Raw genomic sequence first — 121,253 nt, forward strand, 5'->3', positions numbered from 1 at the left:
CCTGGCCAAGTCCCAAGGCCCCAGGAGGCCAAGGGCTCTATTTCCCTGGGAGACCTGACTGCACAGACATCCACAAGGAAGCCAAAGGCTACACATACTTGTTGTTAAGTACTTCTCACTGGAAACTGGTAAGCTGGAATTTTGGTTTAAAAAACCCCACAGGCCGGGCGAGGTGACTCTTACCTATAATCCCAGCACTCTGAGAGGCGAGGGTGGATCACTTGAGGCCAAGAGTTTGAGACCAGCAAGACCCCATCTCTACAAAAAAAAAAAAAAAATTTAGCCAGGTGTGGTGATGCGTACCTATAGTCCCCAGCTACTTGGGAGGCTGAGGCAAGAGGATTGCTTGAGCCCAGGAATTTGAAGCTGCAGTAAGCTATGATGACACCACTGCACTTTAGCCAGGGTGACAGAGCGAGACCCTGTCTCAAAAAAAAGCTTTCACCTAAAATGGGTTTGCCAAAGCAATTTGCCCAGATACAGCCAACAGCAGCAATATGATTTTCACTAATGCATAAGCTTCCTAGCACATGACTGCCTTTCCATTAGTCTTCTGTGGTGCTCGCAAGCAGCTATACTATCTAAGCATCTCTCCTCACAGCCCAGTCATTGTTCATATGCCTCCCCTTTCAAATGAACTTCTCTAGGGCACGCTGGGCCCAGCTTCTGTTCCCCCATATTTGGCAGAGCTTCAAGTACTGATCCCAGCCCTCCTCGAGCTAAGATCCTGAGGAAAGAGCTTCCCATCAGCCCTTGTGCTCCAGGCTATGGCCCACCTGCTCTGCACACAGGACACCCACTCCTAAAGTGGATCACAGAGGCCAGCAGCTGTCTGTCTACAGACCACACACTTGTGGGGGAGTTAAAAGTCAAAGCAGGATGCACTCAGTATCTGTCACCTGCCAAGATCATCTCTTCCCGTTTGCCAACATGTGGCATCCCAGGGAATGCAGGTTGCCTCTGAAAGGCGGAGGCCTGCACAACCTGGAGCCATGTACACAGCCCGCCCCCCAACCCCACCCTCCCCTCCCGTCCCCAGGCAGGAATCACACAAGACAGAATCTTTGGAGCACTTGTTAATCCGTTATGATTTATTAGCTGTACAGCAGTAGATCCTCCTCCCCAGCTTTCAACCCCATTACATATTTTATTACAGGTCTCATGGTGGCGTCCTAAAATAATGAAAAATATCACACAGTACAGCTAAGTACAAAATGCATCAACCTAGAGTCTGATAGCTAACTGATGGCTCTCTTAAAAGCAATACACAGAAGAAAAAAGTGTTTGAAATCAGTAAGACTGAGGCTCTCTAAAAAACACATTTTAAACATGTGATAGTTCATGTGCAAGAATCACTTTTTAGTTTGTTTTGTTTCACATTATTTTCTTTTTTGAAGATCCAAAGTTTAAATTACTGACCTAGTGAAATTTTCTGGCCCAGCTTGTAAGGGCTGCTGTGACTCATTCATAATCACCCTTCCGCTTTAACAGAGGATTGATAAAACAACATTCAGCTACAAACAGCAAAGAAAATGTCGATGGGAAATCATAACTGAAAATTAGTTGCACAAGGTTCAAATGCTGGCTCCATGGGCTGGAAATCATGATCTTCCGCGTGGGCGTCCGTCACTAGCAGGCAGCAGTCTGGGTACTGTTCTGCTACATGATTGTGATCCAATTCCTCGTCAACATTCACACACTAGAGTCTGTGGTAACTTAATTTGCAAGTAATTAAAATGCTGGGTTTTCTTACACTGCACTTCTTTTCAACCTCTTAATTAATGGAAAAGATTAAAATGTAAAAAAAGTTATTTACAAGCTTGACCATACCAGAAACTTCGCCAGAAAGAGGCAAAGCTCTCAGGACAGGAACCGACCGTAGCATGCCGTACTACTGGTGTGCAGCTGACTCCGAGCAAAGGGAGTCAGGGAAAAGCAAAAGCAAAAAACAGTTTAAAAGTCTAAGTCCTTCCCAAGTCTGCATTTACAATTAAAAACTCTCTTGGGAAGAAGACCATAGAACTCTGGGAAACCTGGTGGCCATCCTGGAGTGGTTTGCCATATTGAGGGAGAGGGGTCAGTGTCTCTGTCTCCATCTAGAAAACTAGCGAGGCGTCACCACTGTCCTCAGCACTTCAAAGTGAACCCTCAGGGACTCAGAACATTCCATGATTTGCTAACATCAGACAGCAAGTTCTAGTTAAATCACATTTTTTCTAACATCATTCTTGAAGTTTTCGTTCTCAGTATGTTTGGTAAAATGGTGTAAAATGATGCTTTTCCCAAAGCCAAAAGAAGAAAAGAAGGGAGAAAAATTAAGATGTGGGCCGTTGAAACACAGCCCAGAGCAGTCCTGGCGACGCACGAGGCCCCACCATCACCGGTCCATCATGCTGAGGATCATCTCAGGCGTGAGGTCTCCGTTGGGGGCGTCTGTGGCGGCTGGCTGGGCCTCCTCTTCCTCCCCCTCCACGGGCTCAGCATCTGGCTCTTTTTTGACTTCAACTATAATGTTCTCAATTGCACCTGTATCCTGGTCTTCAACCTGAATGATGGCTGTTGCTGGCGAAGAAGAGCACAAACAAAACAAACGTACATTAAAGCCCCCAGGGATTACAAGGTTCTTTCAGACCCGACAGCAAAGGGGATGTCTGCAACACAGGAAGGCCTTAGTAGTGATACACACAAAGCCAACAAAAAAGACTTAAAAGATCTAAAATGTGGCCACATAAAATAAATCCCCAATACTCTATTCTAGCAAAGAACAAAATGCTGACGGTCACTTTCTAATGCCTCCCAAATTACACTTTAAAATCCTTAGTTTTCCTTCATGTCATAAACGTAGTCTTTACAATAGAGTGAGAGGCAGGCGAAAAGTGCAGACAGCACACGAGGACTCTGGAGTGTATGGTGCGGGTGACCCACCCAACAGCAAGGTGACATTTCTGATCCTGCAGTGCCCCACACCCAGGGCCCTCCCACCAGGTGGATCACTCCAGTGTGTGTAATTGGGAGAGGGCTGGATTCAGGATCTACAGTTAACCTCCTTTTCTGTGACAGACATGGGGCTCAGGGAGAACATTAAAAAAAAAAAAGATTAAATCTGCATTTGTTTAACCCAAACAGCCAGCTCTCAGGAGATCTAGAGAGACACAGGAGTAGGAGCGTGGGGACCTGCATCTCCCCAAGTCTGCTGTCCTTTGTGGTGTGAGGTGGAGGGTGAACACCTGTGCCATGTCCTCCCATAAACCAGGAGGCCAGTCCTTGAGTCCACAGGCCGGAATTTCTTAGGAGGGGCAATCTCAGCACAGACATTGCTTTAAGGCCCATCCTTTAAGATTTGGCTCCTGTCCACCCATTACCGTATCAATTCTGCCAGCTGACTGTGACTCTGGTTGTTTTGCAAAACCCACCCACGTTACCAGTACCCATCTTGTGGAACATAAGTACCCTTCTACTCTGGACTTGTTCTCCTTGAAATGTAACAGGCCTCTAGAGACTTCCTCAGATGTTCCTCAGTAAAAACTCCTAAAAAATCACTTCCTGAGAGTTTGTTCCTGATGAGACTGTAACTTGTTCTCATGGCTTAGTTCCCATCTTCCCAAAGAACATGGACCCGTCTGACTCCCTCACATGCTGGGAGGGGACGCCAGCTCCTGAGCAGAGCTGGGCAACTTACGCTGGTTCTGTTTGGGCTGGTTTGTTCTGCCGGGGGGTCGTCCTCTCCGCTTCTTGGCGGGGGGTGGGGCTGGGGTTACAGGCTGGGGCTCTGGCTCGGGTTCAATTTCCACAGCAGGCTCCTCTTCATCCTCATTGTCATCCAGATCTGGCTCAGCATTTTCTTCTCATGAAATCAGGAAGCACAGGTGGGGGGGTGAGGGAAAGAGTGGAAGAAGAAAAAAAAAACCCAATAATTATATGTTCTGTGAAGTCACGTTATGTTAGTAATAAAAGCTCATTTAAAAATGCTTTTGCTGGAATTTTTGCTATCAGAAGTAATATAGTAAACTGGTATTGTGGCAGAATTCACATTTTACGTGGAATGGATGTTACTTTTTACTTTTAGCTTTAAACCTCCGAATATTGAGTTTCAAATTCTTAGAGGCAATTCCATCTTATATCAGTTACATAACAAAATAGCATTTAAGTTGAAAATAAAACAAATGTTCCCTCTACTTACTATACGAGGATAAAGCAGGACACGAGGCCTGAGATGGGCCTTTGGAAATGTGGTCCTGCTCATCTGAGTGGGCAGAAGGGGTGTGTGTGTGTGTGTTTGTCAGGGGGAAAGACAGAAATTCACAGAGATGAAGTCTTGCTATGTTGCCCAAGCTGGATTTGAACTCTTGGTCTCCAGTAATCCTCCTGCCTCAGCCTTCCGAGTAGCTGGGACTACAGGCACTCAACCACCATGCCCAGCAAGACAATTCCTGATGCACTGTAAGGGTCTATCAACTAGGATAATTGGCAAGAGTTCTTCTGAAGCTATTGTTAATTTTTCTTCTTAAGGCCAAGTTTTTAGACTTAATTCCCAACCGTACGAGACCCAATGGGTCATTCTTAACCCCTTAACCTTCTCCCTAATGCTGGAATTGTCCATCCTTGGTAAAATAAGTGAAGGAACTTTGGAAGGCTGAGGCAGGAGGATCGCTGGAGGCCAGGAGTTTGAGAACAGCCTGGGCAGCACAGTGAGACCTCGTCTCTAGAAAAAATAGGCTGGGCACAGTGGTGCAAGTCTGTAGCCTCAGCTACTTGGGAGGCTAAGATAAGAGGATTGCTTGAGCCCAGGAGTTCGAGGTTGCAGTGAGCTATGATGACACCACTGCCCTCTAGCCTGGGAAACAGAGCGAGACCCTGCCTCAAAAAAGATAAAAAAAACAAAAACAAAAACAAAAACAAAAAACAGTGAAGGAACTGGTGTAGAAATAATGCTGACGAGGAGCCAGATAACACAGCTTTGAGTCTCTCAGCCAAAGAGTGCTTGTTCCTGTCGCTCATTACTGTGGCACAAAATGTGTGCTGCTTGCTTTCCTCCAAAAGCACAGGTTATTAATGTACACTTTCTTTCTCTGGAACAAAATGTTTAAATTTAGAGATCTGTGGGTAAATGCCTGATCTTCAGGACACAATGCCTTATTTCTCCGAAGTGAAAATGTGGGGGGAAACAGTGGTAGGTGGCAATGTGTCAAGAATGAGATGCTTCCCTGTTGAACTTACTCAAGCCCCCTATTGCCTAAGTTGGCCCAATGCCTAGAAAACGAATAAATTCAGTCAGAATTGGGAGGAAAAAAGCACACAAAGAAGGTTAATAGGGTCAAAGGCTTATTGGCTTGGAAATAATTTGGCAAAAACCCTTGAAAATAGCAGTAGACTCTGCTGGTCAATCTCTGTAGTTGGCCAGCAGGCAGAACTTCCAGGACAGGACAAATACAACTGGCAAGGCCTTTGTCACACAGTCAGTGGAATGGAGTCCAAAATGACTTTCATTTTCTGGGGGGGGACAAAGAGACACTAGGTCTGAGGCCCTGAAACAAACTCCATGCTCTACTAACCAGCAGCAGACAAAAGGAAGAATTACAGAAATCTATCAGAAACCATCAATAATCTCTTTAGCCTTAAGATGCTTCTGGCAATGTACAATTAGGGAGTGAAGCTGGTCTTCTTGGAGAGGAGCCACCTATGTGAGCAAGGCAGAACCATGAGAAAGAAGGGCCCGGGACAGAGTCTGTGGCAGCAGGAGGCTACACAACTAACAGCAACTATAGGATCCCCAAGTTCAAGTTATCTGCAAACACTAGTAACATGTGGGGTCTTCTGACATTTCTGGTGGCTCCCAAGAGTTTATTACAATACTTTCTTAGCCAAACAAAGGGATCTACAAAGATGCTCAGTTAAGAGATGTGTACTTTCATAAAAATTAAGCAAACTGACATCTTAAAGGAGGCATACACTTAAAACTCAGTGACCAAAGATTGCTAAAAAGATATTCTATTAAAAATGACATCAAAAATTATTCTGCTTACTGGATGAATAGTTTCCCAGAAACAGTTGAGAAAAGGAAGGCCTTGTTAAAATAAACAAAATTTTAAAAAGGTGGAATCTTGTCTGTCACACATCTAAAAACTTAGTGCTTTCACCATTAAGTTTTATAATAAAAATAAAATGACTGAAGTTCTCTAATGTGTTCATTTTTCAAAAATTTCAGCTGGGTGCAGTGGTTCACACTGGTAATCCTAGCACTTTGGGAAGCTGAGGCAGGAGGAGGATCGCTTGAGGCCAGGAGTTCAAGGCCATCCTGAGCAACAGTGAGACCCTGTCTCTACAAAAAACAGAAAAATTAGCTGGGCGTTGTGATATGCGCCTGTAGTCCCTGCTACTCGGGAGGCTGAGGCAGGAGGATTACTTGAGCCCAGGAGTTTGAGGTGAGCTATGACGCTACTACATTCTAGCCGGGGCAACAAAGTGAGACACTGTCTCAAAAAAATAAAATAAAACAAAAAATTTCATTCTTTCCCTATTATTTCTACTAACAAACAATGCAGAAGACTAAATGAGGAATCCTTAGGCACCATGTACAATCTCTCCAGTCTGATGGTGCTTCTTCTAGGGGAAGTGCATCCCCCTAAAATAAAACTCTCCACAACTTTTTCCAACAAAGACTTAAATGTTCAGTCACAGATGTGCCTTCTCACCTGGGTGCCAGTAGCCCAGGTATCTATATCATAGAATCTAACACTTTTGAACATGTCTGTGTGATCAAATGTGGCTCCCAAATTACCAACTCTTATACTCTACCCTTCTTTGTGAGGCTTAGTACCTCTAAGCATACCCCCTCTGCTTGGGTTTCATGACTTAGACACAAAACACCCCAAAGAGCACCAATCAAAGGAAAATAGGCAAGATTTTAAATTAAAAATGGAGAGATTAAGGTAGGAAGAGAGAGGCTGACCTTCACTGATTTGATCAACACATCTCAAGGCTAGGCTGACACAGGCAGTCAAACCACAAGTCAAGATGCTTAAGCAACCTTCTTCATGTCCATTAGATTCACTGCTCAAAATCTAGACCAGTTTCCTAAATGTAAAAGTTAAGAACATAGAAAAGAAACTCTGCTGGCCTTAGAATATCACTAATTTGAATAAACTGAATAAAGATATTAACGCTTTGGCTTTAACTGAACACTGCATATAATGTATCAACAAGCACTGGAATGCCACGTGGAAAAAAAAAAAAGTGCCCCAGGAAAAAATAAATGTATACAGACATTAGGCAAATTAGAAGTTTAAAGGAAATAAGAGTAACTTGCCCACCACTACATCCCAGCACATCCCTACATAAATATATTGGAAACTGGGCTCCAAAATCTGCCACATGTAACCAAATCAAGAAACAAGTCACTTACCACTATCAGAGGAATCTTCTTTTTTAGAGCGCATCTTTCTTTTCCTTCCACGTTTACTTTTCTTTGTCTCTCCTCCATTTTCCCCTTCTACGCCATCTGGACCAGCACAATTATCAGCATGTCTTGCCATGGTATTCTAAAAGGAACAAAATCCTCTTTCATACTACTAAAAAAGCTAAGATCAGACTGGAAGTTCTCTTTATTTCAGATTAATAGTATCAAAATCTGGGGTATTGATATTAAGTCTGAAAGTTCATTTATCTGCTAAGTGTGTCCTGAACACGCTCTCCCATTCAAGGAGAACGGATGAGGCCGGGTCCTCTGAGGGGTGGCTCAGCAGCTCACAGACAGGGACGGGGGTGATCAGAACAGCTTCCTCATCCTGTGCAGACCTGACTAACATGCGCCAGCCCCGCCATGGGAAGACCCAGGACACACTAAAGCTGGCTAAGGGGTGAGATGGGATACAGGTTTCAATTCACCTATAGAAATTTCTTTACCAATCAGACCTAATCTAAGATACTTCATCCCCTATCAATTAGTGGAAGGGTTCACATATGGACAGAAAACCTCGAGATAGGGATGACTGGCCCTTTCCGAACGATGGAGCATCTCTATATTTACAACCTGAGTGGAAAAAACTGCCCCACTTTGCAGGGGAAGATCAAGGATCCCATATTAAGAACCGTAACAGGGGCCGGGCGCGGTGGCTCACGCCTGTAATCCTAGCACTCTGGGAGGCTGAGGCGGGTGGATTGCTCAAGGTCAGGAGTTCGAGACCAGCCTGAGCGAGACCCCGTCTCTACTAAAAATAGAAAGACATTATATGGACAACTAAAAATCTATATAGAAAAAATTAGCCGGGCATAGTGGCGCATGCCTGTAGTCCCAGCTACTCGGGAGGCTGAGGCAGTAGGATCGCTTAAGCCAAGGAGTCTGAGGTTGCTGTGAGCTAAGCTGACGCCACGGCACTCACTCTAGCCTGGGCAACAAAGTGAGACTCTGTCTCAACAAAAAAAAAAAAAAAAAAAAAAAAAAAAAGAACCGTAACAGGGGAAGCGGAAGTTCTGACCCTTACCCGACGGGTAAATGTTTTCCCACACTTAGAACAGACGAAGGCCGCAGGGACGAAGTTGGGGTCATGGTAGCGTTTGAAGTGCATGTCAAGGAGCTGCTTCTGGCGGAAGGTCTTGTCGCAGTGGCTGCAGGCGTAGGGCTTCTCCCCAGTGTGGGTGCGCTTGTGCATGATCATGTGCCGCTCCTGAAACAGCCGGGGGTAGGGGTGGGGGCTTGAGTCTGGTCCCGAGCAGCTACCCAGCCACCGCCTGCATGCTCCTACCTGATCCAAGGCCTTTCTCACCCAAGGGTCTAGACTCCACACTGCTCGTGATGATAAAGCTATCTTTACGGGGGTGCAAAACCGTTTCCATAAATTCTAACACAGATAAAGCCGCTCACTACTGCTACCTGTGGCTCCCTCCTCAGCATCATGCCCCAGGACCAGATTCTTTCCCTTGCTTGAATCCTGGACTTAATTTTCACAGTTTTCAGAAGGAAGTCTGCCTTAAAAAAGGAGCTAAGCTGTGACTAAAGAAAACAGCAGCTGGAGAATGGGATGATACAACTGACAAGGAGCAAGACCCTTGATATTGCTGACATTCTTCACAAACCACAGCTTAACAATGCTATCCTTAAAAACAGCCACCATATTAAGAGACATAAAAAACCTTCTGATAATACCTGACACCAATGAGGCACCAATGGTTTTCTGATGGTTCCTACCTGTCTACAAGCGTAATCACACTGGTCGCACTTAAAGCGCTTCTCGTTCTTATGTGACTTCTGATGTTGGATGAGGGCGTAGCGCTCATGAAACACAGCATCGCAGTAACGGCATTTCTTGCCCTGCTCAATATAGGAATGCTGCTTTCGCAAGTGGACACCTGAAAGCAAAATACAAAGCCCAGTGTAACTTGTGCAAACAAAAACAAGCATTCTAATAAGTTAAGAATACATTTCTTCTGCTTCTTAAAAAAATTACTCTGGCTACTACACAGAAAACGATAAAAGGACAAATGGATGTGGGGAGACTAGTTAAGACTGCTGAAACAAGATAGGTGGCAGAAGATGGACAAAGGTGATGGCAACAGACATGGAGGGGAGGGGAAGAACTGATGAGCGATGGAGGAAGTTGGATCAATAGGATTCAGTGTCTGAATGTAGAGTGAGGAAGAAGGTGGTGTTAGGAATGACTTCCAGGTTTCTGGCTTGGAAAACCAGGCAGGTGTTAGGACCATTTACTGGGATAGGAATAGCTGAAGAGAGCCAAACACCAAGCTGTGTGTGTTTGTTTTGGGGGAGCATGACAGGAAGTGTTAGACCTTCAGTTTCAGCCATGTTGGATTTGAAATACCAGAGATATCAAAGTAGGGATGGGGATAGATGGCTACATAAGTCTAACTCAAAAGAAAGATCTCAAGTGGGAACATAAATTTAGGAGTCATTTAGGATTTGAGTGTGACCATGTCAACTGATGAGACTGCTAGGGCAAAAAGAGTGAAAATGAAGAGGATGGGTAATACTTTTTTTTTTTCCCCAGCATATTATGGGGGTACAAAAGTTTAGGTTACGTATATTGCCCTTGCCCCCCTGCCCGGAGTCAGAGCTTCAAGCGTGTCCATCTTCCATGGATAACACTTTTAAGAAATCTAAGAGTTAAGTTGGACACGGTGCATGCCTGTAGTCCCAGCTACTTGGGGGACTGAGATGGGAGAACTGCTTGAGCTCAGGAGTTTGAGCCCAACCTGGGCAACATAGTGAGACACCAACTTTTTTGTATGTGTGTGAGATACCATCCCTTAAAGAAAAAAAAATCTGGCCAGGCACAGTGGCTCATGCCTGTAATCCTAGGACTCTGGGAGGCCGAGGTGGGAGGATCACTGGAGCTCAGGAGTTTGAGACCAGCTTGAGTGAGAGTGAGACCCCGTCTCTACATTTGGGATCATGAATTTATGGTGCTGTATATCTGCTTCAGTTGAGGTGGTATCATGCCAAATTTAAAAGCATCATGGTGTGTGCCTGTAGTTCCAGCTACGTGGGAGGCTGAGGGAGGAGGATCACTTAAGCCCTGCAGTTTGAGGCTGCAGTGAACTACAATGATACCCTGTGTACTTTACCCAGGGCGACTGTGAGATTCTGTCTCCAAAAAAAAATCTAAGAGCTAAGACCAGTGAGAGAAAAAATTGTTTAAAAATGAGAGAAGGCTGAGAAGAACCAGTCAGAAAAAATAAGAAAACCAACAGGATGTAGTGTCATGCAGGCCAGGGGAGTGGAGTATTTCAAGGAGGGCATAGTAAACTATGAAGAATACTGCTAAGAGATCAGGTGAGACTGAAGTAGAATGTCCACTACATTCAGTGTGTGGGATCATGAAGTGATCTCAGCAAGAGTGGACTTTACCAGTGTGATGGGGTGTCAAGCCAGACGTGAGGGAAAGATGAGCGAGGGAAGATTGTGAGGGATATAATTCTTCAAGAGGGCTGGCTCTGAAGGAGACTAGAGGGAAAAGATTTTTTTTTTTTTTTGGGACAGGATCTCACTATGTCGCGCAGGCTGGAGCGATCATAGCCTACTGTAGCTTCGAGCTTTGAACTCCTGTGCTCAAGTGATCCTCCCACTTCAGTCTCCCAAGTAGCTGGGACTATAAGCACGCACACCATGCCTAGCTAATTTTTAGAATACATGAGCATGTTCAGAGTTGAAAGGAAAGACCAAGAAGTAAGACCATGAAGATGAAGGTAATGATGATGTACAGACTGCCATGAAGACAGGAATAGGGTTCAGGGAAGAGGCAAAGGGACAGGTCACAGACAAGACTGCCACCAACTCTCTAGGAACAGATGGGGAAAGAGAAGACAAATGCAGATGGAAGTAAGTTAGTAGGTTTGATAACAGACAATCTGGAATTTCAATCTGTTGCCTTTATTTGTTTTGTTAAGTAGGAAGAGAAGTCATTTACTGAGACCAGGGAGGAGGAGAGAAAACAGGAGGAAGTTCAGAGGTTAAAGGTAAGAGTGATTTGTTCAACTCTACATTGTGGTATGTGAGCAGGTACCCAGACATTTGTGGAATGGATGAACAAATGAAATCATTAAACAGAATGGAGCACACCTGACAAGAACAAACAGCTGGACTGCCCAGAAGCTACTGGGGCCCAGCTGCATTTGGGATCATGAATTTATGATGCAGTAAGTCTGCTTTAGTTGAGGTGATACCATACCAAATTTAAAGAGGGCCAATTCTGGGGAACGGAAATGAGGTAAGGGAAAGAATGACTCTCATTTTTTAATCTCTACACATGTTTATTACAGTAAAATCAGGTCTGCTTTAACAAGAGGAAACAAACTTCTTTTGGATTGGTTCTGGGAGGTAACTATTATTTGATAGCTTCTAGGCACTTAAGTACCTCATAAAGAACTCATTATGTAGGGTCTAAGAGGTATCACATGAGTATAAGACACCCAAGGTATTTATTTGCATCATGAAAGTGAATAATTTCAAAAACCTGCATAATCCAGAAAGTGACCTAATGGCTCGCATGTGAGACATTACTCATTTAGATTTCAGTTTTTACATGACAAGAACAGCATACCCTTTCCTTTTCCTGAGGACAGAGCCCCTTAAACCTTTCTAACAAAGTCCTTAATAGCAGAGTACAACACGTGACCCGTGGGTCTTACATGGAGCCCAAAGTCCTCTGCTTCAAATTCATGGTATGTCAGTTTGCATTTTGGTCAATATAGTCATGTTAATATAAAAATGTTTTAAAACAACTGTTATGTATCAATGAAAATAAAGTAATGTCTTAAAATACCAGCTAAATCGCATAACTTTCCTCAAAACCTTTTGAGTAAAACCAATGCTGAAGAAAGGCCATGTTTATGCTGAGGCTGGGTATGCTGACGTGGCCTGGGTACTTATATACACCCCAGTGTGAGAAACAGCTCAAGAGGACTCAAGAGGACTTAAGCTCAGCTTTGCCACTCAGAGGCTGTGTTGTATAGCTTTGGTAAAGACACCTCTCTGAGCCTCAGGTTCATCACCTAAAAAATCAGAATAAGATATGCCTTGATTACTTCATATGGTTGTGAAAATCAAATGAGCAAAAAAGTAAAATAAAAGATCTGTAAACTACAAGAATGTAACTAAATGTAAAAACATTTATAATAATGTTCAGGGAACAGAATGGCCAATATTTAGATTTCTATTTTTTTTGTTTTGTTTTGAGAGGAGTCTCGCTTTGTCACCTGGACTAGAGGGCCATGGCGTCAACCTCAAACTCCTGGGCTCAAGTGATTCTCTTGCCTCACCTTCCCAAGTAGCTGGGATTACAAGTGTACGTCACCACACCTGGCTAATTTTTCTATTTTTAGTAGAGACAGGGTCTCACTTTTGCTTAGGCTGGTCTCGAACTCCTGACCTCAAGCGATCCTCCTGCCTCGGCCTCCTAGAATGCCAGGATTACAGGTGTGAGTCACTGCACCCGGCCTAGATTTCTTTTTTAAATAAAAATACAAACGGAGAAAGCCAAGTGACCATATCTTTAAGTAACACTAAACCTTTATTGATAAATTCTGTCTCCATGTACACTCTAGCTTAACTATATACAGAAACAGAGTTACCACCAATCAAACAGTCCAACTACTTATGTTCTGAAAAAAATGGAATGGATTGACCTTAGTTTGAATCATACTATGTCACTTCCCTATTTGGGGAATGAAGGCTACTAATTAAAGGCATACTGTTTCCTCCCATTACAGCTCTCATTAATTTACAGATGAGCTATATTCAGGATAGAATCTTGTGGCTTGACTGCAATAAGAGAAAGAAGAAATAGAAAAAAAAAAAAAAAAATACAGCAGTTAAGGCATGGCTTTCCCTGAATGGCAGGTCATTCGTATAAATGACACATATGAGAGTCAGAAGGTGAAGCTTTTCATGGTCCTTGTATTTTCATGAATCCTGCAAAATATTTTTTTCACCTGCCAGTAGTTAATCTACTTACCCAAATCACTTTTTCGGGCTATGACCGTGTCACAGTGGGGACAGTGAAATTTGGCCACATTTTCTGTGTGCTTCTGTAAAATGTGCATCTTCATGGTACCACTCTGGGTAAACCGAGCATGACAAATATAACATTCATAAGGTTTTTCCCCTTAAAAGGAAATACAGAATGAACAAATTAAACAAATAAATACTATAATTTAATGGGAGGCTAAAGCAGGTGGTGGATATGCCCAACCAAAGAATCTACAGGGCTTACTCAGGAAGGCTGAGGCTCCGTCTCAGAGCCCAGTTCACATCTATCTTCAGAGATGACAAACAAATCCTAATCTGCTGCCGGCCCCCTTTGCTCTGCCCGGCTCTGCTCTGGAATCTATCACACTACGGCAATGCTTACCTTTGGGGGAGACTAGATGGAAGACCTGCAAGTTTTTCTTTTTACAAAAAGACAGCACTTAGGAAAACTGAACAAGTTGGGTTAAGTAATCTACCCAGAGGTTTTAAAAGTAAACCCTCTAGATTTTTATTTCATTTTATTTCTCCCTTAAAAGTATTATTTCCATGTGGTAGAAGGACTCAAGTTGAACAAAACCAAATCTATTCTCTAATGTATCTTCAGAACAATGAATTCAGAGGATATGCCAAAGAAGCATTCAATCATATACTATAATTGCCAGTCTTCCATTCAGGTAAGCAATGGGGCACGTGGTGGTTCATTGAGTCCTGTGGGATCCACTGAAAAGGAGATCATTCATACAACAAGGAGTGGAGAAGTCATACCTGAATGGGTTCTCATGTGCCTTTTCAGCTTGTATGTGTCCCTGCTGGCATAACTACACAAACTGCACTGGAACGGACGCTCTCCAGTATGAGAGCGAATGTGACGTTTTAATTTGCTGACCTGAAACACGAAAGCAACCGAACCATAAAACTTCCATTAACATAGACTACAACATGAACACTGTGGGTTTGGCACAAAAGCTTAGCTCTGAGGCACTGAAGTTAAGAATACAGGAAAAAATCTAAAAGATGATCTGTCTTCCTCTTTGTTACTTCTAACCTTTGCAACTTTGTAAGCATATCATAATCCAAGAGAAGAGGGTAAATGGATTGGGGGGGGAATGGATAGCAGTGTAGATGAGTCAAGAATGGTCACTGCTTATGATTGTTACCAATCACATGGTTCAATTTCGTTCACTGTCTTTTCTTAGCATTAACATTTCCTAAACAGGCCGGGCTCTAGGGGTCTAATTTATCGTCCTTACCATTGACTGTGCTTTTAGTCTCCTGCTGGGTACACTATTCCAACAGTGACTTTCCAACTTGATTCCAAGAAGTACTTTGAACACTCACTGATGTTTTTTTTTTTTTTTTTTTGAGACAGAGTCTCACTCTGTTGCCCAGGCTAGAGTGAGTGCCGTGGCGTCAGCCTAGCTCACAGCAACCTCAGACTCCTGAGCTCAAGCGATCCTCCTGTCTCAGCCTCCCGAGTAGCTGGGACTACAGGCATGCACCACCATGCCCGGCTAATTTTTTCATATATATTTTTAGCTGTCCATATAATTTCTTTCTATTTTTAGTAGAGATAGGGTCTCGCTCTTGCTCAGGCTGGTCTCGAACTCCTGAGCTAAAACGATCCGCCCACCTCGGCCTCCCAGAGGGCTAGGATTACAGGCGTGAGCCACCACGCCCGGCCACTCACTGATGTTTTATTTGAAATTTTAAGAAAGTATTCCAATTAAGACGAAAACCCCTGTACTTATAAGTGCTACATACCACAATTTCATACACAGTAAGTGGTTAAATAACTGTCCCAACAGCATTACTGAATAATTCTCTTTCCAAGATCTGTCTCCTTATCACCTATTAAATTCCCAAATGCACCAGGACTTACTCTGTTCCAATGAACTATTTATCTATTCCTGCTCCAATTTTACTGTCTTCATTTATTGTATAATTTTACAATATCCAATAGCACAAGTCCCTCATTCTGTTTTCAAATTTTTCTTAGCTAGCCATTCACATTTACTCTTCCAATTGAAATTTACAATCAACTTCTCATGTCTCTTCATTTATTTATGTGCTTTGGAAAAGTTTGAGAGGTGTCCTTCACGCAGATTTCACAGATACTGTTTTTTTGTTGTTCAGTTTATCCCTAAGTCATTTCGTTGTTATTAGAATTTGAACCATTTCATATCGTCCTATCAGTAACTACAAAAGTTACTGATTTCTGTATGCTTACCTTGTATCTGGACACCCAACTCAACTCTTATGCTCTAAGTTTTTTTAGCTCGTATTCTTAGATTTTCTCTGTGAGCAAATATGTCTGCATGAAACAAGTTTTGTCTTTCCATATTTTATTCTATTAGCTGAGACTTCCAGTACAATATTGAAACAGTAAGAATGGATATCTTGTCTGTTCTAGATTTTAATGGGAAGAGACTTCCAGCTTTTCAGAGTTAATTAGGATGGGTTCACTACAGGTTTCTAGTGTATAATCCTTATTTATTTTATTTTTTTTCCAGAGACAGGGTCTTGCTCTGTTGCTGGGCCTAGAGTAAAATGGCATCATCATAGTTCACTGCAACCTCAAACTCCCAGACTCAGGCAATCCTTCTGTCTCAGCCACTGGGTAGCCAGCACTCACCCCCATGCCTCGTTAATTTTTCTATTTTTTGTAGAGATGGGGGCCATGCTACGTTGCTCAGGCTGGTTTAAAACTCCTGGCCTCAGGCGACCCTCCTGCTTTCACCTCCTAAAGGGCATGAGCCACTGTGCCCAGCTATATGCCTTATTACATTAAAGAAGTTTTTTTCTACTCTTAACTTGCTAGGACATTAAACAGTTATGAATTTTATAGGTTTTTTCCCGCCGGTTACCCACAGAAATGATCGTGTGGTTTTTCTTTAGTCCTGCAATCTTATATCAATGATTTCCTAATATTGAACTATCCTTGTGTTTTAGATATACTCAATAATCATCTATCTTTTGAAGTTCGGTTGGTTAATAATTTCATTTAGAATTTTTTGCTTTTCTGTGAGAATCACGGTTTTCTTTGTGGTAGCATCCTTATCCAGTTTTGCTAACAGGGTAGTCTTAAGTAATAGTTGATAAACCTTCCATTTTTAAATGCTCTTGGGTACAGTTAGTTATTTTAGAAGTTTGGTAGACTTTGCCTGTAATAACACATGGAACAGGTAGGTTTTTTTTTTTTTTTTTTTGAGTTTAAGGCTCTTCACTGGCTTTTAGTTGAGATTCCAGATTTGGGCAACACTTCATTCTATGCCACAGAATGAGTGTTCCCGAGGTACTTTTTTTTAAACAGGTAAATCTTTCACACTCATTATACTTTTTGGGGGCGGGGGGAGGCTACGGGTGCAGGATTGTTAATAATCTAGTCAGATTTTCTAACTCATCTTAAATCAGTTTGGGTAGTTATATCCTCGTACTGAAATCATGGTCTACCCAACAGAGGTACCAACAGAAAGCTGAACACTCACTTCTACACTGGCGTAATCGCACATGGAACACTTAAATGGCTTCTCGTGGGTGTGTTTGTAACGCCGGTGCCGCACCAATTCTCCACTAGTCACAAAGGCCATGTCGCAGTCTGGGCACTTATGAGGACGAGTACCTAGAGAAAGGAGGGTGTAACAGGAAGAGCAAGATCAAGGGCACAGTTGATGTGGAGTTCAATGTGTGGCACAGAACTGATGCATGAGATTGGACCCTAGTCATCCCATCAACTGCACTGGCTTGAGAGTGGCTCCAAAAGCTATATGAGGCCCCGGCTGAATTTATAAAACTAACCCCGGGACATCAGAACACCCAACAAACATTTGGTTTCTCCTAATAACTCATTTGAATCTGTTGCCTTTGAATACACAAGCGTTCTTATCCCTATTTTGTGAACATCCTAGTCCCTATGGACAAAAGTTAACAGAAACACCATTCTGTTTCAATCTTTGCTAAAATATATAAAACATCTTTTATACCTTCATGTTGTATCGAGTTCACATTACAGAATTAATGGACATTCGACTCGAGATCCTTTCACACATCACATCTTAATGTATTATGACTATACATATATAGGGCCACTGGGCTGTCCATATCCTGACACTCTTTTTGTTTTTTAAACCACAAGCATATTAGCTTGTTTTCTATATAAATTTGTCTTGATAAGGAATTCCAGAGGTTTATCAAAGGCTTTACAAAGTAGTACTGCCTTTTATGTGATTTAAACAGATCACTTTCAAACATCTATAGTGTGATATTCTATGGTCCGAATGTCAACTCATCCAATATTTAAACATTTTTATGAATAATATACCCTCTACATTTGTTTTGTTTTTCACTGAAAGAATCTTAGTGTTTTCAATATATCCTCACATAGCAGCTCCATAACATAACTGATTAGTGGATGTTCTCCCCAGCCATTTTATATTCTTGAGCACCGCATTATAAATATCATGTTCAGGTAATAATGACAGTTCTAAGGAGATAAAGCTGACAGCACAACACAGTGCTGTCTTTACACACTGTTATTCAGAAACTAGTGACCATCTATAATTTTGAGCAGTGGTAAGAAGTGACAGCAAAGCAATCCCAACACCAAAACCAAAAGCAGGCTGCCTTTGAGAATGGAATTAGCAAGTGCCACGATGTAATAAACAGGACCAGCCACCTGCAGAAATGACTGTCCTAGAGAACGAACAGACTCTTGCAGACGGAAGTATGACTGGAGTATGAGAGTAACTAAGAAATTCCAAGGAATGCTCATTTGCTCAATTTGCTCCTTCAGTACCACAGGATGTAGGAGTGAAGGACAGAGTTCTTTCTGTGAAAGACGTACAGTCTTGTGGTACAGTTAAGCAAGTAAAACAATTAACAAGAGAAGGAAAGCAGCATCCATTTCTTTTACGATGGAAAGGTAAGCTGAAAATTAACTACCAGTGTGTTTTCCTAGTAGTATCTAGGGGAGAGAAGAGGTCTGCCTTTGGTAGACATAAGCATGGCAATCAGTAAAGAACTGGACACTGCAATAGGGCAGGGATGTCCCTTAGGCTGCCCCACATGACCACCTATGTCCCTCTGCTCAAGGTCCATCCTTACCAAGTCACCATTCAACTGCTACAGCATCTTAACATAGGCAAAAGCATCCCCTAGAATGCAATACAGCTGCATCTAAAAAATGAAAAAGTGTATTCCTCACCATAAACTGATACTCTGGTATACACATCCAACTCTTGTGGGTTTGGTTAGTATGAATCAGTCCTGCCAAAATCAGTTCTGGGTAACCAGAAAGACCGCACTTCTTATTTTCAAAGACTGAACACCCGTGTCAACTGTGGACTCTGGGTGATGACAGCATGTCCACACGAGTTCATTAATTGTGACCAAGGGACCACTTGGGGGGTTGGGGGATGTGAAGAGCAGGAAGGCTATGTGTATGTGTGGGCTGGGGTACATGGGCACTCTGATCTCCCTCTCAATTTTGCTGTGAACCTAAAACTGCTCTCTTAAAATGTCTGAGTAGAAACTAGGGAGATGTTAAAAAGTGACTAAGTCACATTAGCAAAAAATATACACAGCATACTGCTCATAGGCCAACACCCATTTGATCATGCTCACTTGACAACCAGCATTATCAAATCAAAAACAAGAGCTGTCACATAAAATGAGGAGGAGAATACGGATAGAGCTAAAGCTCTATGCATGAGGTAGAAAATATGGATAGAAGCTATTCTGCATGAAAAATGGCGAGGACTTGCAGCCAAGTGCCTACACCGAAAACAGAGTCCAGAAGACAGCCTAGAGAGAGGTCCAGCACGGTCTCTCCACTTTAGTGACCTCTTGAAAACTGGTCACAGCCTACATGAAGCTAGTATTAGCATATCTGAACACTAAAGTATGTATGGCACTCAAACAAATGTTTGAATTGCCAGAATGATGCCTTAAATTTTCTATCCTGAGATTATGAATTACTTATTTGCCTTGAAGTGAAACAACCAGAGACAGAAAAAGCCACCGTTTTTATAAAGGCAGGATTTTACTTCTATGTCTAATATTCTTCCTCATGGTGCCTGGCATTTATTGCCTGAGACTTTTTAGGATCATTTTTGTCATTGTTGTTAATACCTCAACAATACAACGGTAAAGTCTTCAGGAATTATTCAAGGTTACCTAGCCTTTTCCTGGATCATCATCCTTATATAACTTGGATTATCTCCCACTAGATTTCCTTTACATTTATTTGCCTGCAACCAAGTGTATTTGCTTACAATAAAACCAATTTTACAAAGAGGGCACCATAAGAAAGAACAAAAAACTTCCCAATGGAATTAGCTTGAACGGTAATTAAAACCCAAGTTTGAACCTTGGCTATGGTATAGCCCCCAACATTCTTATCCAGCACCTGTATGTGTGTTAAGGTGGTTCCTCAGGAGAGTGACTGTTCTGAATGCCCTGCCACAGAGATGGCACTTGTGTGGTCTCTCATCAGTGTGGCTTTTCATGTGCCGATCCAAATTTGAACGCCGTGGACACGTATAACTGCAAAGCTCACACTGGAATGTCTTCTTTACACCTATATGTAAAATAAAACACTTACTTGCCACAGAGTTTCAGCGTATTAAGATGAATCCTAATGTTAAATTTCTACAAATGTATTTTATTAGCTTTTTATAACTAAGCCCAATCTAACTCATATTAAATCATAATTATCTCATATTACTAATACATTTACTTCTCTTTGGTATTTAAAAAAGAGCACTCAAAAACAAAAAAAGTACTTAGCCTGGTTAAAAAAAGTGGTACCCACATAATAACCTTTAAAAAAAAACAATTAAAATAGCTTGCATATGCACTGTGTTGAATGCTTTATCGCAAAATGGTTTTATGAAAGTACTATGAATAAACTCATTTTACCTTTCTTTTTAATTTTTGTTGGCTTTGGAGGCTTCATATTACCAACCACTTTCTCTGCATTAACCTCCGACAGCAGACCCTCCTGTTGCTCTTCCTCAAAGTCATAGACAGACACATCCACATCTTTGCCCTCCTCTGTGTAACGCAGTTTGCTTTTTTTGGTTTTCTTTGTTTTTTTGGCTGGTGGCTGATAGTCTGGGTCTTTTTGCCAACTAGGATCTTCCTGAGGCGGAAGTTCCCCTTGTTCTAGTGTCTCCACCTCTCCATTGGCCCCCACTTTCACCACCTGAAACCCTTCAGGCAAGGGTAAGGTGTGGCATATCATGGGTTCACTTTCCGCAAGACCCTCTTTAGACACTTCATTCTCATAAGCCCCCTGAAGTTCTTCTACTGAAGTGGTAGCAACAGGTACAGTCACAGGAACAGGTACTTGAACAAGCTGAAGCTCTCCTATGTTTATGGGCTGTTCCTCCATATTTACAACCTGCAGGGTTATAATCTGGGTATCGTCCACAGCAGCCTCCGCTTCTGGAGCCACTGTGCCCTCCATTACTTCAGTCTTCATCTGAAGAAGGGTAGGGTCCAGCTGTTCCATCATTACCATCTGTACACTGCTGTTGACATCCTGGACCACCTCACCCCCATCTGTCTGGTTCTGGGGTAAGTGGCAGGCATCTTCTTCCTGGCCCCCTTCCCGGCGTCTCTGGTAAGTCTTTCTCTCCTTTCCTTTAATAAAAGTTTCGGACTCCTCCACGATGGCTTCAACCGCCTCACCTTCCATTTCCCTTTCCTTTATTAAAGGAGAACAGATTGTTATTTAAAATAAAGTTTGTCTAAATAAAAACACGCATTTTAAAACAAAAAAGACTCCTGGTGGATGAATGAATGAGGCATCAGTGGTGGTGGTTGTTTTAAGCTTCCCTTTGGCCAATAAGTGGTTAATATTAAAAAAGGCACAATAGACATTATGTGTCCACTGATGGAAGAAAAAAATACCACCTAAAGCAATTTTGCCAAACAAAACCAAAAATTCTGAAACTGATTAATTAAGACCCTAGATCCAACTACCAATTAATAGGAAATTGGTGACAGAAGATCTTATACACTATAGGGATGAAATCAGCGAAATCTAGACTGCAGGAAACCCTGCAGGATTAAATGCTTGGTTTCTTCTGCAAATAAATGACCAGAAGGAAAAACCGGAAGGATAGAGGGAGAACCTACATATAGATCAGAGGTTCCTGACCTGCCTTCAGGGACATTTGGCAGGATCTAGAGACACTTTTGGTTGTTACGACTACCATCTCAGGGTGAGATGTGCTACTGGTATCTAATGGGTGGAGGCTAAAGATGCTACTAAACATCCTAAGAGGCACAGGTCAGTCCTCCACCACAAAGAATTATCAGGTCCAAGATGTCAATAGTGCTGAGATTGAGAAAGACTGATACAAACAAAAGAGACTTAAGAGACAGTAACTAATCACAATGCCTGAATCTTCTTGGATGTGACTCAAACCAATAAATAGTGAAAAAAGTAAAACACAAGACTGGAGGAGTAAGTTCCAGAGATTTATTATACAATATGGCTACTATAGTTAATAACAATGTATTGTATACTTGAAAATCACTGAGAGTAGATTTTAAGTGCTCTCACTACAAAAAATGTGAGAGAATGCATATGTTAATTAGGTTGATTTAGCCATTCCACAATGTACACATATTTCAAAACATCATGATGCACATCATAAATATATATAATTTTTATGTCAACTAAGAAATTAATTAAAAATAAATCTTAGAAGCAGTGATAGAGGGCAAGAAACAGAAAAAAAAATTAAAAATAAATCTTATACATTTCCTCTATCTATTTAGAAAACACTGGTAGACAGCTGGGCATGGTGGTACATGCCTGTAGTCCCAGCTGCTGAGGATGCTGAGGCAGGAGGAGCACTTGAGCCTAAGAGTTTGAGGTTGCAGTTACCTATGATGACCCCACTGATCTCTAGCCTGTGCAAAAAAGTGAGATCCTGTCCAAAAACAAAACAAAACAAAACAAAACAAAAAAAATAGGTGAAAAACCAACAAAAAACCATTGGTAGATAGCTTTGCTGGTTTTAAACGAAATTCTACCGTAGAAAACATGCTCTGTCACAGTGGTTTTTTTTTCTTAAAGCTTTATTAAGGTATAATTGATATACCAAAAAATTGCAAATATACCATATTATTAACTACAGGTAGTATATCATATAGATGATCTCTAGAACTTATTCATCTCGTATAACTGAAACTTTGTACCCATTGGGCAACAATTCCTTACTTTCCCCTCCCTAAGTTCTTTTCACCCTGTTTTTTGGAGTCAGAATCAGAACTTAGATCAAGACTCCTATGGCCCTGCTTGCAGAACCACACAAAACTGCCTTCTATGTTATACCACCACCGTGAAATTCATCTCTCTCCCCTATGAGATTATGAGTTCCCTGAGGACAAGGACCACGTCTAACAAGTAGTTTTTACTCATTAGCACTGTGCCCAGTCCAGTAAGTACTCAATAAATGTTTTGAGGCTGGGTGAGGTGGCTCACGCCTGTAATACCAGTGCTTTGGGAGGCTGAGGTGGGAGCACTTGAGCCAAGGAGTTAGAGACCAGCCTGGGCAACACAGCAAGCCCCTGTTTCTACAAAGAAAAAAAAATTGGCCAGGCATGGTGACACATGCCCGTAGTCCTAACTACTTGGGAGGCTGAGGTGGGAGGATTGCTTGAGCCCGGGAGTTCCAGGCTGCAGTGAACTGTGATGGCACCACTGCACTCTAGCCTGGGCAGCAGAGTGAGACCTTGCCTTACAAATCCACCAATTCAGTTTCTGGCTCTGAAATCTTGTGAGTAACTAGAGTGTCCAAATATCTAAGAGTAAAATAGGTCTCAACAATCATCTAATTTAAGGCAATAATCTGACCTAACAATTCAAAATTAAAATTTAAAGTGTTTCATATTTTTAGCCTAATCACAAACAAAGCTTTTGCTACTTCTATTTAGAGACGCTTTTCTCCGATTCTCTGTCCAGGCACCTTAACACTATATCTGTGCTAGCAGTCAGGGAAAGCCCCTTAATCCAGGACCACCTGTAAGGTAGTAAAAAGGCCATAGAGAGATGGGCAAGGCCTGGTCCTGCATTCTAGGAGTTACTGTCTACCATAAGTGACAAAATAGGTAGTACAATGATTCAAGGCAAAACTAGGTATATTTGGAGAAAGATAATATAACCAGTTGTGGTAGCAAAATGGTTCATAAATATGAAATCTGAATGGAACCCTGAAACATGGGCAGGACATTCAAAGGCAGAGTCTGGGGGTGGGGGCAGTGTGTATTTTGCAGGGGAAGGGGTTGGATCCCTAGGCAGAATACATTACATATGAGAATTAATTATGAGAAAAGAGTAAGAATTGGCTTAAAGCATAGGACAGAAAGGGTATTAAGACAGGTGGTAGATGTGTTGGTTGTGGCCAGTTTGGATGGTTCTGAATAACAAAATAGAAAGACTATATACCTCATACAGTTGGCAATGGTAAACCACTTATGCTTTCTGGGCAGGGAGGTTAAGATTCACTCACTTCACAAAGAATAGGGCTTGATTTCCTCAAAAAGTGTGTCTCTATTTTTGTAAAAAATGCATGATGCATTTAACACCCTCTGGCTTTCAACGCCTCTCAGCATCTGACCCCATGATAACCTATTCAGACTTACAGCTTGCTGCTCTCCAGCACGCCTTCCCCTTCAGTCAAGCTGTTTGTCTTTTCACAGGAACACAGTTGTTCCCACTGCCATTTTCCTCTTTTTGCTCTGTACTTTAAGTCCTACCCACTCCTCTCAGATCACAAGAAAGCCTTCTGAGGTGCTGTGGCCATTACTTTGCTCTGAATGTGTTTGCTGATAAACTAACCACACAATTTTGCACTTAAAATTTTCTCAAAATGATCTATTTTCCCAGCTGGGTATGAAAACTCTTTGAGGGCAAAAGCCAGGCTTGAAGCAACCGACATTTTTGGACAGATTCAGCAAAGCCCACCATCTGCATGGAACAAAACAAGGCTGATGGAAAACTGAAGTTGGTGGGTTGCCAGTCTGGTTTGTTCTGCCATTACTTTCTTTCATTAGTCCCTTGTCTCAACCAAGAGAAAAATTCTACAACATTCAATGCGAAGGCCTCTCACTAGCTGTTCTGTAACAGCGGGGACAAATATAACAAAAATTACTGCAGAAAGTGGGGGTCCAGGGACATCTGTAGAGTACTTTAAAATTTGCCAATAAATTAAAAATGTCTGAGCAATGTGCTTAGATTAAGATCTCATTTATACTTCTGATTGCTAAAGACTACTTTGAGCACGATTCTAACTATAATTACTTTTATAAACTCAATGTTGTTCAGATGAATTATTTTTGGGATAGGAATTCTCTATACCAGCACTGTTCAATAAAATTATAATGTAAGCCACAAATGCGAGCTTCTGTGAAACTTTAAATAAAAATTTTTCGTATTAAAAAGTAAAAACAAGAAAAAAGAAAAGGAAACAGGTGAAATTAATTTTAGTAATCTATTTTATTTAACCCAATATGTCCAAAACATTACCATTTCAAGGTGTAATCAAAAAATTATTAGTGATACATCATTCATTCATTTATTTAGAGACAGGGTCTCACTCATTCTGTTGCCCTGGCTAGTGTGCAGGGGCGTGATCATAGCTCACTGCAACTTCAAACTCCTGGGCTAAAGTGATCCTCCTGCCTCAGCCACCTGAGTAGGTAGGACCACAGGTGTGGGCCACCATGCCCAAGTAATTTTTAAAAATTTTTCTGAAGAGATAGGGTCTCACTATGTTGCCCAGGCGGGTCTTGAACTCCTGGGCTCAAGTGATCCTCCGCCTCAGCCTCCCAAAGTGTTAGGATTACAGGTGTGAATCACTGTGCCCAGCCTGAGATACTTTATATTCTTTTTTCATATTAAGCCTTTGAAATCTGGTACATATTTTACAATTATAGCACATCTCCATTCGTACTAGTCACACTATTAAGTTCTCAACAGCAATAAGGGGTTAGGGGGTACTATACTGGAGAGCACAGCCTTCTATCTTTGTCACTCTAAGTATAGTCTGAAGACCAGCAGCATTGGTGTAACTCTGGAGCTTGTTAAAAACACAGAACTTCAGGTTCCACCCCAACCCAAAGAATCTTATTTCATAATCTAACATACTGTTACTGTTCATCTATTTTTTCTTGAGAGTTTTCCAGGCCATGAAGGTCCTAAAGTAAGTATTGCAGTAAAGAGGATGATAATCCAAATGTATGAAGTTAGGAACAGAAAAAAGGTCTCATTTACCTCAATGACCTTCTCAGAAAAGTTATCAAAAAACAAAACAATTCACATGCTGTGAATGCTAATGTGGTGGCCCTGCCAGAGAATCACTACATAACCCCAGACTATTTAAATATCCTCAATAATAAAATTGGTGGAGGAAAAACATTTCATCTCTGAGCTCTCTGGGGTTTTGTAGCACACAATTTGAAGAATGTAGGAAAAAATCCATCTTATCTCTGCTGTGAATTTGAAAACTTAAAATGTTAGAAACTGCTTGTAAATAACCAAGTCCAACCTAAAAGAGGTCAAATTATAAATCAGGTAGAAAAACAATTGGTATCAAGGAATACAAATCGAAACCAACTGTGCTGCCAAGGAGTTGAGCTGACAGTATTCTCTCACTGTGAAAAAAACACATGGCATAAGATCCATGAACAGCAGCATCTACTCAGGTCTTAAAGCTGTACCCTCTATTTTCACAGAAAAACATCAGACACAAAGTAGCAAGCCACCAGCCTCTCCAATACACTGCTTAGAAATCTCAGTGCATCCCCTCATGCAGCAGACCCTTTTACCTAACTTACTCTAGAGGAAGAGAGTCTCACTTTTGAATCAATAACTAACAGAACAGGCAGGGCCAGGTCTCTCCCCACTCCCTGGGGACTGTGCTCCTAGCTGCCTCTCACCGTACTAGCAGCTCCAATCCGGCTCCTCCCTTTCTCTACAGACTCCTGCTTTCAAATACCCAATTCTTCTTAGCTCTAAATACACACACACACACACACACACACACACACACACACAAGCTCATTGTTACACATTCTCTGGCTCCCTCCTTGCTTGAGTCAGTCATACCTTCTAGGTTTTGCCAAATCTCCTTTTTGTGGATTAATACCACTAAAGAGGTTTACATATCACTCAAAGGGGGTTTACATTTACTTCTGGGACACAATTTCCCCCCTCCAGATTATGAAAGTATATTAGCTTATTTACATAAATCTGAAAAATGAAGCACATAAAGGATAAAAGATAGTAATTCCTATACCTAATCGCCCAACACTTTGGTGTCATTTTCTCAGCTTTTCATCTATAGACATGTATTTTTTACATAGATGAGATCATATCATACATGTAATTTACATATACTTTTATATACGACTTTGCTCTTCTATCTTAAAAATATGTCCTTACTAAAAAGGACTCCACTCCCTCCTTTAGCCCTCTGTGGTTCCTTTGCTTGGCCCACAAGCACCACCCAAGAACCATCTCAGCCAACCCAAAAACCTTTCCTCCAACCTCTGTTTCTCTGGCATCTGACCAGATGAAACTTACATTCCTCCTTCATAAGCCTCTTTTCTCCCTTGGCTCCTACCTTTCCTGGGTCTCTTCCCTGTCTCTGAGCTTACCAAGGCTCTCTGTTCCTTTCTCTTTAGCCATCCCTTGAACTAGCCTTTTCATTTCAATTGTCTCTACATAGGGGTCTTTCCAATCCACATCTACAATACCACAGTTTCACTGCTTAAAGGGTATCTCTCCATAAGGATGTCTGACTGTTATCTTCAACTTAGTGGACCTGGACGAGGAATAAAGAAACCTGTACTCTAGTCCCCAGTCCATCACTATCCAACTAACTGAGCCTGGCAAAGCGGGTTAGTCCTCTGGACTGTAATATCACCATAAAATAGAACTCTTCAGACCAGATCCTTACAGTGAAGCTTAGGAAACAGTGAAGCTTAAAAAAAAAAAAATTATCATTCAACCAACTTCTGGAGAGAAGAGGGAGAAGGAGGAGGTTCAGACTGAGGAAGGGAGATCTAGGCAACTGGGGGTGAGAGGACAGAACAAAGGAAAACTGGTACCTGCGCACTTCCCTGCCCCTGCTGATTGGTCGGATGGCAGGATGCAGGAGACTAGCCTCCAACAGAGACTGGAGGCCTGCCCATGCTCCCATGCCACCAGCCTGGCCTGCATCCTAGGGAGCCTGCAAAATCAGCCCTCCTATCTCTTGCCTCAGCTTCATCTCTGCTAGCTCTACGCTACTCAGATCTTTGCCATTTAAAACTCTCTTCAACCCCATTTCACTACTTAGTATGTCATCTCTTTATTCTCGCCATGCTCAACAACACGGTGGCTGTCTCTAACCCTTTACTTCTCTTCTACTCACCAGCCTGGGTTCTGCCCCGCAATGTTCTACACAGCTGCTCTGAAGCCAGCAATGGCCCTTCATTGGTAAATCCAAAGGAGACTTTTCTGTTCTTATCTGACTGGACCTCTCTGTGGAATTCTGCATTCTATTCTAGGCTTTATTCCAGAATTATGCCAGTCCATCAGAAAGCTGGGTATACTTGGGCCACATGGTCTTATCCCCTACAGAACTGCTTTTACTGAGTTTTGTTTTGGCATTGTGCCTCGGCTTACACTAAAGGATACGTGGGAGAAATTTCATCTGGAGTTAAATGCTTGGAAAATCTTCAATGAAGAAATTTTTTGTTTCATTGTGAGACCTATGTAACAAGATGTTACCACTTTTTGTAAGGTGGCCACATCTCAATCAATTTGTTGCCTGACAAACAACGTAATAACTTTCTATTCTGATTTGCACTTTCTGGACTTTGACTTATTTAGATCATTTATTATTTGCATTTTCTCTATATATAATATATGTGGGTATGTTTTTAGAGACAGGGTCTTGGGCCGGGCGCGGTGGCTCACGCCTGTAATCCTAGCACTCTGGGAGGCCGAGGTGGGCGGATCGTTTGAGCTCAGGAGTTCGAGACCAGCCTGAGCAAGAGCGAGACCCCATCTCTACTAAAAATAGAAAGAAATTATATGGACAGCTAAAAATATATATAGAAAAAAAATTAGCCGGGCATGGTGGTGCATGCCTGTAGTCCCAGCTACTCGGGAGGCTGAGGCAGTAGGATTGCTTAAGCCCAGGAGTTTGAGGTTGCTGTGAGCTAGGCTGACGCCACGGCACTCACTCTAGCCCGGGCAACAAAGCAAGACTTTGTCTCGGAAAAAAAAAAAAATAGAGACAGGGTCTTGCTCAGTTCACCCAGGTTAGAATGCAGTGGCCTGAATATAGCTCACTGTAGCCTGGAACTACTGGGCTGAAGCGATCTTCCTGCCTCAGCTTCCCAAGTAGCTAGGACTACAGGTGAGTACCACCATACCCAGCTAGTTATTTCATTTTCAATTTTTTGTAGAGACAGGGGTCTCACAGTGTTGCCCAGGCTGGTCTCAAACTCCTGGCCTCAATCAATCCTCCAGCCTCAGTCTCTCAAAGCATTGGAGTTACAAGCATGAACCACCACACCTGGCCTATTTCTTCAAATTCTTTGTGGAACAAGATGGGATATAAAAAACTGGAAATTGTATATACATACATATTCAACAGTAAGTACTATAGAAACATACAAAAATATATAGAAACATAAAAAATATCATTCACAATAAACATATCAAAGGAAAAATAACATAAACTCAAAATTTGCAGGATCTATTTGAAGACTATAAAACTCTTCCAGGAGGCAGAAAAAACCTCACTAAGTAGGAATACTATTATTTATATTCATGAATGGAAATACTAAATACTGTAAAGACGTTAATATTTCCTACTTTATATAAAGTAGTTTTTTAAAGTCTGCCTGAAAAATAAGCAGGATATTGAAGATGGCAATAAAATTTCTAAAAAATAATAAAGGTGACCCTTCTCTTTCCAAATATTAACATATTTTAAACCCACAATAATTAACTAATGTAGTACTCTCACTATGACAGACAGCCAATTTGAATAGAAGAGAGAATCAAGAAACAAACACTAGTATATAAAAAGCTGCCATTTTAAATTAGTGGAGAAAAGAGGATTACTTCATAAAAGGTTATCAGAAAAACAGTAACTGGAAAAGACTGAGTTATCTTGAATCCACTGCGCTAGCTAGAATATATTTTGTAGGATGAAATAAAAATACAATAACAAACAACAAACCTCAAAAATATATAGATGAATAGCTTTCCAATCTAAGAATAAGGAAAGTTTTGTGCTTAGAAGCATAAAGAACAGGAGAAAGCAGAGGAAATAACTGAAATTTTAACCACTTCAAAGAAAAAAAATCTTATACATGACAAAAACATATTGAAAAAAAAAATTAAAAAGAAAATAGCCAAACAGGAAAAAAGTATTTGCAACATTTATGACAATGGATTAACATCTTTATTACATACACAACTATAAAATTTATAAGAAAAAGATGAATACCAAAGAGAAAGCTGGGCAAAAGATGCAAAGAGATGACTGAAAGAAGTACAAATGGCAAGTGAATAAGAAAAAATCCTCATTAATAGTAAAAGAAATGCAAATTAAAATAACTTGATAGTATTTTACCTCTATTAAACTGCACTGCTGTGGCTGTTTTAAAGGCTACTCCCCAACAGTGGTCATGGTGCAGTGAAACCAGCACAATCCTATTGAAAGCAACTGGTGATGTGAATCAAGAACTTTAAAAAGGCCGGGCGCGGTGGCTCACGCCTGTAATCCTAGCACTCTGGGAGGCCGAGGCGGGTGGATCGCTCCAGGTCAGGAGTTCGAGACCAATCTGAGCAAAAGTGAGACCCTGTCTCTACAAAAGGTAGAAAAATTAGCCGGGTTTGGTGGCACATGCCTGTAGTCCCAGCTACTTGAGAGGCTGAGGCAGGAGGATCACTTGAGCCCAGGAGTTTGAGATTATAGTGAGCTATGATGACACCATTGCACTCTAGCCCATGTGACAGAGCGAGACCCTTTCTCAAAAAAGAGTAAATAACTATAAACAACTTAAAAGTCCAACCACAGGGGAACAGGGAAACCTGGGAAATGACACATCCATAAAATGGAATATTAGGCAGATATTAAAAATTATGTTTTAATACAACACTTAATATGGGGAAAATGTTTGTTCCATATTTAAAAGGAAGGAGAGAGGCAGAATGGCAGTCATTAAGAGCCAGAGACCAGTATCCCAATTCTGATTCTTCTACTAATTAGCAGTGTGACCTGGGGTGAGTTATGCTACCTTCTGTGCCTCAGTTTCTTTTCCTGTAAAATGAGGACAATAATGGTACTCACTTCATAGGCTGTCATTAAAAACTAAACAAAACAAGGCACACATGGTGCCTGGATACTGTGCTCCCTTTGTATCCTTATAGGTCACCCAGAAGGCACTCAATATGGCTAGCTGAACAATATATAACCTTTCCGTTTCCTAGATTTCTAATGAGATTCCTAGAATCTAATCTTATCTAAATCTTAGATAAATTTTCCCCACAAAAATGACTTCCTGATAAACTACTGCATTTTGGTAGGATGAAATCCTACCTGTTGACAGAACCTGGTGATTGACCAAATCCAGGAACAAAGGAGAAAAAGAACCAAAAAGGAACAGAACAAGTTGGGTACACGGTGGCATGCACCCATAGTTCCAGCTACTGGGGAGGCTGAGGCAGGAAGGATGATTGCTTGAGCCAAAGAGTTTGAGGCCAGGCTGTGCAACATAGCAAGATCCCATCTCTTAAGAAAAAAAAAAAAAAGGAACAGAACAGCCTCATAAGCTGGTTTTTCTTAGTCTCTTCAGAGTATTGACGCCACAATAAATCTTCCTAAAGTGAGGCTCAAAACCTCATGATGGTTGATACTAACTTCCAGAGCTCTGTACAACTTGTTCCCATCCCTTCTATCTACCCAACTTCATCTCTATTTCCCCATCAGTGTCTGCAGTCTTGTCCCCTCTCAGCTCATGTCATCCCCTATATCAGTCTTCCCAACCTTGACCAGTGCAAACCGACCTCGTTTTGTTTTGTTTTAACTGTAGCATAATGTTCTACTGTAGCATAATGTTCATTATGCTTTTTAAGGGCAGGAACTATACCTTTTACAAATGTATCCTCTATAGCAATAGATACAAAACAGTGTTAGGTAAATAGTAATATGATAAATGGTTTCTGCACAGGACAAGAGCAAGAAGGGAATATGGAAAAACAAAACACTGCTTACATGCCAAGTGAAAGCTTAACTACATGAGTTTACTTCCTTTGCTGCTTTGTTTGTGCCAGTTCTTAAAAGAGAAAAACAAAAAGTCCCTAAGGCACAATTATAGGTTAGATTTTTAAAAACACTGCCAGGTAAAAATAAAAGCTAACTGTGAATACACTGATTTTTGAAGACATTAAGATCTAGTAATTTAGTAATGTCTAGTAATCTAGATATTAAGATCTAGCCACATGACTATATGGCTACATGACAAATGTGTCAGACTAATTTCCAAAGGAAAACAACCAAATAACCTTTTATATTCACCACTGCAGAGTTTAATCATTTGGGGAGACTGGCTATTATAAAATATACATGTACCAACCAAGAATAATCTATGTGTACCAAGAATAAGATAGTAGAGAAATACGATTTCCAAGAGTCTATTTTACAAATAAAACCACCATAACTTTTTGTTTAATATACTACTCTGTTACAAGGGACAACTGATTGCTAAAAACCCCAACTTATTTCCTGGAGGAGATCAGAAGATTGCCTACACTCTCTTGGCAAGAAAGAGCAGTCCCAAGTCCCCATGAGCTTCCGTAAGCCACAGCAATTTGAAACAGTTTTAACAGGAAGGTCACCCAACAATTGGCCTAACAAAGGCCAATATGAACCACCAGACATCATTAGAAGGCAGAGAACAGAGGAGATACCCTGTAGCTTTCTCTTTTCTGTATCGTTAAATTAGAGAAAGGTGGACTGAAAAGCCTAGTCTGGTGTTCTGACTACAAGGAAAATTAACTGCCATTATGACAAGGAAAAAAGAAATTAAAAATAAGAAATCAGTTTCTTCTGAAAATGAAAGGAAAGGCTGAGTGATTTTTACTAGATGCAGAGCACTAGCCAAAACAGATAAAAATTATCCACTTTTCTAAAATGAAAGCTAGGTTTAAAAGTCAAATAGAATAACCATTTCACTCTCTTCCTGAACATATCACACATCATCTTATCTGAGAGCTTAAGATACATCAAAGCAAAGTATCATGATGATTAATAGCTGTGAACTAGTACCAAAATACAATAAAGAACCGGGAGTGACTGGGGATGACGACTCGGGCTGAGAGGCAGAAAAATATTAGCAACAATTTCTTTCATAGTGATTGCGAATGGGAGCAGCCTTTATCTGAAGCAGCTTTCACCCATTTAGTCACAAGTACACCTCTCCTCTTCTCTGCCACTGACTTTAAAAAGAGCAGCTAGGGTTTTCTTTTTTTTTGAGAAGTAATTAAAAGAGAAATAAAATTGTTTCTCTTAAGTTAGAAGACAGTTAAGAGCATCCCAGTATTTTTAACAGTTTCCCCCTCTTTTGCTAATATTAAAGGGTTACAGTTAAAACAATTATCCTAACACCTATTTGGAAAAAAACCTATTTAAGAAGCTTTGAATCTAGAAATACATGCTAGTAAAATATTTATAATGGCAACAGTGAAAACTACTATACGAGAAGGGAAAAAGAGTTCTTTTGCTACAAAGAATAACAAATGCTAGAGGAATAATTCTTTCACCAAAAGGTGCCTAATGCTGGTAATAGAGATGAATTTCCCTTCTAAAAAAAGTTCTAACTGCTCTTTTTCAAGTTAATGGGAGAAGTGGGGTATTAGGTTGCTGTACACCATCGAAAGCGTCCTGTGGGCTGCAGAGAGAAAGAGCATACATGCACTGGGGGCAGCATCTAATCGGTACTGCAGCAGAGGGTTGACTCTCAGATAAGCTTTGTCTCCTGCACGGGGCTCAGTGCTTAGAGAGCTCCTTGTCTGGCAGGGAGATGGATGGAACAATAAATAGTAGCTATGTAGTGTGATGAGTGCTATAACAGGTTAACACACTTTCCACCACTCTGGCACAAACGATGGCTTCAGTGAACGGAGGAGGGCTTTAAGGAGAGGAATTGCTAACGCTGGATCTTAAAAGATGAGATGGACCTTCCCTGGCAAACTACAGTAGAAAGGAGCATTCTCGCAGAGGGAATGGTATATGAGAAAAACTTAATTATGTATGGAATTAGATAAATTTTGTGCAGAAAAAATTCAATGTAACCAAGTAGAACTGTACTAAACTATCTCAAATACATTATTATGATCTGGTTTCAGAGGCCATGTTCTAGCCTTTCATTAAGGGTAGTCTGTTTTTCTCACTTATTGGACATTTACACACAAAACCAACGACAATGCTTATTTGGGAGTCAACACTGGTGCCACAGTACCAACAGGAGGCTGCCTCCCAAGCACATGCTGTCTCTCTGCTCTCTACAGCCTGAATGACACTTTTGCTGGCACAAAGCAACCTAATGCATCCCTTCCCGTTCTCCCAAGTATAGAGACCACCAGATTCATCGTTGCCCCACTCCGGACATAGCTATATTCTTGGAAGCAGCTCAGAATTAGACTGTCCTTGGAGCAGTCCTACAGTCTTTTCATCACTTGGAATATGAGAAAGGCTGAGGGATGTCTGGAAAGTCTATCATTTTGAATAATGTAGGATTTACACTATACCTAACAGGTATTTCTATGAATTTTGAGCAGACACTACCTGAGCCAGTGGTTCCCAAATATAGTTTGTATCAGAAACACCTGGTGAGCTTTAACAGCTAGATCAGAAATGTTGATTCAGTAGGTCTGGGTGGGGTAGACATTATTTCAAAAGGTCCCACAGTGATTCTTATATAGAATCTCTGTTGATCATGGTTTGGAAGCAACACTACAATATAATGGGAACTGATTCTAAATATAGGTCTACATAAATCCAAACTACTCAAGTACCCATCGTTTTCCAGTGTGAGTCTTTTCTATTAATTCTTTTAGACAAAAATCTACAAAGCCTACCTCAAAACTAATATGATTCCCATCTAAGCAATAATGAAGTGTATGACTCAATGAGTAAGTCTTGAAGTTTCTATCATGGGTACCACCAATTCTGTTTTTTTTAGACAGGGTCTCACTGTCACTCAGGCTGGAGTGCAGTGACATGATCACAGCTTACTGCAGCGTCGAACTCCCAGGCTCAAGCGATTCTCCTGCCTTAGCCTCCCCAGTAGTTGGGACTTTGGTAGCCTGGCTAAGGTTTTGCTATATTGCCCAACCTGGTCTTGAACTCCTGACCTCAGGCAATCCTCCTGCCTCAGCCTCCCAAAATGCTGAGATTACAGGCATGAGGCACCACGCCTGGCCAGTACCTCCCATGTTAAACAGTATCTCTGGTGGTAAGGACAAACTCAAGGTATGACAGAAAGGAAAAAGGGCGAAAAAAAATAAACCAGAGCAATGGACATACTTGAAGGGTGAACTCATAGTTTTGCGATGTGTATCTCAGGGACTAAGTGACTACTGCCCTACTGTCTCTGTAACCCAGGACTGACTCAAAGACTACTGACTAGAACCAAAACCATTTTTATTTGGTAAAGGGGTCTCCTATAAGGTCAGCATTAAGTCAGACGCTAACAGCTTAAATTCAACAATGCACACCTGTACGAAATAGTATCATAGTAATGATAAATAGCAATACAACATCTTTGAACAAAGGTCAAGGAATACTTTTTTCCTCCCTGGCTGCTTGAGGATTGACCACCATCATGAACGATATAGTAACTATCCAGATCAGGAAGTTCATGACCAACCACTACTTTAGAGGAAACAAATGGTCATCAATGTCCTTCACCCTGGGAAGGCAACAGTACCAAAGACAGAAATTAGGGAAAAACTAGCCAAATGATATCACTGCAGTCTAGCCAGGGCTACAGAGTAACAGTCTGCCTTAAAAAAAAAAAAACAAACAAACAAACAAAAAAATCAGCAGGGCACGGTGGCTCACGCCTGTAATCCTAGCACTCTGAGAGGCCGAGGCAGGAGGATCGCTTGAGCTCAGGAGTTCGAGAGCAGCCTGAGCAAGAGCAAGACCCCAGCTCTACTAAAAATACCACACCAGATGTCATCTTTGTATTTGGATTCAGAACTCACTTTGGTGGTGGCAAGACAACTAACTGGTTGGCATAATTTACGATTCCTTGGATTATGCAAAGAAAAATAAACCCAAACATAGGCTTACAAAGGCATGGTCTATACGAAAAGAAAAAGACATCAGGAAAGCAGCGAAAGGAACGCAAGAACAGAATGAAGAAAGTCGGGGGACTGCAAAGGCCAATGCTGGTGCTGGCAAAACGCTGACGGAGTAAACATTCTGCAATTATGTTATCTGCAGCCATTGTGTGGATTTTTCACAACAGGATTAATAAACTTAAACACTTAAAAAAAAATCAAGGAACAGTTACCAAAAAAAAAAAAATGACACCCTTAAGTGAATTAAATAGTATAGTACCATAAAATAAGGATAATAGTTACAGCATTATCCAACAACTAAGAAAAGAAATCTGAGAACAGGCCAGGCGTGTCGGCTCATGCCTGTAATCCCAGCACTTTGGGAAGCCAGGAGTCTGAGACCATTGCACTCCAGCTTGGCCAGACCCCGCCCCCGCCACCCTATAAATAAGCATCTTAAAAACAGAAAAAGGATATTAATGTATAGGACATAGTAAACATAGAAGTTTAAACAACAAAAACCCAAAATGTCACTTTGAACTAAGATTATCAAAACAAGTACTTTTTCAATTTGATTATTTCTTAGAAATAATGAAACAAATATGTACGGGAATGCAGGCAATAGCTTAATCAAGAAATTGGAGCTAGGAGAGAGTACACCCAAAAGACACAAGAGGAGAGAGGAAGAAGTAAAGATCTTGTCTGACAAGGGGGGAGAAAGAAAAAAAATTTCTTCCAAAAAGGAAACCAAGAGTTACTATTATTTTATAGTCTCAACATATACTTACAACAAAAAAATCTTAAATAGGAGTAGAAAGTTATAAGATACAAATAAAACAGAAACACAAGAAATGCTAAAAAAAGAACTGGGATATCCTCTATTATAGAATAGTTTTGTAAATGTGAAATATCTTGTACCTGTTTTATGACACATGATGGTGAGCAGGCTATGCCAGAGCTGTTATATCAGAGTTTATTTAAACAAATAAACAAAATGTAGCAGTTGAAATAATTTAGAACATTCAGTGGTCCACACTAAAAATAGAGGTACCAAACCAACACCTGCCTCCAAGGATGGTCTGTTCTTATCACAGATAGAGTATCAAAAGATTCTGAAAAGTCCTGGGTTAAGAAACACTGAATAAGCTCAAAATCTTTACAGCTGCGGTATCAGAAACTGAGCTTTAATATAGGGGATAGTCACAGCCTAGTAATCCACTGTACACATGAACAAACTTTTTAAAAAGTTGGGGACAGGCCGGGCATGGTGGCTCACGCTTGTAATCCTAGCACTCTGGGAGGCCAAGGTGGGAGGACAGCTTGAGCTCAGGAGTTCGAGACCAGCCAGAGCAAGAGCGAGACCCCAGATCTACTAAAAATAGAAAAATTAGCCAGGCACCTATTGTCCCAGTTACTCGGGAGGCTGAGGGAGGAGGATCGCTTGAGCCCAGGAGTTTGAGGTTGCTGTGAGCTAGGCTGTGAGCTATTATTTTATAGTCTCAACATATACTTACAACAAAAAAATCTTAAATAGGAGTAGAAAGTTATAAGATACAAATAAAACAGAAACACAAGAAATGCTAAAAAAGAACTGGGATATCCTCTATTATAGAATAGTTTTGTAAATGTGAAATATCTTGTACCTGTTTTATGACACATGATGGTGAGCAGGCTATGCCAGAGCTGTACCACAGCACTCTAGCCTAGGCAACAGACAGAGACTGTCTCAAAAAAAAAAAAAAAAAAAAAAAAAAATGAACTGAATATATGAAATAATTAGTTACAAAATAAATACAGCAGGATATTCTGTGAAATTCAAAGACTATTCAGAGCCAGTATATGGAAGAACAAAAACGGCATAAGCACTTGTCCTACATCTGTGACCTTGAATGAATCACTTTGCCTCTTAGTTTTCTTTCTTTCTTTCTTTTTTTTTTTTTTTTGAGACAGAGTCTCACTCTGTTGCCCGGGCTACAGTGAGTGCCATGGCATCAGTCTAGCTCACAGCAACCTCAAACTCCTGGGCTTAAGCGATCCTCCTGCCTCAGCCTCCCGGGTAGCTTAGACTACAGGAATGCGCCACCATGCCGGGCTAATTTTTTCTATATATATTTTAGTTGGCCAGATAATTGCTTTCTATTTTTAGTAGAGACAGGGTCTCACTCTTGCTCAGGCTGGTCTCGAACTCCTGACCTTGAGCGATCCACCCGCCTCGGCCTCCCAGAGTGCTAGGATTACAGGCCTGAGCCACCTCTTAGTTTTCTTATCAGTAAAATGAAGAGCTTACCAGATGACTTAAAATTTCTTTTGGCTTTAACCAACTACACTTTTTTTTAAGGTTATCAATTAGATTAATCCTTACAGGTAAAAAGGGAACCAGTATTTCCACTTTACAGCTAAAAATCACCAGACAGGAAATTTTAACAATTGTACATAGTGAGGTTGTACAAAAGCATGGACCAAAAGATGGTTGTTCTCTGGCTTTGTAGTCCCCTTGTCTGTAGTCCAGAGATCAGAGGCAGAAGTCTTTGAAACCCAGTCACATGAGGACAGCTAAGGCACATCATTCTACTGAGCAGCACCTACGAATGCAGTCCAAGAAACTTAAAGAAGAATCTGTGTCAAGCAAAAACGCCACAACATAAAATACAATCAATCTACCTACCAGACAGGCTCTTTGCTCCCTCCATTAGGATATGTTTTAAACTAGAAAAGCTGCTCTGAAGTGAAGGATTAATCGTTGTTTGTATGTCCTTCCTCTCTCCCCACTGTATACAGACCATCAAGATATATGACCTTTTCTTCAAAAGCCTTCACGAACTGAGGACATTTTAGGACCCTATTTCCTCTTTCTTTGTTGGGGAAGTTAATGTCTATCATCTACTCCTTCCCAAAATGAGAAATAGGGCATTTAATTTCAGTGTGAAAAACATGTACAGCACTGATAGCTAGATACTTGATAGGATAATCTATTTAACCATTTGCTAAAACATATGCCCATCTACAAGTCACTATACTGTTCCCATTAGTATAGTGGTGAGTAAAAAAAAGAAAAAGAAAAATAGCAGTCACTAACCCAGAAAATATTTACTACTGAAAACAGTTAAGAACAGGATCAAAAAAGGTTTCTGAGTAGATAAAACAGGAATCTCAAAATTTATGCACCCAAATTTAAAATTAAAAGTCAATTTACTCTGGAGTTTTTTTTTTTTTTTTGAGACAAAGTTGCTCTGTCACTCAGGCTAGAGTACAGTTGTAGCAATGTCATTATACCTCACTGCAACCTCAAACTCCTGGGCTCAAGCAATTCTCCTGCCTCAGCCTCCCCAGCAGCTAGGACTACAGGCACATGCCACCCCGTCCAGCTAATTTTTAAAAATTTTTTGTAAAGATGGGGTCTATGTTGCCTAGGCTTGTCTCAAATTCCTGGCCTCAAAGGATCCTCCTGTCTCAGCCTCCCAAAGTGCTGGGATTACAGGTGTGAGCAACTGCATTCAGTCTAATTTACTCTTATTTTGGAAATAATTCAAATAATGAGGAATACGCAGAGATGAAGTATTAGAGGCAAAAAGCTAGGGCCAAAAACAAGGGACTACTGTCCCCAAAGGAACTAAAATACACACACACACATATATGCATACCACTTAACATCCAAGTAATTTGAAGTAACATATAACATGAAGAAAGATTACAAAGGAGGATACGGAATAAGACTTCAACTTAATTTAAAAAATCAAAAATCGAGACAAACAGCAATCCTGGTGAGGTGTCCTACCTTATGTCAGGCCAGCATTACAACTTGCCTAGAACAATACAATAGGCCTTCTAACTAGTTTCTCTGCTTCCCCTCTTGCTCCCTTACCATCCAGTTTCCACACAGTGGCCACAGGTTTCTCAAATGTAAATCCATTATCAGCAAGACTTCTCTTCTAAAACCTCCCATGTGGAAAACTCTTAGGATAAAATGCAAACCTTTTTACATGGCCTACAAGGTCCTTCAGGGCCGTATCAGCAGATCTCCGTCTAGCCTCGTATACTCTGCTCTAATCACACTGAACTGCTTTCAGTAGCCAGAACATTCTAGGCCTCTCCTCTCCTGCCTCTGGGCCTTTGTACATGCCATTCTCTCTTCCAGAATATACACAAGCAATTCAACTTTATGAATTTATGAATATACTAGTACATGTGCCTACAGATCTGTATTCAAGGATATCTGCTAGGGCATTTTTCTGTAATGGCAAAAGATTGAAAATAATTCAAATGTCCAGAACGATGTGTATAGTATGCTATTTGTTTTTTTAAAAAAAAAATACATAAACACCCATATTTGTATGTGCATAGCATTTTCTCTGGATGCATATATGAAAACCTGATGATATTTACTGCCGCTGGGGAAGAAAAATGAGGGATCAGAGGTGGAAGAAGTATTAAGTTTTCATTATTAACATTTTGTACTGTTTGAAATATTTTCCCCTTGTGCATATATATATATATATATATAAAATATATGTGCATATATATATATTTCTATAGTGACAGATCCCATGTGCTTATATTAAATGTGGCAGTCACAGAAAATTTGTATAGCACAATTATATTTCGTTTTAAAAATTGTATTACATGTACATGCCAGTTAATAAAAGCATAGAAAAAACCCAAAAGTCAACCCACCAAATGTCTGGGGAAAGAAAGTAGAAGGTTTTTTTTTTTTTTTTAGGTTCTAATGTAATCCTACAATTATTAGACTCTTCCAAAGAATGAAACTAAACCATTATTTAGAAAATATATTAAAAAAAAGGTTGGTTTTTTTTTTTTTTGAGACAGAGTCTCACTCTGTTGCCCGGGCTAGAGTGAGTGCCGTGGCGTCAGCCTAGCTCACAGCAACCTCAACCTCCTGGGCTTAAGCGATCCTACTGCCTCAGCCTCCGAGTAGCTCGGACTACAGGCATGCGCCACCATGCCCGGCTAATTTTTTGTATATATATATTTTAGTTGTCCATATAATTTCTTTCTATTTTTAGTAGAGACGGGGGTCTCACTCTTGCTCAGGCTGGTCTCGAACTCCTGACCTCGAGCGATCCACCCGCCTCGGCCTCCCAGAGTGCTAGGATTACAGGCGTGAGCCACCGCGCCCGGCCTGTTTTTTTTTTTTTTTTTTAATTTAAGAACAAATCTAAGTGAGGAACATTTGAAGAACTACCTCTGCAACCTCAATTCCCTCTAACACCGAGGCAAATATTGTATCCTCCTTTTGCCTTTCTCTCTTCCTGGCTGCACTTCCGTCAGTGCTCTAGCAGGGCTCGATTCCACTCGCTAAGTCTAAATGTTACTGCCACAGTAAACCAGGTGAAAACTCCTTTTATCATTTCATTATATTTATCAGAAAGCTTCAATGCTACTTCCTGCTGTACTGAATTCCTTTTTTCCTTAAAAATTATACAATACAAGCAATAGGAGAAAACTCAGATAAACAAGAATATAAACCTACCTGTAGGTCTTACATAAACATTCTGGTTTACCTAGCTCTTTGAGAACCTAAGTTAAAAAAAAAAAAAAAAAAAAATCTCATTTATATCCATGGTTCTCCCATATACATACTACATATATATTTACTCTCACATGAGATCACACTGTACACACTGTTTGGTAATCTGCTTTCTTTTTGTGCTTTATCTGAAATCTCTTTCCATTTCAATATAATCTTATACATAAGGGCTACGTTGACATTCTATTATATGAATGTATCATAATTTAACCGGTCCCCTATTGTTAAATATTGCCATTGCCAAATTTTGGTAATTCTGCTTGTATCTAATGTAAGAAAAACAACGTATTTGCATTATAAGAAAACAATGTTATACAAACTATACAAAACCAACAAAAAGTCCCCCCAAATGTAACCATCCTCATATTACATGTTTTTCAATTTTATTGTTACTACTGACCACTCATTCTTCAGTCATATTAGTTGTTTTGTTCTGATTACTGTTTCCATGACTTTTTTCCTAGCATTCTTTCAACCACACTTACTGAGCTCCTGCTATGTGCCAGGTTTTTGTTTGAGATTTTTTTTCCCCCTTTTATTTTTTGTATAGACAGGGTCTTGCTATGTTGCCCGGGCTGGCTTTGAACTCCTGGGCTCTAAGTAATCCTCTCCCCTCAGCCTCCTAAAGTATTGGGATTAGAGATATGAGCCACTGCACCTGGCCTGGGATTTTCTTTACTTTTATTCCATATTAATTAATCTTTTGGTACTATTTTTTTTAAAAGACTAGTCAAGTGCAGTAGTGAAAAAGGAGAGAGTACAACAAGGAGTTCAATCTGTAACTAACTGAACAATTGAGATAACTCACTACCTTCAGACCAGTCAGTACTATGCTTTTTTTTTTTTTTTTTTTTTTTGAGACAGAGTCTCACTCTGTTGCCCAGGCTAGAGTGAGTGCCGTGGCGTCAGCCTAGCTCACAGCAACCTCAAACTCCTGAGCTCAAGCGATCCTCCCGTCTCAGCCTCCCGAGTAGCTGGGACTACAGGCATGCACCACCATGCCCGGCTAATTTTTTCTATATATATTTTTAGCTGTCCATATAATTTCTTTCTATTTTTAGTAGAGATGGGGTCTCGCTCTTGCTCAGGCTGGTCTCGAACTCCTGAGCTCAAACGATCCGCCCACCTCGGCCTCCCAGAGTGCTAGGATTACAGGCGTGAGCCACCTCACCCAGCCAGTACTATGCTTTTAAAAAAACTTTTTCATAAGCATTTTGCTGGTTAATTCAGTCTTCCCAATCATCCTTTTTTTTAAATTCATTGTGTATCATTTCCAAAATGGGATATAATCTTATTCTTTTACTCTTTTCTCTAATGCTCAACAGATTTTCTGACAAATCTAACCTACTTTCCTCATCCATAGTATTCCAATTTAGTTCATTTAACTTTTGTATCATCTGGTGGTCATCACTGTTCAGTTTAATGCAAAATATATATAATGACCAACTACTGCTAAAGTCTATAATTATTGCTTTACCTCTATACATCGCGTTATGGTTACAAACATATATCCCTCGCATACACCCGCCCCCCAAATAATACTTCATTTACCTGCCATGAGCCTATACATTTTACAAATGAGGAAAGGGAGGCCCAAGGAAGTCACTTCTAGTGGACTTATCCAAGGCCACATAGCTAATAAGCTGCATAGCCAGGCCTTGGTGCCCTAACACGATTAAAATAAAATTTTATGCTTCTTTTGTATATCCTGTTATACCTAAATCAGAGTCTCTTCTCCAGAAAGCCTTTCCCAACATTTTTCACCAATTCTTGTAACGTACCATCCCTCCCTGCGCTCTGAACACGCTTTTATTGTAGCACCAACAATACTTATTTACAGGTCTCTTGCCCCATAAGTCCGCTCAAGACCCTCAGAAAAAGGATACTTTTCTTATTCATTATTGAAATTCTAGTACTTAGGGCAGTGCCTGGCACAAAGCAGAATGGCAACTGTTTAAAGTATGGAATGAGCACATTATAGATGTTCAATAAATATTGCAGGTACAACACAGGCACATTTGGGCTGATCCAATTCACATCATTTCAGAGAAAGTTACACTTCGGTATATTTAGAAACAATTAACTTCAAATATACAACCTGTAACCAAAGAACAGACATTATCAATATAGAAAATGCAATTTTTAAGTGCCACTTAAAGCAATATACTAGCACTATACTTAATAATTGTAAAATACAAAAAAACAGTTAAGAATAGCTGCTTTTGAAAAATTATCTTAGGAGTCACAAGGTCCAGCTCAGGATTTAGCCATTTTACGACTCCGACTACTTAACAACTTAAAGTTAGGGAAGGGGAAGGAGAGGGTTAACAAAATCTGTATACACTGTTATTTATGCTTGAATTCATGTGATATTTGTTTCAAAATTCTGTTTTATAGAATTTACTATACAGTTTTAGACCCAATTTTGCTCATCGCTTCCTCTTTTCTTTCAAATTATAATCCTTATAATCAATGGAATGATCTTGATGACAGTACTTCTGACTTGGTCCAGTTATCTGAAACTGCCTATCAATCTGCCTTGTGTATGTCAGGCAAGTATAGGAACATGCATGCAAGTAAGCACCATTTAATACAATCTAACCTCTATATTCCACAGAATACTACAGGGACAAAGTAAGGAGCTGGACAGCAGAGCTGTTCTGTAGCTCAAAAGTACTGCTTCTCAAGTGTTTCCACTGTAGTACCTACAGAGAGAGCACTTCCCATCCCCAGGCACTCATGCCTCGTTTTGGTGAAAACCTGTTTTATCTTAAGTCATACAGTTTGCATGCTGTTCCAAAAATATGTATTTGTTTTAATATAACAATATTTGTAATTACTTACTAGTTAAATTACTTAGCTCACTGCCCCCTCAACGAGCATAATTAAAGACCCAAGAAGATGGGTCATGTTTATCTTGTGACTTCAAGTACCTCAGAATCATACCAACTTATACCCCTACGGGTATTCACATTACAGTTTGAGAAACAGGGATCTAAACAATTAAGCTAGCCGTAACACTTTAAAATGATCAACATGTTCCTACAAACCCATTCCCTAAATTCTTCAGGTTAGATATCGGAACAGTTTTTTAAATCAGTATTGCTTCCTTTTTTCAGCAGCTTATTAGTATGTACTCAGTGTCAACACTCCTAGAAGAACCTGCAGGGTACAAGTTATTTCTGGAGAGAGAGAACACTACCACACAGACCTTGTCCTTTCCATCTAGCAAGATACCAAGTTGCCCATTTGGAAAATAAAGATTTGAAGAATAGCAAGAACTTTCATTTCCTCCTTCTCTCTATTGGCTCCACGAACAGCTTAAAAGACAAATCTAAGTAGTCATTTAGATGATTCATTCACATAAGCTTATCTAATTTTGGCATTTGTAATTTCCACCTCTATACTCCTTTTTGCCATTACACAAGCACAATTAAATTATTTTCACATTTTTCTTTTTTTTTTTTTGTTGAGACAGAGTCTCACTTTGTTGCCCAGGCTAGAGTGAGTGCCGTGGCGTCAGCTTAGCTCACAGCAACCTCAGACTCCTCGGCTTAAGCGATCCTACTGCCTCAGCCTCCCGAGTAGCTGGGACTACAGGCATGCGCCACTATGCCCGGCTAATTTTTTTTTTCTATATAGATTTTTAGTTGTCCATATAATGTCTTTCTATTTTTAGTAGAGACGGGGTCTTGCTCAGGCTGGTCTCGAACTCCTGACCTTGAGCAATACACCCGCCTCGGCCTCCCAGAGTGCTAGGATTACAGGCGTGAGCCACCGCGCCCGGCCTCACATTTTTCTAAGGTATAAAATAGATATGCTTTCTGGTAGTCCAAGAAGAGATAATTTTTACATCAGAATCCTACTTTGTTGTTTACAATATCCCAAAGCACAGCAGACCCTAATATTTATGAGAGGCCTATTCAAATTTCATATAATGTCCATTATATTTTATTGCAGAAATTATAGGCTAAAGTAAACTGATAATGACTGTCACAATCTGATCCAAACATGGACCATCAGCTGAGCTCACTCACATTAATTAAGACAATTTTTATCGAGGATAACAGCTTTCCCAAGAACAGGATTCCACCTGTTTCTCATCAAACTTACAAATTGCCATAGGCCATTGACTTTTCAGGTCATTTGCCAATAGTCAAAATATACATTCCAAGGGTTCCTACAGAAAAACAGTCACCATTTCCCGGGGTGTTCCTGTTTACATACTTAGAATGGTACTTAATGCTTTACACACACTCTTACTAATTCTAGGAATAGCCTAGAGATTGGCATCATTATTCTCTCACAGATAAGGACTGAAGGAGTAGACAGGTTAAGTAACTTGCCCAGCTAGTATGTGGTAGTACAGAGTTTCAAACCCAGTATTCTCTAATTATAAAGCCTGTATGCTCTCAATCACCTGATGTCCTGAATCTTCTATACTCAAGAATTACCCAGCAAATATAACCCCAGGAGGGTAATATTACTCCCATTTTTAAGACCAAGAAATGGAAATAGCACTTACCTCTCCGTGGCTGCGAAGTCAGTTTGAGGAGGGAAAACAGAAACCAGCTCTCAAGCCCCTGGTCAGCAATCTGTCCACTAATGCATCTTGTTCTTTGGCTCCAGGTCCGTAATCATTCTAAAAAAGAAGCATAAATCATTTTATGAACTTTAAATTCACACAAATGCACATACAGTATGAAAAATAAAATGAGGGCAAACTGAAGACTGATAAAATTAGGAACAAAACAAAACACCTATTAATATGTCATGTCACAAACTGAGCCATTCCATAAATGTCTACCAAGCCAATAACAAAACATTTATTTTTTTAGACATTTGCTGAATATATAAAGGACTAAAGATTTGTGAGTATCAAAATAGTACTCCATTATAATCTTGCAACCAAATAACAGCACATGTATTCACACTACCAAAAAATTAATTCTTATAGGCGCAGTAATCTCCCTAGCCCTTTAACAGTTTATTTTCTTATCTTTAACAAGTGGTGGTCTTATCGATTAAGTTAATTTACACCACCACTTAAGACTGCACTTTCACTTTAATAAGATAACTCTGGGGGAAGCTTTCACTGACCTTTGAAAATCCTACAAGCACAGCAATAAAATATCTTCTTTAGTCAAATAATGTAGTATCTTGTTAGTTGACATTTTCCCCCCTAAATTACAAAATGAACTGTCAAGCTTAAAGCAATGGTAGGGTGGAACTTATCTCTAAAGAAAAAAAGAAAATCCTAAGTGAAATGAAAGAGCTAAATTTGAATTAAGAATTTCCAAAAAATTTAGCATATGAGATACATCTAAGAGGAAACCCATCTCATAATAAACTAAAACCCACCAAACTAAGCTGATATAATACCTTCTTCGATGAAACTAAAGAAAATTCTCCTCTCTGTTGAGAGGCAATTTATAACAACATAAATAGAGGATTAGTGTATTTAGTCTAAGAAGTACTTTTCTATTGAAATCCATGTATTATCACTAGCATGATTCAAAGGGAATGAAATTTTATGCCCCTGAAAATTCTTAAGAGTGACCAGGCTGGGTGAGGTGGCTCACGCCTGTAATCCTAGCACTCTGGGAGGCCAAGGCGGGAGGATCGCTCAAGGTTAGGAGTTCGAGACCAGCCTGAGCAAGAGTGAGACCCCTGTCTCTACTAAAAATAGAAAGAAATTATATGGACAGCTAAAAAATATATATAGAGAGAAATTAGCCAGGCCTGGTGGCACATGCCTATAGTCCCAGCTACTCGGGAGGCTGAGGCAGAAGGATCGCTTGAGCCCAGGAGTTTGAGGTTGCTGTGAGCTAGGCTGACGCCATGGCCTACCGGGCAACAAAGTGAGACTCTGTCTCAAAAAGAAAAAAAAAAAAAAAAAAGTGTGACCAAAAATGAGGATAAAGTGTGTATGTGGGAAATGTATCCTTACCCTTGGGCTATATGTTAATCTATATGCAAAAGCACACCTTTGCACTCAAACACTAAATCACAGAGAAAATACAAAGATAACCACAGGGAAGATGTGAAGATAGTGACTAGAGAAAGTTTAGGAGTGTTTAAAGAAACAAATGTGAGCCAGGCAGATTGCCTGAGGCTAGGAGTTCAAGACCAGCCTGGGCAACACTGCAGGACTCCGTCCCTACCAAAAAAGGCTGTAGTCCTAGCTACTTCAGATGCTAACACAGAAGGATAGCCTGAACCCAGGAATTTGAGGTTACAGCAAATTATGATTGCACCACTGCACTCTAGCCTGGGGGACAAAGCAAGACCCTGTCTCTAAATAAATAAATAAAAATAAAAAACCAAATGTAGTATGACACATCTACATAATCAACTGAGAATCATGGTTTTCAAAGTTATACATTATTTGTCATTATTGTTCTTTCTACACCTGTATGTTCTTTTCCAAAGTCCAAAATTATACAAATCTTAGTTATTTGAAGAGGGACCGAATTTTTGGCAAATGAAGTCATCTGGACCCAAGACAGGTAAAGAAAGCAGACAGACAGATTGGTTTAAAAAACAAGAAGTCTATAAAGTAGAAGATGTGGAGCAATTGTGATGCCAGCAGCATCTCTGAAACAGAAAAATAGTCTCTAGGGGTGACTTTCTGCCAGCAGGCACCACTGTGCAGGGCTCTGCCACAGGACTCCTCCCCAGGGCCTTAGTCAGCCACAGGTGGCCTTTGCCAAGGAACTCCCCAAGCCACTGAGAGAAGTCCCAGGTGAGTGCCCTCATTTTTGTGTGCCACTTAAAATCCTAAAGCTCTTAGAATTTGAGTACATCTTAAGGATAACTTTTACACCTCCTAAATTTTCTTACATGGGTTGAAAAGCGTCATTTACAACTATTCTTAAATAAGCAGTATTTTCTTCCTTTCTTCATTCCTATTTTAATCTTCCTCATACCACTGATTTAAGTAACTAGGTCCTCTGGGTTACCCTTGACATATCAATTCATCCTCAATTTATTCTCTGTAGATCTGGTTTTCTTAAAAAAAAAAAAAAAAAAAAAAAGGTATGATCCCTGGCATACAGGAATCTCAAAGGACAGCAACTGTGTGGACAAGGTCTGTATCACTGAAACAGCATAAATGATGAATAAGACCAAGAAGCTGATGACTGCCTACGGAACAACCAAACCAAGAAGCAAAATATGGTCTGTGGAGCACAATGCTAACCTGAGAAAACAAGCTTTACTCTTGGCTCAATTACAAACCTTGTTCATTTTAATTTTTAACCTGGTTTTAATGAATATGCCACTTAACCACAATTTCTAAAGGAAAACTGAAAATCACAAAAGAATGCAATAAATTACACACGTGGACTAATATATTAGATAATTAAAAGTGGTTCTACTCCCAAACCCAACACTCCACCAACACTATGGGCATTTATTTAGTGCAATTTTATGGGGAGGGGGAGCAGGAACATTTTGTAGGGTTCAAAAAAGGGATGTTGAAAGACTGGCCTAGGGAGGCAGACTGCTACAAGGACCTACAGATAGAAATTATATACTGTGGACCACACAACTTTGTTTAGCAGTAGGCCGTTTTAATTTCCTCCTAAATTTAACATAGCTTTCCTTCCTAAAAAAATGTTAAACTAGACTCCTCTCTCCAAAGCAACCCCAACTGATACATCAACTGCTGCACAGTACTATATTAAGGTACTAGAATATTTAAGGAAAAACCAAAAAGAGAAGACTCCAGCAATTCAACAGGAAGCTTTTTAATGATGAAAGAAGACTTAAGGACACAGTAAATTTAAGTATATGCCCTGTTTAACTTCCTTCCCCACCTATGCAGCTGTGGAATTTTAACTTTCCTAGTTCATCTAAACTTAAAGTATGAAGAGTTTACGTCTGAGAATTAAGTAATGCTGAACTCAGGTCTACAGGAAGTCAACTACTAAAGAGTAGTTACATTAGGCGCAGATATTTATAAACCATCTGAAGCGAGTGACCCAGGATTCAATTACAACATCAACCCTCATATTTCAGCATATGGGCAAATTACCAGTCGAGTCAAGAATAAATTCATTCTGCCCTACTGGCGCTTTAGATCGGGTTGCACAATCTCGGGGCAGAACTGCTTTTGCCTAGAGCATCAGGTACTAAGAAGTGTAATACAAAGTTACCGTCAGGACATTTTAAAGCGTGGGTGGGAGGACTCAAGGGTCGCCTGAACCAACTTAGCCCATACTCCGAATTCAGGAATTTGTCACATTACTTGAGATAAGAGTGAAATTAAGTTTCGGTCCCTTTGAGATCTCTGAGCGCACAAAGTCAGGCTGCTAACACTCCAACAGGCTGGGAAATCGGAGCCTGGCTGGAGAAAAACTATTTGGTGCGGAACTCGCGTCTTTTCCGCTCCTGGTGAGGGGCCACAGGGGCGGGTTGAGCTAGGAGCCCGAGCGCGAGTTTAGGGGCGCAGCGGTGCCCAGCGGGGGCGGCGAGCGCGCGTCCCCCCGCCCGCTCAGGCGGCGTAGAGGTGCGAGCAGCTCAGCCAGCCTTGCAGAGGGAGCTCTCGGCAGCTCTGGGGTCCCTCTGCTCGCAGCCGCAGCAGCGCCGCCTGCGCCACTCGGCGGAGACGGAGACCAGCGGCGGTGACGCGCGGACTGGGAGCGACAGCCGAGCAGCCGGAGAGGCACGCAGGGCGGCCGGGTAGGTTCCGGGGACCGGGAGGACTGGAGGAGGGGCAGCCCGAGACGCGTCGGCCCAGGCCCGACACCCATGCGGCACCGGGACTCGACTGCGCGCGCGGCGGCAGTAGGTCTGGACCCCTGAGCGAGGCGGTAGCCGAAGCCGGGGTGCGGAGATAGCGCCTCGGCTGGGGCCACCCGCCGCGGGAGGGGCGGAGGGCAGAGGGCGGGCCGCGGATGGGCGATCGGCCGGGCCAAGAGCCGGCCTCGAGGGCAGAGACAAAGGAAGGAAAATGGAGTCGCCGGGCGCGCGGGCCTCTGTCGCCGCCGCCGCCGCCCGAGGCCTAGCGCGCCGCCAAGAGGGAGGCTTAGTAGGCGGGGGTGGGAGTGGGGGTGGGGGGACAGTCGGGCCACGGCGGCGACGGGCAATGGCGGCGGCCGCGCCGCAGCAGGGACGGTAGAGGGAGACAAACACCCCCCGGCGGCGGCGCTGGCGCCGGGCTGCAGCCAGCGCCGACCGGAGCGGCCCCATCGTGACACCTAGAGGCGGCCCGCGAAACCTCCTCCACCCCGGGCCCCCTTACCTCCGCGCCACACCCCCCGCGGCGCCCGCTCCGCCGCCGCTCCACCGCTCCGGCCACCTGGCGTCCCCGGCCAGCTCTGCGCGCCCGCACCGGCTACCGCCGCCGCCGCTGCCGCCAAAGAAGCAGCTCCGCGCACGGTTTAATCGCTCCACAGGCTCGGACACAAAATGGCGGCGGCGCGGTGCAGTGCGCCTGCGTCGGCGCTGCCGGGGCCGCGGGTGCTGATAAGGGAAGGGACGGGTGGGGGGGCCGGCCGGGCGGCGAGTGGAGGGCGGGGGAGGAAAGGTGAGGGGAGGGGTTGGCGCAGGGCAGCATGGGAGGCGGCCCCGGGCGCCAACTTTCAAAAGCGGGCGCGATGGCGTCACGGGACGCGCCGCGAGTCGCGTCGTCACGCCGCACGCGCCCTCCCGCGCCCTCGCCCGGTCGCGCGTGGGCTCTGCGGGCGCCGCGGCGTCCGGGTTTCTGTTGGGTGCGGCTTCCTGGGCGGAGGCTGCCGCCACTGGGCAGTCCTGGTTCCCGGCCCGCTTGACCTGATTCCCTAGCTGGTGTCTCCGGGCCTCCTGAACCCGTAAAGGGATGGAGGAGTGGGGGTGGGTGGAGGAAGCGCGCGCGGGGCCGGGCTGTGAGGCTGAGGAAGCTCCTGGGCCCGACCCCGCCCAGTCTCCGCCCCAGCTGGGCCCGATCCGCCCTCTGAACGCCTCATAGCGGCCCGCCACCGAGTAAGGCACGGCCAGTGCCCGCGCGCTCCCTGCTCAAACACAATCTAGCGCCTGCGAGCGACTGCAAGAAGGTCTGTCCTTGCTTAGCGGCTTTCGGTGATCTTTCCATTCTCGAAGAGGCGAAACTGGGTGCGAGACAAGAGGGCGAGGGCCTCCTCTTGGTGTCCCCAGGCCACCTCAACCCAGAGAGGCAGCGGAAGACCAGACATGATGCTTTTAGACGACAGCAGTCGTCTTTTGCTGAAAAACTTTCTGTATTGGCGCAGTACCGAAAAGACTTCCTGTATTTTGCGCTGTGTGATTCTGTATTTGAAACGTGCATTTCTTGTCTTTACCGGAGAGCTAAGTTCTCTGTGGGTGGAGTCCTTCAGCTCCTTCAGCTCCTCCCCCTCCCCAGGAGGCGCCTGCGGACTCTACCCAACCAGCGGTAAAGTTGACCAAGAACTGACTGCAAGGTATTCCGGTGGCTCCGGGAAGAGTACTGACTCACGACTGTATTCCCAGCTCTCTTACATATCGCGGATAACAAACGGACCCAGCGTCAAGAAAGCAGCTTCTGCTCCATCCAGCTGATTGTGCCGTTGTGAGAATGCTGACCCAATACTGACAGATACTGTTTTTTCCTTAAAGGAATCAGAAATCTGGATTTTTTTAAATGTGAAAAATTTGATGTTAGTAACTAAATCAGATGTTCTTAAACTTCATGAGCTGATTAAACAGCACACGTGGGCTGTCAGCTTATGATCCTTGTCTTGGAGGAAGGAGTTAGGAGAAATTCCAAGGCCAAATCCTGGGACACTCCCAACATTGAGAGAGAGGGTAATGGAATAGGAGGCTGGCAGGGAGCATCCAGGAAGACAGGGAAATCTAGAGTGTTGAGTTGAGGCATGCAGAGATAGAGGTTTCAGGTAGGGGGAGGCATCAGCTGTGTCTAACGCTGCTGAAAGGTCTGGTAAACTTGGGCCAGAGACATGGCTGTTGGACTGGTCACCTTGGAGGTCACTAGAGAATGCCACTGGTGACCTCGGCTTGATTCATGTGGGTAAATCAGGGATGTAGACCTGACTAGAATGGGTTGAGGAGTGACTGGGAAAGTGAGGAAATAGAGGCAACACGTGTAGGCAACTTGAAAGAAGTGTTGCTGTGAAGGGAAAGAAATTTGGGGATAAGTGTACAAAGAGGTGGGGTCAAGGGAGGAGATGTTTTAAAAGATGGCAGGGTTCCAGAGCACGTTTATGTGCTTTTGGGAGTGATACAGGAGAAAGAAGCGTGCTTGACTCCCCTAGGAGTGATATCCATGGGGAGATATAAAGAAACAGGGATGAACCTTGGACAGGAACAGGGATGCTTCTACTGATAGGGTAACAAAGGTGAAAATGGATGTAAACACCGGGAGAGATAGGGAAAGCAAGGCCTTAGTAGGACTGCCTTGGTGACAATGGGTACCCATTTAGGTTTGTGATCATGAGTTTAAAGTTGAACCAGTTGGCCTGGTGTGGGTTTTCTCCTGCAGCGTTTGGCTGCTTAGGTGTAGACGTGAAGAAAAGGGATAGTTTGGTCTCTCAACACCAGGACCCAAGTTTTCTCACTCCTCATCCCAGTTACTTGCCTTATATGATTAGATACTATTCTAAAAATGTGTGAAGTATTTGAAAACTTGACGTGTGCCCCCTCTTTTTCCAGAAACCAAATTATCCCATTTGCCTCGTAGGTATACATTAGCACTCAAGCATAAAGAAAAAGCAAACTTAGAAGAAAATTACCAGATACCTCTAGAATATTTGCATTTTGCATTCTCTTCAGTCCCCCCACCCCAAATAGCTCCTGATACTTAGGAACTTATGTACTAAAACAATAAAGCTGACTTGGATTTAAACCTTAGCTTTCTAGTATCTTTAACAATCTCATTAATTTGGCTGGGCTAGGTGGCTCACACCTATAATCCTAGCACTCTAGGTAAGCCGAAGCAGGAGAATTGCTTGAGGTCAGGAGTTCGAGAACAGCCTGAGCAAGATCAAGACCCTGTCTCTACTAAAAATAGAAAAATTAGCTGGGCATGGTGGTGGGCACCTGTAGTCCCAGCTGTTCGGGGGACAGGAGGCTGAGGCAGGAGAATCACTTGAGCCCTGGAGTTTGAGGTTGCTGTGAGCTAGGCTGACACCACAGCACTCTAGCCTAGGTGACAGAGCAAGACTCCATCTCAAAATAAATAAATAAATAAATAATTCACTTTCTCTAAGACCACCTCAAATCATCCTCCTTATCTTTAAGAGTAAGCTAAAAGAACATCTAAAGCTTCAATGTGGGCAAATATAAGGCAGTATGTTGAAGGGGAAAAATCCTCAACTGTATTTTACAATTATACCTACAACCATATATTAACCATATTTACAACTTTATAATCTCCAAGATGCCCTTGGACCCTGCTTTCTGACAATAAGGACCCTATATGCTGCTCTGATATATGGCTAAGAAAATGCTAAGGATCACCAGGAAGAAACAAAAGGAAATGTTTTCTCCTTATAGGAAATCATGATGTGTCCTGCTTCTCACTTCATGGAATCAGCTCCAAAGATCAAGGAGCAGAAAGCCAAACCAAAAGGATACGATGTTTCAGGCTGGAAAGAAACAAGTGGACAGGGAATAGTAATATAATGAGAGCCTGTGAAACAGGATGATAAAAAATAAGGACAAGTTTGTTCCCTGAAGTACTAACCCAGACTACTGCACCCATGAGAACTAGGAACCCACTCTGATTTTTTATAATGAGTTAGATCATTATCCCAAGAGGTGGTACAGACTGAAAATATACTAGGTTTAATGTTGGCAAAGTTGTCGTTCAAGGGAGAGAGATTACAAGGGTACCCTTCCATTTTTTGAGAATGTGAAGGAGGGTTCTTCCTATGAACTGTCCCTTAGGTTTATAGTTCACAGGAGTGTCCAGGGCATTATCAGCAGAAGGCTGTCCAACCTAACACATGGCATCGGTAAAGTCACCACATTTCAGGGTCTGGCCCTCAGCCTCGTAGGTGGGACCAGAAACCCTGTGTGGTGTGTACCCTGAGAGCGGATCCTTCTTCAGGGACTTGTCAGATGCACAGGAGCTTGAAAGATAAGCTGAGTGCTCCTTTACTAACTGGCAAGTGGACTAGTGTCCTCGTGCTGGCAAAAGGCATGTTGTTTCTCTATAGGGGAGCATCTTTTTTTTTTTTTTTTTTTTTTTGAGGCACAGTCTCACTCTGTTGCCTAGGCTAGAATGCCATGGCATCACCCACCTCACAGCAACCTCAAACTCCTGGGCTCAAGCAATCCTCCTGCCTCAGCCTCCTGAGTAGCTGGGACTACAGGCATGTGCCACCATGTCCGGCTAATTTTTTTATATATATTTTTAGTTGTCCATATAATTTCTTTCTATTTTTAGTAGAGACGGGGGTCTTGCTCTTGCTCAGGCTGGTCTCGAACCCTTGAACTCAAGCAATCCTCCTGCCTCTGCCTCCCAGAGTACTAGGATTACAGGTGTGAGCCACCACGCCAGGCCTAGAAAGCTTCGATGAGCAGTTAATTAGATTAAGAGATGTTAGTTATGGCCTGGTGTGATGGCTCACACCTGTAATCCCAGGTTTTTGGGAGGCCAAGACTGGAGGATCGCTTGAGGCCAGGAGTCTGAGACCAGCCTGGGCAACAAGCCAGACCCCATCTCTACAAAAAAATACTTTAAAAATTAGCTGGCCTTGGTGGCATATGCTTTAGTCCCAGCTACTTAGGAGGCTGTGGGAGGATCATTTGAGCCAGCCTGGGTAACAGAGTGAGACCCTGTCTCTAAAAAAAGAAGAAAAAGGAAGGCAGGGGTGGAGACAGAGAGAGAGAGAGAGAGAGAGAGAGAGATGGATGTTAGCTTTATAACGTAAATGTTTAACGTCACCCTCTCTGGATGCTGGAGTCAGATTGTCCTGGATTTAGATCTTATCTCGTCTTAACTGTGTAATCTCAGGTGAAGTAACAACTCAACTACAGTTTCTCCTCTACAAGATAGGATGATAATTATACTTGGAACAGTGGTAAGGATTAGGTGAGAAAATGCAAGTAAAGCTTTTGGCATGATTCTAGGTACCAGTAATCATACAGTAAATGTATTGGGTTTTTTTTGTTTTTTGTTTTTTGTTTCAATTTTTATGTTTCCTGTTATCTACCTTCATTCTCAATTCCACCCTCTGATGGACATGATCTTTCTAGGAGCATTAATAGGATCAGTTAAGTTACTGACTAGGTTTTCCCTGGCCTAGGAGCCATTCTTTCTGGGAAAGGCATACTTTGTGTTATGATTCTCAGGAGAAAAATTCTATTTCCAACATCTTTCCCTTGTAAAGTCTGCAATGATTGTGATCATTTATGGGGTTTTTTTGTTTGTTTTTTGTTTTACCCTTTGTGCCAGAGAATCAACAGATGAAGGGGAGATGTGTTGATTTGTAACAATGGGCAAGAATCTTCCTACCCCTCGTTGGAGTAGGGCCTGAAGTAACACAGGAACATTGCTGTTGTCTCTACCTATTGAAAACATGTGTAAGACATGATCCAGTTCAGCAAATATTTATTGAGTACTTGTTGTGTGCAGCTTCCTGTTCTAGGCACTGGAGATTCAAAGATGATTCAAGATATGTTTCCTGCCCTTGAGCTCATATTTAACTAGTAAACTGGTTAAAAAAATTAATGCAGTAATCATTATAACGGGAAGACATGAGCTCACAGGTAAAAGAGCAAATCATTCTCCAGGAGTATCTCATTTCAGCTGGGTCTAAAGGATTAACAAGGCATTAACAAGCCCGACAAAGGCATGTAAGGTGAAGAGCCATGATCAAAGGCACAAGGGCATAAGAGTGTTTGGCAGACAGCAAGTCATACCACACCACTGGGCTAGGGTGGAGAGTAGCGATGCTAAACTTTACAAGACATTTGGAAAGCTTTCAGCGCCTATGAACATCACCTGCCAAGGCCAACCACTTCTAACATTTTAAAGACTTGCTCTTCCACATCATCTGCCCAGACCACAGGAATTGTTTTCCCCCTTATTAATGTCAGTTTTCTTCAGACCCCTGTGAAGCCATATTTATTTATTTTTTACCTCTCAGCTCAAATGACTGCTCTCTAAAGTCTAAAGAACTTTACCTAGACCTACATCCGTTTAGAAAGTAAGGTAATTTTGTTCTGTGCTGTTACCTGCGTGCATTGATCCAAGCATGCACTGATCATCCTTTAATAACCCATCTCATCTATATATTTTTCATTTTGCAAAACACCTTTGTGTCTGCCTTTCCAAGTGATGCTCTGTTTGGTGAGCCAGGCAGTTTTGTCTTAAACTCAAGAAATGAAATGACTTGCTCAGGGTTGTCCAGCAACTTGTTGGGAAAACCAGAATGAGCCCAGCCCTTATCCACAGCTTTGCTTTCTGAGGTTTCAGTTACCCAAGGTCAATTATAGTCTGAAAATATTACATGGAAAATTCTAGAAATAAACAATTCATAATTTTTAAATTGCATGCCATTCTGAGTATCGTGATGAAATCTCACAATGTCCACCCCATACTGCCTGGGACACAAATCATTTCTTTGTCCAATATATCCATGTTGTATACACTACCCACTCATTAGTCATTCTGTAGCCATCTCAGTTCTCAGATGGAAACAACACAGTATATATAGGACTTGGTACTATCTGTGGTTTCAGGCATCTGTGGGGGGGCGAGGAGTAAGGGAGATCTATCAGGTAGGCGCTGGGCCTCCCTGTTCCCTGACTTCTCCTACTCCAAATTTTATGTGATTTATTTAGGAGGAAAAAGATTTCTATCCTTAAAAGAGGTCGGACACTACTGCCTTAACCCAAAGGAAAGCCTTCAGTGGTAGAAATTTCAGGCACTTTGGCAGGCAGGTAGCAGAAGTATTTGAAGTGAAATTGTAAGTATGTCCCAAATAACTGCTCGGGACCCAGGTTTATGCTCGAGGCCAGGTAATACCCAGAGATAGGTGATGTCCGTAGCCCTCTGAGTGCCTTATATTTTGTCTTATATTAGTGTGGAGAGACCAGACTAAACTTCATGAGCATTATTAGGTGAAAGTCAAGAAGGAAAAGGCAAATGTAAAGGTATGGGCTACAGGGGTGGGAGGAACAGAGTGGTCACTGGACATCACAGTATATGATGAAACTCCACAGTACAGCAAGGATAACTCAAGCTTCTGCTTTGAGCCCATGCCCTTCTCTCCTTGCCCCAGGGCTATATACCCAGCTTATTTCTGGACACTTCCTCTTGGATGGCTCCCAGGCCACCCTTACCAGTCTTGTCACTCACCTGCTTCTCTAGGGCTCCCGGCTCAGTAAAAGACACCACCATCCATCCATCACCCAGACCAGAAACCTGGGCTTGCTTTTCTCGGTGCCTCCTCCCATCAGTCCAAACCCTGTCCATTCTGCTTTTGGAACATCTCTTCACTCTAAGCCCCCCTCCATCCCCACTGCCCCATTCTGGCCCAGACCACTCTTGCTGCTTCTGACCACAGCTGCAGACTTCTCCCTGCTTCCTGCCTCCTCCGCCCACATGACTGCCACAGTAACCTTTCCCAAGCACAAATGTGACCACAAAATTCTGCTTCAAGCCCATGGTTGGCTCCCCAATACTGGGGGTAAATTCCAAACTCCTCAGCCACTCCATAGGCCCCCCCATGACCAAGCCCCTGCTCATGTCTTCAGCTTCATTATTGCCCCCTCTGGCTCCTGTCAGTTCAGCTTGCTTGCCTCCTCCCCCAGGCTGACCACAGCTCTCCTGCCCTCTGTCGTCCCCTGTTCAGGCTCTGCTTCCACTCCTTAAATGGGATCCCCGTGGTCAAAGTGTATTCCAAAGAGCTGTGCCCCTTGAGGGACTAGGGGCACTGCTTTGAGTTTCTAGGCTTTCTCTGCATTGAACATACAGTAATTTCAAACTCAAAATGTTTTCAAAAGCTTGCTTTTGAGATAAGAGTAGGACATCAGTTGGACAGTTGGATACAGGGAGCTAGAGACAGGTTTTGGAGGTATTCACCAAAAGATATTTCTTGGCTGGGCATGGTGGCTCATGCCTGTCATCCTAGCACTTTGGGAGGCCAAGGCAGGAGGACCACTTGAGCCCAGGAGTTTGAGGTTGCAGTGAGCTGTGATGATGCCACTGTACTATAGCCCAGGCAACAGAGCAAGACCCTGTCTGAAAAAAAAGGGGGGTAGTTCTTGACCACTTACTGTGTACCTGGCCTTGGGTGCTGGTGACAGTAAAGGCCTGATCAAATAGAGAGTTGCCTGGCCCCATGCCAGACCAGCCGAACATGAATCTCCAGGGAAGGTCTCAGGTGAATCTTAGAACTGGGTAAGCTGGAAAGACCTAACCTGATTTCATTTATAAGAAATATCCAGAATAGGCAAATCTGCAGAGACAGAAAGTAGATTAGCGGTTGCCTGGTGGTGGAGGGGAGAATGTGAGGGTCTGGAGATGATAGCTAAGGGGTGCAGAGTTTCTTTTTGAGTTGATGAAAATATTCTAAAATGGTGGTGATGGTTGTACAACTCTGTGAATATACTAAAAACCATTGAATTGTACACTTTGGTTGAATTGCATGATATGTGGACTAAAAATAAAACTGCTTAAAAAACAAAACTTGGACCAAGTTTCATGGGAAGGCACTCATTGTCTTTCCTAGACCTGGGTGGTGCCCATTACCTAGTAAAATAATTAGCAAATATTATGGACGTGTGTTCCAGAGGGTACAAAGTAAGTAAACAATTGCAACGAGACGCGGTTAGTATTATGCCAGGGCAAGGGAAGGCTCTCGTGGCAGGAGCAAGTGGAGGAGCAACTTCTTAAAAAAAACTTGTGACGTCTAGGTTGACGGCTGTCAGGACAGCAGGTGTGCTCAAGGCAACAGAGGGGTGGGATAGGGTGCCATGGAGGGAGCAGTACCAGGCCCAGGGGCAAAAGAGCCCTGCAAGTAGTCCAGAGCAGAGCGACAAGCGAGGGAGCAGAAATAAGGCTGGAGACGGGAGCAGGCACAAAGGGCTTTGTGAGCCAGGTGGAGTGGGCTGAACTTTTCCCTAAGAAAAGAGCCCGTAGTGGTCGATTTATGTTTTAGAAATCACTCTGACTGCATCGTGGAGAATGGATCCAAGAGGGGCAAGAGCAGAGGTAGGGAGCCGGTGAGGAGGCATTTTGAATATCTAGGAGAGAGGTTAATGTGTCTGTCCTGCACCTGAGTGGTGCCAATGGGGATAAAGAGATGTAGACAGGGGGCTGGGCGTGGTGGCTCACACCTGTAATCCTACATTCTGGGAGGCCGAGGCAGGAGGATCACTCGAAGCCAGGAGGTTGCAGTGAGCTATGATGATGCCACTGCACTCTAGCCTAGGTGACACAGCAAGACCCTGTCTCAAAAAAAAAAAAAAAAAAAAGAGATGTAGGCCGGGCGCGGTGGCTCACGCCTGTAATCCTAGCACTCTGGGAGGCCGAGGTGGGCGGATCGTTTGAGCTCAGGAGTTCGAGACCAGCCTGAGCAAGAGCGAGACCCCATCTCTACTAAAAATAGAAAGAAATTATATGGACAGCTAAAAATATATATAGAAAAAATTAGCCGGGCATGGTGGTGCATGCCTGTAGTCCCAGCTACTCGGGAGGCTGAGACAGGAGGATTGCTTGAGCTCAGGAGTTTGAGGTTGCTGTGAGCTAGGCTGATGCCACGGCACTCACTCTAGCCTGGGCAACAGAGTGAGACTCTGTCTCAAAAAAAAAAAAAAAAGAGATGTAGACAGAGTTTAAAAATATTTGGGGCATTTAATTGAGAGGATTCTGATGGTTGGGATGAGGGAACAGAAGAAAGAGTCAAGGATAGGCCCAGTTGCGTGACTTGGGTACCTGGGTAGTTGGTAACCCTGAGAACCCTGGAGGAGAAACAGGTTTTGAGAAGATGCTGAGTTTGATTCTGAGCGTGTTGAGTTTGAAATGCCCTGGACATGCAAAAGGAAGTGTCCGGTCAGGCAGCTGGGTGTGGGCTCTGGCAGCGAGGCGAGAGTGGTGTGAACAGTTGGCACAAGCCTCAGCATGCAGAAGGAAGCCAGAGGGATGGATGAGGTGGTCCAGGGCTGTGTTTTGAAAGAGGAGAAAAGGGCCTAGACTGGAACTCTGTGGAGTGACGTTTAGGAGAATGCCAGAAGAGGAGGAGGAGAAGGTTGTAAGGAGATTCAGAGGAGATAGCTAGAAATGTAGGTGTGAGCCATAGAATTCAGCTGCTCTGAGTCAGCACTTAACGAGTGTTCATTTGCCCTGTAGTGTATTCAGAGACAAGTGACACTTGACCCTTCACAGTGTACTCAGACTAGTGGGCATCGCCCGGTTGCAGCCTTCTGAAACAAGAGGCCCCTTTCTCACAGGCCAATGACAGTCTTATTTTCCAAACGATTGTGCTTCTTTAGCAGTTTATATGAGGCACTGGAGTCCTTCCCAAGCTCACTTTCTGGTATCACCCAGGCCCAGAAAAGCCAGGCCTGGCAGCCAAACCAAGAGCCTCTGTCCGTGGAGGATGGATGGCCTGAACAAGACACTCCAGGGCTGTTTGGGGAGATAGAGGGAAAGGAGGGGTCATGTCAGATGCCTGGGGTTCAGCAAATTGGGTTCAGCCCACATAACAGGCACAGGAACACGCAAGGAAGGTACCCGCGCTCTGTGGGCGAGACAGAGCAGCAGTCCTCTTCCCACATGCCAACCCATCTGCTTCTTTGCCTCTAGAAGCATCGCTTTCTTTCTTCTTCTTCTTTTTTTTTTTTTTTCTCTGCAGTTTTGAATACATGCAGAAGAAGAGTGGGAGACAGGAGGAAAGGTAAGGTTGGAAGAGGGCAAGAGGAAAGGAGGGGAGAGGAGGTTGTTCCAGCAACCACCAACACAATAAATTGTATCATGGACCACTTCAGCCTGGCCCCTTTTTTGCTGTGCGTGTGTGTCCATTTCCTCTGGGCAGAGCCACATGGGTGGTGGCCAAGGCATATGCTGTGGCCTCGATGGACTTAACTGATGGGCATTACTCAGTGTGTCACCAGCCCACTTTATCTGTCCCTGCACAGAGGCTGGCACAGGCTCCACAGAACAGCTGGGCACAGGCTTTCCCTGTCCTAGTACCTTTGACTTCTGGATGATGTCATCAACCTCCCATCACCTGGGGCAGCAGGCTCCCAGCTATCCTAAGGCCAAGGCAGCAGGAATAAGTGCCTCCCCAAACCTGCATGACGACAGGGTAGGGGGTGGGGGGTGTGCTGTGGGGCAGTTTGCCCTGTATGAAGACCTGTGGGAGGCACCTGCAAGGCGCATGGGGTCGGGGAAGGTCTACAGGTGGGAGACAAGGGTTGTCCCTGCCTTCCACCACCTTACAGACAGGCCTGGGCCTGGGTGTAGGCAGCCATCAGCCTACAAGCCATGGATGGAGAGGGTCACGTGGCTCTCCTGGGGTTGATCTATGCTGCTCTGAGCCAGGTAGGCTAGATGGGCAAAGGCCTGAGGGTCTAGGCCATCTTTGTCCTAGTTCTTTCTCTGGCTGTGCTCACAGTACCCTAGTTCTAGCTCCCCTTCACCTCCACCCTCCGCTAGAGCTGAGTACTAGCCTCGGGCCTCAGGACCCTCCTTGTAGAGGACAGAGTCAGGGGTCCTGTCTCTTCCCAGCATTGGAGAGCTGGCATTTTCAGTGACAGCCCAGTTGACTCCTAGCTAGGTTGATGATATTTTCCTATCCTCCATTTCTTGCCCAAGCCCTGCCCTCTCCTGCAGATTGCGCTGTGAGCTCGTGCTGGCCCAGTCACCCCCATCTGCACTTTCCCAGGACCTAATTAGCGAGTGTTTACTTTCTCTTTCCCCACCACTCGGCTGTGCTTTCAATGCAAGTGGACAGTCCTGCCCTACCAGTGGGCTCTTGTGAGACCTGAAGCCTGAGCAGCTCCTGAGGGTGGTTATAGGACTACTACCCTCCTGCAGGGGCCTAGGGGCAAGCCCAAGCTGTGGCCAGCTTTGTTTTTGTTTTGTTTTGCTTTTTTGACAGGGTCCTGCTCTGTCACCCAGGCTGGAGCGCAGTGGTGTGATCATAGCTCACTGTAAACTTGAACTCCCGGGCTCAAGCGATTCTCCAGCCTCATTCTCCTGAGCAGCTAGGACTACTGCGCCCAGCTAATTTTTACAAAATATTTTGTAGAGATGGTGTGTCACTATGTTGCCCAGGCTGGCCTTCAACTCCCGGCCTCAAGTTATCCTCCTGCCTTGGTCCCCCAAAGTGCTGGGATTACAGGCATGAGCCACCAGCCTCCGCCAGCTTTGGGTGCCGGCTTCTTTGCCTTGGCGCCTCGCACTGCCCCAGTTGACCACCCAAAAAGCTGGGTTGCACCATCCTGCCCATGCTACCCTTCACAGTCACAGAGGGAGCACAGAGCTGTGCCAGTGTGCTGAGGGTTGTCTGCCTGCCCTGTCCCCACCCCCACCCGTTTGGAATGAGCCACCTGCATCCACACACAGGTGTTTCCTGTGCGCCTTCCTGTTGCCGTTTTTTCTGCTCAGCTTGGCTTCCCCAGCAGGTGGTTAAGGCCCCAGCCAAACCTTTCATGCACAGCTCTAAAACACTGGGGGGCAGGGCTCCCCCGGGATCTGGGTCACCGGCCCCCCAGGGACTGTTGGCACCTCATTGGCCTCTCCTGAGTGCAGGCACACACACTCCCCAATATGACACCTTCGAGCACATGCTGTCATGCTGTTGTGCTACTGCCACAGGCACTGGGACACCAGAGCGCGCTCCGGGAGTAGGGGGGCCCTGCCCATGTACTGTCTCCCTTGCCCTTGGCTAATGGAAGTTCTGGAGGCAGAGGGGAAGGGTGGAGGGCCTGTTTCTGTAGCTGTGGGTGTGGGCCTCTCTCGGGCCCTCCTCAGAACAGGCCTGCCGTCCTGAAGTCCTGCCCACCCTCAAGTTCCTCACACAGGACTCGGCCTTCTGGGGTTAACTCTTTCACGTGCCAGGCGGCTCCGGGGCGAGGTGAGCCCTCTCCCGGGAGCCCTGCTTCCTGAAGCAGGCTGGGACTGCCGGTTGTGGGGGGCCACAGGGATCATTCAGGTTTGTTATTACAGAGAGGGGGGCAGCTGGGGAGGGAAGGGACTTACTGTCTTGGGTCACAGGGCAGCCATCCGGGTCTCCTGCCTCCCAGGCCCCAGCTCTTCCCCTCTGCAGGCCCTCCTCTCCCTTGCCACTCAGACTCAAGGAGCTCCTTCGACCCTCTGGAGGAAGCTGCCTGGGCCTCCGCCGGAGGGGAAGACGCAGAGCCTGGCATCTGCTGACGTGGTTCTGCTGCCCCCTGCTGGCCAGAAGCCCCAGCCACGCCACCCTTTCCTGCCTGTTTGCCCCCTGGCCACAGCCATTCCCAGGGCTGGCGCCCTTTCTGCCTTCTCTGGGCCAACTTCACAATTCAGCTCCACCTTGGGCCCGTAGTTCCCTGGACCAGAGCAGGCCCAGCCTGCAAGCTAAGCCTCCTCAGCAACGCCTGCCACCTTCTTCCCCTGCTCTCTTCTAGCCCGGTTCCGAGTTCCAGCCTCTGGGTTTTCTTCTACCCGGATTTCCAGGGAAAGTGCGCCGGCCACTGTCACCGCTGGAGTGTGGACACAGTGTCGGGAAGGGCCTTAGCCAGAGAGTGTTGGAACAGAGGGTCAGGAATGCACCAGGCCACACAGGAAAGGCAAATTGCTTTTTTATATTCTGTAAAACTCTGTAAATAAAATACAAAACCAAAAGATGTGGTGGGGTGGAGGCAGATCTGTGACAAGGGATGTGCTGAGCCGAGGCTGGGAGGCACTTGACTGCAGGCACTGACTGCCGACCCCAGGGGCAACAGAAGAATATATTAGATTTTCATTGATAGGAATCTCGGGGGAGGGATGTCTGGAGCCAGCCCTCACCCTCCCTGCCAGCGCCTGGTGAACCCTGAAAGTGGGGGGAAGGGGCGCTGGGAGCCGGCGGGTGGACGGCTTAGAATGCGGTGCTGGCCATGCTGCCAGGCCCAAAGATGCGGGGTAGGGCATCCAGCGACTCCTCCAGCCGTCGATGGGCAGACTGTCCCTCTTCACCTGTAATGTGCGAGGATGGGATCAGGCTCGGCCCTGGCCCCATCTCTCCTCCTCCCATCAGTCAAGATGTCCCAGAACCCCACTTGACCCCTCTCTCCCATCCCGCAGCTCACCACACTGTTGCAGGCTCTGCCGGGCAGCCTCCCTCACTGCTTCTGTGTCCGTTTGGCACAGGTACACCAGGGGCTCAATGCCCTCGGGAGCCTATCAGAGGACGGAGCTTTAGGTGGGCCCAGGGGAGCAGACAGGAGAGGCCCAGGGGCGGGGGAACTGAGAGGGGAGCGAAAGGGTGGGTGGGTTGGCAGGGGTCACCTTGATGCAGCCCAGGGCCAGGCAGCCAGCCACTCGAGTCTGCACATCCTCATCCTCAAGCTGGTCCAGGAAGCACAGGAGGGCCTGGGTGAGAGTGGGAGGGCAGATTTAGCCAGACACTGGGAGCCTGGGACTCCAGCCCTTGCCCTCTAGGGACCCTTGCCCGACTCACCCTCTCCCGGAAGGCAGGGCCCAGCGACAGGCTCCGGAGCTGGGTGCTGACAGCAGCCATGACCTTGTTGTTGCCATGGACAAGCAGGGAGCTGAGGGCCCGAAGCCCATCCCTTCGCAGCCGCCCCTCGGGTGCCAACCTCAGGGCCTTCAACACGACAGCCTGGTCATCCGAGTTCAGATTTCGCACGAGTAACACTGAAAGAAGGTGGAGGTGGGGGTGGGACAAAGTGGCAGGACAAGGAGCCTCCCTCCTAGTGTGGAGAAGTCTCTCCTCATATCCTCAGCCCCACCCCAAGGGGTCAGGCCACTTTGTGAGAAGGGCCACTGCCTCACCCTCCTCAGCAGTCTCAGTCACGTAGGCCTCCATGGAGGGGCTGTCCAAGGTTTCAATGTAACTCCAGAACTGGAAGATGGTGACGTGCTCTCCAGGGCCTGGCTGAGGCCTCCTGGGCAGCTTCTGCCCCAGGGCGTCCTCCAGGAGCTTCACACACACTGCGGGAGGCAGCACAACAGGCCTCAGAGTTGAGACAGACCCAGGCTTTTAGAGGAAAGAGAATGCTCCCATCCCAGGCTCAGGCCCAGGGGCCCCCTGTCCAAACCCTACCCATCTGGGTCCTTTGCTCCAAAGCATAAGCCTCTGCTGCTTCCCCTCAGTGCTAAGCCTGCTCAGCCGCTATGTCTGTGTGGGCTGACCAGGCTTTCTCTGAGGTCCCTGTCACTAGGGCTTCAAGACACGATGGAAGAAGGGGCAGGTAGGCAGCCCACTCACCAGCCTCGGCTAAGCCTGGCTGGCGCAGGGACAGACGGGCACCGTACTGGTTGCAGAAGGTGAGAAGCACCCGCTCCACAGGGCAGAGGAAGGGGCTCAGTCCCTCTGTGCACTGGTCCCAGAAGGTCAGGAAGCCGGGCCGAGAGGCCGAAAACTGCACCACTGTGAGGGGTGCAGGAAATTGTCAGCAACAGAGCAGGCAGGTGGGTAGACAGGTATGTAGCCTGGGGTGGGGTGAGGTAGGAGCTTCAGGGCAGATACCAGAGCCAGAGCCCACAGGGCCTTTACCTTCCTGGGCAGAGGTGACAGGGATCTCCCATAGCCTGCTGAGCTCACACACTGCCTCAAGCACTCGGGCTTCCCGCAACAGCCGCTCCAGGGCCCATGCCTCCTGGCAGCGCAGGGGCCCAAATGTGCCTAGTTTCTGGAGAACAGGGGTGGCCAAGCAGCTCAGATCTCAGGGTAACACTTGGGTAGGATGGAGCCCAGAGACTGCAAGTCCCAGCATGCACTGGGGGGAGACTAGGGGGTAAGAGCCAGAGTGTGGCAGGTATTCCATTCAGCAAGGGCCAGATGCCAGGACCATGGGGCATTGGGGTGTGGAACTCGGAGGAGGTACCGAGGGCCAGGATTGAAGAGCAGGGCTCCGTGGGGTAAGGGGTTACGAGGGAAGGGTGGAGGAATACCACCAGCCTCACCAGCAGGAGGCGACTGCAGTGGTACAGGTGCTGGACCAAGGCAACGTCCAGAGCTGGACACCCCGTGCTGAGCGGGCGGGCACTGGGTGAGTCCAGGCTGTCCTCTGCCCCAGCCTCTGGGCTGCTTGGGGGCCTGGGAGAAAAATGGAGCCAACCGCCCCAGGAGCACACATCACTCCTAGGTCAGCAATATTTATTTTTATTAAGCTTCCCCCCTCCCAGAATGGAAGAACAGACAATGCACAGACAACAGACAATGGGTAAATTCATGGAGGACTTCCAGGAGGAGGAAAGGGCTGGGACCAGCAGGTGGTAGCAGGGATCTCCGGGGTCAGTCTGCCCTGTGCCAGCTCCAGCTAGGACCACTGGGACAGCTGGGGCTGGGATGGGCGGGAGTAGGGTTGCAGGCAAGATGGTCTAGGAAAAGTGGACTGCAAGGGGCACAGGGCATTGGTCCGTGACCTGGGCAGCAGCAGAGGGAGCAGGGACTGGGCAGGACTCTCAACTGGAAAATGGCAGAAGTTACTCAGGAACTGAGAGTTGAGGGGCTGGGGCCTCCGGGAGAGCTGGGGTCGAAACAGGGGGGACTGGTGCAGGGGGGCCCAGGGTGCATGGGGAGACACTGAAAGAGCTCCTTCATAGGGTGGGTTCAAGGTGAGGCCAAAGGAAAGAGGAGGGGCTGGAGGCTCACAAGCTGATGGGGATCGGCAGGGGAGGCAGACATTGCAGACATGAGGAGAAGAGCGGTCAGGAACACTGGGGACACAGATGGGGTTGGAGACATGGGCATCAAGGACACATGAGGGGTGAGCCCAGGCACACCTGCCAGCAAGTCCACCCTCATGTGCTCTACCTGTCCCCACCTCACCTCTTCCCTCTTCTTGCCTTTCTCCCTACTCACTTGTCCCTCCTTCACCTGGCACTGCCTCCCCTCTTCCCTCACCTCTCTTCCCCCACACTTAGCCCCGCCCCATCTCACCTCCCCCCTCACCTGACTCCAGGACCATCATTATCTTCATCTTCATCTTCATTGAGGAAGCTGAAGCTCTCCAAGGCATGCTCTACGGTGATGCTAAGACTGGAGGCCCGGCTGCGAGTCAGGCCTTGTCTCTGCTGGGGTTGTGAGGGGGATCAGAGCTGCTACCACTGCCTAGCTGCCCTCCCTGCTCTGCCCCAGTCTGGCCCAGCCCTCCTCACCATGAGCAGACTCTCCAGCCGGGTCACCTCTTGTTCCAGGCCCTGCAGCTCAGGGAACTGGCCACGATAGTCATCCAAAGCAGCCATCAGAGCCCCCAGTGCCTCCTCCAGCCTCCTGTCCCCAGCCCCTCCAGCTGCCCCTGGGACTGAGGCCTGGGCAGCCATAGCCAGGGTGAGGTCTGAATGCTGGGGTGCAGGGGCTACAGGGGAGGCAGGGGGAGTTAGCCTCTGAACGATGGGCTCTGGGAGGTCCGGGGCAGGGCTTGGGAGGAGTTTCCAGCTGGAACAGGCAGGACTTGGGTAGGAGGTGCTGGGAGCTCTGGGATCTGGCTGAATGCAGGGAGTAGAAGCTGGGGGGCTACAGGGCAGGGGGCTGGTGCCTGGGAGGGTGGAGTCTGAGTGTGCAGAGGGGCTGGGGAGGGTAGCAAAGTCTAGAGAAGTGGAAGGGCTTGCAGTTATAAGGATGGGGCTTGTGACAGGGTGGGTGGGGCTTGTGGTGGTCTGGACTAGGGCCGTAGCATCAGGGGTAGGACTTGCACTGGTCTGAGCTGACATCTTGACTTTGTGGGTAGGGCTCATGGTAGTGTGAGTAGGGCCTGCAGTGGTGTGGGTGGGGCTTACAGTAGTGTGGGTGGGACTTGCAGCAGTGTGGGTGGGACTTGTAGCAGTGTGGGTGGGGGCTGCAGTGGTATGGGTGGGGCTTGCAGTGGTGTGGGTGGGGCTTGCAGTGGTATAGGTGGGGCTTGTGGTGGTATGGGGGGTGCTTACAGTAGTGTGAGTAGGGGTTGCAGTGGTATGGCTGGGGCTTGTGGTGGTCTGGACGGGGCCTGTGACAGTAGGGATAGGGACTGTAGTAGTGAGGGTAGAGATCATGGGCTTGTGGGTTGAGCCAGTAGTAGTGTGAGTGAGGCTTGCCACACTATGGGTAGGGCTTGTGGCACTATAGGTGGAGTTTGTAGTGGTGTGGGTGGGGCCTGACAGTTCCGAAGGGCCAGAGTCTGCGGCCTTCTGAACTGAGTCTACGAGTGTAGATTGGGCAGGCTCTGTAGATTTGGAGGCAGGGCCTGTTGTACCAAGGGTAGGGCTTGTGGCAGAATGGCCAGGGTCTAGGGCAGGAAGAACAGGACTGGGGTGTTCCCCACGGGTGGGATCTGGTCCCCACGCTAGGCTTTCTGTGCCCACAGCCTCCACTGAAGCCTCAGCCAAGGCAGCGTCCACACTGGCCTCACTGATGTGGCTCAGAGTCCGGCTGTAGGGCGCATGCCCATTTGCCAGGGCTGGGGCCATGGCCCCCTCCTCATCCAAGGGCCTAGAGCTGGGCACCTCAGGCCTACGGAAGGCAACTTGGATGGGCAGGGGCTCAGGCTGCTGCACCAGAGGCCTGGGGGCCGACGAGTGGCGGGCAGTGCCTGAGAGCTGTGGGCTGGATGAGTCGTCCGAAGATTCGGAAGACAGGGACCATGCTGTGCCATTTTCCAGCTCCTCCTGCCGCCGCAGCATATTCTGAGTGAAAGGAAAGGGCATTTCAGGACCACGCCCAGGGAGCCCCTGGAGGGTGGCGAGGCCTGGGCTGCGACTCACATAGAAGGCCTGCTCCCGAAGTGAGGGTGTGTCTGGTGGGCTCTGGCTGTAGGTGGAGAAGCGCTTGGTGACTGTGGAGGCCTTGTTGACGGTAGAAGCAGCCGAAGGCTGGTCATCCTTGTCGAAGGGGCTGAGGAGAGAAGAGGCTGTTGGTAGATGCCACATCCCTTCTGGCCCTGTCCCCAAACCCCTCTGTCCCACCAACCTCCATGTGACTTCCAGGCTAAGCTTGATGGTGCCGAGGTCGTTGATGTCCACAGCCACAACCTGGGGCAGGGCAGCGAACAGGTCCTTGGTCTCGCAGGAGACGCTGCCCACAACCACATGGTTGGTCAGGCCCTTCAGTTCTGTCACCTGTAGCCGAGAGTTCATGGGAGAGGGGCACAAAGGGCCATGAGATTGTGGGCCGTCAAAAGGCTGAATCTGCACAGAGCTTATGAGATGGTCATGGGCCATGGAGGAGTCCGGGAGCATGGGGATCACAGATGTCTAAGGGTCACTGAGGTCATGGGGGTCACAGCCTCATGGGGCTCAGAGGGTCAAATATTCACAGGATCAGGAGGCCACAAAGTCATAGGAGTCATAAAGATTGTTTTCAAGTCCACAGAGATCATGAAGGTCACGGGGCCATGGAGCCTTAGAAGGTCATATGAATAAGAGTCTGAGGGTCACGAGGGTCACAAGGGGTTCACAAGACCATTGTATTTTGTGGTCCTGGGCAGAGACATCACCTTGATGGACAGGAATTCCGTGAGCAGAGGAAGAAAGACGGTTTCTTCACTGTCCCACACCTGCTTCCCACTACCCTCAATGCGGCCCCGGAGTTTCCAGCGCTGACGCCCGTATTTCATGCAGATCTAGGGGAACAGGAGGGATGAGGCAGCCCTTGGTCGTGTGACCCTGCCATCCCAGCCCTTCCCTGCACGTCCTCATACCTCATACTGATCGCCCACACACAGCCTGGCGAAGCCGGCCAGCCCTGGGAGTTGGGGGAGAAGTAGATGAGCCACGTTGGGGGGTCTTGAGCACACTCCCTCTGGCCCCTCACCTGCCCACGACTTAGTACCTTTCATTCGAAGATGAAACTCGCCCAGTTGTGCCTCCAACTCACTCTCCAGCAGACACATGCTCTGGGAGGGCAGGGACAGGTGGGGGGGTCAAGGACCAGTCCCCTCCCACCAGCCCTCCCACACCTCATGCCTCTGCTTCATGAGCCCCCATCCCTCACCTCCGTGTATTCGCGATGCCCCCGAGTGGCCTCGGCCAAGCTGTCCCGGGCCTCTCGGCTCCCTGGGGACCCAGTGCTATAGGCACGGACCATGTTGTAGGCACCATCCCGGAGACGCCGCTGGACACAGTATGCCTCATACAGCTCGTCGATCTGGGAAGGTGAGTGGGGGCGCTGAGACTCACCACTGGGGTTGCTGACGCTGGGCCTAGCACCACGTCCCCAATCTCCCTATGATATCCAGTCCCCCACCCCACTCTGCATGCGTGCCGCACGCGTACCTTGCTGGCATGGAACTCCAGTCGTCGCAGGAACCGGTCAATGGACTTGACTTGCTGGGGGAGAGGTAGGTCAGGAGGAGCCTGAAGCCCAGGACCCTTTCCCTTCCCCATGAGCCAACCCCCTCCAACACCATGCTACACACACTCACCTTGTCCAAGTCATACAGGAAGCCCTGCAGGGGGGATGGGAAGGGCACTTAGGAGGACCCCAGCAGAGGCACTCGCCCACCCAAGCCCATTGTAGCTCCCCTCCTCCACAGCCTTCCTCATACCAATCCACAGCCACTCTGGGTACAGCAGGGACTGACCCCTTCCTGCATGCCTGCATGGTGCATGCTAGTTTAACACAGATCTGGTCCCTTAGGCCCCTCCAGGACCCCTCCCCCTACCTCTTCCCTGGTATCCCTTTTCCAGCAGCCCGTAGGGAGGGAGCTCTGTGCCTCCTCACGCATGGTTCCCTCTGCCAGGGAGCTCCCATTCATCCTTCCATCCACCTCTGGGAAGCCCTAACCTCTTCCCCTGGAAGCACCATGGCCCTGTCCTCAGTACCATTACAACATAATCTCCTGTTGTCCAGGTCTGTGGGGCCAGACCTACCCCACTAGAAGATCCGGTGAGCAGGCACTGGATCCCAAGGAGAAAGTGTACACAGCACATAAACCTTTCCTGATATCCCCTTTTCTACTCATACTTGAATTAAGTCTCCCCAGAAAATAGCCCTGACATCACCCAAGGCTGGCCCTGCCCAGCCCCCCATACCACAAACGCACAGGGCAGTAGCCCAGGGCATCCCTACCACCCATCACTCACCAGGCGGGAATTCCTTTTGGACTCCCTTATCTGCACCTGGAGTTTCTCCTGCTCCTGTTGGTGCACTTCCAAGTAGGCCCTGAGGAAAGGGGTGACAACAAGAAGTAACCTACCTCTCCAGCCTCAAGCTGCACAAGGTACAAGCAGTAGGGGGAGGGCATGGGGCAGCAGAAGGTTCCACTAACAAAAAGGAGATGGAGGTTTGGGGAGAGATCCTGGTACAAGGGGTGGGGAGGGAGTGGCTTACGTCAGGCCCTGCTTAAGCGCAGCATACACCAGGTCCAGCCGCTCAGGCTGCGGCACCTTGGAGGCTGGGTGAGCCACGGAAAACATCCTGGACACTCGGGAGAGCGCTGGGAGCTTCCGTGGGGGCCCTGGCGGGCTGAAGACTGGTAAACTCCTGAAGAAGAGGCTGCCCTCAGAAAGCGGCCAGTAGGAGTCCCCCAAACCCTCACTACACACCCAGTCCCAACCCCGGTCGGCTCTCTTGGCCCCCTTAACCCTGCTGCGCTGCGTACCTGGGCCCCCGCTCGTGGCTGCCGAGGACGCCTGCGAAGGACTGGCTCCTACTGACCCGGGCGCTGAGCAGGCGGCGCTGCGGCCGCACCGACAAGGACATCATGGAATGAGTCCGCGCGGGGCTCCCTGGGGGTGGTAGGGGTGGTGGTGTCCAGCACCAGTTGGGTCCCTGAAGCCCACCCCCCGCGGCCGGGTTCCAGGGTGGAGCAGGTCTCTCCCGGTCACCAGGTACAGCGGCCCCAGTGGGCTCCTGCCTCCCTCGCCAGCCCCGGCACTAATGACAGGGCAGCAGCCAGCGACTCAGCCTCGGACTCGGACTCAGCGTGGCCTCGGCTCGGCCCCCACTTCCTGCCGAGGTGCGGGCTCCGCCTGCCGCTGTGCAGGAAGGGGGGGTCGCGCGGGGACCCTCCTCCGGCTGGGAAAGGGCAGGAAAGGGGCGGGGCGCCCGAAGAATGTGCGGAAGCGCCTGTTTACCCAGGGGCGGGGCGGCCTCCCCAGCCCAGCCCCGATGCCCCCCCAAGTGGATCAGGAGCTGGGGTGCCCGCACCCTGGGAGGCCGCAGGAGGTCACGGGGCGGGGAGGGGCGGGGTGCACACTCTAAGCCCTGCAGAGTTGCCCGACAGGCCCGCCACCCGCCCGTCCGGTGTAAACTGCTCCCCCAGCCCCCCCAGCTCCCGGGTGCTGGGACGCCAGAGCCCTCCCGGCGCCCGGCAGCCGGGGGATTCCCAGAGTGGGGCGCAATGCCGAGAAGTGCCCCGCCCCCTCCTCTTTCCTACAGCTCCGACCTGGAAACTGAGTCACGGACCGACGCCTTCGCTCCAGCCCTCGTCAGGAAGAGATCCTCGGCAGACCCCCACCCCGCTTTGGAGAAACACGCACCCTTGGCCCCCAGAATCCGACCTGCACCTTCTGGGGCACGCCTCGGGGCCTTTGCAGCCCGGGGCCAGGTCCTACCTCTCTTCTTGGCGCTCATGGTAGGTCCGGGACGGCCCCCACCCCGCGCTCACCCCCTGCGTCCCACCGGCCCAGGGCCACTTGGTGCCGGCCTGGCTGGGCTCCTCGCTCACTCCCAGTGGCTCTGGCTCCACCTTCGGCTCCTCCTAGCACCAACCCCGCCCCCTCCCCGCTCCCCCCCCACCCCAGTTCCTGCCGCCTGACTCAGCCCGCCTGGATGGGGAGGGACCGCTGGACTCCAGGAGGTGTGACAGGGGGTTTCCCCTGGGGAGGGGACTGATGGGGGTCTTCTCGGTTGGGGTCAGAGTGTGTGTAAAGGGATTTGGGCGTGGGGATGCATGTGGAGGGCCAGAATGAGGGGGCTGAGCAGAGGCTGAGCAGAGGCTGTGTGAGGGACAGTGAGAGTAAGGAGCTGGAAGAGTGGCCAATGAGGGGTGCTGAGAGAAGGCTGAACACAGAGTTGGGGAGAGTTGGGGTTCTAAGTGCTAAAGGTAGAGAATGGGCAGCTGAAGAGTGGAATGGCAGGCGGAGGGTGCTGTGTGGAGGGACGGTGCCCATGGACGGAGAGAGCAGGGCACTGATGGTCAGTCTGGGAGGCTGAGAAGAGAGTGTTGTTGCTCCAAGAGGGACACAAAGAAGGAACTGGATGCAGAGTCCCACGACCCCATTCACCACTCCCGCCCCTACTCCTAAAGACTGGGATGCTCATGCTGGGCACTCCCCCTCCTGCCAGGCCCCAGGGAAAAGGAGCAGGTCCCACTGCCCAGCCAGGGCCTCCTCTCTAGCAGAAGCTGCATCTAGGACTGAGGCCCCATCCTTCTGGCCCCCTGCTCACGTGGGCCCCCTCAAGCCCTGAATTCCCATGGTGCCAGCGCTTTCCCACCTCCAGTGTCTCTAACTTGAATATCCCGTGTCCACCTCTAACCTGGATAGAGGCCACCATCTATGCCCAGGGCCCCCTGGGCAACCCATTTCTTGACCTCAGAGGGGATAGATGCTCCCCCGTCCCATAAACACTCCTGCTCCTTGAGGCTCAATTCTGTCACATTATTCTTACTTTCTCTCCAAGAGGCCGGAGTGGGCCTAGAGGTCTGCATTTCTACAAACTCACGGACCCCCCACCCCTACAGATTCAGATGTAAGAGGTCCGAGGACCCCAGTTTGAGAAATGCTATTCTCCTTTACCTCCTTGAAGGCTAGGTGCTGTGCACCTGCACTGGCGACCTATGCATTCCCAGGCACTGGCTGCCCAACCTTCAGCGACCGCCCATGGGAATGCCACAGCCTTATCACTTGCCCCTGGAACACCTCTCTCCTAAATCACAACCATGTTGACCACAATCCTCAGGCTCTCTCCATCACCCCCACCTCACCTGCCTTTCACCTGAGACCTCTGGTCCCTTGAGCTCTCAGCTCATTTATTTAACTATTCATTAAATGACAACACTGTCCCAAGCAAGTGCCAGTCACTAGAGATACAGCCTGGAATTTTACAACCCTGCACGGAGCTCACAGTCCGCCTCTGCTTTCTTTTTTTCTGCTAGCTCCTTCCTCCCCTGTCTTCCCTGCCTTCCCTGCACACCCTCCTCCCCAGCCTGGATCTGCAGCCCCCATTCCGTCACTCGCCTGCTGCTGGTATTCTCAGCACTCTGCACCTCTCTCCTTCCTGGCAGAAACCAGCCCTGGGCCACCCAACTCCCTGTCTCCTCTGCACCTGCACACAGGCGGGCAGAAGCTGCCAGAGGTCTTGGCACAGCAGCCTGGCTGGAACCACAGAGAAATTCTCAACCTCAGCCAGGTGCTCACTTGGCACCTGGTAAATCCTCGTGTGTGACCCTAGTGATTGCTCTCCTTTCCAGGTGTTTCAGACTTTCTCAGGTCTCCAACAAGCTCAAGTCACTCCCAGGTAAAAAATGAAAATGAGTGGTGGGTACAGAATGCCCATCAATGAATAACGGAATTACTATATGGCAAAAAGAATGAAAAATATACAACTACACGCAACAATATGGATGAATCTAACAGACATAATGTTGAGTGAAAGAAGCAAGGTACAGAAGAAGACATAGGTATGATTCCCTTGATAATAAACCTCAAAAGCAAAACTAACCTATGGTGATAGAAATCAGACTAGTACTCCCCCTTGGGGTATTGTGACTGGAAGGGGGTGTCAGGGGTCTTCCAGGATACTTACTGGTGGTGTTTTATTCCCTGTTCTGGGTTAAATTTCCTGGTCCTAAATGTGTGTGTTCCCTTGTGAAAATGTATCAAGCTGTATACTTAGGACATATACTTTCTGTATGTATATTTCAATATAAAGTTGGCCATAAATAACTACAAAAAGAAATGACCCCGACCCTGTGTCTCTCTCCAGCTACCCCACTCCTCACCCCATCTCTCTCCTCTCCTCTCAGAGCCAAGGTTCCTGAAGAGACGTCTGTCTCCATTTCCTCACCACAACCACCTACTCCTCCCACCCTGGCCCAGCTTCTGTACCCACCATTCCCCTGACTGGTCTGGACAAGGCCACCAGCGACCTCCCTGTTGCTGAATCCAGTGTCCAGTGTTTATCCTTATCTTGCTCGAGCTCGGTGAAGCTTTTGACTTTACGGCTCTCTTCTTCTTCTTTAAGCCCTTCCTTCCCTTGATTTTCAAGAGGCAACATACTCCTGGTTTTCTAGCCACCTCTCTGGTCGCATATCTTATGTTCCCACAGAGGCTGTCCCTCTCCCCATCCTCCATAGGCCTTATCCTGCCCGCCCTTGGGCCGTGTACATCTCCCACAGCTCAACGCCGTCTAAATGTTGCCAGCTTCCTTATCTCTCGCTGCCCAAACCACTCTTCTGAGCACGGGGTCTGTGTGTCCAACTGCCTGCTGGATGCCTCCCAGAAGCTAAGTGACAGTGCACAGTGGGGCACGGTGGGCCACTAGGGGATGTGCTAAGTTTGAGGTTCCCATACTCAATTCACCACTTTCTTCCTCCAACCAGACCCTCTCTCGTCTTTATGTCTCTGTGACAGTCCCACTACCTATGTACCCAGACACAAAACTGGGAGTCATCCCAGATGCCTCAGTTAGTTACCCGCTACATCCACATGGTCACCCACTCCTGCCAGGTCTAGCTCTTAAATATCTCTGGAATCTGCCCCTTCCCCTCCACCCCCATAGCTAGAATTCAGGTCCAAGCCATCACCAGCTGCCCTCCAGAACAGCAGCCTCCTAATGGGTTCCGGGCTCCACTCTAACCAGCAATGATCCATTCATTATTCAGTAACAACAGTGATCTCAAAACTCCAGTGACGTGACAATGACAAAAACTGTCCTCTATTGAGTGCTTTCTGGCACTAAGTTTAACAAACGTCATCTCATTTAATTCTGGCAACAACCCTATGGGCTAAGTCCTATTAGCCCCACTTCACAGATGGGAAACCTAAGGCTAACTAGCTGTGTGACCTTGGGCAAGACACGTCTTAAGTTTGGGGAGCTTCAGATACCCACCTGTAAAATGAGGACAGTAATAACAAGAACAATGACAACCACCTCACAAGGCTGCTGGGAGGATGAAAGGAGTTACTCCCCTTCTTGGGAGTGTTTGGGGAAGGGAGAATTGTATGTAGGGGAGGAAAGTTGGGGTAGACATACCACCTCACTGTCAGCACACAACAAATATTAACTGCTGTTATTAACAATTTTGTTATTAGAGACAGGGTCTTGCTCTGTCACCTAGGCTGGAATGCAGTGGTACGATCACAGCTCACTGCAACCTCGAATTCCTGGGCTCAAATGATCCTCCTGCCTCAGCCTCCTGAGTGGCTGAGATGACAGGCATGTGCCACCATGCCTGGCTAACTTAAAAAAAAAAATTTTATAGAGATGAGGTCTCGCTATGTTGCCCAGGCTGGTCTCAAACTCCTGGACTCAAGCAATCCTCCCACCTCAGCCTTCCAAAGTGCTGGGACTACAAGCGTGAGCCACAGTGCCCAGCCAATTAACAGTTATTAATCTGCCCAAGATTACACAGCTGGTAAGTGACAGGGCCAGCATTCAATGCAGGCTCTGTGACCCCACAGGTCTAAGTCTTCAACATATCTCTATTCAGACTCATGTGAAACATCCACAGCCACACTCTGTCCCAAGGAGAAAGCCCAGACTCTCTAACGTGACCTACAAGGCCCTGCAGGGTCTGTCCCTTCCCTCACATTCCTTCAACCATTCCACTCCTACCCTCCTGTCCCCTGTTCCACCCATGGTCTCTCTGTTCCAGCAACTGCAACCCTCTCTCAATACCTGCAAGTTTCTTCGGCATCAGAGCAGCAACCCCCCTTGCTCCTACCTTCTCCCCACTACTCTCCACTGACCAACACCCTCTCCTTCTTCATGTCTTACCCTATTACTTCTTCCTCCAGGAAGCTGTCCTTGGGTTGGTTCCCCCTTTTTGGCCTCTCGGTAGCTTCCTCCCTCTGATCCATGAGGCCACAAAATTCAGTAGTCAGTTCTCTCTTAGGGTTTGTCTTCCCACCAGACTGAACCCTGTGGGGGCTGGGGCCCGTCTGCTTGGCTCACTGCTGTACCCTCTGGGTCCTCCACCAGGGCCTGAGCACCTGGGAGACGAAGGAGGGAGGGAGCAGTGTGGGGTGAGCTGGGCTGCCTGGACACAGGAACAGCAGGTCCTGAGCTGTTGGAGGGGGAGATTTTAAGTCTGCGTCCACCCTAACTCCCCATGTACAATTCTCCCTCCCCCGTCCCACTTGCCAATTATATCATATACCATCAGCAAGTGGGGCTCTGTTCCCTGGAGATGGGGCAGGGTGGGGTCCCCAGGGATTTTGGACTCACAGTAGGCTGACTATTCCTTCAATTTTCTTTCATTGTCTGGGGCTCTGCTATCACCAATCCCCTAGTCCCACAGGACCAGGATGTCTAACTGTTGGTACAAACGACCATCAGAATGTTCTTCTGGGTGACCACTTCAAGGGATGAGTGGGCAGGATCTCCCCTGCTGGGGAGAGGGAGAGAGCTGAACCCCTTGAACTAAGGAAAAGGGGCTACCTCAACTGGTGGGGGTTGGCTGATAAGAGCCAGGGAACTCTCTGGGCTCATGTTGGCCCTGCAGTCTGTTCTGGAAATAGAAAAGCACCCAGGTCCCAGGTTCCAAAGGTTAAGGGGCTTGCAGCACAGCCAGCTTAGAGCAGCCACGAACGACCTGTCTGCATGGCCCCAGAGCCCGCGGCTCGGCTGTACCTCTTGCATGCCAGGACTGGCGCACCCGTGTGGGACGGAAGATCCCGCCACCGCCACCTGCCCAGCTCAGTGGTATGCCAGGCCAGCCGCTGCTCTGGGTATCCCCCGGTCTAGCCCCGCCCCGCTCCGTGGCCGCCCCCCGACCGCGGTAAACAGACGCTAAAAATAACCCGGGCAAGGGACGGCTGCAAGGGAGAAGAGGGTCCCTCCTGAGCCTGCCCTTGTCTCCATAGCAACTGCCCCAAACCCGGCTGCTGACGTCATCCCGCAGCTGCCCAAGCGTGTAGGGACGGAGAGGGGGCGGCTCAGCTAGGGACCCCCCACCCCGGAACCGGGCGGAGGCAGCCCGGTGGCCTCACTTCCTGCCGGCCCCCTCCCTGGTCAGCTGGTCACATTCCCCGGCCAGCCGCGCTCTGGGAGCTGGGCGGCCTCCCCAGGCCTGGCTAGAGCGGCGGGCGGCGGAGAGGGGCTGCGGTGACTCACCGCGCCCTCCCTGCCTGCTTTTCCACCTGGGCAGGACTCAGCCGGGCGCCCTGCGTCCCCCGTTCACCCCCACCCAAGCCCCAGGGACGGCTCACCCTGCTCCTCTCTGCGGCCGCTGCCCACGGGACCCATGATGGGGAGGGGGGTGGAAGAAGGAGCTATGGCAGTCGTCCTTGTCCCGCTGGAGTATTTTGTACTTCAGTTCCCAATTCGCATCCCCCTCCGCTCTCCAATACTACGGAGATGGATGTTGCAGGGCTAAGATTCAGATCTAATTCCCCGCTTCTCCCAAACCAGCTGTGTGACCTTGAGAGTATTACTAACCTCTCTGAGCCTGTCTCTGCATCTGCCAGATGGTCATAACCCTCCTCAGAAGGCTGAGGCTCGGCTGAATGCGGCAGACCCAGGGCGCCGCCCCACAGATGGCGGCCAGGTCACCGTTATTGTTATATTAGACTGCACACAGTAGGTGCTCCGCCTGCCAGCCTGGACACACATTAGAACTGGCTGAGAAGGGTCTGTACAGGAGGCCGGACTTGGGCTTCACCCGGGAAAGGACACAGGGTGCTGAGGCTGGACTTAGCCCGACCTCTAGCCCTGGAGAGTAGCCCCTTCCCTAAACCAGTTCTGCAGGGTGCCCAGGCCTGGCTGCTTGCGGAGACCCCACATCAACCGACATTTCCAGGGACAGGGTCTGCTCTCCGACCGCGCCAGGACAATCCTCTCCTGGACTATGCCAGGTTTGGGCGGAGAGCACGGCCCCAGGCCAGGCTCGGTCACCTCGAGCCTGGCTCCAAAGCGGCTTAGGCCAGCCCGTGGGGCCAGCAAGATCAGCTCAGCTCGGAGGCTGGCCTGCACCGCTATCGCCCCCTCCTCATTTCCAGCCTCTCCCGCAGCGAGGGCAGAGGGGGCTCCCGGAGAGAGCGCCTGTGCCAGGGCCCAGGCTGGCGCCTTGAGCCGCCCTCCGGCCTGGCCCACCCCAGAGCCCCGGGGCACGGGCCGCTAGGGCCTTGCCGTGGGAGGGAATGAGGGAAGGAGGCAGCGCTGGGAGCTGCAGGCCCAGAGGCGGCTGCTTTTGTGGGGCGAAGCTGCGTTCTCTGCGCTCGGGGGGAGGGCAGGAAAGACCCGTGCGGCCGGGGTCTCGGGGATGGGATGAGGCGGGACAGGGCCGCAACCGGGGCCATAGATCCGGGACCCACGGAGTGGCGCCGGCGGGGAAGGCACCGGAACCGCCGCACCCGCCCTGCACCCGGCCCGCGGCCCCCGGAAACGGCGGAGACACTCACATGGCTGCGCTGGGCTGTGCGGACCTCGAGCTCTCGGTGCACTCGAAGCTGCCCGGCCTGGTCGCGCCGCAGCTGCCGCTGTCGCCGCCGCCGGCGCCGGCCCCTCCCTCCGCCCGGGCGCCCCGCCGCCCCGCCCCTCCCCTAGCCCGCTGGGCCCCACCCCCTGCGCTCCCGCGGCTCCAGCACCCCTGGAGGCGCCCACCGCTCGCTCCGCCCTCTCGGGTAACGGGGCAGTCCGGTGGCCCGCGGAGTCCACCAGCTTGCGGGCGGGGAGCCTCTGGGGGACATGAGGGTGGTGGGAGTGTTAGGCACTCAGGGTCCATGGGAATGAAGGGGCTTTCAGAGAACTGCACGCAGACCGGAAAACCTGGAGCTCCAGGGAGCCCCGCCTGCTTGCCCCCTCCCCAGATCCTTCAGGCTCTAGAGACCCTGCGGGCTCCCTGTCTGTGACCACCTGAAACAGGTCCTGGGGCTACCACTGCTTGCTTAGGTTGGTTGGAGGAAAGGATCCAGGCCTCTTTCTCGGGGAAGGCCACAGGGAGGACAAAAGCCTGGCCATCTGACACCCTCTGGGTCCAGACGCTGTCCCTCAGCCCTGCCTTTTCAGCCAGCCTCAGTTTCCCTACTGTAGGGATAGGCTGCCCTCTCTGCCACTGTCTGGCTGTAAGTGTAGGCTCATAGCTGGGCCATGCATTCCTTACTCATTAGGCACTGGTTTCAGGGAGTCTCGGGCCTTGCTTTGGGACATGGGTGGGGACCCTGGCAGGGTCTGGGTAGCAGGGCATGGGGCACATGTTGGCCAACCCAGTCCTTTCCAAAGCCAGAGCTGGAATGCTGGCCCTCCTAAGGAGGGGGTTGAGAAGGAGCAGAGAACTGACCACTCACTGGGGTCAAAAGGCCAGCTCCACTCTCCCACGCCCCCCATCAGTAAGGCACCACTGGGCCCCTCCAACCCCAGATGCTCTGAGCCCTCCCTTCAGGCTTCTCCAGGCCCTGCACTCCCGCAGCCCCTCATCTTGAGAGGTAGATCAGACAGACCCAGAGTGGTTTAAGGGACTGTAAGAGGTCCCTAACTATCTGTCCCCATCAAGTCCTGAGGGCTAGTCTTGACAACCTGGTGGAGTGGAGGGGAGTTAGGGGCACTGACATCCTCTTCCTCGTGGGCTCTTACTGGAGACTCACCTCGGTTTCTCCCAGCCCTCTTCTTTACCTCCCTTTGCAGGGCCCTTTTCTCTGTAGTCCTGACACCTAGGCATTACTGCCAGGGCTAGGTTCTTCTCTCCACCCCCCCCCAACTCTAAAATGCCATCCGGCCTCAAGGCACCCATCCACTCACTGCTGCCCCCCCAAGCTCTGTGCCCAGAGCCCTCTCCTGTTCCAGAGCCCCTGGATGCTCTCTCCAGATGACCCATCAGTCCACATGATCGTCCCAAGACATTCTCTTCTTCCTTTGTCCTTATCCTTGCAAAACACCACTGTCTACCCAAGCACCTGCCTGAGCCTGAGGTTGGGCCTCTCTGGAGCTCTTAAAACTGGCACCAATTGGGCCCTGCCTACCCCTAAAGTCACCTCCTCAGCAAGGCGTCCTCTCAGCACCTTCTCTGCAGAGAGCCTCCCCTTGATACTCTCTGTTCCAGCCTCCTGCCAACTCCCTTCACGCCACTCACCACGGCCAGGCTGCATGCATGCCCGTGTGTGCTCACATGCCTGAGCCTGCTGGCATGCGGGTTTCTAAGCAATGTGGGGGCAGCAACCACAGAAATCCTTGTCACCATAGTCCGTGGCTAATAGTGGGAGTTCAAGAAATATTTGTTGAATAAACAAGTAAATGAATGAGTAAATGCACAAAACTTTGGCGCCCCTCTCTCTACCCCCACCTTCAGGCAGCCACCAAACCCTCTTGATTCATCCTCCTTAACACCTTTTGCATTCATTCCCTTCTCCCACCATGTCCCCCACTACCAGTACTCTGTCTCTTATTAATTCATTCAACACGCATGCACTGAGCACCCAGGGCTGGGCAGCATGCTGGTCCCTGTGCCACTGCTCACGACTCTGATTTTGGGTGCTCACCAGGGCTCTGAGGAGCTCTTTCTCGGTCTGGAATTCTGGAATTCCACATCTAGAAAATTCCCACTTTTAATGGATGATTCCCATACCCTTCCCAGTCAGCCAGCCACTCTGTCCCGTGTCTGGCCCCATCTCTCCATTGTCACAGCTCATATCCAAGCCTGAGCTACCATCTTTTTTGGCCTCCCTACCTCTACCTTTGTCCCCCACAGTTCTCCACCCAACAGCACGAGTGACCTTTTAAATCATAGATCGGATCATATTGTTCCCCTGCTTAAGAGGCTTCAGTGATTGCCCATTGCCTTCAGGATACTCCAGACTCTGTGGTGCAGCCTCCAAGGCCCAGGAGATCTGGCCTACGATGACCTCACCTCCTTATCGCCCACCTATTCCATGGTCTGTGTGCCCCGGCTTCCTCTACACCAGCTACCTTCCCTGGACGTGGCCTCCCTCTGGCCTCTGCCTTTTCTCCCAGCCTCCCTTCTGCCTGGGATGCTCCTCCCCCTCATCAACTTAGAAAACAGCTCAAGTATCCCCTCCTCCAGGGATCTGTGTCCTTGGGCTTCCCACTCACAACCCTCTGAGCACCCATAATTGCCCATTGTCCTTGTCTGTGGCCAGGCCTGTGACCACCAGATCAGGCACAGGTGGGGCTTCAGGGAGCAGATGGAACACCTGGGAGCGCACCTGGCTCTCTCCCCTTGTCCGGGGGCCTTGCCGGAAGGGCATCGAGGGCCACAGGGTGCTGGAGCCCTCCCAGGCCCCTCCCTGCCAACCAGTGAGCTGGGCAAGGAAGGACACAGCTGAAAGCCACTTCCCAGAGGAGACACTTGAGGCTCAGCGAAGGCAGCGACCTCTCATGTTCACATAGTTAAGAAGGGCAGACTTGGAGCTCCAGCTCGGCTCCCTGTGTTGCATCAGTCCTGCCCCGTTTGAGTCAAGCAAGCTTCAGTCCCCGAATTCATCCTCTGCCCAGGGATGGGCTGGGGGCTGGGGCACCGCAAGGAATCACAGCACTTCTCACCTCGGGAATTTGCATTTTCCGGGGAGTGGACTCAGGCCTGAGAAAAATCCCTTGAACAGACAGCAGAGGGTGGTGAGAGCCACAGTGAACCGTGGGTCCTCACACATGGCACTGCGAGTTCCACTTTTGGAAGTAATGCAGTTCAAGTCCAAAAACCCAAAAAAACCAAGTCTTCCCTCACCTCCTCCCACAGCCCCCGTGGATTACAGCTGTCTGGTGTGCAACTTCCGCCCGCCCCCCAGCTTTCTGTGAAGATGTAGAATAGAAGCCTGCCCTGTACACACTATGCCTTTGGCCACATCATCTTTCATTCAGTTGCCAGGTATGCAGCAAACATTCGTGGAATGTCTGCTGTGTGCCCGGCCTGCCCTGGGGGAGCAGAGGTGAGGACTCCCCAGTCCCTGCCCACAGGCCGCATAGTCAATCAGAACAGGTACATCCCCAAGTCTCTGCACCTCCTGTATCACCAGTGATGAGAGTATGTGTGTATGTGAGTATGTGTGACTGTGTCTTTGTACATGTTCCCATGTGAGTGTATGCAGGTTAGGAAGGGCTTTGTGGGGAAGGGGCCCTTAGCATGGCTAGTTGTTGGGGCTCCTCCCTAGGTGGGCAGAGGGTAGGTCCTAGGAGGAGCGTCAGAGGCAGGGAGAGCAGTGGAGTTCAAGGCACAGGAGGGAGAAGCGGCCGCCTTTTTTGGATAGGAGCAAATCTTCACGTGGCTGGAGAATTGCATGTGTATGTATTGGGAAGGGGCTGGTCACGAGGGGCCTTGGGCGCTGGCTCAGGAACATGGATTTTACCCTCTGGGTGATGGGGAGCCTGGGCTTTAAGCTGGGTAATTCTGTGGTCATATCCGCACTTCGCAACGGTCTTTCGGCATTGTGTGTGTGTGTGTGTGTGTGTGTGTGTGTGTGTGTGTACTGGGGGAGGCAGCAGGCAGCAAGCAGGCTGGTGCCATCTCTAGCCAAGTTGACAGTGGCCTGGGGCAGGGTGGGGGCAACAGGGATAGAGAGAAGGAGACATTCAAGAGATGTTCAGGAGGCTTCGTGACTGACAGGATGAAGGGTCTGGAGAGAGAGAGGTACCCTGGATGATGCAGGGGCTTTGGGCCTGGGCCATGGGTGGGTGGCAGGGAAGCCTGGAGGATCAGGTTAGGGGGAAAGTGACATGGTCAGTTTGGGCAGATGGTGCCTGAGGGTTCTGGGGACCATCCAGAAGGAGGCGTCCAGAAGGCAGCTGGATATGTGGGTACAGGAGAGAGGGGTCTGTGCTACAGAAAGCTTTTGGAGGGGACAGTGGTCAACTGGATCACCAAGAGGTCAAGTGCAGAAAGGCCAACAGTGCCTGCCAGAGCACTCCAGGGCATGGTGGGGCAGAGGCAGGCTTGAGAGGGGGTAAGTGTGGGGCTCCTGCATATGCCCGACCTCCCACCAACCTCCACAGCCCTCCACTCCAGCTTGGACCCTACTTCCCATCGTGTGTATCAAAGGGCAGGGGCCAGGGATGCTGCCACAGCTGCCAAGTCCTGGCTTTACCACTCTCACCTTGTGGTTCCCGGAGCCACTTTTCCTTTCTGATGCTTTGACTGCACTCATCCATTCACTCATTAAAGCTGCCATTTGCAGAGGGCTCCATCTCCTGCGTAATCAACACAAGGCAAATGTAAACAACAAGAGACACTTTTGTTTTGCCTCTGAGGTGAGCAGCGATGAACATGATGTGTGACTGGACACCTTCAAGAGGGTGGGAATTGATTTGTGTGTTTAAAAATAGTTTTTCTAGCATGTATCAGGATGCCAAGTGCAAACCTCCCTTTCACCCTGCCATTCCACCTCAAGGAATTTATCCCAAGAAGTAGCTGTTGCATCAGGAAAAGCTCTGTGCCTGAAGATGTTAACTACTGGCGTGTTTAGCCAGAAACGAAAGGACAGCACAGTCCATCAGTGGACACAGAGGGCTGAAGGAGGTTCACACGGGCCTGAGATACTCCGTGGCCGTGGCAGTGGATGTCAGGCTCTGTTCCTGGCACCATTCTGGATGCTGGGGACACAGTGGCAGACCAGATCAGCAAGGTTCCTGCTCTCAAGGGGTTTTCATGCCAGCCAAAGAAGACAGACAATAAATGAGTTAGTGTATAAATGAGATGATTTCAGAGAGAGGGAGGGAGGAGAGCTGTGAAGAGGGCAAACCAGGGAGATGTGGTTTGGAGTGAAGGGCCTGAGAGTGGTCAGGGTCACTCTTTGAGGCAGTGACATTGGAGCTGCGACCTGAATGACAAGAAGGAAACAGTCATGGAAGAACCCAGAAGAGTGGAACAGCAGAGGGAACAGCAAAGGTGATGGCTAGGAGGGAGGTGAGAGGGAGCTCGCTGTAGTTGGGTCGTGTAGGCTGCAGGAGAGGAAAGGATGTGGGTCTGAGAGGTGAGCAGGGTGAGGTCAGGGAAGGGGCGAGGGTTTTATATCTCTGAAGAGGGAAAGGTGCTCAGCAGCGTAAACACAGTGGAGTGGGGAAAGCTCCAGAACAGCCTGTGTAGCAGGAGTCAGACCTGCTGACCCCTGGGGGCCGTCAATACCACCCCTGCAGCGGCAGTGACCGTCATCTCTGGGCATTGTAATTTCTCTTGGTTTTATTTTCTTCTTTGTATTTACTTATACAAATAGTGGTTTGCAATGAACATGACATCGCTTTCAAAAGCAACGTGGCCATTGCTTATTGCACCATCTCCAGGCTGGCCTCTGCACCCAGGAGGTGTAAGTTTCTAGACTCTGTCATCATGCAGCCTGAGGCTGGGCTGTGCCTCTGCCATTGTCCCTGCTAGTCCAGCTTCAGCCTCCAGGGGTAGCTGTGAGCAGGGCCGTGCTGGGCTGGCCTGGGCAAGGGGTGGGGTGACTGTGTCCTGCGGGCTGGGCTGGGCGTCCTTCCTTCCTTCCTGGCTCCCTTCTCTTAAGGGACAAATGGGAGGGATGTCCTTGCCTCTCCCAGATCATGGGATGAGCTGCTCCCCTGGGACCCTTTCAGGCCTCCTGACAAAGGCTGCAGTGTCTGGTGCATAGTTTATTTCTGTGAGTTCCTACCGCTAGGAGAACTGCTCTGACAGAGACTTGGAGGGTGTTGTGGTAGGGGCTATGCAGGCCACTGGGCACCTGACAATTCTTTCTTCCCATCAGATGATGACCTGGAGCTGAAGATCCCCAAACTGACCCCTGCTCTGCCCCGACTAAGCCCAGGAAGTACAGAGATGGTCTTTGGCGCCACCGTGTGGGAAATGTGTGCACTGCAGTTACAAACTTCGCAGAACACCACCACCTCTATCTCGGGAGTGCCTTGTCGCCCCACTCCTGTTTTCATGAAGGGACAATCGCTGTAGAATGCAGTGCATGACCTGTTCAGTTCTGTGCGGAGGCCCTGCTCACGCTCTGACCTGGTCTCAGATCATGGACCCTGGGAACCCCACCACCACCATTCAAACCTCTTCCACACCCCAGAACCTCTTCAGGAGGGCCAAAGTCTCCCTGTCTCTCCACCTCTCAGTCTTCTCCCCTTTGACCTGTTCCAGGTGTGTTGGACAGAGCTGATCCTGCCCCTCTTCTGAAGCTCCCTTTGCTTCCATGACTGCTCCTCCTGGGTTTCTAGTGGCTTCCCTGGCTATCTGTCTTCATGCTCCTCGTTGGGCTCCTCGAGGGCTGGGCCCCCTTCCCTCATTTGTGGTACTTCTCTCTTGGGCATTTGACAACTTCAGAACAAGTTTCTGTCCCCACAGTGATGCCTTGAGTCTCAGTCCCCACATCTGTTGCTCCATTTCCTGCCTTGGGATGATCCTTGGGCACCCCAAACTTGTTGTGTAAAGTCATCCCCATTCCCTCTCCTGCATACTCATCCTCTCCTGCATACTCATGTGACCTTTCCCCAGAGCTTCCCCTGACACCCCATCAGTCACCTAGTGGGCCCCCCCCCATCTCCACAGTCCCACCTTCCGCCAGACTACTGCCTGCACCTCCTGCCTGGCCTCTTAGCGTCCTCAGTTCATCCTGCCTGGTCCATTGTCCACAGGGCAGTGATGGCCTCTGCCTCTGGGACCCTGTTCCTCCTCACTTCCCCGCTGGCCCCTCATTTCTGGCCAGTTCCTCCCTAGAAGGGACTAGCTCCAGCTGAACATCTGTGTGTCCCCTGAATACACCCTGCTGTCCTGTGCCTCCCGTCTTTGCACCGGCTCATCTGTGCGTCTGGACACTTTTTCTTCTTTCCTTCACCTGGGTAACTCCTGCTCCTTCTCTAGGTCTCAGCTCAGACACTAATCCGTTGGGATAGCTTCCCCGGCCCCCAGGCTGAGTCAGGAACCTCTTCTTTATTCTTACAATGCCCTGTGCTTCCCCCATCACTGCCCTTGTCTGCCTCCCCTTCCCAAAGGGCCACCTGCTTCTGCCCAGAGCACCACATACCAAGGCCAGGTTCAGGATGGAGTCACCTGACTCCATGCCCAAGTCCCAGACTCAAAACCATCTCAAAACCCATCGAGTTCCAGAGAGAACAAGGCCACGCCTGAAGGTCACCACATGAACCTGTGGCCAGGCTGGCATGGGACCCGAGATTCTTACCTTCCCCGCAAGGGCTCCCTTGCTTTCCCAGATGCCATTGTGAGCTGAGTCAGGATCCTTGAGGGCCTCAGCCAGAAGGGAATTGGTGGGCTCTTGTCCTGGAGGCAAGGCAGCCACCAGCCCAGGTTCTCCAGAGCCCATGGTGCCGGTAGGGGCTGTCCCAGGAAGCCGAGAGGGCCAGTGTGCGGGTGACCCCAGGTCAGCACATCTGGTGAGTGGACTTAATGAGACTCCGTCTCCCACAGGGCTGCGCAGTGGGAGTGCCTGCCTACATGTCATGCAGGGAGGGCCCGAATTCCTGAAGGGTGGTGGTGGCAGGTGTTAGGGTCCCGGGGTTAATTATTGCCAACGTCACACAGAAGAAAATGTGCTGAGGAGGGACCTCCCCTACCCGCCTCGGCTTCCCAGGGCACTGGTCTCACCAGGACTTGTCCTGGCCCCCACCAGACTGAAGTCTAAAGGTCATCCCTGTATTCCTTCAGGGCCCAGTGCCCCTTCTCTACTCCAGCCCCTAGGGAGTCCTGGCTCTTATCTGAAACTGCTTTTTCGTCCCACCCCTGGGTCTTTGCTCCTGGTGTGCCCTCTGCCTGCTCCAAGGGTGGGCCCAGCTCATTTGCTCAGGGAGCTCAGTAAACGCTAAGGAACTGCACTGCTTTGTAAATAAATAAAAAGTGCCAAACAGGCTGCCTGGCACTTAGGAGATGACTCCCTTCTACCCTACCAAGTTTGCTAAGCAAACAAATAACCCAGAATAGAATAGAAAGAACCCATCCAGTCTTGTCTTGTGCCTCTGTTCCCCAAACTGCTCTCCTTTCGGTTCTTGGGAACAGCACTGCTCTCTATTCTAGGCCCCTGCCTGAAATTCAACCTGACCTTCTTTTTATCTGAACAATGCTCCCCTAGGTGTTAGAGAGGCTGCTCCCCTAGGTGTTAGAGAGGCCTTCCAGGACCCTCACAGTGGCCCCACACTCCCAAACCTTCCTTCTCACTAAACACAGTGGATGATTGCTCCATGGCTGTGAGCTCGGGCTGGGGGTGGGGACCATGGTGCTTGATTGCCACTCCATGCCCGGTGCCTTCCACAGGAACAGGATGGGTGCTCAGTGAGTACCTATTGGATTATGGATGACTGGAGACCTTGGGCACTGGGGTATGTCTTCCCTCTCTGAAGCTGCCTGGGTACCTTGCTGAGTGGGTGCCATTTTAGTCGGTTGTTCTAAATTGTCTAAAGGCACAGGCTCTCTTTAACTTGAGCTGTCTGGTTCCTTGATATTTCGCTAGACTTTCTCACTGTTGTTTTTCTTCTTGAATTTCCACAAGAGCATAGCAGCTTGACAGTTTCACACTAAAACTGAAAAATTTCCCCAAGATTCTTCCTTGCATGTTTTCTGGAATCTGCTTTCCATCTCTCTTGGCTTATAAAGCCAGTGATTCATTTATCAAGCCAGGAATCTCTTCTCCACTGGGATTTCTTACAGGAAACCTGAGAGCAGCAAGTGACATCGTTTTTCACCCCCCACCACCCTCCCTTGTTTCTGGAATTTCTTATCTAAAACCTCAGATTTGTTGTATCATGAGAGGCATTGTTAGTTTTTTCCTTGATTTAGGCAGCCCTCATTAAACCATGGCCCCACCCCTAGGGGCTGACCCCATGGCCTTTGCAGAGCTTCCAAGGCCCCCCGACCTCCAACCCCTGCAAAGACACAAAATCCCTTTGTTTCCTTACTAAGTCTCCACATAAGGACAACCTCTGGCTCTCCCTGGGTATCTAGAAAACTATAGAAATATTTCTAATGTACTTTCAAGATGCCAAGGCTTGCGCGAGCGCACACACACACACAGTTTCTAATTTCTAATAATTTTTAAATGTTCAAATGCAAATTATAGAGTCTGAAGTCTGCACACAGTCAGCCTTCATATCAGTGTCCCTGGAGGAGTTTTTGACCTGTCAAATGAGAGGGAATCATGCAGATGCTGCCCACAGTCAGCCAGATGGCCTGAGTGTGTGTGTGTGTATGTGTGTGTGTGTCTGTGTGAACTTTAACGGAACCTGTGGCAGCCAGCTGGGAGATGGGGTGGGATTTTAGGGACTGCTGATGCACCCGATGGATGAATGGGGGGTAATATCTCAATGAGGGTGGGCGACATCTCAGTGGGTGTTTAAGAGGCTGGGCATGTCGTCGTGTTGAGTTCCTGAGGGTTGTCACAAAGGCATTGCTTGAATAAAAAATGTTTTGCAAATGCGTCAGTGAAATGAAGAAGAATGATGGCATGTGGATTATGAATTAACCAGGCTTCAGTGAGGTTTGAAAAACAACTTTGGAGGAGTTCACTAACTCTTCTCATCGTCATCACCATCATCATCAGTAATGCACAGTAATAACAGCCACCATTTTTGAGGACTTAGTATGTGTCAGACACAGCTATCAGCCCCACCCCCACCACACACACACTTGAGTATCATGGGGTCTGCAAGTCAAGGCTGACTCATTGCCTGAGGGTCCTCTGCTCTGCCCTGGACACTTTACCCAGGACATAAATTGTGGGACTCAGTACAAAATGAAAGTGCAAAGTACCTTGACCAAAATTATTGTGATTTCAAGATGGCAACAGCAGAGCATAGAACAATCACAGTACCTTTTTGAGCATGGAGCCCTGTGTGACTAGACAGATCTCAGGCCCATGAAGCTGGTCCTGCTTTCACCACTGAATTATACCCAGATGGCTAAACCCAGATGATCTTTAACGGAGAGATTCCACATACTTGTCCCAGGGTGTGGTCTGTCCTCCTGGAAGCCAGTTGTGCACCTGTCTGGGGGGCTCTGTCTGTGCAGTGTGACTGCTGTTGATCGACTGTCCTTAGTGTGTGTATGTGATTAATGTCATGGCTTCTATGTCTTGATGTTTCTGACTGATGTTGACCACCTATGGAGGGATCTGTTTTATTGCATTCAAGTCAGACTCCAGGAAGCAGAGCTAGGCACCCAGCTTGGAGGAATTCTGCATAGGGCTGGGATTTTTCAGGAGACTGAGCAGTAGCCCTGAGACGGGGGCAGAGCTGTAGGGCCATAGCCGTGAACAGGCAAGACCCAGTGAGAGGTTCTGGGAAGTTTAGAAAGAGGAGCAGATGTGAACATGCAACCACAAGGGGGCGTGCATTTACTTTCTTTCAATTAAAAAACAAAAACAAAAGTTTTTATTATAAAAGCAATGTGTGCTCATTACAGAAAATCAGGAAATAGGCCAGGCGCGGTGGCTCACGCCTGTAATCCTAGCACTCTGGGAGGCCGAGGGGGTGGATTGTTTGAGCTCAGGAGTTAGAGACCAGCCTGAGCAAGAGTGAGACACCGTCTCTACTAAAAATAGAAAGAAATTATCTGGACAACTAAAAATATATAGAAAAAATTAGCCGGGCATGGTGGCGTAGTGCCTGTAGTCCCAGCTACTTGGGAGGCTGAGGCAGGAGGATCGCTTCAGCCCAGAAGTTTGAGGTTGCTGTGAGCTAGGCTGACGCCACGGCGCTCTAGCCCAGGCAACAGAGTGAGGTTCTGTCTCAAAAAGAAAAAAAAAAAAAAAAAAATTAAAAAATTAGAAAATTAGGAAATAAAAGTAAGCAACAAGAAGAAAGAAAAAGGCCAGGCATGGTGGTTCACGCCTGTAATCCTAGCACTCTGGGAGGCTGAGGCAGGAGGATCTCTTGAGCTCAGGAGTTTGAGACCAGCCTGAGCAAGAGCAAGACCCAAAACGGAAAAAATTTCTGTCCAAAATAGAAAAAATTAGTCAGGCGTGGTGGCTCACGTCTACCATACCAGCTACTCAGGAGGCGGAGGCAGGAGGATTGCTTGAGCCCAGGAGTTTGAGGTTGCAGTGAGCTATGATGACACCACTGCATTCTAGCCCTGGCAACAGAGGGACAGAGCAAGACTCTGTCTCAAAAAAAAAAAAAAAAAAAAAAGAAGAAGAAGAAGAAGGAAAAAGCCAAACACCATATAGGGATGGATAGATAAATGATAAGCAAGTGTAATAGATACTTAATGATAGAATTTGGGTGGTGAGTATATTCATGTTCACTATGAAATTTTTTCAACTTGACTATTTGAAAATTTATATAATAATATGTTGTAAGAAAAACACCCATAGGGCTACTCAGTGAGAGAAAACTAAGTTTAATATGCCCTTATAGAGTCTCCTTCAAGATCTTCTTTTATGCTACTACAGACATATGAATATTTACATATATCTTTTGGTTTTGTTTTTAAATTTAACCTATTTATTGGATTGTAATGTACTTATAAAAAGTGCATATATCATAATTTTCACTAATTGAGCACATACTTATGTAACCAGCACTGGTGCCCAGAGCCCCCTCCTTGTACTCTCTTCCAAGTACTTATGCCCAAGAATGACTACTGTCCTTGATTCTAGCAGCAGAGATTATTTATTTATTTATTTTTTTAGAGACAGGGTCTCACTCTGTTGCCCAGACTGGAGTGTAGTGTTGTGATCATAGCTCAATGCAGCCTCAAACTCCCTGGCTCAAGCGATCCTCCCACCTTGGCCTCCCAAAGTGCTGGGATTACAGACATGAGCCACTATGCCTGGCCTATCACCTTTAAATATTGTGTCAGCTATAGGTTTTTTATATGTGTCCTTTATCAGACTGAGGGAATTCTCTTCTATTCCTAGTTTGCTGAGAGTTTTAAATCATGAGTGGATGTTGCTTTTGTCCAGTGCTTTTTCTGTATCTGTTGAGATAACTAGATACAGCGTCAAGAATATGACCCACAAAAGAAAAAATTGCTAAGTTGGACTTCATCAGAGTTAAAAAAAAACAAAACAAAACTACCTTTGCAAAATACACTGTTAAGAGAATGAAAAGATAAGCCACAGACTGGGAGAAAATATTTGCCAATCACATATCCAAGAAAAGACTGATGACTCTATAAGAAAAATTAAACTCAACCATAAGGAAACAAACACACAGCTTAAAAATGGGCATATGATTTGAATAGATACTTCACCAAAGAAGATATATAGATGGCACATAAGCACATGAGAAGATGTTCAGCATCATTAGGCATTAGGGAAAAAGCAAATCAGTCTAAAGCACAACTATTAAAATAGAAAAAAAAAAAAATTACCAGCAATACCAAGTGCTGGAAAGAATGCAGAGCAACTGGAACGCTCGCACATTGCTGGTGGGAATGTAAAGTGGCACTGCCATTTTGGAAAACAGTTTGTCAGTTTCTATTAAACATATGAACCAGTGATTTAAATCCCAGGTATTTACCCGAGAGAAGTGAAAACTATGGTTCACAAGAAGACCAGTGTGCAAATATTTATGGCAGCTTTATTCATATTTGCCTAAAACTATCCATTCGACTAGTGAATAAAGAAAGTGTGATGCATCCAGAAAATGAAATACTACTTAGCAGTAAAACAGAATGTGTCGACACAGATGATGACATGATTAAATCTCAAATGCATTATGCTAAGTGAAAGAAGTCAGATTCAAAAGGTGACAAATGTTATTTTATTTGCATGTCATTATGGAAGATGCAACACTGTATAGGGACAGAGAATGTATGAGTTGATGGTAGTGTTTAGGGATGGGGGAGTGTTGATTACAAAGGGATGGACAGAGTATTGGGGTGACAGAGCTATTTATTATCTCCATTATGGTGGTAGTTACAAGACTCTGTTCATTAGTGAAAATGAGTTGAATAGTTCATCAAAATGAATTAATTTTATCATATGTAAATTTTTTTCAAATCCCCCTTTCAGGAGTAGGAATGCTTCTAGTCTTGCAGGAAGAGCCTGCAGGTGGCTGCTTCTCTAAGGCGCTTGAAAACAGAAATATCTTAACAGTACACTCACCTCTTCCCTGGCTGAGTTGGAATCAGGAGGAAACAGTCACAGTCCAGAGAGGGAAAGGGATCCAGAGAACAGAGAACGGGAAGGGTCTGTGGCCCAGAATGGCCGAGGAGGCCCCTGGCTGTCCTGAGGGACGAGGTGAGCAGGGGTGTCATACCACCACCAGGGACAGTGAGAAGTCCACGGGAGGAGGAAGGGGCCTATCAGAATCTCAGGACAGTCACGTGCTCAGGGCAGTCACACGTCACCACAAGGCCTTGTTTGAATCGTGTGGCCCTCCTTTGCAACCCTCAGTTTTCCTAAATACAGGCAGTGTGAGCCCACGGCTGGTGCTCAGTGAGAGCCACTTGTCCTCAGCCCTGGCAGATCCACGATGTGTATCCAAGCCTCCCTACTTCTCGTCCCTTTTCCAGACTCCCCAAAACCTGTCCCTCTCACATGGCTCTTCAGGGACCCATGTTGTTACCTTGAATCTTTGCATAGGCTACCTGCTATGACACATGCCCTATTCTTGGCAAACTCTCAATACTGTGCTGTTAAGTCTGGGTTGTGTTCTCTCCTCTGCCCTTCCACTGCCCAGGGGCCACTTGTCCTAACAATGCCCTCGCTGTGCAATACCAGGAGTGCCCGGTCCAAACCACCCATGAGCATCATCTGGGCCTGTGTTTCCTGGCTTAGTGGCCCCTGAAGTGCCAGGGACCCAGGAATCTTCGTGAGGTACTGAGGTTATTATTATTATTATTTTTTACAGGTATCCTATTTGAATGAAGGCCAAGGTCAGAGAGAAACTAGAATTATACAGAATTACGTGACAGTCTTACATACCTGAGTCCATGGACTGGCACTCCTATTTGCCATGTGTTTACAGTGAACTGCCTGTGTGTGTCCTTTGCCTATTGAGAGAAATAGATGGTATTTTTTTCTTGTTGATTTTTAAGAAATAAAGGAACTTGGCTGGCCTCATGGCTCATACCTGTAATCCCAGCACTTTGGGAGGCCAAGATGGGAAGATCACTTGAGGCCAGGAATTCAAGACCAGCCTGGGTAACATAGCGAGACCCCATTTCTACAAAAAATAAAATAAAATAAAATTAACTGGGCATGGCACCATGCTGAGGTAGGAGAATTGCTTGAGCCCAGGAGTTCAAGGCTGCAGTGAGTTATGATCATGCCACTGCACTCCAGCCTGGGTGACACAGCAAGACTCTGTCTCAAAAAAAAAAAAAAAAGAAAAGAAAAGAAAAGAAAAAAAGAAATAAAGCCCAGGCATGGTGACTCATGCCTATAATCCTGGCACTCTGGGAAGCTGAGGTGGGAGGATGGCTTGAAGCCAGGAGACTAGCCTGAGCAGGAACCAGACCCTGTCTCTACTAAAAATAGAAAACTTAGCTGGGTGTGGTGGTGTGGGCCTGTAGTCCCAGCTACTCCGGAGGCTGAGGCAGGAGGATTGCTTGAGCCCAGGAGTTTGAGGTTGCAATGAGGTGTGATGATGCCATTGTACTCTAGCCAGGGTGACAGAGTGAGACTCTGTCTCATAAAAAAGAAAAAAAAAAAAAAAAGAAAGAAAGAAAGAAAGAAAGAATCTTTTTGAGAAATAAAGGAAATGAGTCCTATGTGTTACATGTGGTAAACATTGCTTCCCAATTCGTTGTTTTCCAGCTGGTTTTGTTTAAACTCTTGGCCTGACAGTGCTCGGCTCTTTCTGCCCACGTGTCTGGACAGACTCACTCACTCACCTCAGGCAACATGCGCTGCTTCCTCCCCTGTGGCTGGGGGTGCAGCAGAGGGATGCCTGCTCTGCCCCAGAGCTGTGAACCCAAACCCAATTCAACCCTGACCCAACTGACCGAACCAGCCACAAACCCAGCCTTGACCCGATTCCAGCACAACCTTAGACCCAGCCCTGACCCCAGCCCCGGCTGTGGCAGCGGGTCCACACTGTTCTGGGCTGCCCTCAGTGGGGCCTATCAATCAGGCGTCCTTTCTTTAAACAAGACAGAGTCCAGCGTGCTCGAGTCTGGTTCCGGAGTGAAACTGGCAGAAGTAGGCTGAATCCTCAGCCTCACCTGAGCCGATTCCCTCCCTCCTCCTCCCTGGAGTTTGCGGCTGGCCACCAGCCTGTCCTGTCATTTCTGTCATCTGCCTAACTCCCTGCACGGAGATTCAACAGCAAGCCAGCTTCCAGTTCCTGCACTTCTGGCAAAACATCTTGCCTTTTCTTACCTATCAAAATGATGGAGTGACCTCAAAGGTACATTTGCAAAAGCCACCTTCCCATCCCATCACTGAAGCTTAACCACACAGCTTGCTGCCTCAGGGCCCCACACACTGTCACACTGATAGCAGGGTCCTACCCCTGCCTCCTGCATCACCTTAGTCAGTCAGAAAGTCAGGATAACTGCTGTTATTAAAAAACTATGCAGTGGGTATAAACTTTTACTCCAAATACCACTTTTGTGTAAGAAACATCATCTTTTCTCAAGTCACCCCAAATCTGAATCTGAACTCCCTTCTGCCAAGTAAGTAGAGTCATGCACCACTTAACAATGGGGACATATTCTGAGAAATGCATCATTAGGCAATTTTGCAATTATGCAAACAGAGACTGTACTTACACAAACCTAGATGGCATAGCCTACTATATACACTTAGGTTATATGGTATAGCCTATTTTAGCTACTAGGCTATAAACTTGTACAATGTGTCACTGTACTGAATATTGTAGGCAACTCTAACGCTATGGGAAGTACTTATGTATCTAAACATATCTAAAAGGTCCATTAAAAATATAGTATTATAAAGGACAGGCACAGTGGCTCATCCCTGTAATCCTAACACTTTGGGAGGCTGAGGTGGGAGGATTGCTTCAGCCCAGGAGTTCGAGACCAGCCCAAGCAACATAGAGAGACCCTGCTTCTACAAAAAATTAAAAAATTAGCCAGATGTGTTGGCATGCACCTCTAGTCCAAGCTGTTTGGGAGGCTGAGGTTGGAGGATCATTTAAGCCTGGGACTTTGCAGCTGCAGTGAGCTATGGTGACACCACTGCACTCTAGCCTGGGCAAAAGAGTGAGACCCTGTCTCAAAAAAATCCAAAAAACCACTATTATATCTTATGGCACCACCATGGTTTATGAAGTCCATAATTAACCAAATGTTGTTATGTGGTATATGATTGTATTGGGGTCCCCTCCCCTCCCCTGGCTGAGCAAGGACTCAGGTTTTGCTTGGGGCAGAGCTTCCTCTCAAATCTCTGTTGGCCACCATTTAGGATCTGTCACTGTCTGTGTTCACAAGGCCCTAGAAGGAGCTCAGGTTGGACACAGGACCTGGGTCAAGATTAGTGCCTAATTCGTAGGGTTCAGCCTTGCTGGGTGCACTTTGTACTCACTCCCCACTGAGGTCTTGCCACTGTTCTGGATACTGTGAGGGAGGGGACACTGCTCTCACCATTATGAGTGATGCCACCTGCCATACACTATTTGTTGTGCCAGTGACCATTCTGCCAAGAGGAATCCAAGAGTCTGTTTCTCCCTGGTTATCATACTTCTTGATCTTTGTCAACAGTCTAGGTAGGTGTTGGTCAACTATGACTCATGGCGAAATCTGGCCCACTGCTAGTTTTTGTACAGCCCATGAACTAAGAATGGTTTTTATATTTTTAAATGGCTGGAACAAAACCATATAAAGAATAATATTTTGTGATATGTGAGAATTATCTGCAACTCAAATTTCACTGCGCAGAAATAAAGTTTTAGTGGAACAAAGGCAGGCTCACTCATTTACTCATTGTCTATGGTGACTTTGGTGCTATAAAGTCAGAGTTGAGTAGTTGGGACAGAGGTTATAGGTGGTATTTTGGTCACTTCACACTGCTGCTCGGTGCACTACAAATTATACTTTTGCAATTAGAAATCAGCAACTTGGAGTGCCATGCATATAACCATACCGCCATATTACATTATGTTACGTTATGTTACTTTATGTTACATTACATTTCTTTCATTTCATTACCAATGCATATCCAATATGTCAAAACAGAAAAGAGGAAATGAATGAACTGTGAATTTCATGCTTTGAAGGCATAGTGGAGTGTGAATTATTTTGTTATTAAATTAAATGGAAAACCATTCTGTTTATTATGCAATGACCTGATAGCTGTGCGAAATGAACACAATGTATATCAATATTACCAGGCCAGGTGAGGTGGCTCACGCCTGTAATCCTAGCACTCTGGGAGGCTGAGGCAGAAGGATCGCTTGAGCCCAGGAGTTTGAGGTTGCTGTGAGCTAGGATGATGCCATGGCATTCTAGCCCAGGCTAGAACAGGGCGAGGTTCTGTCTCAAAAAAAAAAAATCAGTATTACTAGACTAAGCCCTCATCCCAATATTCTCAATTCACAGGAAAGTAATGGTAAAACAAACAAACACTTAGAAAATTTAAAATGGAATATCTCTTTACAGCAAAATTTCTTCACAAAAGTAAACAATGAAAATAAGACTACAACCAAAACAAGTTTCTGAGTGGTTCATTTGTTAGCCAAGCAAGGAAAGTCATCTCATGTTTGATTGCAGCAGCTGAAAAAAGATACTTAAATAAAATAATTTAATAATTCTTTTAAGAATACTAACTTTTTGGAAAGAATAGTTGGTCAAAGAGTTGAAGGCATTGGAAGCAACATCAATAGTCAATTAAAGAAAAGGCAAATGTCCATCAATTTCACTCCTAGGTATATACCTAAAAGAATTAAAAGCAGGGACATGAACAGATATCTGTAAACCAATGTTCACAGAAGCATTATTCACGATAGTCAAAAGATGGAAATAACCCACGTGTCCATCAACAGATGAATGGTTAAACAAAACGTGAACTATTAGCCAGTCATAAAAAGAAATGAAGTTCAAATACATACTAAAACATGCATGAATCTTGAAAACATTCTGCTAAATGAAATAAGCCAAATGCAAAAGGACAAATATTGTATGATTCCACTTATAGGAGACATCTAGAAAAGGTAAATTCATAAAGCCAGAAGGTAAAATAGAGGTCACCAGGGGCTGGGGAGACGGAGAAATGGGGAGTTGTTTAATGGATACAGGGTTTCTGTTTGAGATTGCTATGGACTAAATTGTATCCCCTCAATATCCATATGCTGAAGCCCTAACCCCCAATGTGATGGTGTGTGGAGATGGGTCCTTTGGGAGATAATTAGGTTTAGGTGAGGTTATGAGGGTGGGGCCTTCATGAGGATTCATGCTGTTATAAGAAGAGACACCAGCTCTCTCTGCCATGTGAGGACAGCCACATGCAAGCCACAGAGAGCCCTCACCAGAAACTGGCCCTGAAGTCACCCTGATCTCAGATTTCCATCCTCCAGAACTGTAAGAAGATAAATTTCTGTTGTTTAAGATGCCAGTCTAAGGTATTTTGTTATGGCGGCCCGAGCAGACTAACACAGGAATGATGAAATATTTTCCCCAAAGTGCTAGGATTAAGGCATGAGCCACTGTGCCTGGTTACTGTGAGAGAGGGGGCACCACAATAAAAAAATTATTAAAAAAAAAAAAAAGAAGATAGTCTTACAGCTCTTTTAGAATTTGCCTAGCAGGTTTTCTGGTCCTCACCGGAAGATCCCTTAATAAAAAAAAAAAAAAGATGGATTTGAACCCCAGATCCCTTCCTCAGCTCAATCCACATGGGGCTGCCCTTCTCCCACCTCAGCAGATGATAGAGAAGACAGTGTCTCTAGACTGAGGGACATCAAGAAGTTAAGGATCAGGTTATCGTCCTAAAAGCTCAAAGATTGAAAAGTTTATATACTGAATATGTAGACATCCCTGTTGTTCCCTAGGAATGATCTAGAATGCCAACAGACAGCATATACCTGCAGGCAGGAGAGACCTCAAGAGAAAAGACCTAAATATATTGACATCAAGCAGAGTGGGGAGGAAAGGAGGTTCTAAAGGAAATGACCACTCAGGTCATACTACACTGAAATCATGAACAAGCTCTATTCAATGTTCACTCCTCCCAATCGGTTTTTAGGACCTGACTCTTCTACATAAGCAAACAACCAACAACCAGAAGACTCCAGAGAAATAAAGGCAACATGGAAAACAGAGATGGAAACAATAACAACAAAACAAGTTAGAGGAAATGTATGTTCTGTGTTAATATTCCCAGAGACAATAGAGAAGACATTACATTCATAAAACAATAACTGCAAGCCTCAAAATAAAAAAAGAAATCCCAGAGAGCAATATTAAAGTTCTTGAAAAATGAAAAATATAATAGTAGAAGTGGGAAACTCAATACAAGTTTGGAAATAAAGTTGAGGAAATCTCTAGGAAGTAGAGCAAAATGACAGAGATGTTTGGGAAGGATAATAAGAGGAGACAAAAAATGACAGAGATGAAAAATATAAAGAAAAGATTAAAAAAATATTGGAAGACCAGTGCAGGAAGTCCAATATCAGACTCAGAATTCTGAAAAGTAAAAATAGAGAAAACTAAGGAGAGAAAAATCTAAGAAATAATTCAAGAGAATTTCCCATAATAGAAGTACTATATGTATGTTTCCAGATTGAAATGGCTTGCTTCCGGGATGGGTACCTGTCACAAAGCCAAGGGTGTCAAACCTTTTGGTCTCATGACCCCTTTGCACTCTTCAATATTATGGAGGGCTCCAAAGAATTTTGGTCATGTGGGTTATATCCATCAATATTGACCATATGAGAAATTAAAGTGGAGAAAAAGTTTACATGTTTATTAATTCATTTAAAATTACATAATAAATCCATTACATGCTAACACAAATAATATCTTTTTAATGAAAAGTAATTACATTTTTCCAAAGCAAAAAGAAGGTGAGAAGAGTGTCATTGTTTTGTATTTTTGCAAATCTCCTTAATGTCTGGCTTAATAGAAGAGTGGATTCTCATACCTCCTCCTTCATTCAACCTGTTTCAACATCATATGTCATGTAGCCTTTGGAAAACCCCATGGAACACTCAGGAAAGACAAATAACACCTTAGTATTATTGTGAAACTAATGTAGACTTTGTGGATACTCTGAAAGGACCATGCTTTGAAAACCATTGAGTTAAACCACACACGCTTCTGCTAATGTTCAAGTCTCATTGGCTTCATGCCATAAAAATGTACTCCAGTGCAGACTGGCCAGATTTCCTTGGAGATCCAGCTTTTTCCATCATGCTATAAATTACACCATCTGGAACGTGTGGTTTCCAAGTTTGGTAAATGAAAGGAGAGGGCCAGTGAATCAGGTGGGATGCTTTTAAGGACAGGGCCTGGAGGTGGGGTATGTCTCTTCTGCCCATATTTACTGTCCAAAACTCTGTCACTGGACCTCAGTTTAACTGCAGGGAGGCTGCAAAATGTCATCTTCTTGTGTGTCCAGGAAGGAAATCGGGTGTGGTGAATACTCACCACTCCTGGGGTAGCTGCGGCACTCACATAATCCTGTGACCAGAAGCCTTCACAGGGCCATTTATGAACATTTCCCATGTTTCTGTAGAGTTTTCAAACAGTTGTCCTGTTAGTGATAGCAGAATATTAAAGCTGACTTTGGCTTCTAGCATTTGTCTTTTTTGAATTAGTTTTTCTATTTTAATTATAAAAGTCATACAATTTCATACACACAAAATCATTTTGCAATGATCAGAGGGGTAAAAGAGAAAGATAAAAATTATCCCCCACAGGACTTCCCTCAACGTGTGTCACCACCAGAGGGAAGCATGGCCAATTCTTTCAGAAAGTTTCTTTGCTTACATAAGCCTACATGTACATCTATTTTTTTTTTAATGCAGTTGGGATTATATTATGCAAACTGTTCTATAAATCATGAAGGAGGGACTTGTGAGTAAAGACAAGATTATACATGGAAACAGATGGAAGATAGGATAACCCCTCCAGATGAACTTAGGGCTCCCTCTGGCTGAAGGGAAAAATAGAAGGGGTGGCTGTGGCCACAGAGCAAAGCCTCAGGCCCAACCTCCAGGTAGCATGTGGCTGGGGGCAGGGAGGGGGGCAGCCAGATCCCCAGATGGACCACCCAGGCAGCAAGGGTGTGCACAACCTCACAAAGACGCCTGGGTCCCCAGCACTGCAGGGGCTTCAGCAAGTTGCTAGGCTTGAGGTCATGATGGCCAGGCATGGTGGCTTTCTCGGTGGTCATCTGTGAGGACACATAACTATGGCACAGTTCTTCTCTTGCAGCATGACCTTGGACAGAGGGAAAGAAGAATAAACCTATTTCCAAGAGTAGAACCCTACCAGGTTTTATACAACCCATGAGCCCAGAATGGTTTTTACATTTTTAGATAGCTGAAAAAAAAAATCAAGTGAAGACTATTTTGGGACACATGAAAGTTATCTGAAATTCCAATTTCAGTGTGCAGAAATACAGTTTCATTGGAAGATAGCCAGGTTCACCCGCTCCATGGTGCCTATGGCTGCTTTTGGGCTCCAGCAAGCAGAGCTGAGTAGTTGGGACAGAGATCATAAGAGGTGCTCTTATCACTTGGCTCTGCTGCTTGATGTGCGACAAGTTGCATTTCTGCCAAGTGTATCGCCATATGGTGATAATTTATGGATGATTTCATTCCATTACTAGTGCATACCCATCACGTGAAAAGAAGAAAGGAGGAGAAGTAGAGTGGTTAATTTTACTGGGGACCTGTCTTATGCTAGAGCCTAGAGGTAATTTTAAGGCTTTCCTGACAGCCCGAGGATGAAACACAGTGTGCTGAAGGCAGAGAGGGGACTAAGTGAGTGGGAAGGGGTGCAGGGGAAAGGGAAAGTATTAACTGGGCTGCTCCCAGAGCCCTAGGCAGAGGTGCTCTGCGGCCTGGTCAGCTCCTTGGGAAAGCTCCCTAGAGCACCACATGGTCCTCCCAGTCCATGACATTCCTGGTCCTTCAGTCATGCCAGCACCTAAGCATGCACTGGATGGACTCTTATCATCAGCGAGGGCTGCAGAACATATGACATCCAAGGACACAGCTGGACTTGCAGTGCTGATCTGAAGTCACAGTGGCACTCTAAAGCAGCCAGTCACCAGCCAGCTGGAATCTCAATGCCACTCACCACTTTGTCTTGGTTGCAGCAGGAATGAAGACCCCTGCAGGAAATCAGCTCACCCAGGCGACCCCCTACAGAGGGTTTTCATACTCTTCCAAACACCCACCAATTTTAGAACCCACATCCCCCTATTTGTTTAAGGCATCTAACCATTCCTTGCCCTTCTTTCCCCATTTCTACTGTTTTCCCCTCTCCTTTCTTTCTTGCCTTCCCTCAGCAGCCTGGTCCCCAGGGCCCAGAATTATAATCTCCCTCTGGGTCATTATCTAGGGTACCATGTCCCAATGATGGCACATGTCCCTTCTATCTGTGACACACCTAATCAGGGTCCATGTCCTATTCTCTCTCATACTCAATTATGGAAAGAATGAAGTGCTAGGGAGTAGGCATCATGTGGCCTCGTATCTCATCACCCTGTGACACCTACTGATCTCCCAAACTGTCAGCCTTCAGTCTGGACTTGAGCATGGGGTGATGAAGGTTCATTCATAGTCCACAAAGCAGAACCATACCCTAAGATGGTGGCTCAGCTTGGCCTCTGTCAGGCCAGCACCATCTGGGTTGGGCAGTATTTGGTGGAACCAGTGATTTCCATGTCATGTGTCTACTGCTTCATGTCCTTTACCATAAATGCTTCCCTTAACCTATGGTGATGCTGCATGGGATTCCTGTTGGATGCCGTATGTAAACCCATAGAGACTGGGGGCTACTGAGGCTCTGCAGGCAGGAAGGTATTTTATACCCAGAGTATGCATCAATCCCATTCAGGATGAAACATTGATCTTTCCAGGGTGAAAGCCATTTGCTGTAATCAACCAGCCACCAAGAGGCTGGTTGGTCTCACTGAGGAACACATATCTGGGGATTATCTTTGGTGTCTGTTCCTAGAATGTGGAACTCAGTAGTATCAGGAGCTGGGTTTACATCTGTGAGAACGAAGTCCTGCCACTGGGCTCAGGCATGTCCTCCATATCTGCCATATTGGCTCCTATATTCATGAGCTTGTTGCTAAGCATTGGAGTGGCTGAGAGCAAAGGCTGATGACACTGGCTGGAAGGATCATCTTGTCTCATGTTTGTTTAGTATTATTCTGTGTGAATGCTCTCTGGTGAGCACTAAAGTGAGATCAATAATCCTCAATATTTGTGTCCAGTCCCATGGATCCAACTACATGCTTCTCTTCCAGATCTTTTTCCTCCATCTTCAAATCTTACTCCTTCTAGAGCCCTGAGCAGTTAGCTAAGACCCTTACCACTGCACATGAATCCATATGTACATTTACCTTGGGTCACTTCTCTTTCCACACAAAGCAGATGACCAGGTGTACTGCCCACACCTTTGCCCATTGGGAAGATTTTCCTTCATCATCGGGAGGATAGAGCAAGAGCAGTTCATTTTCTGTTTGTCTCCTTTGAACAAAGGCGACCTATCCTTAAACCAAGCTTGGACTTTCTTTTGCTCCATTAGCTGTTTACTGGGAATCCCAGATAATGGCATGTGTGTGAGCTAAGTGAGAGGCATAAGTACAACAGTGTTAGGTGACATTGGTATTTGAGCCACTTGTTTATATAAATTACTTGTATCATCTGGATGTGTGCAAGCTTCATCTGAGATGTACAACATCTCAATAATAATGGATTTGCTGCTGGGCCTGGCCAACCTAATGATTCTTGTGGGTCTGCCAGCACTCAGCTCAGGATGGGCAGTTCTAGCCACATGATCATATGATAACCCATGATCATAAACTCAGTCAATACCAAGGTCAGAAATTGTTCTTCTAATGGTATATAGTTCTTTGATACAGATGGCCTGGGCTTAACCAGTCCCAGAGGTTTTCCCTGTGACTTTTTTTTCAGGGTTTGCCCAAGGCTTCTCTCGGCATCTTTCTCTATGATGGGATCTTCCAGACCATTTGGCCCAAGTGGTAGGACTGCTGATACTGCAGCCTGGACCTGTGGCTAAGTTCTCTCTTGTTTTAGAAATAACTCAAAATTAGCAACCTTTCACATTGCCTGATAAATGGTTTGGAAAAGTATGCCCAAATATTGAATTCTGCCTCCAAAACCAAAACAAGAACAGAGGCACAAAAACAGGGGAAAATAGAAATCAAATAGTAAATTACAGAATTAAATCTATCATATCAATAATTTATGCAATAATTAAATGTAAATGTACTAAAATGCCAAGTAAAACGCAAAGATTCTCAAATGAATAAAAAGGCAAGATCTACCTATATGCTATCTATAATTAGATTCACTTTAAATATAAAGACATAAATAAAATAAGAATAAATGGATGGATAAGGATATGCCACGCTAACAGTGAACATAAGAAAGCTGCAGTGGTGGCTGGGCACGGTGGCTGACTGATGCCTGTAATCCTAGCACTTTGGGAGGCCGAGGCAGGATGATCACTTGCAGCCATTTTGAGGCCAGCTGAGCAACAGTGAGACCCCGTTTCTACAAAAAATTTAAAAATTAGCCGGGCATGGTGGCATACACCTGTAGTACCAACTACTTGAGAGGCTGAGGCAGGAGGATCGCTTGAGCCCAGGAGTCTGCAGTTGCAGTGAGCTATTATGACGCCACTACACTCTAGCCTGGGCAACAGAGCAGAGACCCTGTCTCAAAAAACAAACAGGCCAGGCTCAGTGGCTCATGCCTGTAATCCTAGCATTCTGGGAGACCGAGGTGGGAGGATCGCTTGAGGTCAGGAGTTCAAGACCAGCCTGAGCAACAGTGAGACCCCATCTCTACCAAAAGTAGAAAAATTAGCCAGGTATGGTGGCATGTGTCTCAGCTACTTGGAAGGCTGAGGCAGGAGGAATGCTCAAGCCCAGCAGTTTAAGGTTGCAGTGAACTATGATGACGCCGCTGCACTCTAGCTAGGATACTCCCGGCTACAGGAAAATGTTCCAGCCGGGCCTATGTCTCTTTTGAGCTGCAACTTGTGAATGCTCTGCTGGCTCCTGGCCAAGGGACGAACCCCAAATCTCCCCACCCTAGAAACTTTGTCTTCCCTCAAGAAGCCCCTGAAGAGTCCCTTCTTGTCCCATGAAAGGAGCCATGTCCACCCCTCCTGAACACGACAGCTCTTTCCACACCCTCAGGGAGAGGGACTTTGTCTCTACACTCCTGCCACCTTTGGACATTGCATTTGAACTCTTGACCATATTTACTTCCATTTCTAGTAGGCAAAGAGGTTGGTCACAGGGGTGTCAGGTTAATGTCTGCCACCATTTCCACCCACAAGGATTCAAGGCTGCCACAGGCAGATGGAGGCTGAGTAGACAGATGGATGCCAAAGTGAAGTATCTCAAGAATGAAAAAACAAACACCACATGTACTCACTATTAAATTGGAACTAACTGATGAGCACACATGTGCACAGAGGAAAGTAAAACTCATGGGAAAGCAACGGGGCTGGGGAGGAGAAAAGGGGAATAAACCAACCTAATGGGTACTACGAACACTATTTGGGTGATGGGCACACCTATAGCCAGGACTCAAGCATTACAAAAATGATCCATGTAACCTATAACATTTGTAACCCCTTAATATTTTGAAAGTAAAAAAAAAAAAATAAATAAAGAACCTCCTTGGCTCCATGACCCAGTATAGCCCCAACAGTTCCCTGGTGACAGGTACCAACAATGCCCTAGGGCTAAAGCTGATACAGCAGCTGCTGGCACTGCCCCAGCCTCCCAAACTGGTGTTTGTTGCAGGCCGGAACCCTGATGGGCACCAGGCACAGACAAGAGGCTGCCAGGGTACTATTGAGCTGGGTGAAGGTTTGTGTGGCCCAGGGTCACTCTTGTCTCCTCTCCTCCAAGAGCTTTGGGACCTGGCAGAACAAGAATCAAACCTGCAGATCCTTCCTTGGTCAGGGCACAGCCTGAGCCACTCTTTTCCCTGAGGTGGGATTCTCTGCCATGGTCACTCTCATACCCCTACTACCTGGTCCCCACTCTGGTGCCTATGCCTGATTCACACTCATGCTAATTAAAAAAAAAAAATTCATAGAGGCAAGGTCTTGCTATGTTGCCCAGGCTGGTCTTGAACTCTTGGCCTCAAGTGATCCTCTCACCTTGGTGTCCCACTGTACTAGGATCACAGGTGTGAGCCACTGTGCCTGGCCAATCCAGACCATTTCTGAATCTCAACCAAGTGAGCAACCCTTGGGGAGATGTGAACTGCCCGCTCTCTGTAGGTCAGGATGTAAAGGCTCTGATATCTGTTCAGCTGACTGCAACAAAGACGTGGTGAAAGGGAGACCCTTCAGAAGGCAGATCCCATGCATGAAGCCCCCACGCATAGCCCAGGGTCAATATGAGGCATAGGAGTTCCCAGGAGGGGTGGGCTGTCAAGAAGCAGAAGCCAAGCGAAAGAGTGGAAAGAAGATTGGGCAAGGGCCTGAAGCCAGCTCCGCCTCATTTCCAAAGATGTCACAGACCCCACATCCATTCAGCTGGCTCAGAAACAGGTATGTGAGTATCTGAGAGGCAAAAGCCTGATCCTCCTGGTCAACAACATGGGGCTGCTGATGGCCTCATCACTGGACACAAAGGAGGCATCCAACACACAGCTGTCATACTTGACCAGCGTTGTGGGGCCCCTGCTTCTTGGCCAGGCGAGCCACCTCCCTGTCACCTGCTGACTCAGACTAGACCTTGAACCTGGGATGACACTCTTCTTCTGTTCCCAGGATCCTCAGGCAGGGGAAGGGACATGAGCAGGCCCAAGTTGGGGAAGGAGTCTGGCTCTAATAGCCCTGACACCTGCTGCCCAGTTGAGTCATGTAGACTTTTCTGCAGAATGAGAACATTATCAACTTTCTAGACAGGTTTAGATTTGTCAAGAATGGAACATGGAGGCCTTGTTCCTTCTTGTCGGCATCCTGCTCCCTGTCCTAGGCCTTTGGGTCACTTCTGAGGAAGGTTTCCTGGATCCACCCCAGAAAGGATTGTGCTAAGTGTAAGCTTCCATCTTCAATCTTTGCAGCACTGTGGGATTCATGACAGAAATTCTGAGCTGGGACTGCAGACACAATGTGTTTTACTGCTGTAGTAAGGTGACAAGAGTGGGAGGACCTGGGGCTTTGGCCACCTCTAGGGCCTCCCTGGGTTGGCCATAGCCCTTCCCAGCTCATTCCTCTTCAGGCTTCCTGAACATGCTGACCCAGTGCTGGGCTCTGGCCTGCAGTGAGGAAGGCATCCTCTGTGCCGGCATCCACCCTGCTGGGTGAATACTAGGATGGGCTGTTCCAGTTTGCACATTGTGAGTGTCAATTTTCTGACCCCCAACATTATAGCCCAGCTGGAATCTGGGGGCATCGTTGTTCAGTTAGGTTCTCAGGGGAGCCTAGTGAAGATGTCAGGTCAAACGAGGCCTATGCCCTTGAATTCCATTTTTCCAGGGCTATCAATGGTAGGAGTGACACATGATGTCATTGGGTGAAGTTGCCCAAGACAGTTGCCTATGGGGAATCTGGAGGGTTGAGTCCTGCAGTCCAGGCTGCCGATGAAGGGTGCACATAGTGGAACTTGGGAAGCCAGTGCTGGAGCCCCAAGAGCTCTGTGTTCATTCCCCAACCCTCACATGAGCCCCGCTCCCTCTACCCCCAGGCCCCCAGTAAGTGCTAAGCATCTGCCCCAGGCTCTGGCACACAGTAGGCACTCAGTAAATACTTCATGGATAAAGGAATGAGCTCTGCCTCCTCGCTGGGTTCTAAAGGGCAGCACCAGTTTGGTATCCCCGGAGCTGAGTGTCAGCCTCTTGTTCCTCCGCCTCTGACATCCCCTGGAGCCCCTCCCCACTCACCAACCCCAGGCCTCAGCCATAATCTTGTACCAGAAAGGCCTCGGGCTTTGGAGTTAGCAATGCTGGGTGAGAGCAGGGATTCTCAAAGCTCCGTTCACATCAGAGTCACCTGAAAAGTCTGTTAACACTCTGGCAGCTGAGCCCTACCCCAGGAGTTTATGATTCATTATGTCTGGCCAGGGCCAAATTTACATTCCCACAAGTTCCTAAATTAGGCTGACGCTGCTGGTTTGGGCGCCACATTTTGGGGGATGAACATGTTTAGATGCCTCTGGAACAGAGGCACTTGGGCCTGCCCCTGGTCTGCGCCTTACCTCCTCGGTGCTCTCTGACGGCGTGTCCACTGCTAGAATCAGCCTCTGATGTGCCCGGGGATTTTCAGACTCACCCTAGAAGTTGGTCAGAAGTGTCAAGAATTAACATCCCCAACAGCCCTCCAGGAAGGACTGAGGGGGTTGTTGTATATCTACTCTGATTTCATCCTGCCTCAGGTGGAACCCCTCTGAGACATGTATTCTGCACTATATCCTAGAGTTCCCTATTGGCACCCCGGGGGTGGATAGGCACCCAGTGGAACCCTGCTTGATAGCCCACTTTACACCGGCTGTTTCCCCTCCCTGTCACCTCTATATCCTCCTACAATGGCTCTGTGTGCCCTCTAAGAAATTTCCTGTGCTGCAATGGTTGTCCCAGGTCTTCTGCAGCAGGAACCCAAACCTAAGACAATGTTTCTGCCTCTTATTCATCTATGACTATAGTCAGGTTCATGCCATTGTTCTGGGCCTCAGTTTGTTCTTCTATAAAGTGGGGAGAAGTCCGCCAACATTCTCATTGACTTGTGGTAACAATGCAATGAGTGTGGGCCTTGCAGGGCAGGAGATTCAGTGGGGCTCGGAGGAGGGAACTCATTTCAGAGATGAGCATTTAGAGCTGGCCTCTTGGAGGCAGAAATTGCTCAGCAGAGAGAGTTCTCTCCTAGAATATCTTTTGTTTGTTTGTTTATTTTAAACATCATGTATTATCCCACACAGTTTCTCAGGGTCAGGAATCTGAGAGTGGCTTAGCTGGGTTCTGGTTCAGGTCTCTAAGGAAACTGCAGTCAGGATGTCAGCTGAGACTGCAGTCATCTGAAGGCTTGGCTGCGGCTGGAGGGTCTGATTCCAAGTGTACTCACATGGTTGTTGGCAGGAGGCCTCAGGTCCTTACCCTGTGGACCTCTCCATAGGGTTGAGTGTCCTACGAAATAGCAGCTGGCTTTCCCCAGAACAAGCAATCTACGAGAGAAAACAAGGAAAAAGCCATATGCTTTTCAGTCTCAGAAGTCACGTGCCATCACTTTAGCCATATTCCGTCCATTAGAAGAGAGTCACCAAATCCAACCCACACTCAAGCAGAGGAGAATTAAATTCTACCTCCTCAAGGGAGGAAGAGTACCAAAAATTTTGTGGACATACTTTAAAATCATCATAGTCCCTATTCCCCTTTCAGGCCTGGGATGGTAACGACTTCTAACTGTTGTTAGTCTTGAATAACATAATATACATGAATTCAGGAATATCTTCCTGAATCACAAATCTGATTATGCCATTCCCCTGCTCTAAACCCTTCCATGGCTCCCCAGTGCTTCAGGGTGAAAATCCCAAGTGAACTTTGGTAAGCTGGCCTTTGTGCCCTTGCTCCTGCTCCCTTTACCTCTCATGCCCGATTTGCCTCTGTGCTACATCCAGCTTCCTGAACTGTCCCTTGAAATCGTGAGGTATTTTTTCTCTTTTTTGCCCTAGAACTGGGGCTGCCAGATAAAATACAGGACTCTCATTTAAACTTGAATTTCAGATAAATAACAAATAATTTTTTAGTATAAGTATGTCCCCAATATTGCATGGGACATGGGTACATACTTTAAAAAGCATTCACTGTGTATCTGAAATTCAAATTTAACTGGGTGTCCTAATTTTTATTTGCTAGATCTGGCAACCTTATCCAGTGTGAGCACATGGTGTTCCCCCTGACCTTCCCGTGGCTTCGCATGGCCGACTCCTTTTCTGGAGTTAGCTCTCGGCTTAGAAATGACCTCCCCAGGAAGACAGTTCTCGTTCCCCCTTTCCCAGGCTGAGGCTACAGTCCTGTCATTGCAGTGACTCAGTGGTTCCCACTACACAGAGTAGGTCTATCTCGTTCACTAACTCCCCAGCCCTTAGCAAAGTGTCCCACACTTGGTAGCCACTTAACTTGTTGAAGGAATAAGTGCTGACCTAGGTCCTAGCTGCAGGGCCTAAAGAGCTGGCCCATTCCTTGCCTTCCAAGTCTGAGGCCCCCAGTGAGGGGGCAGAAGCATCAGTTATCTATCACTGCCAATAAGCCACTCTAAAAGTTAGTGGCTTAAAACCACAGCAATCATTTACTTTGCTCACAAACTTGCAAAATATGCAGAGCTCAGTGGGGACAGCTTGTCTCTGTTCCATGCAGTATCAGCTGTGGCTGGAGGAGCCACTTCCAAGATGACTCACTTAAGTGGCTTTTGAGTTGGTGCTGCATGTTGCTTCCTCTCCAAACCTGCCTCTCTGCTGGGCGGCTTGGGCTTCCTCACAGTGCGGTGGCTAGGTTCCAAGAACAAGCATCCCATGAGAGTCAGGAAGTAGCAGATGCTAGTTTTTTAAAGCCTGAATCTAGAAACTGGTATAGCGTTACTTCCACCATATTCTGTTGATTAGGCAGTTGCAGAGTCCATATTCAAGGAGAGCAGACATAGACCCCATCTCTTGATGTGATGACACAAGTGTGAAAGAATTTTGTGTCATGTTTTAAAGCCACAAGAGGGGAGAATACTCACCACAAGGGAGCTGACATGGCCCTTCACCTGCATCCAGTGGGAGCGGATGACTGTCTATAGGATGCCATTCTCTCCACAGGCTGGTGGGTAGCACAGGACCAACATGTTCAGGGCAGCCTTGGGGTGGGACAGGGGAGGAGAGAGACAGAGAGAGAGACAGAGACAGAGACAGAGAGAAAGGGATCTACCTTGAAGGATGAAGTACGCACACACTCAACCAATGTAGGCACTTAGGATAATCAAATCTGAAAGGAGGCTGCCCATTTGGCAGTTGTCATGGAACACTTGGATGTCGTAAACACAGATATTTTGAAATTAAAATATTTTCCTTTGGTTTTGAAAAATTTTAAATCTATGGAAAGTTGACAGAACAGTAAATGAACAACCAATATACCCGTCACCTGGTTTCAACAATGGTTACCATTTTACCGTATTTGCTGTTTGAAAGTAAGTTGCAAACAAGACATTCCATTCCCAAATCTTGCAGCCTGCAGAATTAGTGTACTCTCTGCAGTGGTTCTCAACCGGGGGTGAGTTTGCCCTCCAGGTGGACATTTGACACTATCTGAAAAATTTTTTAATTACTTTATTGAGAAAAAAATTTATATAACATAAAAATTCATCATCTTAACCATTTTAAAGTGTACAGTCCAATGATTTTTGTATAGGCACAATGTTATGCAAGCATCACCACTACCTCATTCAAAAACACTTTCTGAAATTTTTGGTTGTTGCAACAGAAGGGGTGTGGCGCTACCGCCACCTAGTGGGCAGAGGCCAGAAATGCTGCTAAACATCCAACAGGAAAGAATTATCTGGCCCCAAATGTCAACAGCAGAGGTTGAGAAACTTTGCTTTATATAATTATAACACCATTATACGTCTAAGCAAGCCAACAGTAATTCAGTAGTATCACCCCCGTTTGTCCCAAGAATGCCATTTTAGCATTTTTATTTTAGTCCAGGGGCAAGCAAGTTTCACCTATTGCATTTGGTCATGTATCTCCAGTCTCTTTTAACACAGAAGAGTATCCTCTGCCCCACACTCAACCTGTTTGTTTGTTTTTCATGTCACTGATATTTTTAAGAGTTCAGGCCAGTTTTCTAGCACGATATTCTGGATTTATATGATTGCTTCCTCAAGATTAGATTCCCGGTAAATACTTTTGGCAAGAATACTATTATACATTGGTGCTTTTCGCATCACACCAGGAGGTCCATGAGATTGCCATGTTATTTATGACATTGGAATCGGATGATAACGTAGTTCAGAAGATGGAAGCAGGGTACAACCTTCCCCCAACCCCTGTCCCTGCTCAAATACAGCCCAGCTGCTATCCTAGCAACAAGGTACCCTGCACACATGACTTTCAAGGCTGTGCTGAAGAAGAATGAAATCCCATACCCAAAATCATTCTTTCTGGGCTGAGAATTTGCACAAAGTCAGTACTTGCCCAAGTCAAAAGCCAAATCTGGCTCCCAAGGGCAGGCTTTTGGCCCTGACTTTGGCAGAGGGTGCTGGCCCGTGTGAACCATCCTACCCACAAGGCCACAGCAGGGGTAAGGCTTCTGGAGGCCAGGACTTTCACAAGAGTCACAGGTAGACCTTGAGGATGCTCAGAGCCTGGGAGGGCTGAGCTGAGGTCAAGGGAGGACCATCAGGGCCCCCCCACCCAGATCGGATGAACTCACTGTGAGTTCTCCAGCCACAGCTGTCTGCAGTAGACACCAGAAGGATTTTCAGAAGCAGGACCAGGGAATACTGGGACAAAGGTGACTCTCTCCCATAAGATGTGACTGAGGAAGGAGAAGGCCCCAGAGACTGTTGGAAGTCAGTTTGGGTCCATAAAGGAAAAATACCCCTTAGAATGAAGCATTTGCTACAAAAAAAAAATGTAGATAAGAAATGTAAAGAAACTGAGGCTATCATTTGGGAATGTGTTTGGCTGCAAGCAACAGAAAACCCACAGTGACTTAAACAAACATTTGTCTCATGCAACAAGATATCAGGAAGTTGGCCGGACAAAGTTGGTGCAACTGCTTTACAATGCCAGCAAGGCACAGTCTACTTTTCTTGTTCACCCTCCTTATCAAGTTAGTCCATTCTTATGCTTGTAGCCTCATGGCCACAAGTTGGCAACCACAGCTCCAAGCATTATATTCACACCCAGGCAGGAAGTAGAAGGGAAAAGAAGCATAAAGGGGAAACAAGGTTTTCCAAGGGCTCAGCATAAGTCTCACGGGTCACCAGTGTACACGAGAGACACCACAAACTTTTAGAGAATCTGAGGTAGTAGGTTTAGGCACTGCCCAAAACAAAAGTAGGCTTCTTTTTGAAGGAAGGGGGAATGGGTACTGGGAAGGCAACGAACTGAGTCTGCCACACTAATTGCTTATCAAATCAAAGGGCATTGGATCAAACCTCAGCTGAAACCAGCCCTACTTCTGTATGTCTCAGTTACATGAGCCAATAAATTAGTTTTATAGTTTAAGACAGTTTGAATCAAGCTTTCGGTTCACTGCTACTGATGTCATCTCACTTGTACTGTTTTCCCAACAAACTAATCACAGTCTTTGAAGTCTCTAGAAGGGACTCTCTTTAAATCCACAGCCTGTTCTTTAAAACAGAACAGACTCAAGATGCCCCTGATGGACAAATTAAGGATCACCTGCCTTTGGGAATGGGGTGCTTTAACGTACCCTATATAACAAAATTTAAGAGGCTGTTTATCATTAGACATTCAGTTATTTTTTTTTTAATTAAAAAAAATTTTTTTTGAGACAGGGTCTTGCCCCGTTGCCTGGGCTAAAGTACAGTGGCGTGATGATAGCTCACTGAACCTCAAACTCTTGGGCTTAAGCGATCTTCCTGCCTCAGCCTCCTGAGTAGCTGGGACTACACGTGCATGGTACCATGCCCAGCTAATTTTTCTATTTTTAGTATAGATGGGGTCTTGCTGTTGCTCAGGCTGGTCTCGAACTCCTGACCTCAAGTGATCCTCCTGCCTTGGCCTCCCAGAGTGCTAGGCTAGGCGTGAGCCACCCGGCCAGATACTAAATTATTTTATAAACCACTAATAAATAAAAAGAAAAATGCTCTTTATTGATGTATAACATATAGCAAAATGTGTAAGTCTTAAATGTGCAGTTTAATTAAATTTAACTTATGTATATACCTGTGTAACCACCACCCAGATCAAGATATAAAACATTTCCAGAACCCCACAAGTTTTCCTCATTTCTTCTGCTCTCAGTCAATAATGCCCCCCAGAGTTAACCACTATTCTTAGTTTTATCACCATTTATTATAGTTTTGTTTGGTTTTGAATGTCCTGTAACTGGAATCACACCATATTTGCTCTCTTCTGCAGCAGGCTTCTTTCTTTCAACCTTATGTCTATGAGATCCATGTTGCTGTGTGTAGCAGTGGTTCATTCTTTTGTCATTGCTGTGTAGTATCCAACTGTTTGAATACACCATTATCCATTTTCCTGTAGATGGATATTTGGATTGTTTCTGGTTTTTAGCTATTATGAATAAAGCTGCTTTCCCACTGGGATTCGATCCCCTCACAGCTTCCATACCTCCACCTCCCAGGCCCTTGCTTTGCAGCTGGAGGCATAGAAGATGGGAAGGGCTAAAAGCAGAAAGGAGGGGATCCAAGTGTCACCTCCCCAGAGAATTTCCCTGGGAGCCACCGCAGCTCTGCTTTCTCAAGCTGACCCTGTCAAGGCAGGCAGGCACTCACTCACTCACTCTCTTGCTCACTCACTTTTCCTAGCTCCATCTCTTCTTTCTTTACTTCATCAGCCACTCATCTACTCACTCATTCATTCATTAATATATTCTCCCTGCAACGTCCTCTGAGTGATGCTCTGGCTAGTCCCTGGAGCCCCACCCATAACAGGCCAGTTGAGAGGCAGGCTAGGAATCAGCCTCTGTGCCCACTTGCCCACTTGCCTGAAATGCGGTGCATGTAAGTGTTTACCCATGAAAAGCCACCTGCAGGGAAGCTGGGTTCCAGGGTCGTCTGTGGGCCCAGCTCCTCCATGCGGGTCTAGCACTCTGCCTAGGCCCATCCCCTACCACCACCATCCTCTCCACGTGAGGGGTCAAACATCTCTCAGAATCTGAGCCCTGGTGCCCCAAGACCCCCAAACACAACCACTTGCTTTTCTTTGCGCTCAGACACTGATGGGCAGGGGCGTTCCTGGATGGCCCTCGCTTGTTTTGCAACAATTTCATTTATAACATGGACCAACTCAATGGCGGCAAAACCATTCCCCTCTTGTTGAACCCCATTATCACAACACTGCCACAAACATCCTAACTTGCTTCTTTTTTTTTTACATTTGAATTTTTGCCATTAAAAAAAATTGTTAGGAAAGAGGATCCTAGATCAAAGCATATAAACATTATCAAAAGTAACAGTTGTTATATATTCAGCACCTTGTATGTGTCAGGCTGGGATCAATTTCCTGAGGGTTGAGGTGGAGAGTAGCATGGATGGGTTTTGGCCAGAGGTGTGCCAGGATCCACTGTGGCAGATGCTTCTGGCTGCTGGATGGGGAAGAGACGAAGAGGGGACAGAATGGAAGGACAGGGTGTGACTCACTTCCATTCCCTAGAACTAAGTGGGCGGAGTGGGTATGTGGTAAACATGTGCTGACTGCGGAAATTAGCAAGATGAGCAAATGACGTGTGTGTCCAAGAACAAACACATGCACAATGAGTGGACGAGGAGGTAATCAAGCTGACATAGCGGGGACCCTGAAGAATGAGGGGAGTGAGGCTGGAGCATGAATTTGTGTCCTGGGGCCTGCTTGGCCAAACCATGGGAAGAGGAAGTTAGAAGCTCATGAGGGAGGTCCAAGGCCTGAGTTCTCTACATTTCCCCAATGTCATAGACTGAAGTGTGTCACCCTGAAATTCATTTGTTGAAATCCTAACCCCTAATACCTCAGCACATGACTGTATTTGGAGATAGGGCCTTTAAGGAGGTGACTGAGTTAAAATGAGGCTGTTAGGGTGGGCCCTAATCCAATCTGACTGGTGTCCCTGAAAGAAGAAGAAATTTGAACACACAAAGAGACACCAGGGATTCACACACACAGAGGACTAGCCATGTGAGGACACAATGAAAAGGCTACCATCTGCAAGCCAAGGAGAAGTTTTGGAAGAAACCAAACCTGCTGATGCCTTGATCTTGAACTTCTAGCCTCCAGAACTGTCAGAAAATAAATTTCTGGTGGTATTTTGTTATGGCCATTCTAGCAAACTAATACATCTAACAATACTTCGAACCACTTTATTTCTTGGTGAGGACTGGTCATTTTAAGTCAGGTGAACATTCACAAGAAGGCCACTTGGAGCATGAGAATGCATGTTCAACAGGGTTGTGGGGCAGGAGAAAGTGTCCTTTGGTTTCACGCATGCAGGGCTCTATGAAGGTTTGGAGAAATGTCCTTGTGAAAACTAAGGGACTTTTACCATGGCCAGCACTGCCATTGGAGTGGGGCGGAACCTCCCTTCTTAGAGTCTGGCCAGAGGAAAGCCCTGTCCCAGCATGCTCGGGAGCCCCCTCATCTCATGTCTGTCAACTGGCCTCTGCGGGGTCCCACACTGGTCCAGAGTGGGACAGCCACCTCTCTGAGTCTCAGATTGCATGCCAGCAACCCTGAGGCTGCTGCGTCTATGCCTAGCACCGCAGGCAGTATCTCCCTGCCTGTGTCCAAAGTTCCCACAGCCTCTGTTCTTACCTGTACCAAACCTGAGTGACAAGGGTGAGCAGGTTGGAGAGCTCCTGGGTCTTTAGCAGAAAGAGCAATTTCTAGGTTGAGAATCATTTCTGGGTCGTTCAGATGGTTCCTGCTGTGAAAACACCTTTGTTCCCAGGGCTTTAGCTGAGCCGTTAAACTCCTTCAGGGAATAGGGTTACTACCTCCTATGGAGATGGATCAGGAACAACACGGGGACATCCTGGGGAACCCCCACCCAACAGTGCCATGCCTCCTCTCCGGAGGGTTTTTGGGGGCCTTAGTGTGGGTCTCCTGCAAGTGTGTGGGCTGATGTCCTGTTTTAGAATGTTGAGGGTGAGGCCTCACCTTGGGGCAGAAAGTAGGGTGCTGTGATACCCCCAAAAACAAAAGATTTCACTCAGGAAAGTGGGACCTGAGAGGCAGGGGGAGGGGTAGAAGAGTTAGAGTGAGTCCAGAGGGGAAAGACCGTCTCTGGGCCTGCACCCCTTATAGTCGGGGGGAAGGGTATTTCGTCTACCAGCTGGCCCTGTACCTTGCTCCACTATCCCCTGCTTGACTTCAACCTATGTTTTCTTTCACAACCGGCAAGCCCATGAAGTCTGGCTGACCCCAGAATCAGGTGCTTCAGGTCACCATGGCCTGTGACCTAGCCTCAAACTCTAGATGCCTTGGCATGGTACTGGTCAATGCAGCATGCACTCAGTAAATGGCTCTTGAATGAATAGAAGAATGGCAAGTGTTGGCATTCATGCAACAAACATGACTCTACCCACCTCAGAGCTCCCAATCACAGTGGGACAGTTAGTCAGTTAGTGTGGGTTTTCCAGAGAAACAGAACCAACAGGAGGAATATGGGAACATACCACACACACACACACGCACACACACACAATCTCTCCTATTGAGAGAGAGAGGGATATATTATAAAGTATTGGAATATGCAATTATGGAGGCTAGGAAGGCTCACAATCTGCTGTTTGCAAGCAGGACAGCCAGGAAGGCTGGTGGCATACTTTGAGGGCCTTAGAGCCAGAGAGCTGACGGGTTAGATTCCAGTCGGAGGCTGAAGGCCTGAGAATCAGGAGCACTGAGGGTAGGAGAAGGCCAATGTTCCAGCTCAAGCAGTCAGGCAGAGAGCCCACTTACCCTTCCTCTGCCTTTTGTTTTATTCAGGCCCTCAGCAGACTGGATGGTGCCCACCCAAACTGGGGAGGATGCCTGCTTTTACTCAGTCCATCAATTCCAATGCTAGTCTCTTCCCTCTCAGACACACCCAGAAATATTTAATAATATTTAACCAGATATCTGCACATTTGTCAAGTCGACACACAAAATTAATCATCACAGATCCTCTCCAGTTGAGGGCTCAAGACCGCAGCCTGAGATAACTCCTATCCATCCTGCTCTCCTCCCTGAATGACTGAGGGGACCAGCGTGCCTCCCTGGGGAACCTCTGCCTCTTGGAAGTCCTACAGATGATCCACAGGAAACCCACGGCTGTGCAGCCCTGGGGCAGGGGCAGTGGGCTGGCTGGGGATCTGGGCTTCAGAATCAAGCTGGATTGGGAGAGCCATGCATGTTCTCTGTCCTTGAGGGTAAGTATACTGCAGAAGGGAAAAAAAGTGAAGTGAGGGCAGAGTTCAAGTGTCCCTCTCTGTCCTCACATGTGGTCTCTGGCAGAGCATCTACACTCTCCTCTTTCTCCTCCCTGGAGTCAGAGTCCTGTGTTCAGGGCCCCCAGTCTCACCAAGCAGGCTCTGCATCCTCCACCCAGAACATGCCACATATTTCTTTTCTTCTTCTTCTTTTTTTTTTTTTACAGATAAAAAGAAAAAAAAAAAGCAGGCTGGGAGTAGAGCAGAGCAGAGCATGTGTTAATCAGTATAACTAGGCAGCATGCTGAAAAGTGCACCAGTGATGAGTCCAAGGGACTTATACTGTCCCTTGCCTGGCACTCCCCAACTCCTACTCAAGTTTCATGACTGAGTAAAAGTCTCCTCCCCCAGGAAGCCTTCCTAGCCAACTCCCTGCTCGCCCCCTTCAACTGGGATAAGTCCTCAACCTGGTCCCACCTTTCCTCAGGCATTCTTCTATCAAAGCACTTATCCCACTACATTTAAAAAAAATTCTTTAAAAAATTTTTATTATGAAAAATGTCAAACATATACAAAAATAGCCAGAATAGAATAATGAAGACCATATACCCAACACTCAGTTTCAACAATTGCCAACTTACAATTATGTTTAATTTATATCATTCTCACCTTAGATTATTTTGAAACAAATCTCCAACTTCACATCATTTCATCAGTAAATACTTCATTGTGCTTCCCCAAATGATAGGGATGCTTTTTTTAAAAAGCATAATCATAATACCATTATCACAACTTTAAAAATTTATAATTATTCCTTGATGTCATCAGATATCCAATGTTTGTGCTTCTCTGATCATTCCATCATGTTTTGACTGTCTCTCCCACTGGTCCTGACCAGGGACATAGGCCTCCCTGTGAGTGCCTCAGACCTCGTCCATTGCCACCTGCGGGGCTGATACACTTGTGTGAAAACACTTAGGTGAACACAGCCACAGCTTGTAGGTGAGCAAAGACACTGAGCATCTGGGTGGGAGGAGGCGCCCCCAACCCCGAACCCTTGGCATGGGAGCTGACCAGGCCCAGCCAGGTACCCAGAGCCCCCATCTCAACCCACCTAGCCGCCTTTCGAATCCACATACGGTCCCTGCATCCCTCCACCCTCAGCCAGAATCGCCAGAGACAGGGCCAGGGCACAAGGAGCTAGGGGATGTGCCTCCTGGACATTTGATGTATTGCTGTTCCTCAGCCCCAAGTGGCCCAACCAGGTTGGGGGCACACTTGGGTGCCTGATACCTCCACCCTGTACCACTCTGAGAAGAGAAAGCCGGGAGGTGGGCCCCCAAGACCAGGCATAGTCTCTGGGAGAGAAAGGTCAATACTAGCTGCCACAGAGAGCTTGATACCAAGTCTGCTTTGTGACAGAGTCACCAAAACAGCCAACGCCATTCTCAGAAGAGAAAGGAAGACTGGTCCTTTCCTGGTTGACCTAAGGGTCTTATTCAGGGACCACATCCGCAGAGAGGCTCTCCCTGACTCCCCTGCCCTCTTCTTCCTGGGCAGTAGTAAGTGGCCCTCTGACCTCCTAGGACTGTTACCCTGAGCCAACCACAGGAGAACCCAATGTCAGCCTGACCCCAGAACAGCCACCTGCGCCCATCTGTGAAAGCAGCCGGCCACAGAGCACCTCCTCCCCATGCAGCCTGCACACAACACTAATTGTTGGTGTGGACACTAGGCCGAAGACTGCCCGATGGCAACCTATGGTTCCTACCCATTGCTGGGAGGATTTCCCAGCACTGTAGTCAGAATAGCCTGTGAGAACCTGGGCCAAAAACCTCAACAGCCCTTTCATCCTCTTCCCACTGCCTCGGGCCAGCCCAGTTTGTGCATGGGGGCCTCAAAGCTGGTTCACACTGCATCCCTTTCCCAGATGGGCATGTATGATATAAACAGCTCTCCAGAAGCCAGGCATGGTGGCACATGCCTTTAATCCCAACTACTCGGGAGCCTGAGGTGGGAAGATCACTTGAGCTCAGGGGTTTGAGGCCAGCCTGGGCAATATAGTGAGACCCTGTCTCTTTTTTAAAAAGCCCTTCAGAGGGGTGAGAGAAGGCACAGGCAGGTGAGGTCCTGGGTGTCCTGCCATCTCCACAAAAGGGCAGTCCTCACTCCAGCCTCGTGCTGACGAGACCAGGCAGAGGCAGAGGCCTGACAATGCAGGGCGGAAGGGAGCGGCCATTAGCACTAATGAGGCAGGCAGCCTGAAAGCTTTTTACTCTGAAGCCGCTCGCCTACCCAGGGAACAGTCCGTTCTGCTTCCTTGGCTTCCAGGAACCCTAGGCGGAAAATGGTTTGGGGACAAGAGGAGGGGTGGGGGGTCTTGGAAAAGCCTGGAAGGAAAAGGGGAGGGGAGGGAGGACCAGGAATGCAGTCAGGAGGGACTGCTACTGGCTAGGTGGGCTTCTCCCACTCCCCCCTCCCCACAAAGAAACCCACGCTCTGGTTCTGTACCCCACCTCTGCTCCACAATGGCCACTGGCCCATCACCC

At 46.8% G+C, this 121,253-nt stretch overlaps 2 protein-coding genes, 1 non-coding gene and 1 pseudogene across 19 annotated transcripts; 2 read left to right on the forward strand and 2 right to left on the reverse strand.

The window, feature by feature from the left end:
- Positions 1-1,061: 1,061 nt before the first annotated feature.
- Positions 1,062-58,549, reverse strand: CTCF (CCCTC-binding factor). 5 transcript variants are annotated; one of them, XM_069456605.1, is made up of 12 exons: positions 58,509-58,549; positions 45,917-46,033; positions 20,396-21,185; positions 19,884-20,054; positions 16,966-17,099; positions 14,246-14,366; positions 13,467-13,616; positions 9,185-9,345; positions 8,481-8,663; positions 7,403-7,538; positions 3,680-3,841; positions 1,062-2,556 (listed from the first exon to the last, which is right to left on the reverse strand). In XM_069456605.1, the coding sequence occupies exons 3-12, from the start codon at positions 21,174-21,176 to the stop codon at positions 2,378-2,380; spliced, it is 2,178 nt and encodes a 725-aa protein (XP_069312706.1). In that variant the 5' UTR covers positions 21,177-21,185; positions 45,917-46,033; positions 58,509-58,549; the 3' UTR covers positions 1,062-2,377. The 5 variants fall into 5 exon arrangements, with proteins under 5 accessions (XP_069312706.1, XP_069312704.1, XP_069312703.1 ...); XM_069456603.1 differs by lacking the exon at positions 58,509-58,549 and adding an exon at positions 50,639-50,838 and having other exon boundaries at positions 1,070-2,562; XM_069456604.1 differs by lacking the exon at positions 58,509-58,549 and adding an exon at positions 41,335-41,381 and having other exon boundaries at positions 1,081-2,562; positions 45,917-45,978.
- LOC138373883 (small ribosomal subunit protein eS24-like) lies at positions 35,384-35,983 on the forward strand (annotated as a pseudogene).
- Positions 58,550-64,109: 5,560 nt separating the features above from the next.
- Positions 64,110-80,124, reverse strand: RIPOR1 (RHO family interacting cell polarization regulator 1). 13 transcript variants are annotated; one of them, XM_069456680.1, is made up of 23 exons: positions 80,039-80,124; positions 72,073-72,199; positions 71,802-71,954; positions 71,555-71,633; positions 70,894-70,917; positions 70,745-70,798; positions 70,464-70,616; positions 70,302-70,365; positions 70,171-70,214; positions 69,967-70,092; positions 69,441-69,589; positions 69,236-69,365; positions 68,360-69,157; positions 67,655-68,209; positions 67,449-67,570; positions 66,458-66,590; positions 66,048-66,183; positions 65,760-65,921; positions 65,324-65,482; positions 64,989-65,185; positions 64,817-64,900; positions 64,618-64,708; positions 64,110-64,504 (listed from the first exon to the last, which is right to left on the reverse strand). In XM_069456680.1, the coding sequence occupies exons 2-23, from the start codon at positions 72,174-72,176 to the stop codon at positions 64,407-64,409; spliced, it is 3,615 nt and encodes a 1,204-aa protein (XP_069312781.1). In that variant the 5' UTR covers positions 72,177-72,199; positions 80,039-80,124; the 3' UTR covers positions 64,110-64,406. The 13 variants fall into 13 exon arrangements, with proteins under 13 accessions (XP_069312781.1, XP_069312780.1, XP_069312773.1 ...); XM_069456679.1 differs by having other exon boundaries at positions 71,802-71,966; XM_069456672.1 differs by lacking the exon at positions 80,039-80,124 and adding an exon at positions 79,077-79,680 and having other exon boundaries at positions 67,449-67,567.
- A 19,051-nt stretch (positions 80,125-99,175) lies between these two features.
- LOC138374024 (U7 small nuclear RNA) lies at positions 99,176-99,237 on the forward strand. Its single transcript, XR_011231310.1, has one exon. It is a non-coding gene; the product is annotated as a U7 small nuclear RNA (small nuclear RNA).
- Positions 99,238-121,253: the final 22,016 nt, after the last annotated feature.

Source organism: Eulemur rufifrons, chromosome 23 (assembly GCF_041146395.1).
Source record: "Eulemur rufifrons isolate Redbay chromosome 23, OSU_ERuf_1, whole genome shotgun sequence".
NCBI classification, from domain to species: Eukaryota; Metazoa; Chordata; class Mammalia; order Primates; family Lemuridae; genus Eulemur; species Eulemur rufifrons.

Coding starts and splice junctions, on each gene's coding strand:
- CTCF (XM_069456606.1), bottom strand. CDS start 21,176: ATGGAAGGTGAGGCGGTTGAAGCCATCGTGGAGGAGTCCGAAACTTTT. Junction 14,367..16,965: donor GCGATTACGCCAGTGTAGAA/GTGAGTGTTCAG, acceptor TTCGTGTTTCAG/GTCAGCAAATTAAAACGTCA. Junction 2,563..3,679: donor CCAGCCCAAACAGAACCAGC/GTAAGTTGCCCA, acceptor CTTCTTCGCCAG/CAACAGCCATCATTCAGGTT.
- RIPOR1 (XM_069456667.1), bottom strand. Junction 65,922..66,047: donor TGTCACCTCTGCCCAGGAAG/GTAAAGGCCCTG, acceptor CACCCCTCACAG/TGGTGCAGTTTTCGGCCTCT. Junction 64,901..64,988: donor GCCCTGCCTTCCGGGAGAGG/GTGAGTCGGGCA, acceptor ACTCTCACCCAG/GCCCTCCTGTGCTTCCTGGA.